This window comes from Quercus lobata, chromosome 4 (assembly GCF_001633185.2).
Source record: "Quercus lobata isolate SW786 chromosome 4, ValleyOak3.0 Primary Assembly, whole genome shotgun sequence".
Lineage (NCBI taxonomy): Eukaryota > Viridiplantae > Streptophyta > Magnoliopsida > Fagales > Fagaceae > Quercus > Quercus lobata.
In genome coordinates, this window is record NC_044907.1 from 79,577,023 (window position 1) to 79,721,201 (window position 144,179).

General features: G+C 33.8%; 4 protein-coding genes and 1 pseudogene across 5 annotated transcripts; 4 read left to right on the forward strand and 1 right to left on the reverse strand.

The window, feature by feature from the left end:
- The first annotated feature begins 19,849 nt into the window (after nucleotides 1–19,849).
- LOC115986994 (probable RNA helicase SDE3) lies at nucleotides 19,850–78,359 on the forward strand. The gene is made up of 4 exons (XM_031110431.1): nucleotides 19,850–19,886; nucleotides 75,391–76,067; nucleotides 76,539–76,760; nucleotides 77,196–78,359. Exons 2-4 carry the CDS (start codon nucleotides 75,429–75,431, stop codon nucleotides 78,183–78,185), a joined length of 1,851 nt encoding a protein of 616 aa, XP_030966291.1. The 5' UTR covers nucleotides 19,850–19,886; nucleotides 75,391–75,428; the 3' UTR covers nucleotides 78,186–78,359.
- On the forward strand, nucleotides 43,410–50,224 carry LOC115986995 (probable RNA helicase SDE3). The gene is made up of 3 exons (XM_031110433.1): nucleotides 43,410–44,146; nucleotides 46,688–46,909; nucleotides 49,085–50,224. Exons 1-3 carry the CDS (start codon nucleotides 43,574–43,576, stop codon nucleotides 50,024–50,026), a joined length of 1,737 nt encoding a protein of 578 aa, XP_030966293.1. The 5' UTR covers nucleotides 43,410–43,573; the 3' UTR covers nucleotides 50,027–50,224.
- Nucleotides 78,360–83,390: 5,031 nt separating the features above from the next.
- LOC115987453 lies at nucleotides 83,391–90,855 on the forward strand. 2 transcript variants are annotated; one of them, XM_031110995.1, is made up of 4 exons: nucleotides 83,391–83,423; nucleotides 84,184–85,514; nucleotides 88,130–88,351; nucleotides 89,642–90,855. In XM_031110995.1, exons 2-4 carry the CDS (start codon nucleotides 84,222–84,224, stop codon nucleotides 90,596–90,598), a joined length of 2,472 nt encoding a protein of 823 aa, XP_030966855.1. In that variant the 5' UTR covers nucleotides 83,391–83,423; nucleotides 84,184–84,221; the 3' UTR covers nucleotides 90,599–90,855. The 2 variants fall into 2 exon arrangements, with proteins under 2 accessions (XP_030966855.1, XP_030966856.1); XM_031110996.1 differs by lacking the exon at nucleotides 83,391–83,423 and having other exon boundaries at nucleotides 84,059–85,514.
- A 4,259-nt stretch (nucleotides 90,856–95,114) lies between these two features.
- On the forward strand, nucleotides 95,115–96,053 carry LOC115985885 (putative protein TPRXL). Its single transcript, XM_031108778.1, has one exon. The coding sequence runs from the start codon at nucleotides 95,115–95,117 to the stop codon at nucleotides 96,051–96,053; it is 939 nt and encodes a 312-aa protein (XP_030964638.1).
- A 1,904-nt stretch (nucleotides 96,054–97,957) lies between these two features.
- On the reverse strand, nucleotides 97,958–100,117 carry LOC115985886 (annotated as a pseudogene).
- Nucleotides 100,118–144,179: the final 44,062 nt, after the last annotated feature.

Here is a 144,179-nt window from a genome sequence, read left to right on the forward strand (position 1 = left end):
GTCTAACTCATCCTTATTTATTTATTACCATCAGAGAGTGAGTATTTTCTTTCTCATTTATGTGGATGACATTATAATCACTGGTTCTAGTCCTTCAAAAATTTCTATGCTTATTCATTTTTTGAAGATTGACTTTGCTATTAAGGAATTGGGTGATTTGAATTTCTTTCTTGGTGTTGAGGTTATAAAAAATACCTCTAGTATTTTACTTTCTCAGAAGCGTTATATTGTTGATCTTCTCTACCAAACTAATATGTTAAAAGCTAAACCTGTTAGCTCTCCCATGACCACATCCACAAATCTTTCTGCTTTTGAGGGTGATCCCATTTAAGATGTCACCTTGTATAGAAACAATGTTGGAGCCTTGCAATACTTAGCTCTTACACGTCCTGATATATCCTTTGTGGTGTCTCCGGTCGTATTCGTCCTAATTGTCATAAACTGAAATTTAAGCATTCTATGTTTCAGTCTAGGATTTGTGATGATATTCCTCCTACCATAAGTCCATATAAATTGTTTCATATTCTTTTGAAAAATTTGAGCTTGCTGGCTTGTGAAAGGAATTTGCAGGATTTTAGTCTTTCTCAGAAGATTGGTGTAATCCCTCAAATACACTCTGCTTCTCATGGATTTTCACCTACAAATCTGATGACTCGTGCTATATGGGTGAGAAAAGATTCTCCAAGGTGAGTGTTGCGGACTTGTCCCTGATTTAATTCTTTCAATTGTTTGTGGACATGTTTTGTTTTTTGTTTTTGGTTGTTTTGTTTTTTATGTTGTTTTTTTTTTAAAAAAAAATCCAAAAACATTGAAAATTTCAAAAAGACAAAAATATTTTATTTTGTGTCTAGTCTTATTTTTCTTGAGGATTACATGAATTATGATATCTCTCTCTTGATTTAAAACATGCTTGACATTGTGGAGAAACTTGAATAGTATGTATTATATAAGTGCTAAGCTATTTTTGATTTTGTGTGAGTTGTACTAATTTGTACATGTACTCAATGGTTAATTAAGAAATTAATATTTCTTGTTTGTGTACCCTCTATAGCTTAGTTAAGCACTGTCATGCATTGCATTTGCATTGTTCATTTAGCATGATGTGTACCTTTTGTTTTTGGTCATAAATTTTTTTAAAAAAACCAAAAAGATTTTTGTGTTTTGTATTTCGTATCTTCGATTTATAATCAAGGATTGGCCATATTATCTTTACATAACATGTTTATGTACCTTGTTTAGCTTGGATGAGTTTTTTTTATTGCACTTTACTAGTTTGAGCTTTGTAGTGCATGTTGTGTGGGAAGATGTTTATAGTTTTTGATCACATGATCTTGATCTTGAAGTCACATTCTTTTGATTGTTGGACTTGAACCTTTTGAGAAAGGCATAAATAACCATCTCACCACTGTTCACTAGCCAATCATGAACACCTTAGTGTATATCGTAAGATTTTGTACTCGAGAAAGTGTAACACATGCACAAAAAGAACATAAGGTGTAGCCTCGATTTAAATGTTAAAATTGGTGTGTACATTATTGGACTTAAAGCTAAATCAAATAAATAAAATTGGTGTGTACGTTATCCCGGCTATTTTAATAAGTTTCTGAACAATTAAAATTTGTGTGTACAATATGAGGCAAAATCAAGAAACTTACATGATTGCAAGCTTTTGATCTAGGAGATGTGGGAGTTATATGATGTAACTCTTTAGGTGATAATCTCTTTCAAATCCTATGTGATGAATGTTGTATTCCTTGTGATTGATTGCTATTCACATATCACCTCACATGTATCTCAAGCTTTTGCTAGTTGCACACACTACACAAGTTACTCTTTGCTAAACATTGTGCATGTAATTGTGTGTGTTTTTGGTTTGACCAACCAAGTTTGAACATACCTTGAGTCTTATGCAAAAAATATTTGATGCTTGAGAATTTAAAGAGAAAATGGTTAAAGATCTTAATTTTGGGAAAACTGGGTTTAAAATTGGTTTTTTGAAAAACATTTCATCACATACTCATGCATTTTGTTCATCAATTTCAACGCTTTGAGGTGTTCCTAAAATGTGTTTTGTTTTTTTTTTTCAAAACTATGTTTTTCTCTCAAAATTTAAGTGAGCCTCTGTCTGTTTCAATTGATCGAGTCTGTTTTTTGATCAATCGAAATTGTTTTTAAAAATTTTAAGGAGCCTCTGTCTGTTTTGATCAATCGAAACTGATTTTCGATCAATCGAAAATCATGAATAAGGTTTTTAAAAATCTAATTTTGACTTGTTCAACTCATCTTTTTCAAAAAAATTTCAAACTTTTCTTTCTCTCTCCGACTCGGACAAGCTCATTCATCAAATTTTTGTTGTTTTCCTCCCAAATTTTTGCAAGGTTTTCCTCTCTCTAAGAAAGTAAGTCCATTTTACCCTTCCTTTTGCATTTATTTTCATGTTTTCATGCATAAATTCATGCAATTTGTTGGGATTTTCGGACCTATTCAAATTTGGGGTTTTTGATGATTCAAGCCTTCTTTTCTAAAATTGATCATTGGGTTTTGTTCCTATAATGTTATAAACATGGTCTAAGATGTTTAATTTGATCAATTTGGTGTTTTTGTGAGAAATTAAAAATTCTAGGGCTTGTATTTACCCGATTTGGGGATTTTGTTCAAATTGAGTTTAATTTATGAAATTGGCTTATTGAATTGATGTAATTGATCATTATATTCTGTATTCTACCTTGTGTGATGATTAATTGGTCAAATTTTTACAAATTGAACAAGTGGTCTTTCAAAATTTGGGGTTTTTGTTAGAAACTCTATGCTCAAGCCAATTTTGTGAATTTGAACTTAAATTGAACTCAGTTTCATTGTATTAGAGCATGCATCATGACATTTAACTATTCATGCATCATATAGATTTTTGTTCTATATTTTTTTGTGCTAACTTGCAGTTTGCCCTTGGTTTTTCTTTCTGTTCTTTTAGGTTCTGCTTTGTGTCTTTGTCCTTACCTTAGTATCATGCCTAGGAAGACTAGAGCCCATAGAACACCCTCCACTTCTTCTAAGTCTCCCTCTAGGAGTGAGTTGTTTCAGAGTGACAAAAGCAGAGAGTTATATGAGAAGCTGAACAGTAAGAGAAAGATATGGGCTGAGCAATCTATTGTGTTAGATGAGCTTGATCCTGCCATTAGGGCAAACTTTGAGGGTAGAGGCCGGTTGGCTCTATTGGAGGTAGATCATCCACCCCCAACCACCCTGATTAGAGAGTTCTTCTCGAACCTCTCTTGCCACATCTATGATTCCAACACCCTTATTAGGAGTTGGATACGAGGTGTTGAGTTCACCATTACCCCTAGGATAGTGGCTGAAGCTCTTGGTGTTCCAATCGTTAGGCAGCCCATCTATCCTTATGAGGAGTCTCCACCCCTTGATGATGTTATGTCATACATCACTGGGTCTTCTATCTAATGGGGTTATGATCCTTGGATCACATTCGTTGAGCTTACTGAGACTACCTATCTTTTCTTTAGGATAGTGTGTCATTCTTTGTGGCCTATTTCTCATCTTCACACCATCCCTCTTATGCAATGTGTGTTTTTGTATGCCTTTGTTTCTGGTGCTACTATTAGTTTTCCTCATTTGTTTTTTCGTTCTTTGAACAAAGTTCATAGGAGTTTAGAAGTCGCTCATGCTCTTATTCATCCTATTTTCATTCATAGGATTTTGTTGTTTCTCGGTTTAAATGACGTCCCTACTGGTAAGCTTATACATGTTGTAGCTCCCATAGGTACCACCTTCCTTAGGTAGAGGGCTGTTCATTTGAGAGTTGGCTCTCACGTCCTAGAGTTAAGCCTTCTGGTGCTGTACCCCCTCCTCCCTCTTCTACAGGTGATGCTACGGCTGAGGCATCTGGTGGTGGTGGTGCTGCTGATGTTCCTCCACCAACTACTTTGGATGATTCAGACATTCGACGTACGTTGGATCATGTCTTGACCGTTCAGGCGACTCATGGACAGATTTTGGTGGATGTGCTCGATGAGATCCGTGCCTTGCAAGCAGAGTTGGCACAGTTTTGACGATCCTCACTACCACCTCCTTTTGATGATGGATTTTGATTGCCCTTTGGCATTCCATCACAAAAATGGGGAGTACATTTGGGACATTTGTAGAGGTTTTGGTTCTCAGGGGGAGAGTTTTTTGTTTGTTGGAGCTTGTGGAGATTAGATTGTATCTAGGTGCTTCACTTTGTATTTTTTTTTTTTGCTCTTGATGTATTTTTGTTGGGCTATTCATGTTGGGGGGAGATACATTTATTGTTTTATATATTTCTTGTTTCACAGCTTATTGATTTATATTTATGAGTTATTCATTGATATATGTCTTTATTTTGTGTTGAGTGAAATCAAGAATTTATTTTTTTTACTTGTATTTTCCACACATGCGTTTATGCGTTTTGTTTAGTGTTTTAGGAAATATACAAGTTGATTCAATTGAGTTGCTGTCTACACTTGCAACTAATGGATAGTAGTTAGGATTAGATTTGTTATAATAGGCATTTTTTTGTAAAGAGCTTTTCTTTGTAAACTTTGAGTTTTAAGTTGTGTTTTGTCACAGATTGCCAAAGGGGGAGTTTGTTAGGTTCTAAGTGCTTAGCAACTAATGTATTAGAACTCTAATGTGTATTGTTGGCAAAGCATGATCAAAACAGGTTGTTTAGTTTTGTTTAGACTTGCTCAAAGTTGTGTCTTTTATGTAAAGTTGGAATCGAGCTGTTGTAGAATTAAGTGTGCATTTCAGCCTAGCTCGATTGATCGAAGCTTATACTCGATTGATCGAATCTGGGGCAAAATGTTTTTTCTGCAGAATTTTTCCAACTCAGCCCTAGCCTATTAAAACGTGTAAGGTTTTATGTTTTACTCTAAGTATAAAAGGCAAACCCTAGCCACGTTTTTAAGGTTGCTCTATTTTGCTGTGTGTGTGAATCTCTTATGAGATCTAAAGGTGGTTGCCTTCACACAAGCTTAGGATTATCAAGAAGGAGGTTTGATTGAGAGCTTGATGATCATTCAGTTGCTTCATTAAGGAGTTTAAAGAAACACAAGCGAGTGTGCTTGTAATTGCTGAAGAATCCAAGAAAGAAGGAGTCCGTGGTCTCGGAGCTTGCATGTGGTCATGTCAGTAAGTTTCTACTGGTGGATAGCAATAAGATGTTAGTGGTCTAAGTCGCTATTGTAAAACTTGGATTCTTTCTAATGGATTTGCTTTTCACCTTGAGGATAGCTAGGTTAAATCCTCTCCAGGTTTTTTACTGGTTTGGTTTTCCTGGGTTATCATATCATTGTGTTTTTTATTTTTCGCTGCTATACATTGATATGATATATTTGTGTTAACCTAGTTTTGTTAATTTGACTAAGTAATCACTTGGCTAATTACCTAGGTTAATCTAATTGTGGTTTTAAGGGGTCTAAAAACTAACAAAAATAATTAAATATTTGTCTATTTACTTAAGAAATATGTTTATTGTTGGGTTCTAAGACTTTAGGTTTAAATATATTAGAACTTCAATTTGTAATGTTGGCAAACCATGATAAAAACATTTAGTCTTGTCTTAGACTTGCTCAAAGTATGTTTAACTGTAAAGTTGGAGTCAAGTGTACTATATGATTTACTGTGTAAATCTGTCTAGCTTGATCGATCGAAGCTCGTGTAGATTGTTTTTCTGCAGAATTTTCCAACTCAGCTCAAGCCCGTTTGATGTGTAAGGTTTTATGTTTTGCCCTAGGTATAAAAGGGAAAACCCTAACCACGTTTTTATAGGGTTGCAGTTGTTGTTTATGCTGTGTATTTGAATCTCTTGTGAGATCTAGAGGTGTTTGCCTTCACATATACTTAGGGTCATCAAGAATCAAGATTTATATTAAGAGCTTGATGATCATTCAGTTGCTGCATTAAGAGCTTAAAGATACACAAGCAGGAGTGCTTGCACTTTCTGTGGATCTAAGAAAGAAGTAGTCCGTGAACTCGGAGTTGTCACGTGGTTTGTGGTAGTAAGTTTTTTACTCGAGGTAGCAATAGGATGTTAGTGGTCTAAGTTGCTATTGTGTAAACTTCAATTCTTTCATAATGGATCTGTTTTACCTTGAGGATAACTAGGTTAAATCCTCCCCAGGTTTTTTACCGATTTGGTTTTCTTAGGTTATCATATCGTTGTGTTATTTATTTTCCGCACTGTTCAATGATATGATTTATTTGTGTTAACCTAGATCTGCATAATTTACTTGAGTTAATCACTTGATTAAATAACTAGATTAATTTGTTTGTGTTTAAGGGGTCTAAAAATGAATAAGTGGTATCAGAGCAGGTTAGCTCTAGTGTTTAGATTCTTTGATCTAAGAGTTGATCCTTGACCCCTGTTGTCATGGATTCTTGGAAGATTTTATTGCTAATATGCCATCTTGTCTACTTGTTGTTTTTGTCTCTTGTTGCCTTTATTAAATCTTTCCTTGAGCATCTTGGTATAATTACATGTGATGAGAATTATTTGTGTTATACTGCTTTAACCGTCTTAAAGGCACGTGATTCTTGTCTTTGGTATTTGGATAGTGGTTATTCCAGGCATATAACAGGAAATAAAGCTTTATTCAAGACACTCTTTGAAGGCAAGATTGGGACAGTCACGTTTAGAAATGGAAGCAAATCTGTGATTAGAGGCATTGGAATTGTGGACATTCCAAGGTTGCCAGTTTTTGAAGATGTCTAGTATGTTGATGGGTTGAAGGCTAACTTACTCAACATCAGTCAAATTTGTGATAATGGACAAAATGTTCTCTTCACTAAGTATGAATGTGAGATACTTGATGGAGGAGGTGACTATATGCGTATTGGTGTGAGGACAACTGACAACTATTATGTTATAACATCGAGTATAAGCAACAAGTGTTTTAGTGCAAAGATCAATCAAGTTGACTTATGGTATTAGTAGTTAGGACATGCAAGTCACAAGCAATTAGAGAAGATTTTCAAGTGTGATGCAATTATTGGCTTGCCTAAGTTTGAGAAGATAGAAAAGTGCATCTGTGGACCATGTCAGATAGGTAAACAAGTGAAGTCCAAACATCCATCTATAACTGATGTTCAAACTTCAAGATCTTTAGAGTTGTTGCACATTGATCTCATAGGTCCTGCCAGAGTTCTGAGTTTAGGTGGAAAAATGTATATTCTAGTTGTTATGGATGATTTTACTAGATATACATGGGTTGTGCTTTTGAGAGATAAAGCTGAGGCTCTTGAAAAGATGATACATTTGTGCAAGAAATTGCAAGTTGAGAAAGGCACTATGATAGCCAGAATCAGAAGTGATCATGGAAGAGAATTTGAAAATACAAAACTGGCTACCTTTTGCAATGATCAAGGCACACGTCAAGAGTTCTCTTCACCCAAGACACCACAACAGAATGGAATAGTGGAACAGAAGAATAGGGCTATTCAAGAGATGGCACGTGTCATGCTACACAATAAAAAGATGCCCAAATCCTTTTGGGGATAAGTAGTTAACACTGTGTATTCAGACCCGATTCCAAGCAAACCCCCTATGAACTCTAGAGAGGAAAGAGACCTGTTATTAAATATTTCTGGATATTTGGCAGTGACTGTTACATTCTGAGTGATAGAGAAAACCTAGAAAAGTTTGATGCAAAGAGTGACAAGGGATACTTTCTAGGATACTCTTCCACTAGTAGAGCATATAAAGTGTACAATCTGAGAACCAAAACAATCATGGAGTCTTCCAATGTTGTGATCAATGATGAATTAAGTTTAGAAAGTCATTCAGAAAACACTTCTTTGGTTTAAAAAAAGATTATGGAAGCTGATGATTCACTTCCTGATGATTATGTAGGGAAGCATAGTGAGGAAGAGCTGTTGTTGCTGAATGATACAGTTTCAGTACCATCAAGTTCAGAACCATCCACACCGGTTCATGAAACTCAACAAGAACAAAGTGAGTTTAGTCCTCCATCAGAATAAAAAGGTACCTCCACATCTCTGGTCAAAGGCCCATCTTCTAGAGTTAAGTTGAATCACCCTGCCACAAATATATTGGGTAGTCTAAATGATAACAGAAGATTGAGATCAAGTTCAGAACCATCCACACTGATTCATGAAACTCAACAAGAACAATGTGAGCTTAGTCCTCCACCAGAACAAAAAGGTACCTCCACATCTCTGGTCAAAGGTCCATCTTCTAAAGTTAAGTTGAATTACCTTGCCACAAATATATTGGGTAGTCTAAATGATAACATGAGATTGAGATCCAAAGTCTTGAATGTAATTACTCACTCATGCTATCTATCCCAATTTGAACCGAAAAAGGTGGATGAAGCACTTCAAGATGCTGATTGGGTTAATTCTATGCATGAAAAACTTCATCAATTTGTTCAGAATGATGTGTGGGAATTAGTTCCTAGACCAAAGGGAGTAAACGTGATTGGAACTAAGTGGATATTTAAGAACAAGTTAGATGAACGTGGTACTATTATTAGAAATAAATTAAGACTTGTTGCTCAAGGTTACACACAAGTAGAAGGGATTGATTTTGATGAGACCTTTGCACCAGTAGCAAGACTGGAATCCATTAGGATACTTTTGGCCATAGCAAGCCATCTGAATTTCAAGTTATATCAAATGGATGTTAAGAGTGCTTATTGAATGGTAAGTTTCAAGAAGAGGTATATATTGAACAACCAAAGGGTTTTGTTGATCCTCACAGACCGGATGATGTCTACAAGTTGAAGAGAGCCCTCTATGGTTTAAAACAAGCTCCCAAGGCTTGGTATGATAGGTTGACTACATGTCTCATTGAGCATGGATTCAAAAGGGGATTTGCATATACTACTCTCTTCATATGAAAGGATAAGAATTATTTTGTAGTAGCTCAAATTTATATTGATGATATTGTTTTTGGTACTACTAATGATTCTCTTGCTCAATCTTTTGCAGATGAAATGAAGGCAATATTCGAAATGAGTATGGTTGGTGAACTAACTTACTTCTTGGGATTGCAGGTGAAGCAAACAGATTCTGGAATCTACATCAACCAAGCAAAGTATGCTAGAAATCTAGTCAAGAGATTTGGACTTGACAAGGCTGCTCATGCTAGAACACCAATGGCTGCAAATGCAAAATTAACCAAGGTGAGTCGTTGATGTTACAATTTATAGAAGCATGATTGGTTGTCTTTTTTATTTAATTGCAAGTCGGCCTGATATTGCTTTTAGTGTTGATGTATGTTCTAGATTTCAATCTAATCCTAAGGTTTCACATTTGAATGCTATTAAAAGAATCATAAAAAATGTTGGTGGAATTTGTGATTATGGATTGTTTTATAGCAAAGAGTCAAATTTGTCTCTTGCTGGATTTTCTTATTCTGATTGGGTTGGTAATGTCGATGATAGAAAAAGCACCACCGGTGGGTATTTTTATGTAGGAGCCAATCTTGTTGCTTGGATGAGTAAAAAGCAAAATTCTGTGTCTTTATCTACTGCAGAGGCAGAATATATTGCTGTTGGAAGTTGTTGTTCACAGCTTCTTTAGATGAAAAAGCTTTTGAGTGATTATGAGATATCACAAGACACCATGGTTGTTTATTGTGATAATTCTAGTGCTATCGATATCTCTGAAAACCCTGCTCAACATTCTAAGACTAAGCACATAGAGATTAGATATCATTTTATTAGGAATTTGGTTGAAAGAAAGATTGTGGCTCTTGAGTATATCCCTACTGAACATGAGAATGTTAACATCTTCACCAAACCTCTTGATAGAAGTAAGTTTGAGACTCTTCGTCAAGTAATTGGTGTGATTTTGTGTCCTTAGTCTCCTTTGGCTTTCTTGGTCATTGTGCTTCATCGCTCTACTCTTTGTGACCATTCTTCTTTGTTGCTTTTGGTCTCTTTGTTTTTCTAGGATTTGCATTGCATAACATTCATGCATTTCATTCTAGGTTGTTTTTGTTATTTCTTTTCAATAATTTTTTTAAAAAAAAAAAGGAAAAGGAAAGCAAAATGTGTTTAGCATTATTTTTCTTGGATTTGAAATCAAGGTTGGCCAATTTATTTTTATATAACATGTCTATGTACCGTGTTTAGCTTAGATGAGTTTATTTATTGCACTTTACTAGTTTGAGCTTTGTAGTGCATGTTGTGTGGGAAGATGTTTATAGTTTTTGATCACTTTGTCTTGATCTTAAAGTCACATGCCTTTGATTGTTGGACTTGAACTTTTTGAGAAATGCATAAATAACCATCTCACCACTATTTACTAGCCAATCATGAACACCTTAGTGCATATCATAAGATTTTGTACTCAAGAAAGTGTAGCACATGTACATAAAGAATATAAGGTGTAGCCTCGGTTTAAATGCTAAAATTGGTGTGTACATTATTGGACTCTAATTAATTCAATCATTCAAAATTGGTGTGTACATTATCTTGGCTATTTTTAATAAGTTTCTGATTAAATAAAATTGGTGTGCACAATGTGAGGCAAATTAAGAAACTTACATGATTGCAAGCTTGTTTTCTAAGAGATGTGGGAGTTATATGATGTAACTCTTTAGGTAATAGTCTACTTCAAACTTATGTGATGAATTTTGTAGAAATTGTGCTTGATCATTATTCACATATCATCTCACATGTATCTCAAGTTTTTGCTATTTGCACACACTACACAAGTTTTTCTTTGCTAAACTTTGTACATGTTATTGTGTGTGATCTTTTTTTGGCCATCCAAGATTGAACATTCCTTGATTTTAATGCCAAATGTGTTTAAAGTTTGTGAATTTAAGGAAAATTGATTGAAAGTCTTATTTTTGAGAGATTTGGGTTCAATACAAGTGTTTTTGAAAAGCATTTCATCTCATACTCTTGCATTCTATTCATAAAATACTATGCTTTAAGGAGTTTCTGCATAAAATTGCATTGTTTTTCAAAAATATTTTTTTTCTAGATTTTCAATCGATCGAACTTGTTTCTCGACCGATCGAAATTGTGATTAAAATTTTGTTTTGAATCTGCCTAGTTCGATCGCTGCTCAATTGCTTCTAGATTGATCGAATGCAATTTTCGATCGATTGAATCTAGTTTTCAGTCAATCAAAAATCGCACAGAGATTTTGTTAAAACCTTGAGTTTTCACATGTTCTATCACTATTCAAACTTTTTCAAAAACTCTTTCTCTCTCTCTTCAATCAGTTAAAGATTCCAAGAAATTTTTTGTCGTTTTCCCTCAAAATTTTTGCAAGGTTTTTGTCTTCTAAGGCCGGTAAGACTCTTTTGCCTATCCTTTTTCATTTATTTTCATGTTTCATGCATATTTTTCATGCATTTTGGGGAAATTTTGAACCTATGAAAATTTGGGGATTTTGGTGATTTCAATCTCTTCTTTCTAAATTTATCAATGGGTTTTTGTTATGGGATGATATTAACATGATCTTTGTGATTTAATTTGATCAATTTGATGAATTGGGAAAATTTGACTTTTCTAGGGCTTGAAACTAGCCGAATTGGGGATTTTGTTCAGTTGAGCATTAATTGATGAAATTGACTTGTTTGTTTAATTGATTTGATCATTATATTCTATTATCTAACTTGTGTAATGATCAATTGGTCAATTTGTTGAGTTTTCTGAAAGTGGGTTTTCAAAATTTGGGGTTTTTAATATAAACTCTATGCTCAAGCCAATTTTGTGGTTTTAAAGTGCTATTGAACCTATTCTCACTGCATTAGAGCATGCATCATATGTAGATATTATTCATGCATCATATAGATTGTGATTTTCTATATTATTTCTGTTCTAACTTGCAGTCTGCCCTTGGGTTTTTCTTGTTTTTGTCTTTTGTCTCTTTTCTGTCTTTTCTTTCTGATCTTTAGCATCATGTCTAGGAAGACTAGAGCTAATAGGAAATCCTCCTCTTCTTTTGTCCCCACCTTTGATAGTGAGAGGTTCCTTAGTGAGAAAAACCAGGAAACTTATGAGAAGCTGAACATTTGTAGGAATGTATAGGCTAAGAGGAAGGTTGTGTTAGATGAGTTAGATGGTGAGATTCGGAGAAAATTTGAGCGTAAGGGTTGACTTCCTTTGTTGGACATTTCACATCCCCTTTCGGCTACCTTGATCAGAAAGTTCTACTTGAACCTCTCTATCCACTCCTATGATTCCAACACTCTGGTGAGAAGTTGGATACAGGGTGAAAAGTAAACCATTACTCCTTCGGTAGTGGCTGATGCTCTTGGGGTGCCACTGGTCCAGCATCCTATTTATCTTTACAATGAGTCTCCTCCCCTTGATGACATCATGTCATATCTTATTGGGACTTCTATCCAGTGGAGTTTTTTGATCCTCGGATCACCTCTCATGAGTTGACCGAGATTCATTATCTCTTTTTTGGGATTCTTGCCATTCCATCTGGCCTATCTCTCATCTGTACACCATTCCTTTAGAGGGATGTGCATTTTTGTATGCGCTTGTCACGGACACTTCTATGAGTTTTCCTCATCTTTTCATTCGTTCTTTGCTTGAGGTTCATAGGAGTAGTTCTATTGTTCATGGTCTTTTCTTTCCCATTTTTATTCATCAGATTTTGTTACATCTAGGATTAGATGAGTTTCTGGCGTCTGAGCTTGTTCATATTATAGCTCCTATAGGTGCCACCTTCCTTAGGCAGAGGGCTGCTCAAATGCGAGCTAGCTCTAAACATCCTAGAGTAGATTCTTCCTCTTCAGGTGCACCTCCTCCTTCTACTTCAGGTGATCCGGCTACAGATGCTTATGTTGATCCGATTGCTACTACTACTCCTCCACCTTTTGCTTCGGATGTTTCTAGCATTCGTCGTGATTTAGACACTGTCATGACCATTTAGGCGGCTCATGGTCAGCTATTGGTGGACGTGCTTACTGAGCTTCGGGCTTTGAGAGCAAATTTGGCGAGTTTTAGATAGTCACCTCCACCACCTCCTTTTAATGATGAGTGAGTGCTCTTTGGCAATTCGTCACGAAAAGGGGGAGTATATATGCAGAGGAGATTTTGTTAATAAGGGGAGATTTTTTGTTGTTGTTTTGGAGCTGTGGAGCTTTAGATTGTATCTAGGTACTTCATCATGTATTTATATATTTTTTGGCTCATGATGTATTGTGTTTTTATTTGAGTTATCTATGATAGGGGGAGATACTTTGATGTATTTATATATGTTTCTTGTTTCACATTGTTTATTGATTTATATTTATGAGGTTATTCATGATATATGTCTTTATTTTTATGTTATGTGAAATCAAGAAGTTATTTTTGTTTACTTGTATTTTCCACACATGCGTTTATGTGTTTGTTAAGTGTTACAAGAATATACAGGTTGATTCAGTCGTGCTGCTATCTGCACTTATAATTGATAGATAGTAGTTAGGTTGAATTTGTTGTGATGGGCAATGATATTGTAATGGGCTATTTTTTGTAAACTTTGAGCACTTTGTTTAAGTTTGTGTTTTGTCACAGATTACCAAAGGGGGAGTTTGTTGGGTTCTAAGATTTTAGGTTTAAATGTATTAGAACTTCAATTTGTAATGTTGGCAAACCATGATCAAAATATTTAGTCTTGTTTTAGACTTGCTCAAAGTATGTTTAAGTGTAAAGTCGGAATCGAGTGTACTGCAGGATTTACTGTGTAAATCTGCCTGGCTCGGTTGATTGAAAATTAGACTCAATTGATCGAAACTCGTGCAGATTGTTTTTCTGCAAAATTTTCCAACTTAGCCCAAGCCTGTTTGACTTGTAGGGTTTTATGTTTTGCCCTAGGTATAAAAGGGAAAACCCTAGTCACATTTTTATAGGGTTGTAGTTGTTGTTTATGCTGTGTATGTGAATCTCTTGTGAGATCTAGAGGTGTTTGCCTTCACATATACTTAGGGTTATCAAGAATCAAGATTTATGTCAAGAGCTTGATGATCATTCAATTGCTGCATTAAGAACTTAAAGATACACAAGCGGGGAGTGCTTGTACTTGTTGTGGATCTAAGAAAAAAGTAGTCCATGGACTCAGAGCTGTCACGTGGTTGTGGTAGTAAGTTTCCTACTTGAGGTAGCAATAGGATGTTAGTGGTCTAAGTCGCTATTTTGTAAACTTCAATTCTTTCATAATAGATCTGTTTTACCTTGAGGATAGCTAGGTTAAATCCTCCCCAGGTTTTTTACCGGTTTGGTTTTCCTAGGTTATCATATCGTTGTGTTATTTATTTTCCGCACTATTCAATGATATGATTTATCTATATTAACCTAGATCTGCATAATTTACCTAAGTTAATCACTTGGCTAAATAACTAGGTTAATTTGTTTGTGTTTAAGGGGTTTAAAAATGAACATTTATATTTTTAATTATATTAAGCATAACAATTTATACTTTCTTTCTTTTGATTTACATGTAATATAGTTGAAATTAATTATCCAAATATTATAATATATAATAAGTATTATATATAAGCAATAAAAATAGTTTCTTATTAACTTAAAAAAAAAAAAAAATTTATAACACACATGCACATCATGCGCAACATCAACTAGTTTTATAAAAAAGAGAAAGTTGATAAGTTTTAAATGAAAGTTCACTTGGTGTGTAAAACACTAGTGAATGTTTAGACCCCCAATTACAAAATAGCCGACACAAGCTTATACTTAAACAATAGATGTACGGAATGATAAATATAAGCTATACCCAAACATACAAACTACACTAAGCCATAATTTAATTACAACACAACAGTAATTAAAAGCAAAGCATAAGGGATAGAGAGAAGTAAATGCAAGATCACACGGCACGTGTTATCGAAGAGGAAACCGAAAAACTCGGTGACAAACCTCTCTGTCGACCTCCAAGCGTTAAAATGATCTACTAGAAAATCAGTTGGGATACATGAATAGCAATAGACCCTCCAAGCCTAATCTACCCGATGCACCTAAGTCCTCAAAGCTTCTTACTCCAACAGGTCTACACCTAACCTTGTCTTCTTTAGCTTACTAGATCTCGCAATTAGCTCATTGCATCAATCAAAATGAATTGGTTCTCTCTTGAACTGCTTCCCAAACACCAATAACCTTCTCATTGCTCTGAATGTGGTGAGATAAGGATTTGGCTTAAGATCCTCTCAAGGGTATGACGTTGGAGAGGGTGAGAGTAGAAAAATTTGGAGAATCAAATGTATAAGATTGTGGATGAATCAATCTTGTTGTTCTCTAGGGTTTATCTCTCAAAATTCTCTCTAGAAGCTCTTTACATTTTGTGGGTATAAGGGTATTTATAGTAGGGTATGAGAAAGAATGTGAAAAGTCATTTTTCTACAAAACAGGGTGCACTAGCGAGTAACACGCAACTAGGATGAGTTGCGAGTTCCATTCGCCAGATAACAAAATGGCTAGGCTGTACTTTTTGTCCTGTAATGATCCAGCTATCCTGACCCTTCAACTTCCTACATGCTCCACACGTGTGACAAATTTTGGCAAGTTACCACTCGCGAGTCAGTCGCGAGGTCCAGTCACAAGTCACCTCTTTTTGCACACTCTTGATCAATTCTTCACACTCTCTCACACACAACCCTTACATTATTCCCACCTAAATACAGGGTTTCTAAATGCTAAATTACAAGCAAATTTGGCACGGAATAAAGCCAACACATAGTTGAATAAATTCAACCCTACATTAAATATGAAACAAAATTTATAGGATATACACCAAAGGGCACATGAAAATATAGATATTGTTGATTTATTTTTTTGGTCATTTTAACAGATGCCCTTAAGGCAATTGTTAATAGGAAAGTTTTAGGTCATATTAATAATTACCTTAAGGGCATCTGTTAACAAACCATAATTGGAAAGTTTTGACATAATTTTCGTGGGAAATATAAAAAGTTATCAACAACAATTATTGTTTTATTATTCTCCCAATAAAATGTTTCTAAAAATAGCTCACAAACTAATGCCCTAAGGGCATTGGTTAACATTTCCCTTATTTCTTTGATTGATGCAAGAAAAACTTTGGGGCAATGCATTAGCATATTGGATACAAGTCAAATCCAGTTGATATTATAGCATTTGTTTCTTGAAAGTATTTATTGGCAAAACCAATAGAGCATAGGGAAGTAAATAGATTGGGAAATTCATAGTGTACATAGTCATGATGATGATGAATAAGAGAAGAATAAATTTAATGCAATTTGAATAGAGGATATTTATGAGAAATTTAATGAAAATGAATCTTTCATTGTGGTTGTTTGTGTTTTTTGGATATATGTGCATAGTTTGACTTTATTTAAAAAAAATAAATTAAAAATTTATTATTTTTATTCAATAAAACATTAAATGCATTTTAATCACTTCATTATTAAAAAAAAAAAAAAAGGTTCAGATGGTTAAGAGTTTTAGGACAACTTAAAGACAGTAGGCACATATACTAGAATAAAAGAGATTCCGAAAAAATATGGATGTGATACTGAGAGCTGTATTTTTTGGGTAGACTTAAATTGTTTAATTTACTTACTTGTCTCCTTTTTATTTTTCCCAAAATATATTTCAACTATATAATGGGATAGTTTTGGCAAAGCTTAATCCTATTTTAATTATTTTAGCGCGGTAGAAATCAATATATATATATATATATATATATATAGTGGAGACCACATGCGGGAGTGCATGAGGTCTTACCATGTGGCCTTCAAATATTTCATTTAGCTTTTTTTTTTTACCTCTTTTCATCAATGTTTTTTTATTTTATTTTATATTTATTATTATTTTTTTTTCTTTTTTATTGTTACCCAAAAGATCATGTTAACTTTTTTTTTTTTAATTTTTTTTTTTTTCGTTATCTAAAAGGTGGGATGCTATTGAAAATTGGACCAAACCTTGTGAAAAGCCCAAACCCACTTATTCCCCTATATATTATGACCCAGGCATTATCTTTTCTCACGTGTAGAAGAAAGCCTAGACTCTAACCCACTTACAAACTCGCTTTCTCCTCCCCCACGTGTAGATGAAACTTAAAAGCCAAGATCCTGATTCATTTAGAAGTTCTCTTCCTCCGTACAAGCTTCCCTTCAGACTACACACACTTTTCAGCTTCTTTGAAAACAACAGTTTGCAGTCAGGATTCAGTAATCCCATCTGACAAAACCAACGTTTCTACTTATTTTTCAAGTCTTAATTCAGCCCTTCTATGTAAACTAATGGAGATTTACAGTTAAGAAAAATATACAATCACTCTAAAGAAAAAAAAAAAAAAGGGAAATGTACAATCTAACCTTAACAGTCCCACTACTTTATTTTCTCTTCCTCTTCCAAAAAATTTTTAGTCTCTATTTGTCTGTCTGTCTATCTTTCTCTCATTTTGAGTGGAATATTAGGATTCCCCAAATTGAAGATAGTATTCAATTTTACCAATGGGCTACACATTGGAAAGATTGTCTTCTAAGATAATTAGTACTTCTCTTGGTGTGTTACATAAAATGTCAAATCATATGCAATATGACATAGTCACTAATAGTCATATTGCATTCAACTATATTCATACTAAATTTTGAGTTGTCAGTGATGCTATGGTACTAGGTATGAAAACCAATTTGTTACAATGACTTTTGATATGCTCCGACAACCGATTAAGAAATTCACAGCAAGTTGGACCAAACTATTTGTGATGCCTTTGAATTGCAGATGTTTTTATTATTATTATTATTATCTTTTATAAGCAAATGCATGAAAGGCTAGGTCCATCATAAGCATATAGATGATCATAAGTTCAAATATTGACAGACAATTGAGATATTGTAGTCATAGATTCTTATAGCATTTGTCCCTTTTGAAAATCTAAACAATTTATAGGATTCTAGCCAAAAATATTTGGCATATAATCTATGATGCAAAGATAATTTTGGTATACCATATGGTAGAAACTAGAGAGGACTACAAAAACTTTTAGTTAGATGCATACCATTTTTTTTCATTAAGTCTGATTGTAGTATTTACATGGTTTGGCTTGAAGTAGAATTTCATTGGCAAAATCAATGATATGTTTATTCAATCAAATCCATGAGCAACAAGGGTATGCCTTATGTGATCTTTTTACAGTAAATGTTACTTCATTTAATTATTGTTAGTTCCTGATTTATATAGTTTTTAAAATTAATATATATATATATATATATATATATATTGTGGCTAACAATATGTACTTAATTTTACTTATTATAGCAAATCTATGTTTATTTAGATATTCATTTCTATGAATCCTCTTCAAACTTTTCTTGCTTACTCAATTCCTATTGATGTAAATAGTAAAGATCGAAATACTATAGAAACTAAGTTTATTGTTTCAGTTTGAGACTAACATAATTTAATTATACTTTTTATGCAAAACTTGAGACCAACATACTTTTATGCAGGAGAGTGCATGAGGTTATGCCATGTTGCGCTCTAATTTAGCATTTAGCATTTTGTTACTTTTTTCATTAATTTTTTTTTTTATTGTTACCCAAAGATTACATTAACTTATTTTTACTGTTATCTCATCAATTTCTTGAAATTTCCCCACACATTTCTCTCTTCTTTGTGTCTTTTAAAATACCCACCGTTTTTGTTTTAAAAACAAAAGCAAAATTTTTTTAAAAAAATTAAGGACTAATATAACTAACCAGATAAGGCCCTAGGGAGAGATAGAGAGACACGAAAATATTATGGATTATTAAATGTAACGCATTTTTTTACTATTACCAAAATAAAAGACCTGATATTAACAAAGCATTTGTAAGAAAGAGGAGAGGAATTCGAGGGGCAGCCACTATCATCATGCTAGCCTAACCCCTACAGGCAAATTTTGTTGTTCTTGCATTTTGAGATGAATTCATTATTAACAAAATTCTATAACAATTATGCTATAATATATGTACAACATTCTCCAAAACTATCTTCCATAAAACATTACAATTTTATCAGTGCATTGCACATGCAATTTACTAGTTATTTTTAAATTAGGAACCTATCTTTTGTGAGATGTCCCTTTACCTTTAATTTATGAATAAATTTAGTGCCACAAACTTTTCTATAACTTTGCCACAATTTTGCTATGTGACAACTTGTGAGCGGTGAAATCATGGACTCACTATTTTATTTCTACCACTCACGAGTTGTCACATAGAAAAGTTGTGGCAAAATTGTGGAAAAGTTTGTAGCACGAGACTTACTCAAAATTTATGCTACTTGGAAAATTATTTAATTGAATTTCTATTTAAATTTTAAACAAATGAAGCCATCACCGATTTCAAATCCAAATAACCTCGTATAGGGTATAGCTACTTCACTCTTAAGTCTTTCTTATTTAAATAAGACTTTCCCGTTTCTACCCACCAAAAAAAAAAAAAAAACTCTTCACTCTTAAGTTTTTACAAACACGAACGAGCCAAAGAGGCCACTCATCTAGCTTTCCCATGTTCCAAAGTTATTCGACTAGTACTAGACTGAAAATATATATATATATATATATATTTAGGGACAACCTTTACCAAAACTTCAAGGTGATTGGCCATGATTAACAACAACAAAAAAAAAAAAAAAGTGGTCGGTACCCTTATCCTTGGTTTAGATTGCTATGTTGGGTTGTGGTACTAACTTTACTTAATCTTGCCATGTTAGATGAGACCTACTACACTGGACTCATTTTCTGACGTGGCAAGCCAGGGGTGGTGCACGTAAAAGATTTTTGGAATTTACAGCTTTCGTCAACTTTATTATAAGAATCTGCTAAGTCTTCTGTGAGTAATTGCAGTTGAGAACCAGAATTCAGACAGTCAGTCTTTTTTTGCTCTAGAATCCCAGGTGGGTCTTCTACTCTGTCTATAATCATTCTTGCATGCTCAAGTAAAATTCTCAATCATCTTTTTGGTCTGTTGGGTAGCTAGGGAAAAATGTGGTTGATATAGTAAAGAAAGAAACCAGCCCCTTGGTTGTCTGATCTTTCACTTCACCTGTGTGTTTATTTTTTCATGTTTGGTATATATATATAGAATTTTTAAAGTTTTGAACTTGATAAAACAAAATATATACAAAATTTTTCAGAAGTGTTAACATAACTTACTGTGATTACAACATTTTTGTTATAGGCCAATCATATCAACATATGTGAAGAAAGTTGTACCGTAGACATGTTAATAAAACAATAACTTGTGGTCAGCTTAGTCAGATTTTCGTTTTGAATTGAGAATTCATGTTTCACATTTTGAGACGTTGTCCTTATTTTCTCAGCAACCACAGAGGGGACTGATCGCGAAAGGACACACTATGTGGTTTCCTCGTCAAATCTTCGAACGAGTCTTTGGGTTCTTGAAATCTTTCTTTATTCATAAATCTTCGAACGAAGATTCACCAAAGTCAGAACCAAGTGCTTCTTCATCTTTCTCTTATGAAATCAAAGTTGTAGTAGATTCGGGGAAAAGTAATTCCGTGACAGACAAGCCACAACATGTAAACCAACCCAAATTTTCTTCTACACCACTTCAGTCTCCATCTAAACCACCCAGTTCTAAAAGTTCAAATCCATTGCCACATACATTTTCTTCTAGACCATCCACATCTTCCTCAAACCTATCACAATCTTCGCCTAAACCACCTCCCTCATCTTCTAGTTCATCTCCATCATCCATTAAACCTCCAGTTGCTTCTTCTACATCATATGCATCTATCCTTAAGACCACTGAACCCCCATCAGCTTATTCTTCTCCAACTTCCATAAAACCACCTCAATCTTCACCTTCAGTGGTCCCAAATTCATCTACCTTGGGGCCTCGTCAGACTTCCACTAATCAACCTCCAGCTTTTAAGCCAATTCGGCATACAGTTCCCAATAATGTAACAAATGAAGAAGGGAAAAGCAATTCCGTGAAAGACAGGTCAAAACATGTTTTGAGTTCTGACAAAGTTTCTAAGAATTCAAAAGATTTAAGTCCATTGCTACCTATATCCTCTTCTAATCAACCCACATTTTCTTCTACACCACTTCAGTCTCCATTGAAACCACCCAGTTCTAAAAGTTCAAATCCATTGCCACATACATTTTCTTCTATACCCTCCACATCTTCCTCAAACCTACCACAATCTTCGTCTAAACCACCTCCCTCGTCTTCTAGTCCATCTCCATCATCCCTTAAACCTCGACTTGCTTCTTCTATATCATATGCATCTTTCCCTAAGACCACTGAACCCCCTCCAACTTCTTCTTCAGCTTCTTTTCTCCAACTTCCAAAAAACCACATCAATCTTCACCTTCAGTGGCCCCAAATTCATCTGCCTTGGGGCCTTGTCAGACTTCCACTAATCAGCCTCCAGCTTTTAAGCCAATTCTGCATACAGCTGCCAATAATGTAACAGATGAAGAAGGGAAGATGAGTTATATGTGTGAAAAGGGCACACCCATATATGCTATTCCTGAGGATATCAAAGGTCAGATCAAGAGAGACATTGCGCCTCAAGTTCTGAAACAGCCTTTATCTTCTTCAACTTATAAGGCTTTTTTTGCTTCTCTGTTATATGCTGAGGATTACTACTTGGAGGTAAGTTTAACTACTTTGTCAAGAAAATTTAATTTGGTATATTATACCAATTTGTGTACTATCTTCTTTGAAATCTTGTTTTTTGTGAACAAAGAAACCATTCTTGAATTTATCTTTCTTCAGTATCCCATTTGGACACCTCTTTTAAATCACAAGGAGATCTTTTGAGTGAGCAATTGACATTTGTCATTTGCAGATATCTGTCTTACATTATAAATTATAATGTTTTGCTTCACTGATGGTATTAAGTAGTCAGTATAGTTTCATCAAAAAAAAAAAAAATGTGGTCAGTATAGTAAAACGTTGTGATTGATGGAATACTCTATGCTTTTGCACTCTGGCTTGTAATAACTTTATGCTTTTATTTATTTTTTTTTGAAACTGAGCTTGCATTTCATTAATCTGAAATTGGAATACAACAGAAAAACACAGCAACAGGGACGAAAAAACAAAACAATACAAACTCAACTTTTGGCCCTATCTACCAGCAGCACTTGCCGGATCAAAGGCTGCTCCACTCCTGTCCACTGCTGCGAAGAGCCTACTGCATTAGCAAACTGAGCAAGCTCATGCGCCGCTCTGTTGTCTTCCCATTTCAGATATTTCACCTTCCAGCTCCTAAAGGACCGAACCAGCTCCAGAGATCCTACAAGCCGTCCAAGTGCAACAAGTTTCTCACCACAGGAGGAGAGACACCCCTCCACACTTGGCAAACGTTATTACAATGAGCAAACCGGGCTAGTTCATGTGCCACCCTGTTAAAGTCCCGCTTCAGGTGCCGAATCTGCCAGCTCATAAAGCCATCAAGGAAGCTTACAATACCATTGACAATGTGCCCAAAACCCCCACTATAATCCTTGGACAGAATGCGTTGGACAGTAGACAAAGAATCTGATTCAACAATGATCTGATTAAGGTCCAGCTCCTTAGTAAGGAGGATTCCAGCTTCAATTGCCAAAGCCTCAGTCTCATCCACCGTGAAGCAGCCAGGAAGGACACGGCAAAGGGCTGCAACAACCTGTCCTCTACAGTCCCTTATAATCACGCCTATGCTTGACCGCCTCCCATCGTCAGCTGCTGCCCCATCAGTGTTTATCTTGAAAACTCCATCAGGCGGCTTTCTCCAGCAAACATCACAAGCCGCCGGACCCAGGGAACAAAATTTTTCAGCCTCTTTGAAATCATGGATCATACTAATGGCCAAATCCCAAGTCTGCTCAGCTCCCTGACTATCCGACTCAAACACCTTCAAGTTTCTATTATGCCAAATGGCCCATGCAGCCACAACCAAAATCTCAAGATCTTTAGGATTGCTTGCCTCCAAGAGCTTCAGAGCTAGATCAGAGAAATCCAATGGTTCAGCCCCAAAAACAAGCGGACAATCTTTCCACAAACCCCATATCTCCTTCGCAGCACTACATCTACATAGAGCATGCATTATAGTTTCCTCCTCCAAGCCGCATACAGGACACAGCCCATCCATGCTAACTCCCCTCTTCCTTAAATTTGACATTGTTGGCAAAGCATTAGCACAAGCTTTCCAAGTGAAGATTCTTATTTTTGGGGGGATTTTAAGTTGCCATATTCGCTTCCAAAGGGGCGTTCTGGGGTCACCGTGAGAACACTCACCCCTATCTGGCGGATTGATCACAGAGAGTGCCACATAATACGCACTTTTCACTGAAAATTCCCCTCTCTTGTTTCCCACCCAAATTATTTTGTCCTCAGAGAGACTATAGCTTAGTGGAATATTGAGGATTGTTTCAACCTCAAAAGGGAGAAATAAGGCTTTCAAAGTATCAACCTTCCACCTTTTGGTATCCACATCAATTAAAGCTGAAACCATAGGAAAATCATCAAAAGGCCTAGGAGGAGAAGTTACCTTGTAGGTTGTTGGAGTGGGAAGCCACTTGTCCTCCCAAATATGAATGAGTCTCCCATTGCCAACTCTCCAACGGGAACCTTTCCGAACCACTTCAAGGCCTTTAAATATGCTCCTCCATGTGTATGAAGGGCTGCAGCCCAGTTTTGAGTTCAAGATGTCACCATTTGGATAATATCTAGCTTTGTAGACTTTAGCACAAAGGGACTCCGGGTTTGACAAGAGTCTCCAACCCTGCTTAGCAAGCATTGCAAGATTGAAAGCATGGAAGTTACGGAAGCCTAGACCGCCCTCTGCCTTTGCTCTACACATTTTCTCCCAGCTTACCCAAGCAATTTTCTTCTCTTCTTTCCTTTGCCCCCACCAGAAATTTCTTATCATCCCTTCTATCTCTTCACATAGCCCTTTTGGGATTAGGAAGCAGCTCATAGTGTAGGTAGGGACCGCTTGTGCTACGGCCTTTATCAGAATCTCCTTTCCTCCAATGGATAATAACTTCCCTTTCCACCCCGCCAATTTTCTTCCGACCTTTTCCTTCACTTCTGCAAATACTTCAGTCTTAGACCTTCCAATGATGGATGGAAGTCCCAAATATTTCCCATGTCTTGTATCTTGCATCGGTCCAAGAATGTCCAACACTTCACACCTTCTTTCCTGAGGGGTATTGTGGCTGAAAAAAAACAAAGGATTTTTCTGCATTAACTTTCTGGCCTGAGGCAGCTTCGTAAAGCTCAAGGATCTCCATGAGTTTGAGGCATTCTTGCTCAGATGCTTTGCAGAACAAGAGGCTATCGTCTGCAAAGAATAGGTGAGTAATCATAGGACATCCCCTACAAATAGAGGTACCACTTAGCATTTGTGCCCTAGCTGCCTCCTTAATTAGAGAAGAAAACCCGTCTGCACACAATAAGAATAGGTAAGGAGATAAAGCGTCTCCTTGTCGGAGACCTCTTGTAGGGAAAATGCAACTATGGACTGCACCATTAATAATCACAGAGTAAGAAACAGTGGTAATGCACTTCATAATTAATTGGATCCATTTTTCATGGAATCCCATTTTTTCCATAACTCCTTTAATAAAGCCCCACTCCACTCGATCATAGGCCTTGCTCATATCAAGCTTGACCGCCATAAAATTTTCCTTCCCCTCCTTTTTATGTTCAAGATAGTGCATTAGTTCATAGGCAACTAGTACATTATCAGTGATGAGCCTCTCAGAAAGAAAGGCACTTTGGTTTTCCAATATAATTTGGGGAAGGATGTTTTTTAGGCGGTTAGCTATAACTTTAGAGACCAATTTATAAACTACATTGCATAAGCTAATCGGCCTAAAATTAGACATTTTGGATGGATTATTAATTTTTGGAATCAATGTGATGTTGGTTCTATTAATATCAGCAATAGACATATCAGAATTTAGCACATTCAGCACCATACATGTAATATCATCCCCAACCACATCCCAATATTTTTGAAAGAAAATAGCTGACATACCATCCGGGCCTGGAGCTTTTGTGGGGTGCATCTGTTTCAGAGCGGTCACCACTTCCTCCTTTGTGAATGCTGCAATCAGCCCTTGATTCATCTCCTCTGTTACTCTGGTGGCTATTGTATCAGTGACCTCGGAAATGCGGCAAGGATTTGAAGTAGTGAACAGTGACTCAAAATAGGCTATAACTGTCATCGCAATACTCTCATTTGTCTCACACCAGGTCCCATTCTCATCCCAAATGCCACTGATAGTATTTTTCTTCCTTCTTAGCGAGGCTTTTGAATGGAAAAACTTTGTGTTGCGATCCCCTTGCCCATACCAGAGAACTCTGGACCTTTGGTGCCAAAAGGTTTCCTCGCTATCAAGAAGATCATTTATCTCCTTTCTTAGCTTATTTATCTCCTTCCCCATAATTCCGTCTCTATCTTGGATGGTCAAAACATTGAGGGCCTTCCTTTTGTCCTGAATTTGCTTCGGTACATACCCAAACACCGACTTATTCCATCTTGCCAGATCAGCTGCACAGTTTTGAATACCTGAGGATATGCTTTCAGGTGTACCCCGATGCAAACACCCTTCCCAAGCATTCTTAATGATCTCCTTGCACTCCTCTTTTTTTGTCCACATTTCCTCAAAATGGAATCTACGCTTCCTAGGGGGCTGCACAGCTATGGAGTCAGCAATTAATAACGCACAATGGTCGGAAGTCGACTCAACCAAATGAAGAACTCTTGTTCCATTAAAATAGTTAATCCAATCATTAGTAGCAAGGGCTCTATCTAACCTCAGATAAATGCAGTCATCCCCTTCTTGCATGTTGCACCATGTAAAATCCGAACCACAGTACCCTAAGTCTTTAAAGCCGCATGCATTAACTACCTCCCGGAACCCATCCATTTGCCTTTGAGGCCGAGGAGCCCCCCCCATTTTTTCCTCTCTGGACAGAATCTCATTAAAGTCACCGAAGCACAGCCAGGGGAGCTGAAACTTCCTATTCAAGGCTGCAAGTTCATCCCAAGATTCCTGTCTTCTGTGCGTTTCTGGATTCCCGTAGAAACCCGTAATTCTCCACCTAAAGCCCGAGAAGGATGGACTGGTTTCCTATTGGAGAAAGTGACTTTGGAGTTGGAGAAAGCAACAGTTTATAAGAAAAAAAACGAGTATGAATATTCTGATGGAAGTGATGAGAAGGATGATAAAATCTTTGTAGCATTTGAGATTGATTCTGTTCCTCAGAGGCGGCCGTTCCTTTTATCAAGGGACATGGTCTATGCTCAACCTTCGGATAAAGAGGTTGAGGCCTTTCAGGTAAGCTTATTCTTCAATTAACTCATACTTGATTGAATCACAGAATTTTGCTAGAGATAATTTTGAGTTTTATGTATAGACTTCTTGTTTTTCTTTGAGTTTAAACGGGTCAAGAATTATATCATTTCTGTACAACATTTTGTGAATCTTTTAAAACTAAACTGTAGCTAGTCAACCCAGTGACACATTCAGCTAATTTGACCATTTGATGAGGTTAGTCATGCATAACCGGCCTCGACTAAGGTTATGCTGAGGCTTTTTATACCATTTGTTAAATTTCATTTCTCAAATATTTCATATTATTAGCATTAGGTAGAGTTGTATTTCCACTGCACTATTGTAGTTGAATTTACATATCTAGTCAAAGTGCACATGAGCATCATTTGTTCATCTTATAATCTTATCTACGACACTAACAGTCTAAATATTAAGCAGGGTTTTATCTATCGTGTGGTGAAAAGCAATCGCGTGTTAGTTGAATTTAGAGACCATTTTCATTCACAGCATCATCCAAATCGCAAATATGACATCAGCTTCTCATTCAACAGAGTTTGTCTGAAAAGGGCTCATCAAGCTGTTGATACTGCAATAGAAACTTCATCCCAGAACTTCATCTTTCCTGAATGTCTCTTGGAAGAACAATGTTAACCCACCTCTGTTTGATGCCTATCATGAACTTGATATAGATGAGTTCCATGCAGTTCGTCGCATTCTAAGCTATCCGGGCTCTCCACCTTATCTTCTTGTGGGCCCGCTCATTAGCACTGAAGTGGAAAGGTATGTACCTGAACTAAAAGCATCAGCAAGAACAGGGGTGGTTGTTTGTGAAGCTGTAATTGAAATATATAAAACCTCTGAAGAGAATCGGGTTCTTATATGTGCACCTATAAACCACACATGCGATGCGCTAATGACAAGGTTGATGGAGGTGATTCCAGAGTCAGATATGTTTAGAGCCAATGCTGCATTTCGAGAGATGGATAGAGTACCCAGTGACATTCTGCGCTCATGTCCTGTAAAAGATGAATGTTTTGAATGTCCCCCACTCCCAATACTTCAGGAATTCAAGATAATTTTGTCAACTTATGTGAGTAGCTTTCGACTATACAATGAAGGCATAGCTGCTGGACATTTTAGTCATATTTTTCTAGTGGATGCCTCATCAACCACAGAGCAGGGCCGGCTGAAGCTATAGGCGATTAAGGCAATCGCCTAAGGCCCCAACTTCGAAGAGGCCCCCAAATAGTAATATAATATATTATATAATATTAATTTCTCATTTTTTTTTTTTTTATAAATGGCCCCGTTTCTCACTCTGAACCTAACATGAAGGCAAAAAAAAAAAAGAGCCCGTGAAGATTGAAGGCTAATCCCAACTCCCATAAAAAAAAAAGGCCTGTGAACTGACGTGAAGGCTAATCCCAATAGCCGTTTCTCACACTGAACTGACATTAAAGCTAATCCCAATTCCCATCATCTGAAAAAAATAAAAATAAATAAAAAAAGGGCCGTTTCTCACACTGAAGTGACACTATTCCCATCCCCAAATCTTTTGCTTGCAGAAGAAAAGATTGCAAAAGGCAGAAATCTTTAGCTTATAGGCAAAACCGCAGAAAGAAGAAACAGATAAGAAAAGGCAGAAAAAAGAAAGAAGAAAAAAAAAAACTCTCACTCTCTGACTCTCTCTCCATCTTGATTCTAAAAAAAAAACACTGTTTTTAGTTAACTTACTCATCAATCGGTGTTAGCAATAGACTTGGTGTGTTCACAGAGCTTCATTTCAGGTTCTTTTCTGCTTTCTCTTCCTTTGCCTCTTTCGTCTACTTCAGCTGCTGGGTGTCTAAGTTTTTTTTTTTGAAGAGGAGCTGCTGGGTTTTACTCTTTCTTTTTGGCTTTAGATCTTCTTCAGCTGATGGGTGTCTGAGTTTTTTTTTTTTTTTTTTTTTTTGAAGAGGAGCTGCTGGGTTTTACTCTTTCTTTTTGGCTTTAGATCTTCTTCAGCTGATGGGTGTCTGAGTTTTTTTTTCTTTTTTTGAAGAGGAGCGGCTGGGTTTTACAGGAGCTGCTGGGTTTTTGCTCTTTCTTTTTTGCTACAGATTTCTCTAGAAGCCTAGCTATCTATGGAATGGTCCAGATGACCCCTTAAAGATGTAAAGTATTGTTTTGCTTTAGCTTTTGGCTTTACACGTTTTGTTTTATTCTTCTTTTTGGCTTTACACGTTTTTTTTTTATTTTAAGAAATCAGGTATTGTTTTGCTTTTGCTTTTGGCTTTACACGTTTTGTTCTATTCTTCTTTTTGGCTTTATACCTTTTTTAATTTTTTTTTTTTAAGAAATCAGATTTAGTGGGATGGAACCATGAGGGATAGTGAGCTCTAGGCTTGTCTTAGTTTTAGTGTGGATCAAGTTGGGTCTTACACATTTTGTTAGTGGATTGGTCTTAGTAGATTCAATCTTTTGCTAAAAAAAAGGTTTAATGCTACACAAAAAAAAGAGTATTGATAAGTGATAACAAAATTATAAATTAAGAATAATTTACTTTGTATTAATATTAATTTTTTTTTTGTGCAGGTTTAAATTGTAAAGTGATCATATTAAGTAGAACTGCAATTGTGCTTTTGATAAACCAGGTTCTATTGTTTTATACATTAAATTTATATTATTCTAGTTAAATTGTTATTTTTTTTTATTATAGATTGTGTTTCATCTATTCATAAATATTTTTTAATTACAAATGTCTACTAGAAAATATCCATCTGGATATGAAAAACTAAAAAAAAAAAGACAAAGAGAAGAATTAATTGAATCTAAAAAAGGAGCTATGGACAAAGTTATTACTATTAAAAAACAAAATTTTGTAGAAAATTTGAGTGAAGGTTTCATAAATGAACAAGAAATTCATCAAAAAAAGTTGGAAGATAATGAAAATATACAACAAAATGATAATAACGAATGTAGTCATGATAATGTTCAAACATTATTAAATTAAATTAAATTAGTAATTTTGCCTCTCAAAAAGCAAGAAAAATAAATTTTAATTGAAAAAATATATGAATTTATAATTAAATTAAATAAAATTCCCTATTTAAAGTATTCGCCTAGGGCCCCCAAATTCATTGAGCCGGCCCTGCCACAGAGCCGGAGGCAACAATAGCTTTGGCTAATTTTGCTAATGAGAATACATCTGTTATTGTTACTGGTGCACCCAGAGACCATTCAGGTTGGGACCGTTGGGTCCGCTCTAACATGGCTAGGAATTATGGATTGAGGAAGTCATATTTTGAAAGACTTTGTGAACGGGAGCCATATAAAAACCTTAATCCAATGTTCATCACAGAGCTGGTTGACTGTGAGCAACAGTCAGATGGCAACCATAGCTCGATGTCATTTTATTGAATTTCATGTTTCAAACTGTTCTTTTATGAACAGCAAATGTTGCCACCTTTGTATCTACATAAGGTTTTGTTTGTTTGTTTGTTGGTTTTTTTTTTCTTCTCTGCTTTGTCATCTGAGTTGTGTGTGTATATAATTGCAAAGACCTATGTAAAATTTTACTTTTACTTCCTCCTCTCTTTCCATCTATTGTAATAGTTCTTTGCAGTTTATGATTAGTTTTATTTCTTGATTCCAGGGCATAGAGACTAATACTTTCCTAACCTTCTGTACTTCATTCAAGTTCTCATAGCACTGTCATACCTAACAATGTCATGTCTGTTATCTCCAATCAGAGAAGATACTATCTTAATATTCAAAGGATGTGCAAGCCAAAAACCTATGGGTATTCAGGCTTAGGGAGAATTGTTAACAATACAACTTTATTAGCAGAGCTGGGTGACAGTTAACTGCTGAAAATGATGAGGTCTATGTGAGGTTGCTGAAGGAAAAACATTTTTTTTTTTTTAATTATTTCCTCACTCTTCAAGCCAGCTCTAACTCTTTAATCTTTATACACTTGGAAGGGGTTTTGCAAGACCAAACCTCTACTTGAAAGGAGTGCGTGCTATTTGTTCGGCTAAGGGAGCTCGGTCAGAATCTGGCAAGACACCTAAATCCCATAGTTGAATACATTCAAGCCTCAGTCTTGTTTCAATGTACCATTTCCATTAGACATAACAATGTAACTGATCTCAGGCAACTAATGGGCAATCTTAGAACATAAATAAGCTCACCCAACTCTTTGATCAACAAACTGCCTCCTAAATCAAAAGGAACAATCTCATTCCCACCTTTGGAGCTGACAAATTAACATAATGTATTTGAATTTTTCATTATTTTTTTTCTTCAAATTTTTTTTTTTTTTTTTTCACATTTTGGTTCCTTCACGTGTTTCTTTCAATTAAACACTCCCCAATTAGTAATTATCCCCATTTTTTTTTCATATTTTATGTCAATTTTACTTAAGTCCTATTATTTTGCTTAGAATTTGAGAAATATTGAAGTTAGGGTTAGGTTTATGGCATTACTTAAGGGTTTCTATGTTACCATAAAATTTACTTTCAATTGATTAATTAATCATAAAATTAAGAATTCAAATTGAAGATTGAAACCACCAATTGATAATAAAAAAAACACATTAGATTAACAAATTATTAGAGATCTTACATATTATGATTAGGGTTTTGTGCCGAAATTGGGGATGTTGTGTTTTGGCGATCGATCCATTAAATTAATTGTTCAATAATGTAATCAAGGGTACTAATTAAATAATTAAACTCTCAATTTGGTCATATTTCTTGGCTTTTGCTCTAAAGTTTCAACTATGTGAGTCAAACGTGGTTGGCTTTGTTTTGAGCTGAAGGGAGAGTTTTATAGCAACCTTTAAGTGTCCTTAATGACTGGTTTTTAGGCTAAAAGATGAGGCTATGGACCTCCAAGGTGCTAAGTTGATGTTTGGTTAAGATTTTCTTCCAATGAGAGCCAACTATTTTTAAAGGGAAAAATGGGTTTAGGTAGAAACTTTGAGCCATAGTCAATCAGAGTATAAAAGCTATGTTGGGGTGGAAATTTTAGATACAAGACCACCTCCCATGAGCCTGAGGTGCTAATAGTGTACTCTTGCCCATTTGGTAGCACGCATGGGTTGGGCTCATGCAAAAGGTCCAAAAGAAACCGACTCATAATCTCCAAACTATGCTTCCTCAATTTCCTCCAATATACTGCATAGGATTGACTCATGCTTAAAAGAATAAAATAAAATATGATACATGAATTGAGCCAACGAGGAAGTCAAGCTTGGCTGAATCGGGCTTATAAAAAATGTGTTATGAAAATGGGTATCAACACCATGTGGTACATTTTTTTCAAAGAAAAATATTATTATCTTAATTTAACCTTTCACCTCATCAAAATTTTGCATTTATGTTAAAGTAGTGATTCATTTTCATGAGTTAAAGGGTATATTGATTTATTTATATATGTTAATTATCTATAGGTGATACACTATTTATTTATATCCAAAGAATTTATACCTCTCTCTCTCTCTCTCTCTATTATATATCAATAAAATCGCTTTTTTTATATTTAATTTTAAAATAAGAAAATTGAAATATAAAAGAGGGAATGTGATATTTGCTCAAATTTTTTACATATTTTAACTTCTTTTAGTGACATGTCATATATATATATATATATATATATATATAAATAAAGTATGAATCAAAACTACCATAGCTAAAACTTGTGCTATGTCATTAAGAAGAGTTCAATGGAGGTAAATTCATTTACTTTCACCAATTAATATTTAGGTGGCGCACTACTGATTTACATAGAAGCGATTTTTATAGTTATCTTTTGAAAAGTTATATGAGAAAGAATTGATTATAAGTATAATATTCTAGCTTGAGTTTTGTTATTTTTATTACAATTGAAACAAAATCAAACAAAAACAGAAAAAAAAAAATTAAATTAGTGGAACCCATGCAATCGAGAATATAAAACTAATTTTGTGATTAAATTAGTGAAATTAATTAAATATTTGTATATTTACCTAAGAAATATATTTATATTTATATTTATATTTTTAATTATATTAATCATAACAATTTATATTTTCTTTCTTGTGAATGACATGTAATATAATTACCCAAATATTATAAAATATAATTAGTATTATATATGAGCAATAAAAATAGTTTCTTACTGATTAAAAAAAAAACTTATAACATATATGCACATCATGCACGGTATTAGCTAGTTTTATAAAAAGAGAAAGTTGATAAGATTTAAATATGAAACAAATTTATAAGATAGACATCAAAGGGGACATGAGTAAGCCAAATCCGGTTTTTTAGCATTTGTTTCTTGATAATATTTATGAGTAAGTCTAGTGCCACACATTTTGGCAAAACCAATAGAGCAAAGGGAAATAAACATATTGGGAAATTCATAGTGTATATAGCCATCATGAATAAGAGAAGAATAAATTTAATGCAATTTAGGATATTTAAGAGAAATTTAATGATAATGAATCCTTCATTGTTGTTGTGTGTGTTTTTTTTGGATATATGTGTACAATTTGATTTTATGTTTCGAAAATTGTATAAAAATATTTAATGCATTTTTTTTTTCTTATCGAGTTTCAATCTATGGTGTTCGTTTTTTATGATTGTACTTATTATCACAGACCATGACATCAATCGATTTTTAGTATAGATCGGAATTAAACCTCAGATTTCTTATTCAACCATCAGAGACTTTATTAGTTGAGATAACGGAAACCCATCAGTAAATGCATCTTAACCGGTAACCACTACCGTTAAGGCATTAGTCTCTCTCTTTTTTTTTTTTTTTTTAGTTAAGAGTCTTTGGAAAACTTAAAGGCATTAGGCACAAATACTAAAATTAATGAGATTTCAAAGAAATATGGATGTGATACTGACAGTTGTATTTTTTGGGTAGATTTAAATTGTTCAATTTACTTCTCTCCTAATTTATATTTTTCCAAAATATTTTTCAACTATATAATGGGATAGTTTTGGAAAAACGTAATTCTATTTTAATTATATTAATGCGGTTGCAATTATTTAAAAAAAAAAAATAGGAACCCTTAAAAAATCCTTCTGCCCTTATATTTAATTTATGCTACTTGGAAAAATATTTAATTAAAATTTCTATTTAAACAAATGAAGCCATCACGAATTTCAAATCCAAATAATCACGTATAGGGTATAGCTACTTCACTCTTAAGTCTTTACAAATACGAACGAGCCAAAAATTAAGGCCAGTAACCTCGGACACTATTATGACTATCAGTATCACACAACTCAGGTAGCTTTCCCATGCTCCAAAGTTATTCTACTAGCACCAGAGAGGGAAAAAGAGAGAGAGGAATCTTCTCAGAATGCTTGTACTTTTTTTTTTTTTTTTTTGGGGATAAGAAATACGTCAACTTTATTAAGGAGATTGAAACAGGAATACATCTTGAGCCGTAGCGTTCTCAATAATGGTTAGATTTTCCTCAATCCAAGTTACAAATGATTCTAAATTTTTGACATATTGAGCCAAAATATGTGTTGGTCGATTCCCTTGGTGACGAACATGGGAGAACTTGCTGCTCTGAAGTCTTGGAGTCTACAAAAGAATGTGGCAACGAAGTTGGAGATGGTAGCAGAAGGAGTTGCTTTATCCGTAAGTGCTTGAAAGAGGAGCTCTGAGTCACATTCAAATGTTACTTCCTAAAGCCTCACGTCACATGCAAAAATAATACCTTCCTCCATAGCTTTGGCTTCTGCTTCTAGTGGGCTGAGTGGCACCCATAACTTCTTGCTCATAGCTGCAATGACTTGCCCATCGTTATCACGAGCCACCACACCAATGCTTGTGGCTTGCGCTTGCTTGAGTACGTCACCGTCTGTGTTTATCTTGTACCATGGGCTGTTCGGTGGAGACCACGTGAGAGTGTGTGAAACGATGGGTGATTGGAACTTGTGATTTGCACTCCGAAACTCTTCAAGCAGGAATGTTGCTCTCTGAATGATGCCAGTGCTTGTCTGCCGTGTCCCACCTATTCTAGCACTGTTTCTCTCATGCCAAAGGCTCCAAGCAATAGCCACGGTGAATTCTACTTGTAGTTGGTGAATGTGCTTTAAATTTGCTTAGAAAGTACGTACGTATAAAAAGAGATTGATTGTGTTAGATCTAATGGGAGGCCTTTTCAGCAGTCCTGATCAGAGTTCTTCCCAATTGCACCTACATTTTCTTCTTATAGTTCAAATCCATTGCCACCTACATTTTCCTCTAGACCATCTGCATCTTCCACAAACCTATCCCGATCTTCATCAAAACCACCTCCCTTGTCTTCTAGTCCTTCTCCATCATCCCTTAAAACTCTAGTTGATTCTTCTACATCATATTCATCTTTCCCCAAGACCACTGAACCCCCATCTGCTTCTTCATCTTCAACTTCCTATAAACCACCTCAATCTTCACCTTCAGGGGTCCCATATTCATCTAAGCCACCGCCTTCTTCCTCTGGGCCATCTCTGTCTTCCACTAAGCAATCACCAGCTTTTAAGCCAATTCTGCATACAGCTCCCAATGACGTAACAAATGAAGAAAGGAAGGCGACTTATGTGTGGGAAAAAGGGTGAACCCATATATGCTATTCCTGAGGATATCAAAGGTCTCGTCAAGAGAGACACTGCACCTCAATTTCTGAAGCAGCCTTTGTCTCCTTCAACTTACAAGGCTTATTTTGCTGCTCTGTTATATGCTGAGGATTACTACTTGGAGGTAAGTTAACTACTCTGTCAACAAAATTTAACTTGGTATACTATCTTCTTTGAACTCTGGTTTTTGGTGAAACAATTAATTATTAACCCAAATCAAATCAAACCAATGGGATAAAGAAAAAGAACTTGTAATTGGAAATAGGAATACCAAACTACCTAAATATGAATAAAAGTGGATACAAATTTACCGAAAAGATAAACAAATGTGATGTGATAATTAAATCAACAATAACAAAAAGAACCGTTTGTAGAAGAAAAAAAAAAGTGGTTGAAACAATTAAAAAAAACTACCAAAACAGAGAAAAAAAAATGGAGAAAGAGAGAGAGTATTGACCTTTTTGTCCTGGATAACTTGCAAGGAATAGGGGAGAGAGGTAGAAATGAAGTAAGAAATTTATATGAAAATTAAGATGGAAGAGGAAGGGCGGAAGTAGATGAAAGGTTGAAAAGTGAAAATGCTAATATTTACGAAGATATAAAGAAAACAAATTTAAAATCTAAAGAAAATCAAATGAAAACTGAAAAAATTATCACCACCATTTGTTAAAGGATTTTCTTATAAAACAATAGCGCTCTATTTGATCCTTTGTTTATATACTTAAACAAATACTTGATTGATTGAGACTGGTTGCACCACTCAATATTTATGTGTGATTGGTATTTGACAAGGATGTCTATGTTGTAAGGAACAACATACTGGTTATCTAAAAGTATTCCATTTTTTCTATAGTTTGTCCATCATTTCGTCTTCGATAATTTGGAAAACCATCATCATCAATAGTTGTTTCAGCATAAAAGGTTTTTGGAAAATGATGGACAAACTATAATGCAAAGTCACAGACTTGTGCCATGCATGAAAATAGATAATTATTTCATAGTTATAGTATAATATATAATTTGTTCTCTCTAAATATTGTGGAAAATAATTTTTTCTTCCCAAAAATTAAACAATTTCTAAAATTATATTTCATTTATCTATCTCAAAAAATATATCATCATTTTATTATTTGGATTTTTATAATTGATATTATTCATTTTTTAGGAAGTCTGTATTAAGTCTCAAATATATTATTCAAATTTCTGATTTTCTTAAAAGAGATTATTATATTTATAATTTTTCTTATCCTAGGAGTAACTTCAAACTATTAATTAGGTTTTGTTTACTAATATAGATACATGAAATTGGTACTGCATATTTCTCAGACATCCTAAAAATATTTAAAATAATATGTAGAAAAAAGTAGACTTTGGGCCCGTTTGTTTAGGCGTTTACATTGCACAGAACGGCAGTTTCGCGAATCGCGATTCCAGGATTGCGTTTGGCTAGGCGATATCTGCGGGATTGCGTTTTCAATTCCGCAGATTTTCGCGATTCCGAAAATGAAATTTTCTACTGCTTTTTCAGCATCGCGCGGTTGGGACGATTGGGTTGCCGCTAATTGTTTCGCGCGGTTCAGGAAAGTTTTTACCGAAATCCCAGCTTATCCCTTCTCCATATATATATATATATATATATATATCTCATCAGTCTTGGTTCTCTCCACACTAGTTTCACGTTATTCACTTCTTTCTCCTCTGTTATTGCTCAGTTGCTCTCTTCGATTGGCGTCGTTGTTCTGCATCACGATTTCCAGGTAAACAATCTCATATCTCAACAGTCTTGGTTGAGAACACATCAATTTCACGTTACTCACTTCTTTCTTCTCTGTAATTGCTCAGTTGCTCTCTTCGATTGCCATCGTTGTTCTGCATCACAATTTCGAGGTAAACATTCTCCATTACCCATCTCTGAAATAATTATATTGATTTGGGCTTTTGCATGTTAGTTTAGATGACTGAATAAACTCAAAATATTAGAACTTACATGACTAAGGAACTTAAATATTGATTAAAACCATTTGGGTTGGATGGGATTCGTTTTTTCTTGTTGAAAAATATATGGGTTTGAAGAATATTTCAGGTTTTTGTTCATGCGGCTGTTTATTTACTGGTTGTGAAGTTTTTAAAACAATTTTAGACAGATGAGGTTGATCAAAACCATTTGGATTGGATGGGATTCGTTTTTTCTTGTTGAAATGTATATGGGTTTGAAGAATATTTCAGGTTTTTGTTCATGCTGCTGTTTATTCACTGGTTGTGAAGTTTTTAAAACAATTTCAGATAGATGAGGTTGATCAAAACCATTTGGATTGGATGGGATTCGTTTTTTCTTGTTGAAAAGTATATGGGTTTGAAGAATATTTCAGGTTTTTGTTCATGCTGCTGTTTATTTACTGGTTGTGAAGTTTTAAAAATAAATTCAGATAGATGGGGTTGATGGAAAATTTCAAGTTGTTGTTCTAATGTGCTTTTGCAATTTAAAAGTGTTTTGTAGTGCTTTTACTTTTGCAATTAAGAGTGTTTTTGCAGTTAAAAGTGTATTACTCAAAACATTTGAAGATGCTTGATGTTGTTTGCTTTTCTATTATAATGTTGTTCTGAAGTGGTGTTTATTATAATATGTCCTTTTTGCATGTGTTTTTTTTTTATTTTTTTATCATCAATTAAATTTATGATTCATTAAAAAATTTAGGCATTTGTTTCATCCACTTTATTCTTGCTGCCTTTTAAATTGAACCTACACTTAAGCTGAACTTAGAATGCGGTGATATTAGAATTTAGCTTTCTATGATGAATAGGCAGGGGAATGTGGCTGCTCACACACTTGTTAAGTGGGGTAAATTCTCACACACTTGAATAGGCAGGGGAATGTGGCTGCCTTTTTAATTTTGTTTGTTCTTATGTCTTTTGTTTTTGCCTTTTGCTTTGGGCAACTAATTTTTAACTAAAATGTATTGCTAGTTTATTACGTGTGAAACTGTTTTACCTATAAGAGTATTGTTTGTAAGAGCATTGGAATTTTTACATATTTGGTTGAACATTGTTATTAATAAACCTATATTTTGTTTAGATGGTTAAGAACAAGGAGAATTCAAATCCCAACACCAAACAATCCCAAAATAGCTCAAATGTTAGAGTTCAATGGCCATCAAGAGTAACGACTATCTTTTGTGAAGCTTGTGTGGATGAGGTATTTAAGGGTAATCGACCTAATACCCACTTTAGTAAAAAGGGTTGGGCAAATATTATAGCAACTTTTGAAAAGAAAACTGGAAAGGAATATCCTAGGGCGAAGTATAAGCATAAATGGGATAGTTTGAAGAAAGATTGGGTACTTTGGAATAAGTTGAAGGGAAGTGAAACTGGATTGGGATGGGATGCAACCAAAGGAACAATAGCTGCAACTGATGAGTGGTGGGAAAGGAAACTAATGGTATGTTCTGTATAACCCATTATACATATTTTGTATTAGTAGATAAACCATGCTATTTGAGTTATTGATGAAAATATTCAAAATTGTAGGAGGTTCCTGAAGCTGCAAAATTTCGAGAGAAAGGTTTAGAGAATGTTGACTTATTAGACATTATGTTTAAGGACATTGCGGCCACAGGAGATTTAGCATGGGCCCCCACTTCAGGTGTGTTACCAGATGATCTTGAGACACCTAAGGAGGGGTTAGGTGATACTTTTGCTGACTCATCTTCTCCAAATGATGATGATGACGTTCATGAAGATGAGACTCCTAACCACACACAACCACCTAACCCAACACAAAACAAAGGAAAGAAGCGAGTTTTACCATCATCCACACAGAGCAAAGGGAAGAAAGGAGGAACGGCATTACAGTTGACACAACAACTTAGTCGTATCTGTGATGTTGTGGAGTTAAGGAACTCAGCTTTTTCAGTGGAGCCAAGTAGTACTATTCGTAATGTCATGGAACGTGTGTGCACCTTAGATGGCATTGAGAAGGGTTCCGAACTCTACCTCATGGCAGCACGTATTTTTCAGAAACGAGAGAAAAGAGAGATGTTTGTCGTGATGGAAGAACCATATTTACAACTTCAGTTTTTGCAAGAGGAGGCAAGATTGTTAGGAGGGCACTACTTTGGCATTTAGGGTGTTTTATGTTTTATCGTATGAATAATGTTTTATGGAAGAGAGATGTTTAATGTTTTATTATTTTATCCTTTGAATAATGTGGCTGTTAGGGAGGTCACTACTTTGGCACTTAGTGTTTTATGTTTTATCGTTTGAATAATGTTTTATGGAAGAGAGAGATGTTTTTAATAATTTATTGTTTTATCCTTTGAATAATTTATTGTTTTATTCTAGATGGCATTTTTTTGTCCAATTGATGCTGGGTGCATTCTAAGTGAATACTCTCTCTTTATGTAAATCATTGGTGTTTTGCATTGAATTTCTTTATAATACCTTTCTTGAACATAAAAGTACCCATTGTCAAAAACTTTTATGTGTTTTTATGAACTTTAGAACAACTTTCTATGATCTTTTTGTCCGTCACTTGCAAAACTTTCTTGTGGACGTAAAAGGACCTGGATTGGCATTTTTGCATGTGCTTGCATTTGAAGGAGGAACTACAAGAAACATACCAAATTTTGAGGTGTGTGAAAGTCTAAGGTCATGGTTATATGTTAATTGCAAAGACAAGGTTGTCCATTCTTTAGTTTAATTATGGATACATCATGTACCCATGCATCATCATATGCATATTGCCTGGGAAGCCAATTCGTTGTGTTCTCCTACTTCTTATATTATTTTTTCTTTAGATTGTAACACATAGGGGGAGAAGGCTGAGAGGTATTCTAAACTCAAAGTTGCTTGTTCTAGGTCTTTCTGTTGGAAAATAAGAAAAGAAAACCAATATTTCTCACTCATACCACTGAAGGCAACCTGAATAGTGGTCTTGATTTTGCTGCCAATGAGCTCTAGCTCAAATGGTCCAGATATTGTGAGTTAAAAGGCTCACTGGGTGTATATGTTACTTACCAATCCAAGGAAAGCAGAGTAGTTAGTCTTCATTTTGCTGTCGGTGGCATGCCTGCAATATATGGATGATGTCATGGATCTTCTTGAACTAGTTAAAAGTATAAACATCTTCAACTCTGTGTAGATCTTTTAGAAATAGTTTTACACGTCTCTTGACTATTGGAAACATGGTTCCACTTCTTGTGGTATTTGCCCCTTTGATTTCACAGAATCCATTTTCCAACAGATAAGATTGTTGAAGCTGTAAACTAGATATGGCTTCTACATCTTATACTTGCTGGATTCATTTCTTTCAACACTATCCTGGTTCCTTCAAAAAAGAAATTAATCTTCTTAATTTTGAAATTAAAGGAAAAGGCTACACTTTTATTTTGAATTGTATTTGGTAATAAGTTAATAGCATGAACAGTTTTTTTCCTTGTTTGACTGCTGTAAGAGCTAGCCGTACACCATAGTCAGTTCTTTGTTGTGGATTAAAAGATATACTCTTTAAAAAATTTTAAATTAAGAAAGGTGATTGTAGCATTGAAATCATTGACAGTTTCTACTCTAATATTTTTGTCTCTTGATTTTTGCGAAGTGGAAAATGATGATTGACTTATATCAATTATTTGTTTGCTTCTGCAATATTTTTCTGCTGTTAATGTGATGTGCTATACATAGGTATTTTTCTTCTTTATTGTGATTTATCTAATTTAATGTAATTGTTAAGCCTAATTACATATTTTCAATAATAAAAAAACACTGATCATAGGAAAAATGACAATATAACCTTCAAAAAATAGTTAAATCCTTTTTTGGAATTTACACTCAAAACAGCTATTTTTGAAACAGCTTATCCAAACGCTTAATATGACTTTAAAAATAGAAAACGCATTTTTTCACATTTTTACCAAACACTTATCTGTGGCTTTTAAAATGGAGTTTTTAAAACGCACTTCTTGAAACAGCTTATCCAAACAGGCCCTTTATGTCTAAAACTGAACACTTCAGTTTCTCTAAGAAAAAAAAAATTTTTGAATGCTTCACCTATCGAAATGAAAGAAAACAATTTGTATAACAATATAAAGGGAACATGATCAAACAAATAAAAATTGACTACACAAACTTTCAATTATTAAGATTAATTACCTTTAATTGGACATTCATATTGCATTAATTACCTTTTAGTTTTTTAACAATATTAAATATATAAATATATTGACTTTACAAATTCATCTTAGGCCGTTTTAACTTAAATATTCATTTACTTTAATTTTGATGTTATAACTAAATAACAAATTAATGAAAAATTAAAACAAAAATATTGTCTATACATATTTATCTTGGGTTGTTTTAATAGTCGATAATCACATTCAAATACATAGCCAAGATTATATTTTGATATATATTCAAAATTTCACTTTCAAAATAACTAAGTATTATGTAAAAAAAAATAAAAAAATAAAAATCAAACAAAAGATATAAGAGGGAGAGAGAAGACTTGTGATGGAAAAAAAAAATACACAATCAAATTGTATTAACCCAAAATAATATTATTAAAAAAAAAAAAAAAAACAATGATTCATCAACCTAAAGTAAAATTGCAAGAAAGAATAAATGAATTATATATTTACATATATATGAGATGAATTCAAGTTACACCATTCTTATACCATTAATTCAAAATAGATCCAGAGTCTAAAAATACACTATAGGCCACATCATCAATTTTCTAAAATTAATGTTCTATCTCGTATTTCCCATTAACTTCAATAAATGCCCCTCTCAATTTCTCATAGTCTGTTTCCATCCCCTTTTTCTCTATAACTCAAACATACAGATCCACTATCTTTCCATTTTTGCCATTTCCTCAACCCTTCATTTTTTTTAAGGTTCTAAATAATTCTTCTGTCACTTTTTTGCAAGTGTCAAATGGTATAAATCCATGAGAGGAGCCGGCTAGTTTGCAAAATAATAGGATTTAAAGTTCTCTACATGTATCAAATAAAATTCCCAGCTCTATCTAGTGCTCACTTTTTTTCTTTTTAGTGTTTACTTTAATTAATTAATTTATTTATTTATTGGGTAGAGTAGAGGATCAAAGTTTAGTGTTTGTTTTGATCTTTTTCAATGGATTTAGAGAAGTTAGTCTTGGATGCTCTTCTTCAACAAACCCCTTTCCATCTGTAAAACTCATGCATAAATAATCATTTCCCATATATGCAATGTCCACGAAATTTGGGAGGGAAAAAAAATCGAGATACAACAATTTACAAAGTTTTCAACCAGTACTCCCAAAACTTATTCCAATTAGCCAACCAAATTAATTAAAATTCCAATTAGCCAACCAAATTAATTGAAAAGAATGGAAAAAACAGCAGCAGCAACAACAACAATAACATAGAAGAACCTAAAAGGCTAAACCAGAGACACCCATTAATCCTATGATCAAGAAAACAACCAGCAAAAACCAAAAATAGCAAACTTCATAATATTGACAACGTATTCGCTCCTATACTCACCGTCACATTGCCCATTAAAACTAACCCACTATAAAAAATGCAACTTAGGAACAACTACACAATTACAATTAATCTTTTAATACTTTTCTGATGCATAGGCTGTTTTCAAATTTGTTATTGTACAATGTATTAGAATTATTTAAAAATGATAGCAGATAAGATTACAATAAAAATAAAAATAAAATAAAATAAAAAAACCTTAAAATACAAAATTACACCACATCAACCAAAAGTAGAGATGCAAGAAAAAAAAAATCAACCAAAAAATTAAGAGAGAGAGAGAGAGAGAACATGTTGTTTGTGAGGAAAAACTATGCAAATAATGGAAGAGAGAATAATAAATTTATTGTAAAATGATGTGAATAAAAAGAGACAAAAGAAGGGAAGATGAAGAGAAAGATAAAGAGTGATATTAAAGTATGGAGTAATGGGGAGATGTAAAGGTAAGAAATGGAGAAAAGTTGGAGAAAGTCAAAATATTAAAAAAATGAGTAAATGTTAAAAAAATATATAGAAAATTGGAAAGAAATAGGATAATGACGTTGATATTGATGTGACTCAATAAATGCTACGTTTCCAACTTTTAGATATATATATATATATATATATATATATTGGATAAAGTCTAAATATTAAAAAAATGAGTAAATATTAAAAAAAATATAGAAAATTGGAAAGAAATAGGATAATGATGTAGATACTGATGTAGCTCAACTAGAGCATAACAACAATAAATGCTGAGTTTCAGCTTATATAGAGAGAGAGAAAGAGAGAGAGATATTATATTTATGCTACTTGGAAAATTATTTAATTTGAATTGCTATTTAAACAAATGAAGCCATCACCAATTTCAAATCCAAATAATCACGTATAGAAATAATCACGTATAGGGTATAGCTACTTCACTCTTAAGTCTTTACAAATACGAGCGAGCCAAAAAGGCCAGTAACCTCGGACGCTATTATGACTTTATTCAGTATCACACAACTCAGCTAGCTTTCCCATGTTCCAAAGTTATTCTACTAGCACTAGAGAGGGAGAAAGAGAGAGAGAGAGGAATCTTCTTAGAATGCTTCTACTTTGTAGTTGGTGAATGTGCTTTAAATTTGCTTAGAAACTAGTTGTAAAACGAGATTGATTGTGTTAGATCTAATGGGAGGCCTTTTCAGCAGTCCTGATCAGAGTTCTTCCCAATTGCCACCTACATTTTCTTCTTACAGTTCAAATCCATTGCCACCTACATTTTCCTCTAGACCATCTGCATCTTCCTCAAACCTATCCCGATCTTCATCAAAACCATCTCCATCATCCCTTAAAACTCCAGTTGATTCTTCTACATCATATGCATCTTACCCCAAGACCACTGAACCCCCATATGCTTCTTCTTCTTCTTCAACTTCGTATAAACTACCTCAATCTTCACCTTCAGGGGTCCCATATTCATCTAAGCCACCGCCTTCTTCCTCTGGGCCATCTCCGTCTTCCACAAAGCAACCACCAGCTTTTAAGCCAATTCTGCATACAGCTCCCAACGAGGTAACAAATGAAGAAGGGAAGACGACTTATGCGTGGGAAAAGGGTGAACCCATATATGCTATTCCTGAGGATATCAAAGGTCTCGTCAAGAGAGACATTGCACCTCAAGTTCTGAAGCAGCCTTTGTCTCCTTCAACTTACAAGGCTTATTTTGCTGCTCTGTTATATGCTGAGGATTACTACTTGGAGGTTAGTTAACTACTCTGTCAACAAAATTTAACTAGGTATACTATCTTCTTTGAACTCTGGTTTTTGGTGAATTGTTTAGTTAATTTTTACTAATTCATGATTATTTTGTTATTGAATGGCATACAAGCAAAAGTTATATGGGTACGTATGGTTTGTCCTATTGGTGAGAGTATTTGTAGAGACAAACAACGCGTTTGGAAGTTTGGAGGAAGAGGGGAGGATAGGAGAACCCTTCCTTTTGTTTGGATGTTTTAAAACTTAAATGGGAAGCAGGGGAAATGACAAGATGTCATATTAATTAAAAAGTTTGCCCCTATTTTGTTCAATTTAATTAAGAAATAGATATAAATTGATAATTTTTTTTTTTTTCTTAACATAAGTGGAAACCCCTTCCCTCCAAACTCCCCCAGTCTGGGGGAATTAAAAATAGGTTAAAAACACCCCCCATTCCTTCCACTCCATCCAAACACATTGGATATTACAAAATGAATATATGCTAAGCTGGTACAGAGGCATGGGTTGAGACCTGATCCTGTTTAGTATTTAGCACTACACTGCAGTATAAAAATAACTGGAGCTTAAGTGAGTTGTGTTTGGGTCAGGTTTAACTGATGTAGTTATGAACTGTCTGATAAAATTTCATGATCCTATTTTTTACTAAATTAATTTCAAACAATATTGATAAACATTTATATACATCAGTAATATAGAAAAACTAGAAAGAAATATATTTGAAAAATAATAACGGGATGCAAATCAGTGGAAAAAAATAGTAATACAGGTTTAGTTTTGGATTGGACATTCAAGTTTGTATTGCAAATGAGTCCCTTTGCCTTGTTTGCTGTAGTTTAATGCCTCCTAAACTTTCAACACACACTCTGCAATAGAAAAGATGTCATGAAAAGCCAATTGGGAACTCTCTCTTACTAGAGACAAGGAGAAATGATGCAATCATATTCATTATTAAAAAAATAATGCATGCACCATTTAAAATTAGATTGAATTGATCTTTGAAGTGGGCATCTCAACTTTGCTAGGATAGCTGATCTGAGTCAATAACAGTATAATGTATTTCTGGTTTACAATGTAAATATAGCCTCGTTCTGGTCATCCTCTTCTTGATTTGGGTTTTAGTTGAGTTGTGGGTGTTTCATACATGCAGTGCTTTACATGGTGTGTGTGAGAGTGAAGGGATCATGCTTCTGTCAGTAAAAGAAAATAAAAATTTTTGTCTGAAGCACATATTAAGTTTATGCAGTAACTCAATATATTGTGCGACTCTGTTGCCAAAACTGATTTAGTTGTGCATAGCATCAATTATACAGCATTCTGTTTGTTGGTAGGCAAAAATTCATATTATGGTAATCAATGGAGAAACATGCCTTTAAATGCTGTAAGAAATTTCTTTTTACTATTTGCAAATGGGTCTGTGCATTTGCAGATAGGAATGGGAATAAATTTAAATTGGTTGTGTTGATCACATATACGCTTAGGATTTTATTTCAAATCTTTCATAGTTTTTGATTGGAAGAAGGCCTGTACTTGAAATTGATCCAATCAGATAAGTCCTGGACCGGTGCAGAGGTAATGAAATGCAATGAAATCAGGGATTTTTTTTACGCATCTACTGAAATCAGGGAATTTTTTTTTATGCATTTACTGAATCGATCTTCCAATGTGCTCTATGTTCTATTGAAACGATTTTGTTCTGTTTGTTATAGCATTCAAATGAAATACTTCTGTGCATTCACAAGATCAACTTCTAGATTACGATTAAAAAGAGTGAAATCATATTTTTCTATTGTTTTTAAGATGAATTTTTTCTAGATGATGAAATTTTGTTTATGTGCTAACTTTAGCAATTATATTTTTATTTGCTCTGTTGGAAACACTTGTCTACTTGTTAAAAGGGTATCCAATTGCAGGTGTATCAAATAATTACTTTCTACTTTTTTTCTCCCTCAACAATAATATTTGAACAGAGAGCATCATAAACAAATAAATATATATTTTGTTTGATAGTTCGATAGTTAAATGGAGAGGGATTTGAGCACTAGATGTCTCCATTAGAAATATTAGGGGTGCCAACCAATTGAGCTGCAAGGCTCTTGGCATAAACAAATAAATATTCAAAAGCAATCCTCTATTCTGATATAAAATGGACACCGAGTTCCTAGAATTAATAAGAATCTTTCTACTTTATTTATAAAAATCCCGTATAAATGAGTGAGAGTAGCAATGTAAATGAACCAAGCCATTTTCTTAAAACCTTTCATAGGAACAAAGCAACTATTCTAAAGTTTCTTAATTTTATCTTTCTTTTGGATCCCATTTTGGCACTTCTTATAAATCACACATCTTTTGAGGGAGTATTTTACATTGTTCTTTGCATTCCATCGTACAATTTAAATTATATATATTTTGCTTCTTTGATGATCTCAAGCAGTATGCATAGTAACATAACAACATGTTATGATTGATGGAATACTCTATGCTTTTGCACTCTGGCTTGTAATAACTTTATGCTTTTATTGGAACTAGAAATGGAGTAATTTCCTGTTGGAGAAAGTGACATTGAAGTTGGAGGAAGCAGCACTTCATAAAAAATCAAAGAAATCAAAAAATTCTAAAGGAAGTGCTGAGGAGGATGATAAAATCTTTGTAGAATTTGAGATTGATTCTATTCCTGAGAAGCGGCCATTCCTTTTATCAAGGGACATGGTTTATGCACGACCTTCAGATAAAACGGTTGAGCCATTTCAGGTAAGCTTACTCTTCAATTAACCTATACTTGATCAAATCATATAATTTTGCTTGAGATGGTCTTGAGTTTATGTTTAGATAACTTGTTTTTCTTTGAGTATACATCATTTTTTGAATCTTTCTTTACTAACCTGAAGCTAAGGTTTTTGCATCACATTATTAAATTGATTTATGAATTCTTCTCTGGCCACGACCTTTTTGTTATGAATTCTGCTCTATGCACCTGACTTTAACTGTTATATAGCTGGCCAATCCTCAACCTTGTGACACAGTTTGCTAATCTGACCATTAGATTAGTTTGGTCTTGCATAACTGATGAGTGAGCAGCCAAACCTCCCCACAAATCATCCTATTGTAGTCTGGCATATCAGGAAAATCTACATGACCCGTACTGTATCCTCATTGTATCCCTGGTTCACTTGAGAAATCCAGAGGAGGTTACAGGTTCTTGAGCTTTTCTATTTTGCAGCAAGGATCTTTGGTTGCTTCAATGCAAAAATGTGCTACTTGAAGAGCCAAAATTTATAACAAGGATGTGTCCTCAAGTGATATTGAATGGATAATAAATTATTGAGTAGTTTATTAATATTAGTTAAAATTATTGTGAATTGAGAGTGAGTGAGAGAAGAGAAAGCAGAAGCACTAAGGAAATAACGTGATTCAACCTAACAGCCTATTTCTACAATGGAAAGCCCTTCAGGGCGGGTACATCTTTACTATTGAGAACCATATCATACAATGAGCCCATTGAGAGACTAGACCTAGGCTAACCATAGACTAATCTTAAGTGTAGCGCAATACTACAAGTTGTAAAGGTATATTCAACCTGGACAAGTATCTTTAATATCCCCCTCAAACTCAAGGTGAAATCTCGAAGACAACTTGATTTATGATGTAGAATGAACCAGGCACAATGTCGAATGGAACAAAGGTTGAAGGAATGCATGAGACAGTTACTTCAAGAGGATGGCTGCTCTAATGACCAAAGGATGGCTACTTTGGTCGGAGGATGGATAAATTGGTGGCCTAGTGGGACATTGATAGAGAAATGGTGACCGAAGGTTGACATACATGAGACATGCTGGTGGTAGCAGCGGTCATTGACAAACTGTGGTCAGAGGACGGTGACACTGACGAGCACAGGAAACGACATCGTTGGCCAGAATACAAAAGAAAAGGAAAGCGTCGCTGAAGCTGGAAGACATCAGCAAAATACAACGTTAGTGGTGGTTGTTCAACAACAGGTTTGAGGGGTGCAAGAGTTTGGTGGTGGTGATTCATTTGGCATTTTGTATATCAGTTTCAGATCTATCAAGTGGTGTGGTCAATGACTCAAAAAGATGTTCAGAATGTCTGGATCTGGAAGAGTCAATGCTTGAATGGCAATGGAGAAGCCGTTGAAGAGTTACACTGTTGAGGAAGAGCATCGGAGAAAAAGAAGGAATGAGAAAACCAAACTTAAGATGGCTCTAATACCATGTTAAAATTGTTATTGTGAATTGAGAGTGAGTGAGAGGAGAAAGGGAAAGGGAAAGTGGAAGCACTCAGAAATTAACGCAGTTTAGCCTGTTTAGCCTGAAAACCTACGTCCACAATAGAAAACTCTTGAATGGCTGCACCTTTACTATTGAGATCTATACTCCATTAAGAGTATATATATAGAGAGAGAGAGTGAGAGAGAGACTAAACATGGACAAATTCTGTAACTAATATATATCAAGTGCAGTGATGTGTTTACTCAGATCTATGTTATCCTATCAGCCATACAGTTATCCACTTTTGACAGGTGAAGATCAAAGTCCATACCTAATGTTCACACAAAATAAATTTTGGGAGTTTTTTTTTTTTTTTTTTTTAAATGTTTCATCAGAAGTCTCTCTAAGAGAATTCATAATTGCAGGACTTTATGCTATATTTAGTTAATTATATAAAGATGAAGGGCTCAATTCCAAAACACCCAACATCTCAGGGTGATTTTTCATACAAAGGAAAAAAGCCAGAAAAACAAAACCAGAAAAGAGGCCTCATAATTTCATATTAATAGCATTATGCAGAATTGTATGCCCATTCTACTAATTGTAGTTGAATTTACATATCCAGTCAGAGTGCTTATAAACATCTGTTTTTTCATCTTATGATCTTATCTACAACACTAACAGTCTAAATGGTAAGCAGGGTTTTATCTATCGTGTGGTGAAAAGCAAGTGTGTATTAGTTGAGTTTGGAGATGATTTTCATTCACAGCATCATACAAATCGCAAATATGACATCAGCTTCTCATTCAACAGAGTTTGTCTAAAAAGGGCTCATCAAGCAGTTGAAGCTGCATTAAATCCTTCATCCCACAACTTCCTTTTTCCTGAATGCGTCCCTCGGAAGAACATCGTTAACCCACCAGCTCTGCGTAATACCTATGATAAGCTTAATACAAACGAATCGAATGCAGTTCGTCGGATTCTAAGCTTTCAGGGTTCACCACCTTATCTTCTTGCGGGCCCGCTCATTAGCACTAATGCGCCAATGTATGTACCTGAACAAAAAGTGTCAGCAAGAACAGGAGTGGTTGTCTGTGAGGCAGTAATTGAAATATATAAAACCTCTCAAGAGAACAGAATTCTTATATGTGCACCTATAAACCGCACATGTGATGTGCTAATGAGAAGTTTGAGGGAGGGGATTCCAGAGTCAGATATGTTTCGAGCCAATGCTGCATTTCGAGAGATAGATGGAGTACCCAGTGACATTCTGCGCTCATGTCCTGTAAAAGATGAATGTTTTGCATGTCCTCCACTCCAAAAACTTCGGAAGTTCAAGATAATTCTGTCAACTTTTGTGAGTAGCTTTCGACTACACAATGAAGGCATAGCTGCTGGACATTTTAGCCATATTTTTCTAGTGGATGCCTCGTCAACCACAGAGCCAGAAGCGACAATAGCTTTGGCTAATTTTGCTAATGAGAATACATCTGTTATTGTTACTGGTGCACCCGGAAACCATTCAGGTTGGATCCGCTCTAACATAGCAAGGAAATATGGATTGGGGAAGTCATATTTTGAAAGACTTCGTGAAGTTGGGCCATATCAAATCCCCAATCCAATGTTCATCACAGAGCTATAAATACTAAATAGCTTGGAGTCATGCTATTGAATTTCATGTTTTCAACTGTTCTTTCGTGAACAGCAAGATGCACTTGTATAAATGTTGCCACCTTAGTATCTACCTGTGCGTGTCTTTTCCTGCTTTGTCATCTGAGTTTTGTGTGTGTGTATGCTTGCAAAGACCTTCTATGTAAATATTTTAATTTTATTTCCATCTCTCTTTCTATCTATTTTAATAGTTCTTTACAGTTTGTGTTTTGTAAATGACAGGTTTAGTTTTATCTCTTGATTCCAGGGACTAATACTTTCCTTACCATCTGTACTTCATTCATGTTCTTTTAATTTTGTTTCTTTTTATTCATCTCTCTCTCTCTCTCTCTCTCTCTCTCTCTCTCTCTCTCTCTCTATATATATATATATATATAATATATAATTATTTATTATTATCTATATATATATATATATATATAAAACCGAAGCTTTTGAAGCTCCCACAATTTTCCACGTCAGCACAATATTTAAATTAAATTTAAATTAAATTAAATTTTCTACCTCATCACTGTTTTCCTTTTCCAATGCAAATTAGACTTCTAGCCAAATAAGGACACTCTCCCACCGCCTCTACTCTCTCCTATTTAAGAATTGCTTGCGTAGAAAACCTAAGCCCCAAAAACTTATTTTTGCCGCAACACAATTTTCTCCTTAAAACTTATTTTTCTTCAAGATTTTTTTTGAGGGCGGCTCATGCTTCACAATTCACATATTCCACTTATGTATTGGACTCCTCTCCTTCTTCGGTCAATGCATCAAGGTTAGGGTTATTTGATTTGTTCAATAAAAATTATAGATTTGTTGAAATTTTTTCTTATAAGTTTGTCAATTGTTGTTTTGTTTATTTAAACTAAATCTTTTAATTAAATCTTCAAATTTTTATTGAACAAATCAAATAACCCTAACCTTGATGCATTGACCGAAGAATGAGAGGAGTCCAATACATAAGTGGAAAAGCTATAATCATGGATTCCCTTCTTTCTATTGTATTTCTCTATTGCGTAATTTTATATATATATATTGTTTTATTTCAATACTTTTGAAGTTTTGAATCTTCTGATTTTTAAAAAAAAAATTTTTTGGCCTTTTGGAAGTTTTAACATCATAACTTTTGGGTTTTATTTTTTCTATTATCAAAAATTATCTAGAAGATTTCAATGAATATCCATGGATTATTCTTTTTGAGGGTAACCCATCTTTATCTTATATTTCTATTCCTAACTTTTTTTTCCTATATTTTTTCTTTAATTGTCCGTGTTTATGTCTCTTTTTGTGTGAGTATGTGTCATCGTATCTGGGTACTTAGGCAAAATTTATAAAGACTAAAGATGCTTTTTTTTTTTTGGTAATGAATCCTGTGTTTTTCATGACTTTAGTGAGTCATATTCTTAATGATCGAAATGGTTTTGTTTGACTTGGATTTTGTTCATATTGGTTTCAAAGTTTATTTCTTGGCTTATATTATAGATTGTAATATATTTATTCATCAAACTGTTTAGTTGAGTTTGTTTTCGAAATTGTTTTCAGTGTTGGACATTTTCTTGAAGCATGTTGGTATCATATATTAAAATACTGTTAAGTTGATAATAATAATAATAATAATAATAATAATAATAATAATAATATAGTTTAATAAATGTCTGAAACGTATAGCTGTTAACAAATGTTTTAGCTATATGATTTTATTTTACAAATTCAATTAATTTGGTGTTGTAGTAAAATAAACAAAGATTAAATTATATATTGTACTCAATACATTTCCCGTGCATCGCACGGGTTAGCGACTAGTTATATATAAAACCGAAACCTCTGAAACTCTCACAATTTTCCATATCAGCACAATATTTAAATAAAATTATTTTTTCTTAGTCCAAACTTAATAAGAAGTGAAATTCTATTTCTCTAACAAGTCCAACTTAAACTCAAACTCATCATTATCATTTAAAAAGAAAAAAAGAAAAAAAAAGACATGCTACTACGAAAAAAGAATACTACACGCTATTTTGCTACTACTAAAACATAAAAAAGAGAACTCTTCCCTTCCTCTAAGAACCTACGCAGGACATCTGTTTCAACCCGGTGGAGAAACCTTCATAGAATATGCATGGATCAACTATTTGCCAACAAGACACTTGATGCTAACCAAACTGTAAGGCACAAGAAAGTGCAAGACCTCCTAGCTGATACTCATCAAAGCAGCGAAGCAGTAGATATTGGGAGAGCTGCTTTCAAGACCACACTTAATCTATTATCAAACACCATTTTTTCGGTGGATTTGGCTAACCCAAATTTTGACATAGCTATTAATGGACTTTGACGTATGTTTGAAGAACTCACCATCCATGGAATAAAAAATTGTTTATTTGATGGTTCTTCATTATTATTATTATTATTATTATTTTATCTTTTATTTTTTATTTATTTTGTAGGTTTCCTAGGAACACAACCTAGCAGGTAAGAGAATTAGTAGTTTTTATTTTAATCTAATTTTTCTTTTAGGTGCAATAATGTTTTACGGTAGTCCTATGTCACATATAATTTGGTATACAGAGTACATAATCTCTGTTTTCTAATTCTTTAGTTTGATCTGAAAAGCATGTTCACTTAACGATAAATTTTCATTTGGTATGTTATATATAAATTTGTTGAATTTGGTTTGGTTTTAAAGTAGAATTTGGAGATTCTATAAATTTTGAAGTTTTAAGTCTTGGAGTTTTTTATATTTGCGTCACAGTAGTTGATCTTAATTCTTCACCTTAAATGTTTTTTATTTAGGTTCATGTGATTTCTTTTTTCCTTATTAAAAGCTATGATTTTTGGTTGATTAATTATTTGTTTGGATTCAACATAAAAGATAATGGAATTACGTATTATAATTTTGGTATTGTTTTATGTTTTTAATTGTCTATATTGTTATTACTATGAGAAAGTCATATTACTGCTCAAATTTGAAATTTGGTGTGTCTTTCTCATATCATGGTCTTTGTTTATATATTTGCAATTTATATTAGTTTTCATTGTATGTGTATATATAATTATTGGAAGTTTTGTTTTATTAATTTAATAATGGTAAATTACTTTGTAGGTTTCGGTAACTATGCACTTGCAACTCAATAACATTCAATGTTGGACAACACTTCCAAACTATAGAAAAGTATAGAAGTTAAATATTTCTTCATTTTTTTATATTAAAAAAAAAAAAATACTAACTAGCAAAATGTCTATTTACTAATTGTTGAATTTTTTTTTTTTCAGAGTTAATAGTTTTTCCGTGCATCGCACGGGTTAACGACTAGTTATGTGAATCATGATGCAAAAGCAATAGCTCTAATGAATTTCAGGTGATATTATGTTTGATTATCGAATTTTGTTTAGATACCAGGTAATGCGTGAATGAAATTGTTTTTATACCCTACCCAAAAAAAAAACAGTTGAATGAAATCTCAGTCGCTTTATATACCATGTGATGTAGCCACAAAGGCCCACTTAAATGCCTAATTAGCCCAACCTAGAGTTCGAATAGACATGGCCCAAATTGTTTGGAAAAGAAACTCTATGCACCTCCCAAATCAGGACTATCAGCCTATCCATTGGTACATGGATCAAGGTGTTGAATTGAGTAGCCGAATAGCCTTTAATATGCATTGGTTAAAACATACATATTACCACACTTAGTGTGCTTTTGGCATTGGCTTAAAAAGCTAATTTTAAGCCATTTTTTTTACTATTTAGCTTATTTTTTCTATTATTCATGAGCTCCATTATACTTTTTGATACTATTTATGGGTCTCACTATACTATTTCAGCTATTTTTTAACTTTATTTATAGTACTTTTAGCTTTATTTACTGTACTTTCAGCAAAAAGTTTTCAATTTCAGCTATATAAGCTGATCTCAAACAGACACTTAGAAGTCCCATTGTAGAAAACCCTATTGCTACCCAAACACTGTATGCTTCAGCCTTCACATCTCTCCCATTTTTCCCCTTTGTCAATATCAAGAGTTCCTGCTACTAAGTTGATAGGTTATAATTGGTGTATAATAAAAATGATGTTAGTGATGGTACCAAGTGAAAATAATGTTTTATTAATCACAATTTTCTCTCTCTAAAATTGTGAAAAAAATTTGTAAAATTTGTTCTAATCAACCATTTTAGATAAACAAAACGGACATAGAAAAATAAAGGTAATTTTTTTTATTAAATAATTTTTGAATTCATTTCTTTAAAAAAAAATAAAAAATCATTTTCTATGTAATTGACTAGTGGCATTTAATGCCACATATAACATAAGAAGGGAGGCGGTTTTCCTACCAATCAACCGTGTTTTAACGTTAAGATAAGGATTTAGGTTGTTACTACTCTTCACATGAAATAATTTTAGTGACCCCACACATGGGGGGCAATACACGGGTCATAATCTAAATTATGTAATTAATGATATGGAGATCGAGGTGTTGTGGAGGTAGATCAAGTTATTTGATATTTTCATTTATATTTAAAACTAGTAGAAATGTGGAATTTAGCTTATTTGGTTATTTTTTATATTTAAAGAATTACCAAGTGAATTATTTTGAAATTGAATTTATTTGCTTTGGAGGTTTATTATTTTGAAATTAAACTTATTTGCTTTGGAGGTTTTCTATTTTGGATCAAACATAAACTTTTTGAATTGAAACTCATTTGTCCTGTTGGGCCTTCTTGGGACAGGCTTGAGATGGCTTGGCCCGTTATGGTTTTTTTTTTTTCTTCTTTTTTTTTTTTTAATGCTTTTCTTAGTTAGTTAAAGAAAAAAAAAAAAGGAAAATAATTATTTTTATCTATATTTTCACCTCTATTTCCAATTTAGTCCCTAAAATCAAGAGGCGATCTTGTTTTTTTCTCCTGCCGTCATCCACAAACGAAAATAGTTTACGTGGCCAATGGACGGCTGATTGCTAACACACTAAATGCCTGACGTTAGTATTAAAAATAATAATAAAATATTTTATTTAGCATTTTAAAATGTCACGACATCTTTTAAAATAAAAATTAATATTATGAGTTTTAACTCTAAATGAAAAAAAAAAAAAAAAAAGAAGGAAAAAACAAAAAATATATAAATTAAGATCTAGCTTTATCTTGACGAAGAACAGACAAGAACACAGACCTAGAAAATTCAAAATCCAAAAACATCTATCAGTTATCCACATCAACACAAAATTAAACACAAATTAAGTCCAAAATAAAACCCTTCACATTATGAGTTTGTTTCGGATCCGCTTATCTTGGTGAAATTGAAAACTTTTTGCTAAAAGTACGGTAGATAAAGGTAAAAGTTAGTTGAAATAGTATACTGGGATCCATAAATAATACTTAAATGTGCAGTAGGGCCTTTGAATAGTAGAAAAAATAAGTTGAATAATAAAATAAGTCGACAAAAATAATTTTTGCCAAACACACACTACACCAAAACATCAAAGCTGATAATTTTTTTTTCTAATTTCAAACCACACGGCCACACTTTTAGCTCAAACTTTTTTCTCTCTCATCTCATCTCAAACTTTATCTCTCTCTGGTCTTGAGATATTGGTTTGATGGATTTGATATGGATTAGAAAGAGAGAGGCTAAGATTGGTTTGATCCGTGTTAGAAGAAGATGTTGAGACCAGTTGCTATCATGGCATGGCTGGCGGCGGCATGTGGGTTCAAGATCAACCAAACGGGGAGTGATTCAAGAATTGTGGTTGTCGGGTTCTGGGTTTCAAAGTGATTTTGGTAGTCCAAACAAGCCTAGAAAAACAAGTACGATCCTGCTTTCCTTTGCCATTCAAGTGTACGACATCTGCCGTGCTTAGATTGAAGAAGTGTGTGTTTGGTGATGTGGGTTTTGATGTATTAGGAGTGGTGGTTTTTGTTCCGCCGATCTTATTGTTGTGGCCAATGTTTAGTGTTAATTTTATGGGTTAGTTTTAATTGTGTTAATTTTCTGGGTTTGTACTCTTTAGGTTTTGAAAATTTTGGGTGCTTAGTGTTTAGCTAGAGGGATGGAGAGTAGGAAGAACAATGTTGTTTCGGTTGCAAAGTTTGATGTTCAAAATACCGATCTAGTTTTTATTTTCCTACTCAATTTGGGTTTTTTTCTCTCATCTCACATCTAGATTTTTTTAAAATCTTTTTTTGTAACCAATCCGTGGTATTTTTGGGTTTTGGTTAATCGTGTGTGTTTGAGTTTGATATTGCAAGTTGTCTCTTATGTATGTCTTGAATTTGTGTGTTTTAGAATTTAGGTACTGTCTTTTTTTTTTCTTTTCTTACTTTTGTGTTCTTCAATTAGATTAACAAATAATTGATTAAGATCAAACGATTCTAAAGTCCACCTAGATGTTTTTGGGTTTTAAATTTTTTGGGTTTTGTTCTTATTTGTTCTTTCTCAAGATAAAGCTAGATCTCAATTTATATGATTTTTGGTTTTTATTTCTGTTTTTTACTTCTTCTTTTTTCATTTCGTTAAAATTCATAAATTAATTTTTTATTTTTAAAAGATGATGTGGCATTTTTAAAATGCTAAATAAAATATTTTATTATTATTTTAATGTTAACGTTAGCATTTATTGTGCCAACGGTGCACTTCGTTTGCCACATAAACTATTTCCATTAGTGAGATGACGGTAGGGACAAAAATGCAGTAAAATATGAAAATGGAAATGAGGTGAAAATAGTATTTCCGCAAAAAAAAAAAAAAAAAAAAAAAAAAAACACACACACACACACACACACACCAATAAGGGTATGTTTGGTTGGGTGGATTTCAAAGTGGATGGGAAAAAAAAAAAAAAAAATGAGAGAAAATAAGAAAGAAAAATTTTTTGTGGGTGTTTCATTGGAGGGAAGAGAGGAAAAAAAAATGGTGGGGCTCGGGTGTTTTCTCCCCGGATGCACCACTAAAATGCATTTTTTCTCCCCAAGCTCCCCACCAATTTTTTCTCTCCAAAATGGGGAGAAAACTAGGTAGGGATGCATTTTTTTTCTTGATTGACAAAAATGCTCATGTGCACTCGCACATGGGTTTTGTCTAGTTGCCACCTTTTTTTTTTTTTTTTTCCCTTTTTTATTCTGGGCAGTAATGTTGCCTCTTCTTCTTCTTCTTCTTCTTCTTCATTTCTTTTGATTTCCTAGGGCCGTGGGCATGATAGTTTTTTTTTATTTAACTAGATGAGATTTTTCTGAGGACATGATTTTTATTTTTTTTAATAAATTTGGGTGATTTTTTTTTTTTTTTTTTGGTTGGTTCTCACTTTTTTGTTTTAATTGAGCATCATTTTTAACAATGGTAGATGAGTAAATTTATACAAACTCATTTTTCCTTTCCTCTACTTTTCCACTCCCAACCAAACAAAGATGAGAAAAATTAAAATCTTTTCTATCCTCCCACTTTTCCACCCCTCTAACCAAACAACCCTAAGACTAAAATGCAAATTGCACCCTCTAACTTTGATTAAAATTCATGTCAATCCTCTAACTTACTTTCATTCAATTAAGTCCTCTAAATTTCAAATTAGTACAATTAAAGCCTTCTATCCAATTTCAAGACTAACTTTGATTGCTTCCCAAACCTCTATACAAAATCTAGTATAGAGAAAGAATCTAAGTATTAACATCGTTTAAATGTATGCCATGAAAAGTAAATATAATTTTTTTTTCATTTAACTTTTCACTTCATTAAATCTTTGTGTTTATTTTTATGTATTAATTATCTATAGGTGATATATTAACTATTTATGTTCAAGAAGTTAAATAGTTCTCTCTCTCTCTCTCTCTCTCTCTCTCTCTCTCTCTCTCTCTCTCTCTCTCTCTCTCTCCTACTATAGCTGAAGTTAATGTTAAGGATAAGATCAACAACAACTCCAAAATACAAATCCAAGCTAGTTGTGATAAAGAGGAGACTTTGAATTCCAAAACTCAAAAGAGTTGTGCAGATAACAATCGGGCTAGTGAGAAGAACAACTGTTAAAGATAGACTTCTTTTTTATTTCAAACTTCTTCTAACTGTAACTTTATCCTCTTGTAATTTGTAATTCAAACATGTATTATATATATGTAGCACAGCCAACACTGATTTGGTGAAGGCTAGAAAATTCAATCATTATCTTGCACTTATTTGTTTTTACATGGTATTAGAGCTATAAGTGACATATGTCTTTTTAAATAAATAAAAAATGGCTTCATCATCTTCTTCATCCTCCATTGCCAACACCAACATTGCCACTACCACTCCTCCCACTACTCTCACTACCATTCATTATTTGATTACCAACAAGCTAACCCGTCACAACAACCTGTTATGGAAAGCTCAAATTGTTCCCTATTTGAAAGGGCAACATCTTTATGGCTACCTGGATGGAACTACACCGTAAACCATCGTTGTTGCAGCAAATGGTGCTACTCAAATTCTCTAAAATCCAGAGTATCAACACTGGCATCTGCTAGATCAGATGATTCTCGATGCTATTATCTATTATCTCCTCTCTCTGTGGAAAGATTCTCACCCATTTGGTCAAATGCCTTACTTCTCTTGATGTTTGGCCATCATTAGAATGCATGTTCACCTCGCAATCTCGTGCTCAAACAATGCAGATTCATTATCAGCTTGCCACACTGAAGAAAGGTAATTCTTCAATTGCTAATTGCTTTCACCAGTTTACAAATCTGGCTGACACTCTTGCTGCAGTTGACCAACCATTGAATGATTTTGAGCTTGTATCTTTCCTTTTGACTAGACTTGGGTCTGACTACAACTCTTTTGTTGCCTCTGTGACCACTTGTGCTAATCCTCTCTCCCTTGAGGACTTGTATGGGCACTTACTAACCTATGAAGTGCATCTAGAACAAAATCAGCCAGTCGCGGATCTCACTCTTGCTGTAGCAAATTTTGCTAACCGAGGAAATTCCTTAAGAAGTGGCTGTGGTGGTCACCATACTTGTCCAACACATCAACCTGGCCATGGTTCTCCTTTAACAAATCATAAAACTTCTTAAGGCAGGGGACGTGGTCGTGGCTACACTAGCTCCTCTTCTAACAATCGGCTTGTCTATCAAGTCTGCAATAAACCTAGTCATGTTGCTCTCTCTTGCTACCACTCTTATTCCACACAAAATCAAGCGATAGAGTCCTTGCCTCTCTCTCTTGGGCCACGCACAATGGACCTCTCCTCTACTGGGCCTACTCCTCTACTTGATACATCACTTGACTCTCAATTGTCCTTACAGCCCACACCCATTGACCCCTCTACATCTTTTCTCTTTTCTTCTTCACTGATACAAACTTCTCACACTCACAACTAGATGCACCTACTCAACCAACTCACCCCATGGCCACCTGATCCAAGAACAATATCACCAACCAAAAACCTTCACTAATGGTACTATTCGTTATCCGATCCCTCATGCTCTTCTTACTGATGGTGTTTGCTCCTTTGAACCCACTTGCTATAGTTCTGTTGTTAAAGATCCTAAGTGGCGTGAAGCTTTGAATCTGGAATTTGATGCTTTGCTCATAAATCGGACATGGACTCTTGTTCCTTCTCGGGTTGCTTGTAGTGTTATTGGTTGTAAATGGGTTTTTTGAGTCAATCATCATGCTGAAGGTTCAATTGAGAGATACAAAGCTCACCTCATCGTGAAAGGTTTTCACCAACAACCTGCAATTGTTTTTGGTGAGACTTTCAATCTTGTTGTTAAACCCACTGATAAGTGTAATTTTTACATGATTTTTATTATCCTCTTATTTATTAAAATTGTTAGTTTTCCTTTATTTCTTTTGATTTGATTTGATTTTTATTTATACTAGTCGCAGACCCGCGCGTTGCGCGTGATAAATTTTTGATTTATTATTATTATTATTATTATTTATGATTGTGTTATTAGTTTGAATAATTTTCAATGTATTACTACTTAAGCCCTACCAACCATCATTTAACCGTCATTATAGCAAAAAATCATTTCAAATAACTGGTGGATAATATTAACACCCTAGTAATAATATGAGGACTATTTTAGCAAAGCATTTCATTTTAGAGAGACCTGAAGAAATATTCCAGCTTGTGTGAACTTGCAATTTAATAGATAATCCAGTATAATTTGGTAGAAACCAAAAGAGAATATAAAAATTATTTTAGCACAAAAAAAGATAATATAATCTTCAATTTTTTAATAGCCATTTCATTAATTGAGAGTTGGACATACTTTACGAAACAATCTAGCTGTTGAACTTGAAATTTAACAGAGAATCCGTAATCAACTGATAGAAAATATGAACAACCTACACAACCAAAAGAAAATATAAAAAATATTTTAGCATAGCCTTTTCATTTTATAGCTGTTGAACTTGCAATTTAATAGATATTCCTTAATCAACTGGTAGAAAATATGAACAACCTACACAACCAAATAAAAATGTAAAGAATATTTTAGCAAAGCCTTTTCATTTTATATATAATTAAAAGTTAGAAAAACTTGAAAAAACAATCCAGTGTCAAATCATGTAAATTAATAGGTAACTTGTGAGCAACTAGTAAGTAAAATAGTAATCAAAATGGTGACAGGTGTCCACATCATTGAACACCAAGACCCCTTTTTTTTTTTTTTTTCATTTTTTTAAACTTTTGATAAATGAACACAAACACTCACATGCAAATACACACTCAAACACTAAAAAAATATATAATATTTTATGTCATCTATCTATAGTGTCTTCCTGCTTGGTAAGTAAGTTCACACAAGTATCATGAAGACCATTTTTCTAAGACTATTTGGAGATTCCTGTCTTTATGCAGTTCCATTAAAAATTAAAATATCACAAGGTAAGACCAACCCAAAAACTTAAACTATAATAGTTTTTTAGACCAACCTCATTCTTTTTAATCTCCCTCCTTTTTTGCTTTTAATCTACCTTTGTTTTTACTCTTTAACTTTGTGTTAAAACCTTCCACTACCAAGCAAGTGAATTTCTATCAAAAATTCATTAAATAACTTATTGCTCCCCAATTGATTTTCCAATTGCTATAATTACAGTTAACACCTTCCTTTTGAATGAGATCAATAGACAAAAGACCCAAAACAATAGCAGTTTTATTTTTTTGTACTTCGAAATGTATTATGTATATAACCATGTTTTGAAGCTTGGCCTTTGGTAGCAATTATTTCACAGAATGGACCTCATAAGAAGACTAAATTACTGAACTTTTTTGAGAATCAACTAAATTATTGAACTTAATGATGTATATAAGGCTACATCTAGGAAATAATTAATTAACCATGTTTTAAGGCATCAAGATGGTTGCTGAAAAATGTCGTAGACACTAATCTCAATGTTGATTTCTTTTTCCTTAGCTCATCGTGCTTAAATAGTAGTGACATGACATAAGAGGCATAGATTTTAAAAAAAGTATGCAGTTAATTAAAACTTCTCAATTTGAGGAAAATATTTCATCAACTTCAAAAATTCTTGAAAAAATGTTCACTGAGTGATTTCATGATAACACATCTTCGTCTTTTTACACATATATCACTACATCCTCATCAACTTCAATATGGAAATTTTCACACCTCAGCATAATCACCAAAATGTACAACTTGCCCTCAATATGAAAGATTTAAATAGAAATAAATAAAAAACAATGACAAACAAACAGAAAATAGTGTCAAGGTTTTCTTGAGAGAGAGAGAGAGAGAGAGAGAGAGAGATTGAAACAGATATTATATAAATCACAATCTAGTCTTGGATTTTGACATGATTTTTTATTTGAACCCTTATGTGTTACAGTGGCTAAAAATATTAACTCCATGAATCTTCAACAAAATATTTGTTTACAATCACAAGCAAATCAAAGTAACCCCACATAGTTATGAAAATTTCACCTTTAGAGCATCGGGGTCTCAAAGGTCAAAAAAATTGATTGTATCATCCTTAAGAGGTCCACAACACCACTTGCCACTTTGAAATTACAAAACGCATATATCAAGTTTCATATGCTTTTAACTATGGCATCTATGAAATCAAGAACAGAGGACATTCTGTTGATGACAAATTAACACAAACCTTTGACTTTGATTAAAATTTTGGATGACAATTTTCTATTAAATTGAATAGAGTTAAACTAATCACATATAATGAATTAAACAATTGTGCATAAGCTATATATCACGTGGCTAGATTTAGAAGATTCATCCTAAGTGACACTTCCAGTGTCATTGTCATTGTTAACTTAAATTATCGAGTGGCTAGAAGATGCATTAGAAACATGTACTGCACTTTCTGTCATACATTTTGTTAGATATTTTGCATTCAAATAGGCTTCATAACAAAATTCTTATACATGGGTAGGAGCTGTTAGTTAACAATTCAACCATGGATACCTTTAGTTAATTTTTTGTGAACACATGGAAAAGAACAACTGAATGTGAAACCACATGACAAATCCAACTGGAACTTCTGGTTTTGTTGCTAATGCCACTACTAATGATTACGGTTATGATATTATGATGGTTTTATTGTTATAAAATGCTCTGAAATTTGCATGAAATAAAATAGATTTGCGATGCAATCCTCCACTCTATTTAGCATTCTAGCTATCCAAAACAATTCCATTAAAATTTTATGAATAGAAATAAAATGGATAGTCCATCAATTAATCCAATTCAAAACACACGCTAAATTATAAACCAATCCCAAATCTAATCTTATTATCAATTATCATGGCTAATTTAGCACTTAGCAGACTTAATTTTATTTTTATTTTTTATCCTTTAGGTAGCATTCAAATTTGGCTTGATAGTCCTACAATACACCTACCATTTTTACCAAAAAATACATTACAATTTTCCAGAAAGCAAAACATAAAGAACATTACAGCATTGCATCCCTTCCTCATTCTGATTGTGCGAGGTCTTTCATTGATCAAAACAAAGATAACATAGTCTTCATCCCATACCCACAATTATGAGAGGGGGAAATGCCACAACAAATAATTGTATGATCACATATTAATTCAACTTTTGGTTGTTCTTTCCCTTTTGAAATCATCCTATAATGACCAAGGCAATTAAAATAATAAACCCTAATTCAAGCATATTATAGCAACAAATACAATTTCAAAGACATAAGATTAAAATTCACTTTGTTAGAGAAAAAACATACAGGCAGCAAACCACTACTAACAATCCATATAAATCAAAAGACAAACTACTGGCAGTATTTCTGCAGCTTCTGTCAGACAGTGCACCAATTAAAAACCACGACCACCATAACAATCATCCACACCATACCACGAAAGAGGCAGTAACAAAATGCAAAAAGGGAAACCAAAAACATCAAGCAAAATAATGGAGCACAAAAAGAACTGGGGTTTAGAGATACCTAACTGAATCAGCCAGGTTCTGTAAGTATTTATATATTGTGAGGAGAGGAAGACAGCAAGGAAGGAACTCAGATAAGCGGCCGTTACTATGAAACTGTAGAGCAGGAAGGTGGGGAGATTTTCAGACTCTTTGGTTGTCCTTGAAACCGTTACTGTGAAAACATAGAGCTGAAGCGTATCACACTGTGCTTCTCACGCACAACCCTTCAAGGTTCCACGGTTTCAAATCTTTCTTTTAAGTTGAAAAGGCCTTGGGCTGGGCTTTATGGTGGAAGTAAATAGATAAAGAGTGGGCTGGGATTTATTATATATATTTATTATAGGGCTGGGATTTATTATTCTGAAACTTGTAAAAATTGTTTTAAAATTGTAGGTAAAATAAAAATTAAAAAAAAAAAAAGGATTGGGATGACATGGTTGTTGACGTGGAACAACGTGAGCGCAGCGACATTAAACGCTACGCTTCAGCTTTTAGTAATATATTGATTTATCTATTCATTTGTGCTTTGAAGGAATGAGAAGATTTCAGATTAATCTACAAGGGCTTTACATGCAAAGTGGGGCTAAGCCAATTGAATCAAGTCAACTTACATCTAGCCAGGCATGAATTCAAAAGAAGACCAACCCAATTAAATTTAAGTCCAACTGGAGCAAGGAATCAAAGGAAATTTGCACCAAATCTCAGTCCAATTCGGATTAGGATTCCAGCCTGCACATCAGTTAGTATTTTCAGCATAACTTTGGGCTCAGATGTCTAATCGAGATGATTCAAGTTGGGCTGAAAAGTTAACTTAAAGGGATACAACTTTGTAGTTTACCAAAAGTCCGAATTCTGAAGTTAAATGGGCCAAAATAGTCAGTTAATTGAAGCCTAAAAATCTGGTATTTTCTCCAAACGGGAATAGGATTCCTTGACCAATTTAAAGGCTCTTTAGGGAAAAAAAGAGAGAGGAGAAACCTAAGAGGAAGGGGGTGCCACATTGAAGTATTTTTTTTTTGGAGTCTCTCTGAAGAGGAGGACAAGGGCGAGAGCTTCATGTTGATCAACCAATTCAGATGAAAGACATAAGTTTTATTTGTTTTCTTTTCAATTTTATTATGAACTAAATTTTATTTTCTAGAGCGTTGATGTAGTCTAGCAATGAACACACAATTTATATTCTGAGTTATTTTATTTTTAATATTTCCATGATTGAGTGTTTAATTCTTATTCTTAATGCTTAATATTTCTTTTTACGGATTATTGATTGATCAATTGAATGACAATGAGACCAAGAGGTGATTTGTTATTTTAGTTCTAGAATTAAACACCATTAGTTGAGCGAAAGTAGAGATGCTTTACTGCAATTAGTGTGATTTTTCAGAAAATTCAAAGTACATAATGAGTCTCCAATTAATTAAATTCACATAGAGATATGGAATTGTTATTTGAAGATATTTTTGATATTATTCGAGAGAAGATATTGAATACTTAAGGAATTTTTAATCATCAATGGAAGATTATTAGAATTTAATAATTAGGAAGAATAAATTGTGTGGGATTTGTTAGGTGAAATCAACTGCTCTAGATCCATTCTTATTATATTTTTACATTGTTAGATTTTTATGCTTTGTTAATTCTTTTTATTCGTAGATTTATTTTTATTAAATAGTTTAATTTAATTCAGATAGTAGAACATTCCATTTATTTTCGATTTTCCAAATAGTAATTAATTTAGTGAATTTCGGTATTCAATAACATAGTTAATCCCTGTGGGTTTGACATTCGTTTTCTAAAAACACTTTACTACTTGTTACGATTCTGTGCGCTTGCAAATTATTTTTCGCGAACACCCACTACTGTACATATTGTTTTCTCCATTGTTGTGTCTCTTGGTTGGATTAGGCAGCAAATTGATGTTCAAAATGCCTTTCTCCATGGCCATTTTTCTGAGGATGTATATATGTCCCAACCACCAGGATTCACCCACCCTCAGTATCCACATCACACTTGTAAATTGAACAAAGCTCTTTATGGGTTAAAATAGGCACCATGGGCCTAGTTTTCACAGCTCACTAGTCAATTCCTAGCCTTTGGGTTCAAAAGTTCTAAGGGTGTGTTTGGATAGAACTTATTTTGCTAAAACTGAAAATTGAAAACTGAAAACACTGTAGCAAAATAATTTTTAAATGTGTGAATAGTACTATGGGACCCATTTTTAATTAAAAAATTGATAAAAAATGAAATTTGTGGGTCTGTGAACAGTGCATATGTGCACTGTTCACTACAGAAAGTCAACATTTGCGGTTACTGTTCAATGAACAGTAACCGCAATGCTCCAAAAACGCGTGAAAACACACACAAAAAAAAAAAAAAAAAAAAAAAAAAAAAGCAAAACGCAACGCAGTATAAGTGAACCCAAACACACACTAAGGGTGTGTTTGGATAGAACTTATTTTGCTAAAACTGAAAACTGAAAACAGTGTAGCAAAATAATTTTTAAATGTGTGAATAGTACCGTGAGTCCCATTTTTAATGAAAAAATTGATAAAAAATGAAATTTGTGGGTCCGTGAACAGTGCACAAATGCACTGTTCACTTAAAATTGGTCAAATGTTGCGGCTACTGTTCATATACAGTACATGAACAGTAACCGCTTGTGAGAAGGAAAACGCGTGAACAAAAAAAAAAAAAAAAAGAGAGAAAACGTAGAAAACGCAACGCAGCGCAGCAAACGCGAACACAAACACACACTAAGTCTAACTCATCCTTATTTATTTATTACCATTAGAGAGTGAGTAATTTCTTTCTCATCTATGTGGATGACATTATAATCACTGGTTCTAGTCCTTCAACAATTTCTATGCTTATTCATTTCTTGAAGATTGACTTTGCTATTAAGGAATTGGGTGATTTGAATTTCTTTCTTGGTGTTGAGGTTATAAAAAATACCTCTAGTATTTTACTTTCTCAGAAGCGTTATATTGTTGATCTTCTCCGCCGAACTAATATGTTAGAAGCTAAACCTGTTATCTCTCCCATGACCACATCCACAAATCTTTCTATTTTGAGGGTGATCCCATTCAAGATGTCACCTTGTATAGAAAAAATGTTGGAGACTTGCAATACTTAGCTCTTACACGTCCTGATAAATCCTTTATGGTCAACAAGCTTGCTCAATTTAAGCACAGCCCCCAAAACTGATAATTGGCAATTTGTCAAGCGCCTTCTTCGCTATCTAAAACAGACCATTTGTTTTGGTCTTCAAATATATCACTCTTACACTCATTCTCTTCAAGCCTTCTTGGAGGCAGATTGGGCTGGATATCGTGATGATCGTCACTCCATTAGTGATTTTTGTATTTTTTTTTTTTTTTTTTTTTGGATGTTAATCTAATTTCTTGGGGTTGTAAAAAGCAAGCCACTGGGGCCTGATCCAGTATAGAGGCTGAGTACAAGGCCCTTGCCAACACTGCTGCTAAAGTCAAGTGGTTATGCTCTCTTTTGTCTGAACTTGGTGCATTTGTTTCTACCTGTCCTGTTTTGTGGTGTGATAACATTGGGGCCACTTATTTTTCCTCCAATCTTGTTTTCCATGCTTGCACAAAGCATATAGAAATTGATTTTCATTTTGTTTGGGATATGGTTGCTGTCAAATTTGTTACCATTTGATTCCTCTCTCGTAAAGATCAATTGGCAGACATCTTCACCAAGCCCCTGTCTTTCTCTAAGTTTGCATTGCCCCATTCCAAGCTCAATGTTGTCCCTATATAGTTGAGCTTGAGGGGGTGTGTTAAGGATAAGATCAAAAACAACTCCAAAATATGAATCCAAGCTAGTTGTGATAAAGAGGAGTCTTTGAATTCCAAAACTCAAGAGAGTTGTGCAAATAACAATCAGGCTGGTGATAAGAACAACTGTCAAAGATAGACTTCTTCTATCTGTAACTTTATCGTCTTGTAGTTTATAATTCAAACACGTATTATATATATACGTAGCACAGCCAATACTGATTTGGTGAAGGCTGGAAAACTCAATCATTATCTTGCACCTATTTATTTTTACAGTTAATATGAACTTTTGCTATGATAGTTTCCTATTTGGCCATGTGGCACATTTTTTTAGAAGAAAAATATAAGTATCTAAATTTAACATTTCACCTCATAAAACTTTTGCATTTATGTTAAAGTAATAATTCATTTTCATGAGTTAATAGGTATATTGATTTATTTATATGTATTAATTATCTATAGGTGATACACTACTCCCTCCGTCCCACTTTGTTTGTCCTGTTTGAAAAGTCAAACTTTTTAAGGGAACATCATTTATTGTCTTGTCTACCTTTTAAAAATGTATAAATTTCCAAAACTACTCTTAAATAAATTTATTAAAAAATTGAATTAGTAAATTAATAGGGGTATAATAGGAACATCAGTAAATTAATAAATTTTATTTTTAGAAACAGGACAATATTTTGGGACATCTCAAAATAGAATAGAGGACAAACAAAGTGAAACGGGGGGAGTATTTATTTATATCCAAAGAACTAATACGTCTCACTCTCTCTCTCTCAGTAAAATCGCATTTTTTTTATATTTAATTTTAAAATTAAAAAATTGAAATATAAAATAGGGAATGTGATATTTGCTCAACAATTTTTCATATTTTAACTTCTTTTGGTGACATGTAATATGAAATAAAATAAAATGAACTAATCAATACTGCAATAGCTAAAACTTGTGTTATGTCATTAAGAAGAGTTCAATAACGGTAAATTCATTTATTTTCACTTATTAATTATAGGTGGTGCACAAATGATTTACATAAAAGAAATTTTTATAGTTATCTTTTGAAAATTTATATGAGAAAGAATTGATTATGAATATAATATTCTTGCTTGAGTTTTGTTACTTTTATTACAATTAAAACAAAATCAAACAAAAACATAAAAAATAAATAAATTAAAGGAAAGCATGCTATCGATAATATAAAAAACTAATTTTGTGATTAAATTAGTGAAAATAATTAAATATTTGTCTATTTACTTAAGAAATATGTTTATATTTTTAATTATATTAAGCATAACAATTTATACTTCCTTTCTTTTGAATGACATGTAATATAATTGAAATTAATTATCCAAATATTATAATATATAATAAGTATTATATATGAGCAATAAAAATAGTTTCTTATTAACTTAAAAAAAAAAATATATATATATATATATATATATTTATAACACACATGCACATCATGGCAACATCAACTAGTTTTATAAAAAAGAGAAAGTTAATAAGTTTTAAATGAAAGCTCACTTAGTGTGTAAAACACTAGTGAATGTTTAGACCCCCAATTACAAATAACCGACACAAGCTTATACTCAAACAATATATGTGTGGAATGATAAATATAAGCTATACCCAAACATGCAAACTACTCTAAACCATAATTTAATCACAACACAGCAGTTATTAAAAGTAAAGAGTAAGGGACAGAGAGAAGCAAACGTAAGATAACACTGGCACGTGTTATTAAAAAGGAAACCGAAGAACTCAGCGACAAACCTCTCTGCTGTCCTCCAAATGATAAAATGATCCACTAGGAAATCAATTGGGATACATGAATAGCAATAGACCCTCCAAGCCTAATCTACCCGATGCACCTAAGCCCTCCAAGCTTCTTGCTTCAACAGGGCTACGTCTAACCTTGTCTTCTCTAGCTTACCGGATCCCGCAATTAGCTCATTGCATCAATCAAAATGAATTGGTTCTCTCTTGAATTGCTTCCCAAACACCAATAACCTTCTCACTGCTCTAAATGTGGTGAGGTAAGGATTTGGCTTAAGATCCTCTCAAGGGTATGACGTTGGAGAGGGTGAGAGTAGAGGAATTTAGAGAATCAAATGTATAAGATTGTGGATGAATCAATCTTGTTGTTCTCTAGGGTTTATCACTTAAAATTCTCTCTAGAATCTCTCTACATTTCGTGGGTATAAGGGTATTTATAGTACGGTATGAGAAAGAATGTGAAAAGTCATTTTTCTGCAAAACAGGGCGCACTAGCGAGTAACATGCGATTGGGATGAGTCATGAGTTCCATTCTCCAGATAACAAAATGGCTAGATTGTACTTTTTGTCTTGTAGTGATCCAGTTGTTCTGACCCTTCAACTTCCTACATTCTCCACACATGTGACAAATTCTGGGGAGTCACCACTCATGAGTCAGTCGCGAGGTCCAGTCGCGAGTCACCTTTTTTTGCATACTCTTGATCAATTCTTCACACTCTCTCACACACAACCCTTACATTATTCCCACCTAAATACAGGGTTTCTAAATGCTGAATTACAAGCAAATTTGGCACGGAATAAAGCCAACACATAGTTGAATAAATTCAACCCTACATTAAATATGAAACAAAATTTATAGGATATACACCAAAGGGCACATGAAAATATAGATATTGTTGATTTATTTTTTTGGTCATGTTAATAGATGCCCTTAAGGCAATTGTTAATAGGAAAGTTTTGGGTCATATTAACAATTGCCTTAAGGGCATCTGTTAACAAACCATAATAGGGAAGTTTTGACATAACTTTCATGGGAAATATAAAAAGTTATCAACAACAATTATTGTTTTATTATTCTCCCAATAAAATGTTTCTAAAAATATCTCATAAACTAATGCCCTAAGGGCATTGGTTAACATTTCCCTTATTTCTTTGATTGATGCAAGAAAAACTTTGGGGCAATGCATTAGCATATTGGATACAAGTCAAATTTAGTTGATACTAGCTATAACATTTGTTTCTTGAAAATATTTATTGGCAAAACCAATAGAGCATAGGGAAGTAAACAGATTGGGAAATTCATAGTGTACATAGTCATGATGAATAAGAGAAGAATAAATTTAATGCAATTTGAATAGAGGATATTTATGAGAAATTTAATGAAAATGAATCTTTCATTGTGGTTGTTTGTGTTTTTTTTTTTTTGGATATATGTGCACAGTTTGACTTTATTTTTAATAAAATAAATTAAAAGTTTATTATTTTTATTCAATAAAACATTAAATGCATTTTAATCACTTCATTATAAAAATAAAAATAAAAGGTTCAGATGGTTAAGAGTTTTAGGACAACTTAAAGACAATAGGCACATATACCAGTATAGAAGAGATTTCGAAAAAATATTGATGTGATACTGAGAGCTGTATTTTTTGGGTAGACTTAAATTGTTTAATTTACTTGTCTCCTTTTTTTTTTTTTTTCCCAAAATATATTTCAACTATATAATGGGATAGTTTTGGCAAAGCTTAATCTTATTTTAATTATTTTAGTGCGGTTGAAATCAATATATATAGAGCAGAGACCTCGTGTGGGAGTGCATGAGGTCCTACCATGTGGCCTTCAAATATTTCATTTAGTTTTCTTTTTTTACCTCTTTTCATCAAGGTTTTTTTTTTTACTATTACCCAAAAGATCATGTTAACTTCTTTTTTTTTACCGTTATCTAAAAGGTGGGTTGCTATTGAAAATTAGACCAAACCTTGTGAAAAGCCCAGACCCACTTATTCCCCTATATATTATGACCTAGGCATTATCTTTTCTCACTTGTAGAAGAAAGCCTAGACTCTAACCCACTTACAAACTCGCTTTCTCCTCCCCAACGTGTAGATGAAACTTAAAAGCCAAGATCCTAATTCATTTAGAAGTTCTCTTCCTCCATACAAGCTTCCCTTTAGACTACACACACTCTTCAGCTTCTTTGAAAACAACAGTTTGCAGTCAGGATTCAGTAATCCCATCTAACAAAACCAACGTTTCTACTCATTTTTCAAGTCTTAATTCAACCCTCCTATGTAAACTAATGGAGATGTACAGTTAAGAAAAATATACAATCACTCTAAAAAAAAAAAAAAAAAAGGAAATGTATAATCTAACCTCAACAGTCCCACTACTTTATTTTCTCTTCCTCTTCTAAAAATTTTTAGTCTCTGTTTGTCTGTCTGTTTGTATTTCTCTCATTTTGAGTGGTATATTAGGATTCCCCAAATTGAAGATGGTATTCAATTTTACCAAAGGGCTACACATTGGAAAGATTGTCTTCTAAGATAACGAGTACTTCTCTTGGTGTGTTACAGAAAATGTCAAATTGTATATGATATGACATAGTCACTAATAGTCATATTGCATTCAACTATATTCATACTAAATTTTGAGTTGTCAGTGATGCTATGGTACTAGGTATGAAAACCAATTGTTGCAATGACTTTTGATATGCTCCTACAAATAATTAAGAAATTCACAGCAAGTTGGACCAAACTGTTTGTGATGCCTTTGAATTGTACGTGTTATTATTATTATTATCTTTTATGAGCAAATGCATGAAAGTGCTAGGTCCATCACAAGCATATAGATGATCATAAGTTCAGATATTGACAAACAATTGAGATATTGTAGTCATAGATTCTTAAAGCATTTGTCCCTTTTGAAAATCTAAACAATTTATAGGATTTTAGCCAAAAATATTTGGCATATAAACTATGATGCAAAGATAATTTTGGTATACCATATGGTAGAAACTAGAGAGGACTACAAAAACTTTTAGTTAGATGCATACCATTTTTTTTCATTAAGTCTTATTGTAGTATTTACATGGTTTGGCTTGAAGTAGAATTTCATTGGTAAAATCAATGATATGCTTATTCAATCAAATCCATGAGCAACAAGGGTATGCCTTACGTGATCTTTTTACGGTAAATGTTACTTCATTTAATTATTGTTAGCTCCTAATTTATATAGTTTTTAAAATTAAAAAAAAAAATATCGTGGCTAACAATATGTACTTATTTTACTTATTATAGCAAATCTATGTTTATTTAGATATTCATTTCTATGAATCCTTTTCAAACTTTTCTTGCTTACTCAATTCCTATTGATGTAAAAAGTGAAGATCAAAATACTATAGAAACTAAGTTTATTGTTTAAGTTTGAGACCAACATAATTTAATTATACTTTTTATGCAAAACTTGAGACCAACATACTTTTATGCAGGAGAGTGCATGAGGTTATGCCATGTTGCGCTCTAATTTAGCATTTAGCATTTTTTTTCACTTTTTTTCATTAAATTTTTTTTACTGTTACCCAAAAGATTACATTAACTTATTTTTACTATTATCTCCTTAATTTCTTGAAATTTCACCACACATTTCTCTCTTCTTTGTGTCTTTTAAAATACCCACTGTTTTAGTTTTAAAAACAAAAGCAAAATTTTAAAAAAAAAATTAAGACCTAATATAACTGACCAGATAAGGCCCTAGGGAGAGATAGAGAGACACGAAAATATTATGGATTGTTAAATGTAATGCATTTTTTTACTATTACCAAAATAAAAGACCTGATATTAACAAAGCATTTGTAAGAAAGAGAAGGAGAGGAATTCAAGGCGCAACCACTATTGTCATGCTAGCCTAACCCCTACAGGCAAATTTTTTTGTTGTTGCATTTTGAGATGAATTCATTATTAACAAAATTCTATAACAATTATACTATAATATATGTACATCATTCTCCAAAACTATCTTATATAAAATATTACAATCTTATTCGTGCATCGCACGGGTAATTTACTAATTTTTAAATTAGGAACCTATCTTTTGTGAGATGTCCCTTTACCTTTAATTTATGAATAAGTTTAGTGCCACAAATTTTTCCACAACTTTGTCACAATTTTGCTACGTGGCGATTTGTGAGTGGTGAAATCATAGACTCACTATTTTATTTCTACCACTCACGAGTTTCCTCACAAGAAAGTTGTAGTAAAATTGTGGAAAAGTTTGTGGTACTATACTTACTCATAATTTATGCCACTTGAAAAATAATTTAATTGAATTTCTATTTAAATTTTAAACAAATGAAGCCATCACCAATTTCAAATCCAAATAACCACGTATAGGGTATAGCGACTTCACTCTTAAGTCTTTATTATTTAAACTAGCATGTAGTCCGTGCTTACGCACGGAAATATTAACAATTGTGATGATAAGATGTTTATCTTAGTAGATTCAATTTCCACATTGAGCATTATGAATGGAAGTAACTTAACACCAACATTTAAAAATCAAATTGGACACATAGCACAAAATTAAACTACAATTAGAAATCAATTTGATTCAATTTGAATTCTAAAATTGAACTTCAACTTAATATAATATATATGATTATATTTTTGTCACTTTTAACAAATTAACAAAATCTTAATTCAGACACACTAAAAACTATTAAAAAATAAGAACTAATCATTGAGCTTGGAATCTTCTTGGAGGCGCCAATGAAGCGCTAATGTATGAGAGTGTGAAGCAAGGAAGAGTGGGATTGAACATTGTGTTTGAACTCGGCCTTGCTCTAAAAAATCTGTAAGGAGGAGGAAAGGGCAGTGTGTGGATCTAGTTGGTAGAGGTTGAGAGAGGAGGAGACATGGGATGAAGATATGGAATTAGGAGGAGATGATGTTTTACTTTTATAGTCTTTCTCGTTGGACTCCTTGGTTCTGGTTGTGGGATTAGAAGAGCTCCAGACTCTATTGAGATCACCCATAAAAGTGTGCAGATGAGATGTTCTTGCTTAGGCCAATGAGTATTATTATTGTGGTTTTCTTGGCTTCCGTGTTAAATGTTAATGCATCATTTATTTGGGCACAAAAATTAGAAAATTTAGATAAGATACATGACACAAAATTGGAGTCCAATTTATAATCTCCATGAAAGTGTGCAAGTAAGATGTTTTTGCTTAGGCCAATGAGCATTATTATTGTGGTTTTATTGGCTTCTGTGTTAAATGTTAATGCATCATTTATTTGGGCACAACAATTAGAAAATTTAGATAAGATACATGACACAAAATTGAAGTCAAATTTATAATCTAATTAAATTTTTTTTTGAGTTTTGGTTAGGACAAGTGGCGCAAAATTGAGAATCCAATTGAAATCTAATTGGATTTTCTCTCTGCTTCACCTATTATTATATATATAGATAAGACTTTTCCGTTTCTACCCAAAAAAAAAAAAAAAAAAAACTCTTCACTCTTAAGTTTTTACAAACCCCAACGAGCCAAAAGGCCCCTCATCTAGCTTTCCCATGTTCCAAAGTTATTCGACTAGTACTAGACTGAAAATATATATATATATATATATATATATAGGGACAACCTTTACTAAAACTTCAAGGTGGTCGGTACCCTTTTCCTTGGTTTAGATTGCTATGTTGGGTAGTGGTACTAACTTTACTTAATCTTGCCATGTTAGATGAGACCTACTACACTGGACTTATTTTCTGACGTAGCAAGCCAGGGGTGATGCACGTAAAATATTTTTGGAATTTACAGCTTTCGTCAACTTTATTATAAGAATCGGCTAAGTCTATTGTGATTAATTGCAGTTGAGAACCAGAATTCACAGTCAAGTCTTTTTTTGCTCTAGAATCCCAGGTGGGTCTTCTACTCTGTCTACAATCATTCTAACATGCTCAAGTACAATTCTTTGATATACATTCTACTCACTTTCTCAGATTCTCAATCATCTTTTTGGTCTGTTGGGTAGCTAAGGAAAAATATGGGTTGATATAGCAAAGAAAGAAACGAGCCTCTTGGTTGTCTGATCTTTCACTTCACCTGTGTGTTTATTTTTTCATGTTTGGTATATATATATATATATATATAGAATTTTTAAAGTTTTGAACTTGATAAAACAAAATATATACAACATTTTTCAGAACTGTTAACATAACTTACTGTGATTACAACATTTTTATTATACGCCAATCACATCAACATATGTGAAGAACGTTGTACCGTAGACATGTTAATAAAACAATAACTTGTGGTCAGCTTAGTCAGATTTTCGTTTTGAATTGAGATTTCATGTTTCACATTTTGAGACGTTGGCCTTATTTTCTCAGCAACCAAAGAGGGGACTGATCGCGAAAGGACACACAATATGGGGTTTCTTAGTCAAATCTTCGAACTAGTCTCTGGGTTCTTGAAATCTTCGAATGAGTCTTCGGGGAAAAGTAATTCCGAGAAAGACAAGCCACAACATGTAAACCAACCCACATTTTCTTCTACACCACTTCAGTCTCCACCTAAACCACCCAGTTCTAAAAGTTCAAATCCATTGCCACATACATTTTCTTCTAGACCATCCACATCTTCCACAAACCTATCACCATCTCCACCATCCCTTAAACCTCCAGTTGCTTCTTCTAGATCATATGCATCTGTCCTTAAGACCACCGAACCCCCATCAGCTTCTTCTTCTCCAACTTCCAAAAAACTACCTCAATCTTCACCTTCAGTGGTCCCAAATTCATCTACCTTGGGGCTTCGTCAGACTTCCACTAAGCAGCCTCCAGCTTTTAAGCCAATTCTGCATACAGCTCCCAATAATGTAACAAATGAAGAAGGGAAGATGAGTTATATGTATGAAAAGGGTACACCCTTATATGCTATTCCTGAGGATATCGAAGGTCAGATCAAGAGAGACATTGTGCCTCAAGTTCTGAAACAGCCTTTATCTCCTTCAACTTATAAGGCTTTTTTTGCTGCTCTGTTATATGCCGAGGATTACTACTTGGAGGTAAGTTATCGACTTTGTCAAGAAAATTTAATTTGATAAATTATACTGATGTGTGTAAGTTAACTACTATGTCAAGAAAATTTAATTTGGTATATTATACCAATTTGTGTACTATCTTCTTTGAAATCTTGTTTTTGGTGAACAAAGAAACCATTCTTTTTTTTTTTTTATATCACAAAGAAACCATTCTTAAATTTATCTTTCTTCAGTCTCCCATTTGGACACCTCTTTTAAATCACAAGGAGATCTTTTGAGGGAGCAATTGACATTTATCATTTGCAGATATCTATCTTACATTATAAATTATAATGTTTTGCTTCTCTGATGGTCTTAAGTGGTCAGCATAGTTTCATAAAAAAATTAAAAAAAAAAAAAAAAGTGTTCAGTATATTAAAACGTTGTGAATGATGGAATACTCTATATGCTTTTGCTCTCTGGCTTGTAGTAACTTTATGCTTTTATTGGAACTAGAAATGGACTGATTTCCTATTGGAGAAAGTGACTTTGAAGTTGGAGAAAGCAACAGTTTATAAGGAAAAAAACGAGCATAAATATTCTGATGGAAGTGATGAGAAGGATGATAAAATCTTTGTAGCATTTGAGATTGATTCTGTTCCTCAGAGGCGGCCATTCCTTTTATCAAGGGACATGGTCTATGCTCAACCTTCGGATAAAGAGGTTGAGACCTTTCAGGTAAGCTTATTCTTCAATTAACTCATACTTGATTAAATCACAGAATTTTGCTAGAGATAATTTTGAGTTTTATGTATAGACTTCTTGTTTTACTTTGAGTTTAAACTGGTCAGGAATTATATTATTTCTGTGCAGCATTTTGTGAATCTTTTAAAACTAAACTGTAGCTAATCAACCCAGTAACACATTCAGCTAATTTGACCATTTGATGAGGTTAGTCTTGCATAACCGGCCTCGACTAAGGTTATGCTGAGGCTTTTTATACCATTTGTTAAATTTCATTTCTCAAATATTTCATATTATCAGAATTATGTAGAATTGTATTTCCACTGCACTACTGTAGTTGAATTTACATATCTAGTCAAAGTGCATATGAGCATCATTTGTTCATCTTATGATCTTACCTACAACACTAACAGTATAAATATTAAGCAGGGTTTTATCTATCGCGTGGTGAAAAGCAATTGCATTTTAGTTGAATTTGGAGACGATTTTCATTCGCAGCATCATCGAAATCGCAAATATGACATCAGCTTCTCATTCAACAGAGTTTGTCTGAAAAGGGCTCATCAAGCTGTTGATACTGCAATAGAAACTTCATCCCAGAACTTCATCTTTCCTGAATGTGTCTCTTGGAAGAACAATGTTAACCCACCTGTGTTTGATGCCTATCATGAACTTAATATAGATGAGTTCCGTGCAGTTCGTCGGATTCTAAGCTATCCGGGCTCTCCACCTTATCTTCTTGTGGGCCCGCTCATTGGCACTGAAGTGGAAAGGTATGTACCTGAACTAAAAGCATCAGCAAGAACAGGGGTGGTTGTTTGTGAAGCTGTAATTGAAATATATAAAACCTCTGAAGAGAATCGGGTTCTTATATGTGCACCTATAAACCACACATGCGATGCGCTAATGACAAGGTTGATGGAGGTGATTCCAGAGTCAGATATGTTTAGAGCCAATGCTGCATTTAGAGAGATGGATGGAGTACCCAGTGACATTCTGCGCTCATGTCCTGTAAAAGATGAATGTTTTGAATGTCCCCCACTCACAGAACTTCAGGAATTCAAGATAATTTTGTCAACTTATGTGAGTAGCTTTCGACTATACAACGAAGGCATAGCTGCTGGACATTTTAGTCATATTTTTCTAGTGGATGCCTCATCAACCACAGAGCCGGAGGCAGCAATAGCTTTGGCTAATTTTGCTAATGAGAATACATCTGTTATTGTTACCGGTGCACCCAGAAACCATTCAGGTTGGGTCCGCTCTAACATGGCTAGGAATTATGGATTGAGGAAGTCATATTTTGAAAGACTTTGTGAACGGGAGCCATATAAAAACCTTAATCCAATGTTCATCACAGAGCTGGATGACTGGGAGCAACAGCCAGATGGCAACCATAGCTCCATGTCATTTTATTGAATTTCATGTTTCAACTGTTCTTTTATGAACAGCAAATGTTGCCACCTTAGTATCTACATAAGGTTTTGTTGGTTTTTTTTTTCTTCTCTACTTTGCCACCTATGTAAAATTTTACTTTTATTTCCTTCTTTCTATCTATTGTAATAGTTCTTTGCAGTTTATGATTAGTCTTACCTCTCAATTCCGGAGCAGAGAGACTAATACTTACCTATCTGTACTTCATTCAAGTTCTCATAGCACTGTCGTGCCTAACAATGTCATGTCTGTTATCTCCAATCAGAGAAGATACTATCTTAATATTCAAAGGATATGCAAGCCAAAAGCCTATGGGGATTTTAGGCTTAGGGAGAACTGTTAAAATGAATACAACTTTATTAGCAAATCTGGGTGACAGTTAACTGCTGAAAATGATGAGGTCTGTTTCAGGTTGCTGAAGGAAACGCATTTAAAATATATATAAATATATATATATATATATTTCCTCACTCTTCAAGCCAGCCCTAACTCTTTAATCTTTATACACTTGGAAGGGGTTTTGCAAGACCAAACGTCTACTTGAAAGCAGTGCATGCTATTTGTAAGGCAAAGGGAGCTCAGTCAGAATTTGGCAAAACCCCTAAATCCCATACTTGAATACATTCATCATTCATGCCTCAGCCTTGTTCGAATGTATCGTTTCCATCAGACATAACAATGTAGTTGATCTCATGGCAACACACTGTCACCTGAATCAAAAGCAACCATCTCAATCCCACCTTTGGAGCTGACAAATTAGAATGGATCCCATCCCCAAGTGGTAAGCTCACAACTATATCTGCTTGTTTAGTTGATCACGCACAAATTTCCCTCTATTATTTATAAAGCAAAATTGAAAATCCTATGGAAAAAAAAAAAAAAAGAATGAAAAATTCAAATACATTATGTACGTAATTAACATGGTAGATCCTTTCTATGAAAGAGACTAGGTCACAGAATTAGCACCAACGATGCTAGTAGAAAATCCTAGAGCCCTTTCTCACTCTCGGGAGTGTCTATGCCAAATATTCATCGGAGAATGACGAATTTTCAACCAAGCACCAAAAGACCATAAACCAAGGGCTGGTTAGCCTACATTGATATCAACCCAGACATCCCTTTCCCTCCTTGAGCTACCATAGCTGGATTCTGGCGAACCTCACTGAAATCTTAAAAGGTTCTTTTTCTTTTTCATTTTTCTTTTCTTTTTTCATATTTTGGTTCTTTCAATTAAACACTCCCAATTAGTAATCAACCCTTTTTTTTTTCATATTTTATGTCAATTTTACTTAAATCCTATTATTTTGCTTCGAATTTGAGAAGTGTTTAAGTTAGGGTTAGGTTTAAGCCATGATTTAGGGGTTTCTATGTTACAACTAAATTTAATTTCAATTAATTGATTAATTAATCATAAAATTAACAATCCAAATTGGAGATTGAAACCACCAATTGATATTAAAAAAAATTTAAAAAAAAAGGCATTAGATTAACAAATTATTATAGATTTTACATATTATGATTAGGGTTTTATGCTTAAATTGGGGGTGTTGTATTTTGGCAAACGATCCATTAAATTAATTGTTCAAGAATGTAATCAAGGGTACTAATTAAAAAATTGTACTCTCAATTTGGTCATAACTTTTTACCGGAATAATGGATTTAATAAACAATAAATTTTTAAGTATTAGCTTATTATAAAAAAAATAGGGTTTTTCAATTCGGTAAGGGTTTATCCAAATTGGATAATGAAATGTGTAATTGGGACAGCCAACTAGGGTTGGTAACACCAATTAGGCTAAAAAAAAATAAATAAAAAAATCATAGGTTTGGGATTAATAAAAGAATTAAAATCGCTAAGATTTGAATTTCGGTCAATGTGAGGCTTTCTGTGTTTTTAATGTTTTCATGTCAAATTGAGGGTTCACTTATCAAATTAACATATCTAATTATAGGTTTGATGATATAATCGCGTGAGGTAAATGGGACTTCATTACTTCCCTCACGTTTCCCTTATTCATTTGTTGAAACCACATGGACGTCCCTTAATAAATCTCCATGTTCCTTGGATATCCTTAACTCATTGGTATTGTCTTCACATATTGTACCATTAATTTATTTTAGTGAAACACATTTGATCATTTTTGTATGAAACTTTGATTGTATTCTTGCCATGAAATAATTTTAGGCAAAAACACTGTTTCAGTCCCTACATTTTGAGGTCACAGACAATTTGGTCCCTACATTTTGATAGCAATCAATTCGGTCCTTGCTATTTTCAACTTACAATCTGTGAGCGCAAGCGCCCGCGACAGGTCCTCTTCTTCAGGAAGTACACCTTGGCCTAAGGTGGACCATGATGGAAGGTGTAAATGGAGTCACCACCTAGTTTAGGTCTAGGAATTAAAATTAAAGAGATTTGGAAGAAATATGGATGTGATACTGAGAGTTGTATTTTTTGGGTAGATTTAAATTTTCCAATTTATTTTTTTTCCAAAATATTTTTCAACTACACAATGGGATAGTTTTGGAAAAAAACGTAATTTTGTTTTAATTATACTAGTCGCTAACTCATGCGATGCATAGGAAAATTACTAAAAATGAAATCTAATGAATACTAAGCAATTATGCAAAATACCATTTAAATTAAAAAAAAAATTATTAATGAATGTCGTTATTCTTAGCTATTTGTGTTACATCTAGAGTTTCATATATAAGTTGCTACAATACTACTTGTAGCACCTGAAGCTCACAATATAAGTATATTATATGAGGCCAAAACTTATATTATCTTCGAGCTCCCCTTAGCCTTACAAAGTCTCTAACAAAATTTCTTTTGTATTGAATTCGATTTCAGAGGACTTATTCAAAATTATTTGAATCAAACCTCATAAATTAGAAAGAAGAAATAAATAACATTACAACATTATAGCTGATTAATATACAAATAAACTACCAATTTAACATGATAAATCACAATTAGTAATTTAGAAAGCAAAAATTAATAAAATTAAAGTTGTTACCCATTTAACCTAAAACTTTTCATATTCTAAAGTTGTCAAACACCTATTAACAAATAACTATTGATATAAAATATTCAGTAATTCCTTCAATACCACAAGTTGTTCATGCTGTAAAAAATTTGAGAGAATAACACAACAAGCATCTTAAACTCTTTCTTGCTTGGATCCTACAAAATAATATATATATATATATAGCAATGGAGACAGAACATGTCATTAAAGAGACAACCGATTACGACAATGTTGTAGGCAAAATAAAAGATTAAAAAAAAAAACTGAAGAAGCAAGCAGTTTGGCTAGATGATCAAGTTTGGCAATGAAGAAGACGTAGCAACTATTGATGAGAGTAATCTCTATCTTAAACTTGTGATAATGATGAAGATGCAACAACTACTAATTATACAGATCTAGCATAATCTTATTTTGATTCAACAACAACAAAAATGACAATAATTACTATAAAAAAAAATAAAATAAAAAAAACAGCGTTTTATGATATAGCCAAGAGTACAATCAAAGCTAATAGAAGGAATTTTAAATTGATTCCAATGATGAAGGAGAGATTCACTTGAATGAAGAGACCAAAAAAAAGGAGAAGTATATGTTTTGAGTATAGTATTGAATTTTAAACTCTATAATTCAATTTGTTAACTACTAAAATACTTTAGCAAATTGAATTTCTATAGGCATAGATTACACTATTCAATTGAATTTCTGCAAGCATAGATACTACTAAAATTCTATCATTCAATTTTTCAACTACTAAAACTCTATCACACAGATAACACAATATAAACCAATAATGTTACCACTGTCTCAAACATTAAAAAAAATAATAATAATAAAAAAAAACCAAATCAATTTTAAACTTAGAAACAAACAATCATATATCAATACAAATACCCACAACACAAAAGAGGTAGTAACAAAATTATTTAAAAAAAAAAAAAAAAAAAAAAAAAAAAAAAAAACAGCAATAAAGAAGAACAATACTATTAATCTAATCATTACATTGAACTATTATGCAGGACAGTCACAAGAATAGAGGTTAAGAGCAACTGGGATTTAGAGATACCTGAACTGAATCATCTAGCTTTATTAATATAGTGTGAGGAGAGGAAGAGATGAAGGAGTTAGAAAGCCAAAGTCTGGCGTTAGGAAGCTGAAGGGTTGCCATTTGATATTGTAACTGTGAAACACAAAGAGTTGCTATTTGAAATTGTAACCGTGAAACATAAAGGGTTGTCATATAAATTTGTAACCGTGGAATACAAAGGGTTGGGAATTATTTTCTTTTTATTAATATTTTTAAATTTAGGAAAACTAATTTTAAATTGTAGGACAAATTTAGGAAAAAGAATGGTAATGACATAGCAGCTGATGTGGCTTAACTTGAGCGTAGTAATATTAAATGCTACATTTCAGTTTTTAGTAATATATAGATATAGATTAGTGCGATTGCAATTATTTTAAAAAATTTAGGAACCTATCTTTTGTGAGGTGTACCCTTAAAAAATCCTTCTGCCCTTATCTTAAATTTATGCTACTTGGAAAATTATTTAATTGAATTGCTATTCAAACAAATGAAGCCATCACCAATTTCAAATCCAAACAATCACGTATAGGGTATAGCTACTTCACTCTTAAGTCTTTACAAACACAAAAGAGCCAAAAAGGCCATAACCTCGGACACTCTTATCATACAACTCAGCCAGGTTTCCCATGTTCCAAAGTTAGTGGACTAGTACTAGACTGAGAAAAAAAAATTAGGGACACAACCTTTACTAAAACTTTAAGGTGATTGGTATTTGGACGTGAGTAACGAATAAAAAAAATGGTCAGCTTATTTGAAAGTATTCATTGCCGTAATTGATTAAGTTATCAAGTTATGATAAAAGTTGTCATAAAAGTTATGAAAAAGATGGATACGACACTGTTTTCCTTGGTTTGGATTGCCACGTTGGTAGTTGTACTTTACTAAATCTTGCCGAGTCAGATGAGAACTACTACCTCTGGACCCACTTGCTGACACGGCAAGCCGGGGGTAGTGCACGTAAAGGATTTTTGGAATTTACAGGTTTCGTCAACTTTTTTTTTCTTTGCTGAAAGGTTTCGTCAACTTTATTATATGAATGAATCTGCAAAGTTTTATGTGATTGCAGTTGAGAACCAGAATTCAGACAGTTTGTGATCTAGAATCCAGGTGGGTCTTCTACTCTGTCTATAATCATTCTAACATGCTTAATTACAATTCTCTGATCTACGTTGTACTCACTTTCTCAGAATTTCAATGATCTTTTTGGTCTGTTTGGCAGCTAGGGAAAAATATGGTTGATATAGTAAAGAAAGTAACCAGCTTCTTGGTTGTCTGATCTTTCACTTCACTTCACTTGTGTGTGTTTATCGGTTTGTCTTTTGTAGATCAGAGCCATGATGATCTATGAGATTCCACATTTTCTTTGCTAACCTTCTACTTTTGTAGATCAAAACCAACAAACCCTCACTCAGTCTCTCAAAACAAAAATAATTTCCAATTTTTGCAAGTTTGGTATTTCATGTTTGTATGTCTTATTCTTATGTATCATCTGCTTATTGCTGTACATCCTAAATCATCATTTCGATTCTTTCTTTTATTACTAATAAAATTTAGCAAATTTTTAAAATAATTTAGAATTTTAGAAGTTTTGAACAAGATGAAACAAGAGTATTGTAGGTAACAAGATTTTTTTTTTTTTTCTTTTTTTAACAACTGTTGATATTGCTTGCTGTGGTTAGAACAGCTTCATTTTTATTATAGCCAATACTGACACCATTTTTATTAACAAGTCATGCCAAGCTTTGTGAAAAGAGTTTTGTGCCTAGACTTATATTAACAATAGCCTTTTGGTAAGCTTACTCAGATTTTTATTTTGAGTTGCGAATTCCATCTTTTACATTCTGAGACGTGGTCCTCATTTTCTCAGCAACCTGAGACAGGTTTGATCTCGAGAGGACAAGCAATATGTCTAGGTTTATTCTTAAAATCTTCCCATGCATCCTTTGTTTCATGAAATCTTTCCTTAGAAAACTATTTCTGGGGTCTCATTCTAGTAGTAGCCCTTCTGCTGGGAACAATGATTTAGTATACGAACCACCTCCGGAGTCACATCCAAGTGCTTCTTCATCTTATCCAATCGAAGTTGTAGTAGATCCAGTGACTGTCAAACCACAACATGTTCAGAGTTCATCCCAAAGGACTGGCCAAATTTCTCAGAATTCAAAAGAATCAGGTCCATTGCTACCTATATTCTCTTCTAAACAACCCACATTGTCTTGTACACCACTTCAATCTCCATCCAAACCATCTCCATCTTCCTCAAACATACCCGAATCTTCATTGATAAGCAGCTCAGTTACAGTCAAGCCACAACATGTTCAGAGTTCTTCCCAAAGCGTAGCTAATGAAGTTTCTCACAGTTCTAAAATTTCAAATCCAGGCCCACCTACAATTTCTTCTAGACCACTTCAATCTCCATCTAAACCATCTCCATCTTCCTCTAACATACCCCAATCTTCATTGACAAGCAGCTCAGTGACAGTCAAGCCACAACATGTTCAGAGTTCTTTCCAAAGCATAACTAATGAAGTTTCTCACAGTTCTAAAGTTTCAAGTCCAGTCCCACCTACAATTTCTTCTACACCACTTCAATCTCCATCTAAACCATCTGCATCATCCAATAACCTTTGGCTTTACCATCTATCTCAATTGCCACCTACATTTTCTTCCAACAGTTCAAATCCATTGCCACCTACATTTTCCTCTAGACAACCTGCAGATTCCTCAAACCTATCCCAATCTTCATCAAAACCACCTCCCTTGTCTTCTAGTCCATCTCCATCATCCCTTAAAACTCCAGTTGATTCTTCCATATCATATGCATATTTCCCCAAGACCACTGAACCCCCATCAGCTTCTTCTTCTCCAACTTCCTATAAACCACCTCAATCTTCACCTTCAGCGGTCCCATATTCATCCAAGCCACCTCCTTCTTCCTCTGGGCCACCTCTGTATTCCACTAAGCAAACACCAGTTTTTAAGCTAATTCTGCATACAGCTCCCAATAATGTAACAAATGAAGAAAGCAAGACAACTTATGTGTGTGAAAAGGGTGCACCCATATATGCTATTCCTGAGGATATCAAAGATCTAATCAAGGAAGACATTGCACCTCCAGTTCTGAAGCAGTCTTTATCTCCTTCAACTTATAAGGCTTATTTTGCTGCTCTGTTATATGCTGAGGATTACTACTTGGAGGTAAGTTAACTACTCCGTCTACAAAATTTTACTTGGTATATTATACCAATTTGTGTAATATCTTCTTTGAAATCTAGTTTTTGGAGAATTGCTTAGTAAATTTTTCCTAATTCATGATTATTTTGTTATCGAATGGCATACAAGCAAAATTATATAGGTACGTTTGGTAAGTCCTATTGGTGAGAGTATTTGTAGAGACAAACAACACGTTTGGAAGTTTGGAGGAAGAGGGGAGTAGGGGGTATGGGGAAAGAAAAGAGGGGAGGATAGGGTAGGGGAACCCTTCCTTTTGTTTGGATGTTTTAAACCTTAAAATGGGAAACTGAGGATAATTTGATAGTGTACCCTATTTTGCTCAATTTAATTAAGAAATAGATATAATTTGATAATTCTTTTTCTTAAAATAAGTGGAAACCCCTTCCCTCCAACTCCTCCAGTTTGGGGGAATTAAAATGAGAGGTTTAAAACCCTTCCCCCTCCCCTTAAAGAAAATCGAAATAAGGTTAAAAACACCCCTGATTCCTTCCACTCCATCGAAACACATTGGATATTTCAAAATGAAAATATGCTAAGCTGGTACAAAGTCATGGGCTGAGACCTGATCCTGCTTAGTATTTAGCACTACACTGCAGTATAAAAATAACTAGAGCTAAAGTGGGTTGGGTTTGGGTCAGGTTTAACTGATGTAGTTATAAACTATCTGATAAAATTTCGTGATACTATTTTACGAACTTCATTTCAAACAATATTGATAAACATTTATACATCAGTAATATAGAAAAAATTGAAAGAAATATGTTTGAAAAATACCGGGATGCAAATCAGTGGGGTTGAGAAGCTGAATTCTAAACATATCTCGTTTGATCTCTATAATTTGTGTGCATATTGCCTTCAATTCAAAACAATTTTTGTTATCTATGTGAATTTGTACCGTTTAACCTATCCCAAAAAAAAGAAAGAAGTAATACAGTTTTAGTTTTGGGTTGCAAATGAGTTCCTTTGCCTTGTTTGCTGTGGTTTAATGCCTCCTAAACTTTCAACACACACTCTGCAATAGAAAAGATTTCATGAAAAGCCAATTGGGAACTCTCTCTTACTAGAGACAAGGAGAAATGATGCAAGCATATTCATTATAAAAAAGAAATGATGCAAGCACCTTTGAAATTAGATTGAATTGAACTTTGAAGTGGACATCTCAACTATGCTAGGATAGCTGACCTGAGTCAATAACAGTATAATGTATTTCTGGTTTATAATGTAAATGGTAGTCTCACTCTGGTCATCCTCTTCTTTAATTGGGTTTTAGTTGAGTTGTGGGCGTTTCCCACATGCAGTGCTTTCCATGGTGTGTGTGAGAGTGAAGGGATCATACTCCTGTCAGTAAAAGAAAATCAAATTTTTTTCCTGAAGCACATATGAAGTTTATGCAGTAGCTCAATATATTGTGTGACTTTGTGGCTAAAACTGATTTAGTTGTGGATAGCATCAATTATACAGCATTCTGCTTCTTGGTTGGCAAAACTTTATATTCTGCTAATCAATGGAGAAATATGCCTTTAAATGCTGTAAGAAATTTCTTTTTACTATTTTCAAATAGGTCTCTGCATTTTCAGATAGGAATGGAAGTAAATTTAAATTGGTTGTGTTGATCATATATACACTTAGGATTTCATTTCAAATCTTTCATAATTTTTGACTGGAAGAAGGCCTATACTTGAAATTGGTTCAGTCAGATAAGTCCTGGACCTGTACAGAGGTGATCAGGGAATTTTTTTATGCATCTACTGAATCGATCTTCCAATTTGCTCCATGTTCTATTGAAATGATTTTGTTCTGTTTGTTATAGCATTCAAATGAGATACTTCTGTGCATTCACAAGATCAACTTCTAGATTATGATTAAAAAAAGTGAAATCATATTTTTCTATTGTTTTTAAGATGAATTTGTTGTTGATGATAAATTTTGTTTAGCAATTAAATTTTTATTTGCTCAGTTGGAAACACTAGTCTACTTGTTAAAGGGGTATCCAATTACAGGTGTATCAAATAATTACTTTCTTATTTTTCTCCCTCAACAATAATATTTGAACTGAGAGCATCATAAACAAATAAATATAAATTCTTTTTTGTTGATAATTTAATGGGAATTTAAACTCTAGATGTCTCCATTGGAAATATTAGGGGTGCCAACTAGTTCAGCTACAAGACTCATGGCATAAACAAATAAATAATAATAAAAAAATCATCTATTTTGATATAAAATGGATAGTAGCGGGTTCCTAGAATTAATAAGAATCTTTCTACTTTATTCCTAAAAATCCCGTTTAAATGAGTGTGAGTAGCAATGTAAATGAACCAAGTCATTATATTAAAACCTTTCATAGGAACAAAGCAACTATTCTAAAGTTTCTTAAATTTATCTTTGTTTTGGATCCCATTTCGGCACCTCTTTTACATTGTTATTTGCAAATATCCATCGTACATTTTAAATTATAAATATATTTTGGCTTCTTTGACAATCTCAAGTGGTATGTATAGTAACATGCTATGATTGTTGGAATACTCTATGCTTTTGCATTCTGGCTTGTAATAACTTTGGGCTTTTATTGGAACTAGAAATGGAGTGAGTTCCTAATGAAGAAAGTGACATTGAAGTTGGAGGAAGCAGCACTTCATAAAAAATCAAAGAAATCAAAACATTCTAAAGGAAGTGGTGAGGAGGAGGATAAAATCTTTGTAGAATTTGAGATTGATTCTATTCCTGGGAGGCGGCCTTTCCTTTTATCAAGGGACGTGGTCCGTGCACGACCTTCGGATAAAAAGGTTGAGCCATTTCAGGTAAGCTTACTCTTCAATTAACACATACTTGATCAAGTCATATAATTTTGCTTGTCATCGTCTTGAGTATATGTTTAGATAACTTGTTTTTCTTTGAGTTTAAACTGGTCAAGTATTATGGTATTTTGATACATCATTTTTTGAATCTTTCTTTACTAACCTGAAGTGCACCTGACTTTAACTCTTATATAGCTGGCCAATCCTCAACCTAGTGACACAGTTTGCTAATCTGACCATTTGATTAGTTTGGTCTTGCATAACTGATGAGTGAGCAGCCAAACCCCCCCACAAATCATCCTATAGTAATCTGGCATATCAGGAAAATCTGCTTGACCCGCTCCCCTATCCTTGTTGTATCCCAGGTTCACTTGAGAAATCCAGAGGAGGTTACAGGTTATTGAGCTTTTCTACTTTGCAGCAAGGATATTTGGTTACGTCGATGCAAAAATGTGCCCCTTGAAGAGCCAAAATTTATAACAAGGATGTGTCCTCAAGTGATATTGAATGGATAAGAAAATTATTGAGTAGTTTATAAATATTAGTTAAAATTATTGTGATTTGAGAGTGAGTTAGAGAAGAGAGAGAGAGAGGAAAAGCAGAAGCACTAAGGAATTAACATGGTTCAACCTAACAACCTATTTCTAGAAGGGAAAACCCTTGAGGGTGGCTACATCTTTACTGTTGAGATCCATATCATACAATGAGCCTATTGAGAGACTAGACCTAGGCTAACCATAGACTAATCTTTAAGTGTAGTGCAATACTACAAGTTGTAAAGGCATATTCAACCTGGACAAGTATCTTTAATATCCCCTCAAACTCAAGGTGAAATCTTGAATACAACTTGATTTATGATGTAGAATGGACCAGGCACAATGTGGAATGGAACAAAGGTTGAAGGAATGCATGAGACAGTCACTTCAAGAGGATGGCTGCTCTAATGACCAGAGGATGCCTACTTTGGTTGGAGGATGGATACATTGGTGGCCTGAAAACCTACGTCCACAATGGAAAACTCTTGAACAGCTATATCTAGTTAATTATATAAAGATGAAAGAGTCAATTCCAAAACGCCCAAAATCTCAGGGTGATTTTTCATACAAAGGAAAAAAGCCAGAAAAACAAAACCAAAAAAGAGACCTCATAATTTCAATTAATAGCATTATGCAGAATTGTATGCCCATTGTACTAATTGTATTTGAATTTATATATCCAGTCAGAGTGCTTATGAATATCTTTTTTTCATCTTATGATCATATCTACAACACTAATAGTCTAAATGGTAAGCAGGGTTTTATCCATCGTGTGGTGAAAAGCAGGCGTGTATTAGTTGAATTTGGAGATGATTTTCATTCACAGCATCATCCAAATCGCAAATATGACATCAGCTTCTCATTTAACAGAGTTTGTCTAAAAAGGGCTCATCAAGCAATTCAAGCTGCATTAGATCCTTCATCACACAACTTCCTTTTTCCTGAATGCGTCCCTCGGAAGAATATTCTTAACCCACCAGCTCTGCTTGAAACCTATGATGGACTTAATACAAATGAATTCGATGCAGTGCGTCGGATCCTAAGCTTTCAGGGCTCACCACCTTATCTTCTTGGGGGCCCGCTTATTGGCACTGATGCGCAAAGGTATTTACCTGAAGAAAAAGTATCAACAAGAACAGGAGTGGTTGTTTGTAAGGCAGTAATTGAAATTTATAAAACCTCTAAAGAGAACAGAATTCTTATATGTGCACCTATAAACCGCACATGTGATATGCTAATGAGAAGTTTGAGGGAGGTGATTCGAGAGTCAGATATGTTTCGGGCCAATGCTGCATTTCGAGAGATAGATGGGGTACCCATTGACATTCTGCGCTCATGTCCTATAAAAGATGAATGTTTTGCATGTCCTCCACTCCAAAAACTTCAGAAATTCAGGATAATTCTGTCAACTTTTGTGAGTAGCTTTCGACTACACAATCAAGGTATAGCTGCCGGACATTTTAGTCATATTTTTCTAGTGGATGCCTCATCAACCACAGAGCCGGAAGCAACAATAGCTTTGGCCAATTTTGCTAATGAGAATACATCTGTTATTGTTACTGGTAAACCTGGAAACTGTTCACGTTGGGTCCGCTCTGACATGGCAAGGAAATATGGATTGAGGAAGTCATATTTTGAGAGACTTTGTGAAGTCGGGCCATATCAAATCCTCAATCCAATGTTCATCACAGAGCTGGTTGGCTTTGAGCAATAGTCAAAGGGCATCTATGAATACTAAATAGCTCTGAGTCATTCTATTGAATTTCATGTTTTCAACTGTTCTTTCGTGTACAGCAATATGCAGTATGCACTTGTATAAATGTTGCCACCTTAGTATCTACCTGTGTGTGTGTGTGCTTTTCTTGCTTTGTCATCTGAGTTTTGTGTGTGTGTGTGTGTTTGCAAAGACCTTCTATGTAAAAATTTAATTTTATTTCCTTCTCTCTTTCTATCTATTGTAAATGACATGTTTAGTTTTATCTCTTGATTCCAGGGACTAATACTTTCCTTTCTATCTATACTTCATTCATGTTCTCATGGTATTGGTTTTTTTTTTAGTTCATTATGTGAATCATGAAGCAAAAGCAATAGCTCTAATGAATTTCAGGTGATATTATGTTTGACTATCGAATTTCGTTTAGATTCCAGGTAATGCCGGGTATGAAATTGTTTTTATACCCCATCCAAAAAAAAAAAAAAAAACAGTTGAATGAAATCTCAGCCCCTTTATATACCATGTGATGTAGCCACGAAGGCCCATTTAAATGCCTAATTAGCCCAACTTGGAGTTCAAATAGAGATGGCCCAAATTTTGAGGAAAAGAAACTCTACGCGCCTCTCAAATCTGGACCGCAGCCTATCTTTTGGTACATGAGTAGCCAAATAGCCCCCAATATGCATTGGTTAGAACATACATATTTCTACACTCAGAAATCCCATGGTAGAAAAACCTATTGCTACCCAAACACTATATGCTACAGCCTTCACATCTCTCCCTTTTTTCCCCTTTATCAATATCAATTATCAAGAGTTCTTGCTACTAAGTTAACAGGTTATAATTGATGTATAATAAAAATGATGTCAGTCTTGGACCTCGTGATTCCATGTGAAAGTAATGTTTCATTAATCACAATTTTCCTTCTTTAAAATTGTGAAAAAATTTGTAAAATTGTTCTAATTATACCATTGTAGTTGAACAAAATGGACATAGAAAAATAAAGGTAATTTTTTTGTTAAATAATTTGTCAATTCATTTCTGAAAAAATCAATTTCTATATAATTGACTAGTGGCATTTATTACCACATATAACATAAGAAGGGTGGTGGTTTCCTACCAATCATCCATGTCTTAAGATAAGGTTTTAGGTTGTTACTACTCTTCACATGGTGTAATTGTCAAATCACACAAAAAAGTTACCAAACTAATAACATACAACATAATTTTCACCTGCATGTTATTAATTTTAAAATTACAAGTGACTTTATGCCAATTATTATTATAGATATTATTGTTCTTATTTCACCACCTCAATTTTAGTCTCGATATTATTATCGAGCCATTGATATTGCATCTAGAGTGGTGTTAATTATATTTATTTTTATGGTATAAACACATCTAATATCAAAGTTGAGCAATCTTGTGGATCCTAATACTAGCCAGAACGTAGAACCCAATTGAGTCATTTGTTAATTTGATAGGTTGACCAACCAATTACGTGGTGGAAAGTGCATGTAAGAGTGAAGCTCTAATCCAATGTTTTAGCATACTAGACTAGATACATAAGTGACATGTGATTTTTTTTTTTTTTTTGGATACATATTTTGTCCATGTCACATCCACACAAACCAAATCTATATGTAAGTGATTGAGGGATTCCTCTTATGATTTTTTTTTTTTTTTTTTTTTTTTTTTTTTTTTGCCCTCATTGGAGAGGAGTTCAATATTTTGCCAGTTAATGTTATAATAAAGAAGAGCAGCGACATAAATGTAGATGGCGATGGAAGACAAAGGGGAACAAAAACATATACTCCAATCTATCTTCTCATGTTGATAGGGTTGCAGAAGACAGCATTGCAATGAAGCTGTTGTAGCTTAATTAGATGTTGTAAAAGGTTGGCAAAATTAATTGGGTTAACTTGGTTTTATTGGACTCATTGGTTGTCCTTATTAATTCTTTGGCTCCCTTATTTAAAATCTCATTGATTGTTCCAACAGCTGCCAACAGTTTCTCCAAGCTATCATTTCATGTTGGTTTCTTGGGTTCCCTACCCAGCAAAACATGCTCAAAAAACGAAACCACTTTGTTCAACCAACCATATTGTCAAGATTTGGTCATGCGTGCTTTGTGAAAAGGAATGTCAAGCCACAAGCAGGATCATTTTGGTGTGCAAAATGTGAAACAAAAACAAATCTTTCTATCCCAAGGTTAGAGAGACACTCACATTAACTACATACTCTCCAAATATTTATAATATATTCATCTCACTATAACTACTATATATACAATTGCAAATTACTTTAGATGCAGGATTCAAATTGAAGTTTTTATGCAACTGACAAAACAACTTTTGTGATATTTGATTGAAATGTCGAGAAAATCCTAAATAAAACTACAAGAGATCTTGTAAAAAAAAAAAAAAAAAAAAAAAAAAAAAAAAAAAAAAAAACCTGATTTGAAAAAAAAAAAAAAAAAAACTGAGGTGCTACTTATTTAAATATTGTAAAACTATTGATATTGGAAAAGGAATCCCACATGATTTGAAAAAAAAAATTAGGAAAAAAAATGGTTTTTCCTACTTCATTTGAATGAATTCAATCTAAATGATGGTTTTGAAAATTACATAGTTGTTAAGATTTAATTTTTATGCACCTAAAAATGAAAAAAAGGTATGGAAGAAAATATATATATATATATATATACACACACACACACAATCCAATATGCTATATTAATTCTTCTTGCTACACTATTCCAAAATCAACCAAAAAAAAAAAACATTTACAAAAAACTGTCACATCATTGAAATTTAATATGAATGCAAAAATACCTACAAAAAATCTTAGCAACAAAGTCCAAATTTTGTAGGATTCAATCAAGAATTTCCTAGTGCCAATTCATTAGTGATTAACACAAATTATGCAACAAAAGGAAAAAGTGATAAAAACTAAAAAATTGAACAAATATGGATAGACTAAACTGCAAACATTGAAGATGAAGAAATCGATGATGATAACAAACATCATCATACCGCAATAACAAAGCATTGAAGAAAAAAAATGATTTCGTAATGAAGCTTTTTATTACATTACATAATAAAAATCAATAATATAGAATGAATTAATAAGCTTTTATCAACTTTTATTATACAATATTACTCCAAAGTTGTTTTAATTATTACTTATTTCTTGAACAAAATATTTTAATAGATATGTGTGTGCAATTTATAATTGTTACTTTTTATGATGAACTCATTACTAACAAAGTTTTATAATAAATATGCTATAATATATGTATAACATTTTCTAGAAAAGAAAATTACAATATTATCCATACATTGCACAGACAATTTACTAGTAAAAGTTGTGGAAATGATGGGTATGATACACTTTTCCTTGGTTTGGATTGCCACTAGTGGCACTTTACACCCTTGGTATGATGGTCTTATGCTTGTGGAGTGTGAGGGGCAAGGGTCAGGGTTCAAGTTTCTAAGAGAGAGTTTCACACGTATAAACACTTAAATTATGCTAAAGTAAATTTTCTATCTTGTAAAAAAAAAAAAAAAAAAAAAAAAAAAAAAAATCTTGCCATGTCAGATGAGACCTACTACCTCTAAACCCACTTGCTGACTTGGCAGGCCGGGGGTGGTGCACGTAAAAGATTTTTGGAATTTACAGCTTTCGTCAACTTTATTACATGAATCTGCAAAGTCTTGTGATTAATTGCAGTTGAGAACCAGAATTCAGACAGTTTGTGGTCTAGAATCCAGGTCGGTCTTCTACTCTGTCTATAATCATTCTAACATGCTTAAGTAAAATTCTTTGATCTAGGTTGTACTCACTTTCTAAGATTTTCATTGATCTTTTTGGTCTGTTTGGTAGGTAGGGAAAAATATGGTTGATATAGTAAAGAAAGAAACCAGCCTCTTGGTTGTCTGATCTTTCACTTCACTTGTGTGTGTTTATTGGGTTGTCTTTTGTAGATCAGAACCATGATGATCTATGAGTTTCCACATTTTCTTTGCTACCTTTCTACTTTTGTAGATCAAAAGTTCAAAACCAACAAACCCTTACTCAGTCTCTCAAAACAAAAATAATTTCCAATTTTTGCATGTTTGGTATATCATGTTTGTATGTCTTATTCTTATGTACCATCTGCTTAGTGCACATCTTAAATCATCATTTCGATTCTTTCTTTTATTACTAATAAAATTTAGCAAATTTTTAAAATAATTTAGAATTTTAAAAGTTTTGAACAAGATGAAACAAGAGTAATGTAGGTATACAAGATTTTTTATTTATTTTTTAAACAACATGTTGTTATTGCTTGCTGTGGTTAGAACTTCATTTTTATTATATCCAATACTGACACCATTTTTATTAACAAGTCATGCCAAGCTTTGTGAAAAGAGTTTTTTATTTTGAGTTGCGAATTCCATCTTTTACATTCTGAGACGTGGTCCTCATTTTCTCAGCAAACTGCGACAGGTTTGATCTCGAGAGGACAAGCAATATGTCTTGGTTTATTCTTAAAATCTTCCCATGCGTCCTTTGTTTCTCGAAATCTTTCCTTAGAAAACTTTTTCTGGGGTCTGGTTCTAGTAGTAGCCCTTCTGGCGGGAACAATGATTTAGTATACGAACATCCTCCGGAGTCACATCCAAGTGCTTCTTCATCTTATCCAATCGAAGTTGTAGTAGATTCAGTGACTGTCAAACCACAACATGAACAGTCAGAACAGAGTTCATCCCAAAGGACTGACCAAGTTTCTCAGAATTCAAAAGAATCAGGTCCATTGCTACCTATATTCTCTTCTAAACAACTTACATTGTCTTGTACACCACTTCAATCTCCATCCAAACCATCTCCATCTTCCTCAAACATACCCGAATCTTCACAGATAAGCAGCTCAGTGGCAGTCAAGCCACAACATGTTCAGAGTTCTTCCCAAAGCATAAATAATGAAGTTTCACACAGTTCTAAAGTTTCAAGTCCAGTCCCACCTACAATTTCTTCTAGACCACTTCAATCTCCATCTAAACCATCTGCATCTTCCTCTAACCTTTGGCTTTACCATCAATCTCAATTGCCACCTACATTTTCTTCTAACAGTTCAAATCCATTGCCACCTACATTTTTCTCTCGACAACCTGCAGATTCCTCAAACCTATCCCAATCTTCATCAAAACCACCTCCCTTGTCTTCTAGTCCATCTCCATCATCCCTTAAAACTCCAGTTGATTCTTCCATATCATATGCATATTTCCCCAAGACCACTGAACCCCCATCAGCTTCTTCTTCTCCAACTTCCTATAAACCACCTCAATCTTCACCTTCAGTGGTCCCATATTCATCCAAGCCACCTCCTTCCTCTGGGCCACCTCTGTATTCCACTAAGAAATCACCAGTTTTTAAGCTAATTCTGCATACAGCTCCCAATAATAACAAATGAAGAAAGCAAGACGACTTATGTGTGTGAAAAGGGTGCACCCATATATGCTATTCCTGAGGATATCAAAGGTCTCATCGAGAGAGACATTGCACCTCAAGTTCTGAAGCAGTCTATCTCCTTCAACTTATAAGGCTTATTTTACAGCTCTGTTATATGCTGAGGATTACTACTTGGAGGTAAGTTAACTACTCTGTCAATAAAATTTTACTTGGTACATTATACCAATTTGTGTACCATCTTCTTTGAAATCTAGTTTTTTGTGAATTGCTTAGTAAATTTTTCCTAATTCATGATTATTTTGTTATCGAATGGCATACAGGCAAAATTATATAGGTACGTTTGGTTTGTCCTATTGGTGAGAGTATTTGTAGAGACAAACAACACATTTAGAAGTTTGGAGGAAGAGGGGAGTAGGGGGTATTGGGAAAGAAAAGAGAGGGGAGGATAGGGTAGGAGAACCCTTCCTTTTGTTTGGATGTTTTAATACTTAAAATGGAAAACAGAGGATAATTTGATAGGGTACCCTATTTTGTTCAATTTAATTAAGAAATAGATATAATTTGATAATTCTTTTCTTAAAGTAAGTGGAAACCCCTTCCCTCCAACTCCCCCAGTCTGGGGGAATTAAAAATGAGAGGTTTAAACCCCTTCCCCTCCCCTTAAAGAAAATCGAAACAAGGTTAAAAACACCCCTGATTCCTTCCACTCCATCCAAACACATTGGATATTTCAAAATGAAAATATGCTAAGCTGGTACAAAGTCATGGGCTGAGACCTGATCCTGTTTAGTATTTAGTACTACACTACAGTATAAAAATAACTGATGTAGTTATGAACTATCTGATAAAATTTTGTGATCCTATTTTACTATCTTCATTTCAATCAATATTGATAAACATATATATACGTCAGTAATATAGAAAAAAATTGAAAGAAATATATTTGAAAAATACCGGGATGCAAATCAGTGGGGTAGAGATGCTGAATTCTAAACATATCTCTGTTTGATCTCTATAATTTGTGTGCATATTGCCTTAAATTCAAAAGAATTTTTGTTACCTACGTGAATTTGTACTTTTGAATAATGTCATCATCAAGAAACAAAATCATATCTTTGTAATAAAAATCCATAATGAATTGTTGAATTCAGTTGAACAAAAGAACAATCGCATGGTAGGTAAAAATCAAACAAGTTTCTTCTTGTTCATTGTCTTAAATTTCCTTTTCTTACAAGCACACCTTGATTCTCCTGCTTCATACCTACCAAGAATTCCATACTCCTTTTAACCCAGGATCCCAACCCTCCTCTGGTCTTTGATCCTTTTTAACATCAAGTGTTTACTAAAACATTCGAGTTGGGTTTTCCATATGCATATAACATTACAATTATTCACAAGTTCCCAGGATGTTGGATGGTGAAGGACTTAATTTAGAATTGATTAATGATTCTTGGGCAACACAATTGTATGGCGCGTCTAGCAAGTGACTTATTCATTGAAGGAACAAGGAAAATAAATACTAATAAAAACATTGTTAACTACATTGGAGATAAAACTCACTATAATTTAAACACCAAGTAGAATTCAGCAAAAGAAAAAAGAAAGCTCTAAGTAGAAAATTCTATTATCTACTCATTCGCTTGCCTAGCATGAAAAATTGTGTTTATCTACTCATTCGCTTGCCTAGCATGAAAAATTGTGTTAAAACCAACAAAATACAAGCAATTTTGTATTCATAACATTGGAATTTTTTTTTTAATTAAAAGGGGGGGGAACAAAGGCAAACAATTTACACAAGGTAAGTGCCAATATTCCATTCTCAAAGGTACATGTAATTACTCAATTCAATGACAAGAACAAGTGTAAGACACTAGAACAGAAATTAACATGTACATGATGATCTGTTCATGATATCTGAATCTTTTTTTTTAAAGAGCAACAACCACCATTTGAAGGTGCTTGGTATTCCGGTTTCTGTTTTAAAAATGTTTCTCTTCACCAAAGTAGATCCTTCTTCCAAGAGACTAGGAACCTCCATTATCTGTAATATAATCTCAAATGTTTAGCCAAAAAAAATAATAAGGTAATATAATCTCAAACTCATTAAACGTGAGAACAGTAAATGAACTACAAAGGTAAATAATTACAGCTTTTCACTCATTCAAGTTGCATGAAAATCATACTTTGGTCAATGTATGTTTGCTAACCAGTCAACTAAATAATTCAAATCCAAAAACATTGATGCTACGCAATAATGAGAATCATATTTTGTTTTTTGTTTCACAAACAACATAGTTTTTCTTGGATAAACTTTTCTTTGTTCCTATCATCGGATAAACCCCCTTTCTCTGCCTGACCCTTCCCCTCATAGTAAGGGGGAATATGCCATTCCAACTAAAGGCTACCAAGTCAAACTGCTATAGCTTTTCTTTTAAAAATATATAGAGCTTTGGGGCTATTGTTTGCTGGCTGGTAGCATTACAACCATAGTTCTCTCTCTCTTTCTCTCATCATAGCTTGAAATAGATCTAACATAAAACCCACAATACACTTCACAAAAAAAAAAATATATATATATATATAGTGATTATATTGATAAACTGACTGCCTTTGACGGCATGAGTATTACCTTTAATGCAAGTTCTTCAAAGCATTGCTCCACATTTTCCCTAGTTTTAGCACTACATTCAAGAAACAAACATCCAAGCTCTTTAGCTAGTGCAATTCCCTCCTCTCTACTTACAACCCTTTCACAATCCTGGGATCACACATAAATTAAATGTTATAACTGAAGTAATAGATTGAGAGCTTTCTACTAGAAAATTTAGTTTATGACATATCATCAATTGTTCTTTTCAACAAGAATAACAACATATTTGATAATCATTAGGAATTTTATTTTGGAAAAAAAAAAGACTGTTAAGAAACAAGTCATATAGGAAAATGATGAAGCTACGACTTCTACCAGAAGGAAAAAGGAGCCAAAGGAAAAATGAGTGAAAAGGAAAAACAGCACTAAATCGATATGCATACTCACTCTCTCAGAGATAAAACCTGCAACTTACCACGTACTTTTACAGTACGCTAAGAACTGAAGTTCACTCTAGCCTTGGATTTAGACATGATAATCATAGCATGTTAATATGACAATTCATTTTTAGGCAATTAAAGTACACACAGTGCAATGTGAATCCTCATATTGGCTTTGCTCTTTAGTACGCTAATTGTACATGTAATAACTAGGAATTACAAGGCGGTCTCAACTCATTAGCAATAACACGGTGCATCATAGACAATGTTATCTCAAGGATAGAGGTCGAGAATAAATATAGACTAGTCAGTGACTTAGCTATATTGAATGTATTAAATGAAAGGATTACAACTATAAACTTAGATTTTCAATACAATGTAGCAAATAATCAGCTCTACACTTTGCTAGCAAAATTTTGTTTTCCTACAAGTACTAAGCATTTGGAGAAAACTTGGAAAGAGTATGACTGTTAAATTACAAATTGTCCCAATTTTCAAGCTATCAAGATATGGCAAATTAATCATTTAACCACATGCTTCTAATCCCCCCCCCCCCCCCCCTTTCCCTCATTTGTGAGCTCAAACTCCATTTTAATAGGTGAGGCCCAACAAGTGAGATTTTAAATGGAAGGTAACATGGAAGAGACAGAAATCAAACTCAAGACCACCTACTCTGATACCATGTTAAAGTACAGATTGCTCCAAAAGTTTAATCTTCTTTGGCAGACTATCTCAAAAATGCAGATCATACCAGTCAAATGCGTCAGACTTTTTGTTCTATCTTTTTTCTCACAGATTTGCTTACAGAAATTTAGAAAGAGCATGAAGCTAAGTTTCTGTCAACTTATAGCAAAATGTAAAAGATATGGAGAACGTAAAACTTACAATATCAACTTTATTTCCAACAAGCATCTTGACACAGTGCTGATTAGTCGAGTAGAGTTCTACTTCTTTAGCCCATACATCAGATAAGTTTGCAAAGGTGTCCCTCCGAGTAACATCATATACTAAAAACACAAGAGGGGTGGGCCTCATGGTGGATCCTATGTGTGGGACCCACTCCCTCATGTGAGAGGAGAAAATTTTGCTCTAGGAATACATAATAACTACCTATTTGAAAGATAATGACGGTTTGAGGATTTTGTGAATATTTTTTATGGCTTGAACTTTGAAGATCAAATATTGATGGAAAAATTTTGAAGATCAAGTGCTGGATAAAGTCAAAGTAACATGATGAACTATAAAAAGTATGATTCCTTCCCTTTTTGCTAATAATTCTGTTTATATTGTAAAAGGGGTTGTCTAATGCAGATCATGGTTCCAGAGGAGATCTATACAACATGGTGACTCTACTTAGTTAAATATCAATTTTCCTTTAAACTATATAGCCATTGATGTAGATATGACAATTGTTGAGGATTTTCTTTTCAATTTTTTTTTATTGGTAATAATTTGTTTATAATTTTTATGGCAGCTCAGTTTCACTTTTTATAGTATCTATACCTTAACCACATTAGTCAGAGCCCTGTGATCAGTTTCCACTCCTTTGATTAGTATACTTTGATTATTGTCCTGATTAGTATGCTCTGTGGTGTTCAGTTGCCACATTCTGTGGAACCTCTGTATTAACCACATCAGAACACTGGATTTGATAATCAAGTAGAACACTAAGGAGTTTGTTCTCAAAAGTCCTTAAAGAATTTTATTTACCATAAGTTTCCTTGTGGACGTCTAAGCCTGAAGTTGGTGTTTTAAGTCCTGATAGGTCTTTGGTAAATAGTTCTTTCTATTAGAAACTATCATGGCAAGTTCATCCTTAGAAGTAACTAATACCACTAAATCTGTTTTTGATCTTTCTTTACGAAAATCCACTGCAAATAGGCTAGATTACTTGTATGAAATTTCCCATGTACCTGAAGATAGTAAAATACCAATTACTGATTTTCCTATTGTAAATCCTTATACTGTGTTTGATAAACCCCAAGTCTCTTTCAAAAAATCCATAAAAAAATTGTTAGGTCCCACTCAATCTTCTACTGTAAAAGAGTATGTTCAAGCCTCTAAGTTTGACCAGTATAATATTCCAGCAAGAGAAACAGAAAATTTCATCACCCTTGCTCTCCCCAGAGAATTTGTGATCCCATGGCAAAAACAAGGTTATACACACCTTCATTTTGGCGCAATAAGATTGGCTTTGACTTTCCATGGAAGAAAGGGACCCCCTGTAGTCTCAAGAATCTCACTTCTTGATTCCAGATTTCTGGAATATCAAAATGCTGTCATAGGAACGGTTCAAACCACTCTAAATGCGGGAACAATCTTTGTTACTCTCTTTCCAAACTTCAATATGTCTTTAAAAGACCCCCATCTTTGTGATGCTCTTAAAGTTCAAGTCCAAATTACAGGAGCCTCTCAAGTGCAGGATACGTTTGCTGCCACACTTCACTATCAGTTGGCCTATCGGCTGCAGAATCATGCTTTTGATATGGCGGTTCCGAATATAGCCCAATCTAATGATGCATTGTTGATCCAGGTTGATCCAGGAATGACACCCATGTGCACGTTTGTCCCAAGACAACTTACCAAAGATCAGATGGCTTCTCTTTTCCCAGAATCGTGGATTACAAAATATGAGATGCTTCATCAGGCAACCAAACCGATCCAGTCAAAAGACCCTCTCTTCATAAGAAAAGCAAATGGTGAAGTAGAGACGAAATTTCTGACAGAACAATCAGAAAAGAAGGATGTAACGGTCTTCCCAACCCAAATTGCTATGCTTCAACCAGTGTCTTATGTTAAAGAAGATGGTCTCCAGATCAAAGCATTTCGGGAAGATGGAAAGCCTTGCTATGAAGGGAAATCACCCACTGGACACATATGGTGGGATATTTGTGATTGTGCTGATTGTCAAGAAGAAGAAATTTTTGAAGAAGATTATCCCAGGAGAAAGAAAAAATCTTCTCAGCAAAAGCTTAAAGAAAGGTATGAAGCAGGAGACCCAGAAGTTGACCTTCTAGGAGAACCCTCGGGAAAATTTGACTACTATGTTCTTTATCCCAGAACCAGAAGACAAAAATCTCTCTTTCCCTCTCCAAGTAAACAAAATCATGATCAGGACCAGAAATCTCCATTAATCCCATATTACCAAAAAGTCCTTTCCCAAAACCCAAAATACCAATCTCCCCCTACCGTCCTTTCCCAAAACCAAGAACTGTCTCCTTGTTATATGTTTGACCAAGCTTCACCTTCCTACTCCCAGAACTTTCCTCCACTAGAAAGTTTTGACCACCCCCAAGCCAATACCAAACATGTCTGGAAGATTAAAAATCCTGTTGGAACTAATCCAGATGGCACCAAAAAACAGGTCTCTTCAGCAGAAGCAGCTTTGAACTGGCAGGCGGAGAATGCTGTAGCACAAAACAAGGTTCTTTCAAGAATTCTAGATAATCAGCAAAGGATGGCTGAAGCAGTTACTCATACCTTCTCATCCTCTAATTCTCTTATTGAAGATTTGAAGAAGAAAATCAAGGAAGTAGAACAAGAATTGGCAGTCATAGCCTCCACAGTGAAAGACTTGTCTGTTTCCTTTCCACTCATTGGACAAAAGGAAAAAGAGAAAAAACAGTTGCTGGCACAACTCCAATCTATGGAGAACTCACAGAAAGAAGCCACCCAAACTCTCCCAATGCAGGTCCATACATCCTACCAACCTCGGCAATTATTATATAAAGACCTAGCTTTGCCCCTGACCTCATCATTTTTACCAGCCTCCCCTTTTCAAAATCCACAACCTTTAGCCATGACATATCCTAATCCTTTTAGAACAAGTGGAATCTTCCCAAGCATCACAAATACCGCACCATTTCAACTAGACCAACAATCCAGCCCTCAAAATAATCTTTCTAGGAAAACAGATAAAGAACAGATAAACCAATCTCCAGATCCAATTGTTGGTGCTTCTTCTAGACCTCCAGATATGAATATGTTGGCTGTAGACCCTGATCCCCCAAATCCAATTTCTTCATTCCTGAGAACTCTTACTCTTAATGATCCAAGAGAACCTTTGGTGCTTCCAATAATTGAAGATGCTGACCTAGACCTATCTGACCTTGGCCTGGAAAAGGTGTTCATGATGGAAGAGGAACCAAAAGAGGAAGAAGATGATGTTCTTCGTCCTAAGAAACCTCCATCCCCTCCACCGATTTTTCCTCCACCTCCTTTTATTCCAGAATATCAAACAAGGTTGGCCTACTCTCCGACTATAGATTCAAAACACTTGTTCACTTTGGATAATACTCCTCCGTCCAAATGGCATGATGAGATCTTCAGCATGTATTCTTGGTGTATTGCTGAGCTTCAAGCTCCAAATGCTCCAGACCATTGGTAAATTCGTAGCAAGGATTACGGGAAGATTAAGAGAATGGTGGATCAATCTTGGAGAATATAGACAAAGGCAGGCAGCCCAATGCAAAACGTTGGAAGATTTTTTCACCATTGTTCATAACGAATTTCTGGGCTCAGTGACTCATTATACAGAAGTAGCTCGAGAAGAATTCCTCTTGATGAAATGTTGCTCATTTGAAAGGAAAGATTTGGAGAAACATTTTGACAGAATGTCAAGGAGATACTACTCTTTTAATGGTATGGATGATGTTAATGCCAAGCATACTTTTCTCAACTCCCTTCCAGAACCATTAGGAGATGAAACTCTCCGTATGATGAATCTTCAAAAAATAACGTTGCAACAATCCTCCTTGGGAGAAATCTACCAGCATGTGCTGATTGCCTTAGAAAAGCTCTGCAACCAAAGAAAATTCCTTTCCGAAATTGACAAAGTCCATAGCAAGCTAAAAGACAATTGCAGAAGGAAAGACTTGCAAATCAAGTGCTATGAGAAAAATTGTGCTTGTCCACAGAAAAAGAGAAATCATTTCAAGAAATATTTTAGAAAGAAGAGATATTATGCAGGAAAAAAGAAAAACTCTTTTGGGAAGAAGAAATGGAAGTTTCTCAGAAGGAAGCAGTTTAAAGGAAAGACCTCAAAAGTCTGCTTTGTATGCAGAAAAACCAGGACATTTTGCAAAAAATTGCCCGAAAAAGGAAAAAGCAGCAAAGCTTCTTGAACAAGCTCAAATCCATGCAGAAGATATTCCTTTCTCTGATGTAGAGTCACTCTTTTCATTGGATGATGATTACTCCCCTCAGGCCTTGGCAGTTCTAGCCTATTCCACTTCAGAAGAAGACTCAGAGCCAGACAGTGAATATGATTCAGAACAAGAAATCCAAGCCATTTTCACATCCCAGCCAATTATAGCTCCCTTGACTAACCCAACACCCATAGCTCAAGTACACCTTCTCCTTGATACCTACTCTAGACCTATTCCGGTGATAGCTTTATTTGACACAGGAGCAACAGCAACAATCCTTCATCCCAAAATTCTGCCTGAAGAATGTTGGCTACCCCATCACCAAATGTTTAGAGCAGCAAATGGAGAAACATTTCTCATAACCTTAAAAAGTAAGCCTATCCTCATCAGAATCTTTCCAACCCTGACCATCAAACACCAAGTTCTTGGATCCCCCCTTACAGGCAGAGATCTTCTCATAGGATTTGATCTTCTTCACCAGATACCAAGTCTCAGATGGTCTTCAAAGGGACTCATGCATAAGCAACACCTTCTCACTTGGACCCAAGTACCCCATTTATTCACAGTTGACCCCTTTGATTCTCTAAAATTCCAGATTATCAAAGACTGTTGTGCAAACAGTCATTCCGAATTTCTCCTTAAAAATCCAAACCCCTTGTGGAAAAATCCAAAATTCTTCATATATCTCCCATTCAAGAAAAATGAAGATGTCAACCCCACCAGAGCCAGCCACAGAGGAATGAATCCAAAACACTTAGCTTTGGCCACCCAAGAACTATCCACTCTCCTATCTGAAGGCCTCATTGAACCTACAACTTCTCCTTGGGCATGTGAAGCCTTTTATGTCAATAAGCATGCTGAGCAAGTTCGTGGTAAACTCAGATTGGTAATTAATTACCAGGATCTCAATCACTTTCTTGCAGATGATAAATTTCCTTTGCCAAACAAGAGTGCCATTTTTCAGCATCTTTCAAATGCAAAAGTGTTTTCAAAGTTTGATCTCAAAGCAGGATTTTGGCAATTAGGCATTCATCCAGAAGAAAGATACAAGACGGCTTTTTGCATTCCAGATCACCACTATCAATGGACTGTGATGCCTTTTGGTCTTAAAAATGCTCCCTCTCAATTCCAAAAAGCAATGGTAATGTTATTCCAGCCACTCTTGACCAATGCACTAATTTATGTGGATGATATTCTTTTGTTCTCAAAAGATGAAGAATCCCATGCCAAGTTGCTCGCTGAATTTTACAGTTTAGTAAAATCTCAAGGAATAATGCTTTCAGAAAAGAAAATGGTCATAGGGCAGTCTTCTATAGACTTTTTGGGAGTAAACATTTCAGATGGAAAATATACTTTGCAGCCTCACATAGCTGTCTCTTTGAGTGAATTCCCAGACAAGCTCACAAGTGCCAAGCAGATACAACAGTTTCTTGGAATTGTGAATTACATGTCAGATTTCATTCCAAAAGTCTCCAGATACAGGAACTGTTTGGCCCAGTTGCTAAAGAAATCCCCTCCTGAATGGAACTCTGCTCACACTGAAGCAGTCCAACAATTAAAAAGGTTATCTGAAAAGCTTCCTCCCCTACAGATTCCAGGACCAGGCAAACGAGTATTGCAGACAGATGCAAGTGATGAATATTGGGCAGCGGCTCTTTTTGAAGAAATTGATGGTAAAAGGAGCATTTGTGGCTATAAAAGTGGTGCATTCAAGCCTTCAGAACTTCATTACCATTCTACTTTCAAAGAAATTCTTGCAGTCAAACATGGAATTGAAAAATTCCAGTTCCACCTTCTTGGACATCATTTTTTAGTAGAAATGGACATGTCTTCCTTTCCCAAAATGCTTCAGTTCAAGAGAAAAATGCTCCCACATCCCCAGTTACTCAGATGGTCAAATTGGTTTTCACAATGGTCTTTCCAAGTCAAGCATATCAAAGGAAAAGATAACCTCCTCACTGATTATCTCTCAAGAAAACCTCCAGCCCTTAACACCATGATCCTCTCTCCACCCTTATGTGTATATCCTGTTACAGATTCATCCTCATCCACAAGCCTTCCTCCTAATGATATCCTTAGCATGATTGAAGACCTTCCCTCAGAAATAAAAGACCAGATAAAGACCTTAACTCTTAAAGCTAGAACCCAAAGAATCATTAAAGCCCTCCATGATTACCTCAAAAGGTGCCAACCTCATTTTCTGGCCATCTTCCCTGATATAAACCAGCCATGGAAAACACCTTTTGCCTTTTGGATAACAAATTGGACGGTTGCACATTATCTTTACATGTGGTATTTACTTAATGAATATTACTTGTGCCTCCATTTTGAGCCAGAATTTTATGCATATATTTTCCCACGAGAAAACAGGTATTTTCATAAATTCTGGTTTGAAATTTTGAAGAATGATGCTCATGATGGACAGTGGACAAGGTATCTTACCACAGAACATCCAAGATTTGGAAGAAAGATTACTTCAGCATGTGTGATTGCAAAGCTTAATTCCAAAAAAGACATCCGTACAGAAGGAATTTTTCACCCGGCAGAAATCCATTGGGTAATCAATCCAGATGGCACTCCACATACACATCGAGACCCATCTTGGGTATCCCGTTACCATGCTCTCACAATGACAGAATCCCTAAACAAAGGAATCTTCCCTGAAATAGTACCTATGGACCCAGAAGTGTGTAGACAGCAATGGCCACATGATGATCACTGGGAAATGCCCAATCCTCTCATTGGATTTGATGACCCCTATTATCATAACCATGATCCAGATGTCAATATTGAAGAAGATGAATGGTTCCAAGGAAGAGATGGATGGGACTAGTTACCTCTAACACTTAAAAAATTAAAAAAAAAAAAAAAAAATTCCAGAATCATCTTTAGACGTGGCATCCTTATCCACAACAGTAGCATCCCTGCTCCCTCCTCAGAAACTCATCCAAGGACAGATCACTCCTCCATCCAAAATGGACACTTGTTCATTAGCTCTGAAACCTATCCTGGCATGCACAATTATGATGATAGCAGAACTCAATCAGGCCCCTACCATCCTGCCACTTGCAGACCAGACATTTCGGCCCCTACTATCTACTGAGACAAATATAGTACATTATCTCTAAGCTTTGTATTCTATAAATAGCACCTTTGTAATTTTGTAAAGGCAAGAGTGAAAAAAGAAAGAAATCCCCTAGAAGCCTTGTATAATCACCAGTCCTTGTAAGTCTTTGTAAGATGTTCTACAGAGTCTCCAATGTCTAATGTAAAAAAGTTGTTGAATCTAATAATATCTTCCAGTTTGTTGTATCTTGTGTTGTGCTCTATCCCATATTTTCATGTTCTTTTTTACATCTCCATAGTAGTTTATATCATTACTCAACTTCCATAATTTTCCTGTCTCCATAATCTTCTTACACCCTCTTCTCTCCTCTCTTCTCCTCTAGAGTAGCAGTTGGTATCAGAGTAACTGGGGATGTGGAAGCATTTTTCTCTTGAACTGAAGCATTTTGGGAAAGGAAGACATGTCCATTTCTACTAAAAAATGATGTCCAAGAAGGTGGAACTGGAATTTTTCAATTTCATGTTTGATTGCAAGAATTTCTTTGAAAGTAGAATGGTAATGAAGTTTTGAAGGCTTGAATGCACCACTTTTATAGCCACAAATGCTCCTTTTACCATCAATTTCTTCAAAAAGAGCCGCTGCCCAATATTCATCACTTGCATCTGTCTGCAATACTCGTTTGCCTAGTCCTGAAATCTGTAGGGGAGGAAGCTTTTCAGATAACCTTTTTAATTGTTGGACTGCTTCAGTGTGAGCAGAGTTCCATTCAGGAGGGGATTTCTTTAGCAACTGGGCCAAACAGTTTCTGTATCTGGAGACTTTTGGAATGAAATCTGACATGTAATTCACAATTCTAAGAAACTGTTGTATCTGTTTGGCACTTGTGAGCTTGTCTGGGAATTCACTCAAAGAGACAGCTATGTGAGGCTGCAAAATATATTTTCCATCTGAAATGTTTACTCCCAAAAAGTCTATAGAAGACTGCCCTATGACCATTTTCTTTTCTGAAAGCATTATTCCTTGAGATTTTACTAAACTGTAAAATTCAGCGAGCAACTTGGTATGGGATTCTTCATCTTTTGAGAACAAAAGAATATCATCCACATAAATTAGTGCATTGGTTAAGAGTGGCTGGAATAACATTACCATTACTTTTTGAAATTGAGAGGGAGCATTTTTAAGACCAAAAGACATCACAGTCCATATTTTTTTTTTTTTTTTTACATACCCATTTTTACAAAAAGCCCATCTCAGTTTTCAGTGTGCATATATGCATGATTACTGTAGCACTTTTATATATAAACATAATTTTGCAAACATTGATGTGGATGTTTTTTGGTTAAAATATATAAAATTAACCACTTTTTGTATTTTGCACAATTTTGCATTAACTAATGCAATTTATCTCCAAAAAGAGTTGTAAAACTTTAGCTATATTTTATAAGTGTTAAAGCAACCGCATCAGTAAGTGTATAATTTGTGTCTATTTTGCAAAAAAACAAACAAAAACAAAAACAAAAATACATTTTTTCTATTTTAAACACCAATTTTTACAAAATACCCACCTCGGCCTATCTATTTTAAACATTTATTCAATAAAATTTCATTTTTTTTACGCTATCATCTCTCTCTCACAAACCCAACACAACCCACCCATCAACCTAAATATATATATATATATATATATATAAATAATTAATTTTTTTTATTTGTTTATCGTTTAAAACAAAATTAGGAACACCCTCAATTAAAATCAAAATCAAGAACACCCTCAAATTAAAAAAAAAAAGCCCAAAAAAAATTTGAACTAAAATCTGAAAAAAAATAAAATAAAATTTGTAACAGGCAAGCCCACCAGGACAAAAAAGCCCAATATACTGAAAACAGAAACCCATGGATTTTCCCTAAAAAAAAAAAATTGATCGGTATAAGACTGATTGGTGCAAGCCCAGCAAACCTATTCATTCCTCAGCCCACCCTTCAAATACTAACAAAAAAACCCATTCTTCTCCGTCAAATTCCAAATCACCAATGAAAAAAATTATACTAATAAATAAACAAAAGAGCAAAATAAATCTCCTCTTACATTTACTGGGAGTATAATGCCCCCATCACGTCGCCTCTCCATGACAGTCCTCCGCACCGCCAGTCGCCCTTTTATGAATCACTGGTATCTTTCTCATTTTTTATCTCGCTCTCTTGTTGTGTGTTTGTTACCTTCTTTTTCTTTCTTTCTTTTTTTTCTATAACTATGTGTTTTGTATAACTCTGTGTGCTGCGTTACTGCTGTACAACACTTCAAAATACTGTGTTTGAGTGTGAGAATGACATTTTTGTGGCTATAAATTTGACAAGTGTGGACTTCTGTCTTTCACTTTAATTATATAATATATTATAATATTTTTTAGTTTCTGTTATATAATAATATATAAGATTATAAAATATCGTTATATATAATTAGTTATTACAATGTACTGTTGTTTGCATTTATAGTGGTTAAATTATAAATGAGTTTTATACAATAAAAAAAACGTAGGACACAACATTATTAAGCTAAAATATTAATTCATAAAATAAAAACTTTGTTTGTTTTTAGACCCCTTAAAACACAACTGAATTAACCTAGTAAATTAGCCAAGTGAATTACTTAGTCCAAATTTTAGATCTAGGTTAACATAATCATATAATCATATCAATGTAAAGAGCGTAATATAAAGAACACAAAGATATGATGACCCAGGAAACCAAACTGGTAAAAACCTATGGAGGATTTAACCTAACTATTCTCAAGGTAAACCTGAATCCATTATGAAAGAATCGAAGTTTTACAATAGGATTTAGACCACTAACATCCTATTGCTACCCATTAGTAGAAACTTATTGACACGACCACGTGCAAGCTCCGAGATCACGGACTCCTTCTTTCTTGGATTCTCCAGTAAATACAAGCATAGCCACTTGTGTTTCTTTAAGCTCTTTAATGCATTAACTGCAACGATTACCAAGTTCTTGACATAGTCTTGAATTTTGGAAACCCGAAGTATATATGAAAGCAACCACTTTTTGATCTCACAAAAGATTCACAGACACAACATAATGGACAAACAAAAACAAAAACGTGGCTAGGGTTTTCTCTTTTATACTTAAGACAAAACATAAAACCCTACACGTCATCTAGGCTTAGGCTGAGTTGGAAGAATTCTGCAGAAAAACATTCTGCCCGAGTTTTGATCGATCGAGTCTAATTCTCGATCAATCGAGCCAGACAGAATTACATACTAAATTCTGCAGTAACTCGATTCCAACTTTATATAAAACGCATATACTTTGAGCAAGTCTAAACAAGACTAAAACTTGTTTTGATCATGGTTTGCCAACAATACAAATTAGAGTTCTAATACATTAGTTCATAATCCTTAGAACCTAACAAATTTTTGTTGGGTCTTGAATTTTTTTTAATTCAATAATTTTTTTTATATTTAATTTGCCCCCCTAGAAAAACTTCCTGGTTTCGCCACTGATCTCGAAACACCCAAAATAGACTGGAATGACACCTGAAATTTTTTCCAAAGTAGAATAGGGTGGGTTACTATTCCGGTTTGTTTACCGGCACGGTATTTTCTGGCCATTACGAATTGGAATTAATAATATTGAATCAAACCTAATTACCTAAAGACTAAAAAAAAAATAAGATTGTGTAATTTATGCTTCCTAAGGAACACCCTGAACAAAATTGCTAGAGTTGCCACTGCCAGCCACCCAACCACCATCATCAAGCAACTAGCCTCCATCATCAATCCATTCAACCACCATCATCAAGCAACTAACCTCCATCATTAACCCACGCAAATACCCATTCAACCCAGTCACCACCAATGAAATCCAAATTCCCATTCAACCCAGCTACCATCAATGAAATCCAAATATTCATCCAACCCAACACAGTGCAACGAGATCGACGCCTCCCACTGTCCAACCATGGAAGCTCTAATGCGTTAAGGCCAAAAATGGTGCGTCAACATCGCATGAAGCTCACGAAGCTCTAACCGACGCCTTCAACATCACATCCCAGGTGCGTTAAAGCCCACAATGCATAACCCTACTGATTTGTGGGTCCGACCAGGGAAGAGGAAGTTTATGAGAGAGAGAGAGAGAGAGAGAGAGAGAGAGAGAGAGAGAGAGAGAGAGAGAGAGAGAGAGAGAGAGAGAGAGAGAGAAGAGAGAGAGAAGAGAAAAAAAAATAAAGTATCAAATGCAAAGCTACAGTGATCATGCATAGATGCAGTTTTGTATACAAATTAAGCACTTTTTGTATTTTGCAAACTTTTGCAGCCACTAATGCGTTTGGTCTTAGATATTTCTTTTGATTTTTGTTGGTTGAGTCTTATACAAATTTTAATTTGGTTTCTTTAAAAAAAAATAAATAAAAAATAAATGGCACAATGAAGGTCTTGCCATTTGAACACTATAGTTCAATTTCTCATTTTGAAAATGCTGATAGTAGAACTGTTGCCTTGTACCATGTTATGTTCACAATCTTTATGCCATTTTTGTGTTACAAACGTCTGGACCATATTCCCAAATAAAAAGTCTTTTGATGAGTCCAAAGATTATCAAAGAGGAGGTTTCCCTGAAGAAAAAATTTGCATACATGGTGGATGTGCGTTCTATCTGTGTATATCCTTATGCAAAGTTGCTTGCACTTCTCCTTGCAACTATATTCCTTATAGGATTTGTTGGATTAGCATTCTATGAAGCCAGTGAGAATAGCTTTCCTGAAGCTCTTTGGCTTGCCTGGACTTTCATAGTTGACAAGGTTAGTACTATGCTAAGGGTTGTTTGTCTCCATAAGTTTAGGAAGCATGTTGAAATTTGCAATGATGGTTGGGCTTGTTTCTTAAGCTATCTTAGAAAAGGTGGATTCACTACGTACGGAAAGGAAATGATGAAGTCATTGAAATGAAACCCATAATTATTCTTTGCCCCTCTCTCTCTCTCTCTCTCTCTCTCTCTCTCTCTCTCTCTCTCTCTCTCTATATATATATATATATATATATATATACAAGGTTGTCAAAATCGGGATCCTACGTAGGATCATGAGAGGTAGGTAGGATCGTGAATCGTAGGATCGAATTGTGGATCGTAAGATCGAATCGTGGATCGTAAGATCCTACCTATTTTTTCAGATTTTAAGCAAAAATCCTATTGATAGTGACTTTGTATGTTATATAATCACTTAAAATATGAATCCATCCATTAAAAAAAAAAAAAAATTTGCATCATAAAATGTAATTTGCACGCACTACATTGTTCTTATGTTATTCTAACGAAACAAAATATATTTAACTTTTGACATAATATATCTAAAAAGTCAGTACATGTTTAATTAGCAACTAAGTACCAAAATATTATCTATACATATGGAAAATGTTTTCCAAATTCTAAGTTCAAAATCCAAAATAAGTTAGGCTAGTTAGCATATAAAAACTAGCTAACTACAAATTTACAATATGTAATTCAAAAAGAGAATTCTCAATCTAATTACAAACTAGTTAATTACAAATATAAAATCCAAAAGAGAATTCTCAATCTAAGTACTAACTACCAAAAAAGATTACCAGAAAGCTTAAAGGCAACAATGGCTCACGGCAACATCATTGAGAGGGCTGAGAGGTGCTGGGTTTTTGACAAGGGACTATGGAAGCGTGGAACAGAGCTTCTGCGTGTTAGAGCTTTTGACAAAGGATTGAGGAGGCATGGGACTGAGGTGCTGGCGCTGAATGTTTCTAAATGTTTCTAAATACTTAAGAAAGCTTGAAAGCAGCAATAGCTCATCATTGAGAGGGCTGAGAGGTGATGGGTTTTTGATAAGGGACTGTGGAGGCGCGCGAGACAGAGCTGCTGTGTGCTGGAGCTTAGTGTTTCTAAAATATTTAGGTTTTGTTTTTGAAAACTTAACTTAAGTAGTATAGGTTTTTTTGAGATTTTATTTTGAGAGAGGGGTAAATTTGGGACTTCAATTCATTGGGCTTGTGGGTATTGGACCTTTAGGTGGACCGGGGATTATTATACTGGACTTACCCAAATGACCCAAATGAATCCCACTTAAAAAAAAAAAAAAAAAAAAAAAAAAAAAAGCCAAAAAAGCCTAATGGTAGGATCGGTAGGATCCCATACGATCCTACAATCCTATACGATCCTACACGATCCTATAAACGATCCTAACATTTTTGCGATCCTGCTATGATTTTAATCTTTTTGGTGAGGTGGGATCATAAAATCGTGTGATTTTACGATCCGGATCGCAATTTTGACAACCTGTATATATATATATATAAAGAACCACATGCTTATTCTTCAATGGAATGACAAATTGTTAGGGCCGTTTTGTAATGTCATTCTAATAATATTATTCATATTTTTGGAAAATACATGTGGGTGAAAAAGTGTGTGGAAATACGTGTAATGTTGTTTAAACACTGAAAATTGTTGCTAAACACCTTACCAAACAGCCCCTAATCTTCTTGAGTGTATTTGAGTTTGATGCACTTTGCATAATCTAATTTTCATTGGCAATCTTCGAGCAATATCTGGATTTCCATTAACCTTTGGATATTGTTAAGATATAGTCTTGGAGTGATTGTTTTATCGTGATTTAGCTTTGGAAAGTTATTATGGAACTTTTGAGATACCACTAGTTGTTATTTATATATTACCAAAAGTTTTATCTTTAAGAAAGTAAGACATTCTGGAAAGCATAAACCTAACTATTTGAATTTTATGTCTAAGTATGTGTTTGGTAAAAATTATTTTTGCCAACTTATTTTACTATTTAGTTTATTTTTGCTACTATTCATGAGTCCCACTGTACCTTTTGATACTATTTATGGGTCCCACTGTACTATTTCAGCTAATTTTTACTTTTATCTATAGTACTTTCAGTAAAAAGTTTTTTAGTTTTAGCAAAATAAGCAGATCTCAAACAGAACCTGATTATGGTTATTGAGATTAATTACAATAGGTAAATGGGTTGATATGAATTATTGAGAGTTGCCTTGTTAGTGCAAGGTTCCTACCAAAAGTTTAGTTTCAAACACATGCTGAGTGCATATGAGGTTATACTTGATGTTAGCACCCTTTTATAACATTTTTAGCATTTTGGTTCCAAAGTTATCGGATGGTATAAATTAATGACTCTCGCAAGGGAATCAGCAAAGTGCATGGTCGAATAATATTAGCAATGGCAAACAAATGTACCTCATTTTGTTGATTTATCTCCTTTCATTTTTCTTGTTACATTTTTAATTGTTAATATTTTGTTAGTATGGGTCTCGCAGGTGCAGCCCAAACTAATAATCTCTATACTAGTCTCATCACACGCGCTTCGCGCATGAAATGAGGCTTTTTTTTTTTTCAGTGGTCATAGCAAAAAAAAAAAAAAAAATCTATGTTTTTTATTTTATATATATAATTTTTATTTTTGAGAATCTAATTTATAAGTAGATAAAGAAATTTGAAAATTAACAGAAGAGTAACCATATTTTTTAGACAATATTTTAGTAGAAGTTAAGGTTGTATTTTTACTGGATTGTCATTTAGTTTTGTCTCTACTTAAACATAGGGATGTAAGGATATTTTAAAACCAAAAAAATCCAATCCAAACATGGAAGCCCCTTACATAATAGTATAGATAACTACTCAAACACCAACTTGGTTTTTTTTTTTTTTTTTTGGAGAGAGAGAGAAAAAAAAAAAAAAAAAAAAAAAGCTTGGAACAGACCAATAGACAAAATGGCATTTTGCTTCTCCGGTTTTGATGTTAAAAATCATGAAAATCTCTTCGTACTCCCTCTAGAGTATTATATATTTTCTATGATGAGTCAAAAGCCAAATAGATTGATATAAAGTGAAATCTGGTTCAATATTCATGCATTTGTCATCATCAAATGATAATAGTCAACTCAATTTATCCCCTTAACTAAAGTAAACATGTGTAAACATTAACCTCAAAATAGTTTCCTCATGGATAATTTGAGCCAAAAAAGACATTTGCTAGGTATGTCTACCATGAGATTATATGGAAAAGAGACAAAAATTTTCACATATAAATAATATAAATTCAAAATCAACATAGATTAGGTCACATGTTATATGTCATTCACTGAAAATCAAATTTTGCACCTCTTTACCACCACTATAAACTTGATCACTTCACACAATGATCAATCTCGCTCTCGCTTTACATCTTATTATACGGTCATATAATCTAACAATATAGAGAACCAATTGTGCAATCCCCAAAATGGAAAAATAATTTTCTAAAATTAAAAAATATAGCAATTACATCGTAAATTCTATAGCATCCCAATTAGCAATTTAGCACACACACGAGCATAATAGTTACATATTGACATATATAATTCATTTCTTGTAGTGAATTAGACTAATCTATATATATATATATATATATATATATATATATAACCAAAGCTTTTAAACCTCCCACAATTTTCCACGTTAGCATTACTATATATAAAAATATATATATATATATATATATATATATAAAAAATAGAGGATAAAAAAACTATTTAAAAAAAAAAAAAAAAAAAAAAAAAAAAACCCCTTAACTATTTCTCCCTAAAACAAACCCGATAAAATTTACTCTCTCTAACTCCTAAACAAAACACCATACAAAAACCTATTTCTCAATCTCTAACTCTCTGTCTCTCCTTCAAACATTGCAAGACCCATACACAAGAACCCAAAAACGGAAAACCTAGACGTAGAGCTTTCTCTCTTCAATTGAAGAAAGTGAAAGTAAACCTAACATCAGACTGCTGGAATGGCTACAAGTAAAATCTTTTATCTTAACTTACGATTTAGTTCAGTTTTGTTTCAAAACATCTTTTAAGTTTTAACTATAAATAACACAAAAAGCTCTCAAACAGATTTATTTATTTATTTATTTATTTTTATTTTTTATAGAAGCTCTCAAACATATTCTATTCTACAAAAAAAACATAGAACCACCGCATCAAAAAAAAGAAACAAAAAACCCGAAACGCCGAGACAGAGATAGCAATTTGATTTTGAAGATCCTTCATCATTCTCTTTGATTTCGGGTTGTGGCCTACTTCCTCTCAAAAGGTAATCTCCTCCACCCATAAACACCGCCGCTGATGGGTTCCTACTCTTTCTCTGATAAAAAAATTTCCTCCACCCATAAACAACACCTCCGATGGGTTCCCATTCTTTCTCTGATTTTTTTTTTTTTTAACAACAAATCTAAAAGGTAAATTAGATTTGTTATACGTTTTCAAATTTTACAATTTCAGTTGGCTTTGGTTCTAGATTTAAATTCAGAAATTAGGGCTTAGAAAATAGGATTCTGATGTGACTTATTAAATGTTCTCGTTTATATATATATATATATATATATATATATATTTTAATTCGTCTCTTTGGATTTAAATCATTCAATTTCTTTGTAGAGATGAAATGGAATTTTTCACAATGTAGAGACTCTAATTTCATGATAGCAAACATATTAATTTCTTTTTATAATATTCTCTTCAATTATGGTTTGTTGTCAATTTAGGAATTTTAGTTCATACCCCTTTTCCTCTCTATTTATTGATATGAGGGAAAACCCCTAGAAGATGAAGTTCTATCTGAGTATTAATGGTTAGTGATCTTTTAAACTTAATCATGTCACTTTAATTTTCAAGTTTTGTTTTCCCATTTATCTGTTCTGTTATTCGTAAGGGGGAGTGAAATTGGGGAATTCCGTTGGTTTGATCTACTTTGGTTTTTTGGGTTGCTATGGTTGAATGGTTGGCCTTTGGTTCAATGCCATTAAAAAGGGGTTTTTAGCAAATTTTTAATTGTGTGGTTTCGGTATTTGATGTCCTCCACCATAAGAATTCTCAGTTTATGCTCTATTTGTATTAAGGGATAATTACAGTAAACCCACCTGAGGTTAGGCCCGAAAACACTATGCCTAACCGTGGTTCAAAACTTATCACTTTGCCCACCTGAGGTGCCTTCCGTTAGGGCTCTGTTACCCACCTCTCCGTTTGCCGTTAAAAAAACACATTTTTAAAGAAAAACAAACATAACAAAGATCAAAAACTTATGACTTTTTATTCTTTAAGAACTTCTTTGAGAACAAAACACAGGAATAGCACAGATCAAATGCTATTCCTGATTAAAAGTGATATCATTGAGCATTTGCTTTTTTATTTTTGTTTTTTTTATAGATCTCTCCAACTTTTATTCAAACCAAACCAAACCCAAAAAAAAAAAAAAATTCCAAATCCCAGAAAATTCAAACCAAACCAAACCCAAAAAACACAAGCCACAAATCCAGAAAAAAAAAATCAGATCTCGCCGGCGCGATCTCGCCTAACGTCGCGATCTTGCCGGCGCGATCTCGCGAAGGCGAGATCGCGACGTTGATCGCGATCGCGATCTCGCGAAGCGTCGATGGTGAGATCGCGATCGACAGCACGATCTCGCGAAGCGTCGATCACGATCTCGCCATCGACGCTTAGCGAGATCGCGATCGCGATCGACGCTTAGCGAGATCGCGATCGCGATCGACGTCGCGATCTCGCGATCGACGTCGCGATCTCGCCTTCGCGAGATCGCGCGTTATCGCGATCTCGCGCGAGATCGCGCCGGCGAGATCTGATTTTTTTTCTGGATTTGTGGCTTGTGTTTTCTGGGATTTGGAATTTTTTTTTTTTTTGGGTTTGGTTTGGTTTGAATTTTCTGGGATTTGGAATTTTGTTTTTTTTTTGGGTTTGGTTTGGTTTGAATAAAAGTTGGAGAGATCTATAAAAAAAAACAAAAATAAAAAAACAAATGCTCAATGATATCACTTTTAATCAGGAATAGCATTTGATCTGTGCTATTCCTGTGTTTTGTTCTCAAAGAAGTTCTTAAGGAATAAAAAGTCATAAGTTTTTTATCTTTGTTATGTTTGTTTTTCTTTAAAAATGTGTTTTTCTAACGGCAAACGGAGAGGTGGGTAACAGAGCCCTAACGGAAGGCACCTCAAGTGGGCAAAGTGATAAGTTTTGAACCACGGGTAGGCATAGTGTTTTCGGGCCTAACCTCAGGTGGGTTTACTGTAATTATCCCTTGTATTAATATGAGACCTTTATTATTATTGTTTTTTTTTAATTCTTTTTTATTTAATTAAAGTTTCTAGGTTATCTCAAGCTTTGGTTTCATGTTTAGTCTCTATTTATTTTGTATTTTAGTTTGATCCAAATCTTCTTTAAGAGTAGCATCTAGATTTTTGAGGGGTTTTGTTTGATTCTTTGTTTGGTTGCAGACCCTAGTTTCTTTTCCAATGTCCTCCTTCAATAACCCATGGGATTATTTTCTACTTTTAGTTATGCACAGCAAAAGACCAAATCTATATAGTTTAGAAGCCATCTGCAAATTCCAGCAATAGCAAAGTGAAAAGGTAGAGCTATGTTTTTCCTTCTTCTATATATATTTTTGAAGCATATTTCCTAAGACTTTATTGTCATCCAAGATGATATATTGATTGTTGAATCTAATGGGCAAATTGTGGGTCATTTTTCATTGCTATGTTGCCATAACATAGAACAATGGGGTCTTTTGGGATTAAGTGAAGTGCTTATTATTTAGCTTTTTGTTTTATTCTATTTCTGGGCTTGAGAATACTAGATACTTTGAAGAAGCTTTCTTATCAGGGTTTTCAAATTTTAGTTCTGCCGACTTCAATTTTGTTTTCATGGTAAGAGGAGTTAATCTTGGTGATTAATTTTCCTTGCTATTTAGTTGGATTCTTCTTGGGGTGGGGGAAGGACATTATGGGTAGTTGGTTTTGATGCCTTGCTATTTTGCATGGCCTTACCAGATTGTAGATTGTCCCAAAATGCTATTTTACAGAATATTTTGATGTCAAATATATTTTCACCATTAACAATCAAAACGTGTCTTTTAAACTTCTCAAGTTGCATAGTTCTTCTTCTTCCCACAACCCCCCCCCCCCCCAAAAAGAAAACAATTTATTTCTTCTCCCTCTCTTTCTATTTGTTCTCCTCCCTCTCACTGCCTCTCTATACTTTATTTTCAAAGATTAGATCTCTTCTCTCATTTTATAATTTATTAATCAAATTATACCCATCTTTGACACAATCCAAAAGATACAATGAACGACCAAAACTGATTTAAACTTCTTAACCTCTTGCGATTGCCGCAACAGTTGTTTTTATTCTTCTTACACACATATAAGGATATCGGAGAGTAAGCAGTGGACAAGCAAGAGTCAGAGTTGTTGTTCTTTCTGTCTACTCAATACTCAATCTCCACTCCCATTTGAGCCAACTCCTCCAAGAAGGTCACTCTCTCTCTCTCTCCGACTAAATCCATTTTAGTACGAATAGCATTAGATATTCTTGAATCGTTTTAACTTTTATTTAGTTTTACTAATTGGTTTATATTGAATTGCTTTTAGTTTGAGTATTGTTGGTTTCAAAAGTCGATTTGGATTATAATAGTCTAATCACACCTTAGAATTTGTTCAATTAATTGGGTTTGTTCGTTTGTTTCCATCTCATTAATTTTTTAACATAATTTCTTATTATGATTTTGTAGCCGATAAAGGTATTCGTAAATGTGCACACAGAGATGGATGGAGAGAGATTAAGAGAGGAATTATAGGACTGTCAGACTACTACCATGTCAAATCATCACCCACCTTTAACCCTACCTCTTGACACCTTCATATATTGCAAGAACCACTACCAGTACAGGTATTTTTAACAACAAAAATTTGTGTTAAATATTATTTAGGTTTTGTTTTTTGTTAGTTTTTTTTTTTTTTTTTTTTAAGATTTAGTTTTGTGAAAAATAATTATTAATATGACTCATATTTGTAGTCTAATTATTGTGTTGATGGTTTAATTAGGCCGACAACTGTTCACAGCTACTTATGCTTCACTATCATCGTTCTTTTGAACCCTTGGAAGGGTGAGCTTCAGTAATTTGAAATAAAATGATTTAGAAAGAAGATAAAGTTTTTCACTTACCAAAAAAAGGGAAAGAAGATAAGGTTTTACTCAATAGGCTTTCTATGTTGCTCCTATGGTCATAAGGCTAATCTTCATTTTCCAGTATTCAAACTAACATTATTGCTGTTGTTTACTGCTATACTAAGGCCTGGTTCTGCTGTTTGTGAAATTTTTTTGTTGTTGTTGTACATGCTAATATGCATTATGCTTCTATTGTACTTAGTGTTAGCTGTATTCTGATAATTGGTAATTGTTGGCATTGTACTAAGAATTGATGCAAAGTCCAGGATGTTTTGGTAGTTATTGGCAGATTCTTAAAAAAACACTTAGTGAGAAATATTAACATAGGTTGTGTTTGTTTGCTTCATGTTAATAGAAGGTTGCAAGAAAATTCAAATGTTAATAAAAAGTTGGCCTCTTAAGAGTGTGCCACCTCAGCTTTGGAGTCTTCACAATTTTACACCTCAACAATATTTTTAATTTTTATTTTTAGCACGGTATTTTAGTTAAATATTTTACTTAGTTTGAACTTAGAACTACTTTGAACCCGATAATGCACTCCCCCTCTCTGTATCTCTGTAACCTCAATAGGCTATGGCTGCTACCGTGATTTCAAATATCTCTAATAGCAACCTCTGAGGACAACCATCCAAAGGCAAGATGGAATGTGTGGTACCGCTCCAAGTGTTGCCTTGAAAAGAAAAGACTGCAATTGATTCAAATGCTCTAGCTACTACTTGCAGTGCACACAAGACTGAGACAGGGCTGATGAATAACTTTATATGTAATAGCATTATAACCTTATTTCACAAAGTTCAAGGTCCTTAATGTTTTTCTTTTAATATGTTTTTTTATTTATTTAAATGGATGTAGTTTATTTAAAGATATGTAAAGCATTCTTGTGTTTGCATGTTGTGCTCCCTTTCTATTGTTTATTAATTGCACCATATATGACTTTTCAAATGATACTCCTAAATGTGATTTTTAAAGCACATTGATGATGACAAGAACAAGGAATAAACAACTAGGATTTTGTAAACAGACTGAATAATAGAAGAGATTATGTTAAAAAAAAATGATAGAGACCTTAAATTTCATGAAAGAAAAGATGCAATTGATAATAGACGTAGGATGCCTACTAGTAGTTTTAGGTTGTTAACTAAAGGTACAGATAAGTAATACAAAGTTAGATGTTGTTTTTAACTTTGTACTTAGGTAGAACACAACAATCGAATTTCTCAGATTTGGTGTAGTGTTTTAAGAGATTTGAACTTCAATAAATACTCATGTATTATTTATCAATCTTAAAAATAAATAAATAACACTATTTTGGAACTTAGCTATTAATTTTCCTGTGCATCGCATGAGTTAGCGACTAGTACATCTATATCTATATATTACTAAAAGCTAAAGCATGGCATTTATTGCTGTTGAACTCTTATTGCTCCACCTCATCGCCACATCACTCGCCACATAATTATTATTTATTATTTATTCCTTTTTTTTTTACAAAAAATATATATAAATAGATTATTGACTTTACATATTCATCTTTGTCGGTTTTAACATCTATATATATTTCTATTTTATTTCCAATTTTCCTATAACTTTTTTACATTCACTTATTTTTTAAATATTTACACTTTCTTCAACCTTTCTTCTTCCCTTACCTTTTCATCTCCCCACTACCCTCTACTTTAATATTGTTATTCATTTTTCCCTTCATCTTCCTTTATTTGCCTCTTCTTATCCCTTCCCTCTTACTATAAATTTGTCACTCTTTTCCATTCTTTGCATAGTTCTCTCTCTCTCTCTCTCAATGTTTTGGTGGATTTTTATTTTTTATTGCATCTCCACTATAGGTTGATAAATTTTTGTGTTTTTAAGAACTCTAATTTACGTTGATAATGATTTAATTTTGTTATTTTTGTGTTTTCTCTCATAGGAAGCATGTGGAGTTTTCTACGGCCCAAACCATTTCTTGGAATCATCTGCATTGTATACTTGTACACCTCTCAATGCCTACTGTTTTCAGCATCAAAGATATATCCAGGATTTTTCTAATTCTAATTTTAGCCTCCTTTGTTTAGATGTAATCTGCATGATATGTCGTGCATGAACATTCTTGACATTTCTGAAGTATCTAATTTGAGATTTAAATTTTTGGACAAGGTAATAAATATATGGCAAAAGTGAGAAATATATTTGATGTTATTAGTGAACATTATTGTTTTGAAGGTTGAAATTCTCCAATCTTATTCAGCAATGAAACATTTGATCCTCAACCCTACTGAACCTAATTTGAGTCACTTGCCAGTGATGTCCAGAGCACTTAACTCGCCAACTCTCCCACAAAACACACACACACACACACACACAAAAAGACCTGTTAGAACTGTGTAACTAAACTTTCATCTCTCCGACCTTTAACCTTTAAGGGTGGGCATCTAGAAGGCTTGCTACTGTTTAGAAATACTTTACTTGCTGTATAGTATCAAAATTAAACCTACCCAAGAGAAGACACCTAATTGTTCATTCATCATGGGTGATTCGACCTAGTTGAAGTTAATGATTGATGAATAAAAAGGCTAGCCGCTTCTTGAGGAGAAAAAGAAGAAATCAGATTCACACTTGTCAATGCAGTTGAACCTGTGTTCCTTTCACGTTGTGCTTAACTTGTTGTTTCTCCAACTATAATGCCTATACTGTTTCTTTTTCTCACATTGTGCTTAATTGTTTTTTCTTACATTATAAAAAATTAAAGATAGTAGATAAAAATAAAATAGTATTCAATTACATAGCATAATTTGGATAATTTAGTGTTTATTGTTATTGTTAAATATTAGCAATGTAATGTGTTATATGCTAGTATAGATGCGGAAGGAGAAGCATGGAATAGGAATACTGAGAATACGAGGATTACGTGGTTCGGCCTTGACGGCCTACATCCACGAAGGAATCCCTAAGGGTTACATCTTTATTATAAGAGAGTGTAGTACAATAACCTCCTGTGTTACAATGAACCCTAACATGAGTATATATAGGCAACTAAACCCTAGACTACCAGTACAAGCAGGACTGGGCTTGGACCTATTATATTGGGCTAATATATGTTTAATATATATCTCTAACACCCTCCCTCAAACTCAAGGCGGAAGCTCGATGAAGGCTTGAGGTTGGATAAGCATGAGAAGATCACTTAGAGATGCCTTGAAGAATGCCTTTGAAGAAACCACAATGAAGAATGTGCCAATTGTCCAATTTCAGATATTCAAATGAAGAAACGGAGGCCAAAATCTAAATCTACGTGAAAAACTGAGCAAAATAGGCTCTTTTGGAAATTTTGACTTCTGGTAAAAGGTCAACGCAAAAAGTCAAAGTCAACTGGTCCAAAGTCAAAGTCAACAGTCAAAGTGCTCACAGGTCAGATCCGGTGGTCCGGGTCGGGTCGGTCCGGTCAACGGTAAGCTAGGTGACGTGGTGCTGACGAGACGACACTACTAACGTGGCTGATGACGTGTCGCTAATGTGGACTAGCATGACTGCTAACGTGAAGTGATGACGTCATCCAGTGACGTCAGATGACATTAGCAGTAGTTTTCTGGCGCCCTGTTGGCCTCCTCGTCTGCCGATCTATGAAACCTGCGATTCCGACCCTCATCCGAGATTACAGGCGCTCTCATGCGCTTCTAGGATTTCTGACTCTCCTCCACGCGCCGATGAACATCGCACGCTCCTACCAGGCGCCGAAAAACTATTGCTGATGTCATCTAACGTCACCGGATGAAGTCATCAGTAGTTTTCTGACGCCTGGCAGGAGCGTGCGATGTTCACCGGCGCGTGGAGGAGAGCCAGAAATCCTGGAAGCGCGTGAAAGTGCGTGTAATCTCGGATGTGGGTTGGAATCGCAGGTTTCATAGATCGGCGGATGAGGAGGCCGACAGGGTGGCGCGTGCGCGTAGAAGACGATCTAGAAATCAGGAATCTACGGTGGCGCGTAAGAGATTTTCCAGAGGCTACGGCGGCGCGTGTCAAGGCTTTGGGAGACCGGATTTCTGGGTTTTGATTGCGGGAGATCTTGGAGCATGTCTGTGGTTTTGGTTTCATCAGACGAAGCAATTCGTGCCTCTCCCTATTAGATATATGCAACTCCAAGCTTTGCTTGATGAAACCAAAACCACAGACGTGCTCCAAGATCTCCCGCGATCAAAACCCAGAAATCCGGTCACCCGAAGCCTTGACACGCGCCTCCACATGCCGCCGTAGCCTCTGGAAAATCTCTCATGCGCCGCCATAGATTCTTGATTTCTAGATCGTCTTCTACGCGCACACGCCGCCCTGTCAGCCTCCTCATCCGCCAATCTACGAAACCTGCAATTCCAGCCCGCATCCTAGATTACACGCGCTCTCATGTGCTTCCAGGATTTCTGGCTCTCCTCCACGCGCCAGTGAACATCGCACGCTCCTGCCAGGCGTCGGAAAACTACTGATGACTTCATCCGGTGATGTCAGATGACATCAGCAGTAGTTTTCCGGCGCCTGGTAGAAGCGTGCGATGTTCATCGGCGCGTGAAGGAGAGCCAGAAATCCTGGAAGCGTGTGAGAGCACGTGTAATCTCGGATAAGGGCTGGAATCGCAGGTTTTGTAGATCGGCGAACGAGGAGGCTGATAGGGCAGCGCGTGCGCATAGAAGACGATCTAGAACTCAGGAATCTATGGCGGTACATGAGAGATTTTCCAGAGGCTACGGCGGCATGTGGAGGCGCGTGTCAAGGCTTCGGGTGACCGGATTTCTGGGTTTTGATCGCGGGAGATCTTGGAGCACGTCTGTGGTTTTGGTTTCATCAGGCGAAGCTTGGAGTTGCATATATCTGATAGGGAGAGGCACGGATTGCTTGGGCTTGAGGATTTGGACACAACAATGAGCCATGGCGGCTGCAAGATGTTGTGAAATCTAGATCCAGCATACAAGCATGTTGAATATACTAATGGTGGTGTGCACGTGAGAATCTTCTTTTGCTTGTTAGAGATGTTTGTTTGATGCCAAGAACGAAGTTTGGCTCTGATACCATGTTAAATATTAGCAATGTAATGTGTTATATGCTAGTATAGACGCGAAAAGAGAAACATAGAATAGGAACACTGAGAACACAAGGATTACGTGGTTCGGCCTTGACGACCTATATCCATGGAGGAATCCCTAATGGCTACATCTTTATTGTATAAGAGTATAGTACAATAACCTTCTGTGTTACAATGAACCCTAACATGAGTATATATAGGCGACTAAATCCTAGACTACCAGTACAAGTAGGACTGGGCTTGGACCTATTATATTGAGCTAATATATGTTTAATATATATCTCTAACAGTTATATCTTTTAATTTTTCTTATTTTTTTTCTTCTCTTCTATTTTACTCAATATTGAAATTCAACCACATCCTCCTTATCATTAAATTATTTATATTTTCTCTCTCTTTTTAAAAAATAAAAATAAAAAATGTGATATTTTACTTAAATTCAAATAAAAGAAAATTGTGTTCATCAAATTGTATTCTTTTTTTTTAAGATTCACACTTTCTCCAACCTTTCTCCTTCTTCTTTACCTTTTCATCTCCCCAAACATTCTAACTTGATATCACTCTTCCTCTTTCCTTTTATCTTCCTTTATTTTGTTTCTTTTCATTATCATCCTCTTAGTATAAATTTGTCATTTACTCTTCCATTCTTTACATAATTTTCTCTCACAAAAAAATGGTTATTTTCCACTCTTTCTCCCTCAATTTTTTGGTGGATTTTTATTTTTATTTTTCTTGCATCTCTATTTTAGCTTGATAAAGTTTTATATTCTTTAGAACTCTATTTTGGTTGATGGGATTTAGTTTTGTGTTTTAATTTTTTATTTTTTTATGAATTTGATTGTTAAATATTATCATATTGCATTATAAATAATTAAAAATAGTATATAAGAATGTACTATTATTATATTACATAGAATTATTTGGATAAGTTAGTGTTTATTGTTATGTATTTTATTTTTATTTTTTTCTTATATCATTTTATTTAACATTTAAATTCAGCCACATCCCCCATATATATCATTAAATTATTTATATTTTCACCCCTTTTTTATTTTATAAATTTTAAAATATAATATTTTGCTAAATTAAATAAATAAAATTGTCCACATTAAGTGGAGTAATGCTAGGGAAACATTCATTCTCACAACCATTGCATCAAAGGAAGAATGAAATACGAAACAAATCAAGTTAGAAAAACTAAATTAAAAAAAAAAAAAAAAAACTAATAATGCATATTTAATGTCATAGAATCATCATCAAATTTTGGAAAACGATAGGCTGCCAATGGAGAGAGGGAGAGAGAGAAAGTAATAAAAAGTAGTTAAAGAAAAAAAAAATACCAAATGTCAATTAGTAATCGTTGATTGGAAAACAAAGAGGTTGTAAGGAAAAGTAAAAAATAAAATAGAGATTACCGTATGGAGAGTTTTAAAAACTTTATAGTGTAGTAATATAAACTGTTAAATTCACTTAAAAAATTAAATCAACAATCAACAATTAAATATAATCATAGTATTAAATTTAAATTTAAAACTAATCAAACTCTATGGAAACCATATTAATCATTACTAAAAAAAGAGATGATCTCTGATAGTAGTAGAAATTACATAATAAATAAAGTTATAAAATTTAAAAATCCATTTTTTGACATTTCATTTAACCTTATTTATATAATATATATATATATATATATATATATAATTCTCATTTATCGTCTTTGTTATGCAAACCATCAGTTAATAAATATATGATAATAGTAAGAAGCATTATAAATGAGATCACTAAAAAAATAAATAAAATTAATTAGCCTCTATCATTATAGAGTAGTAGTCTATAATTTTATGCATAAAAAAAAGTGAAATATATAGAGTTTTCTTAAAGGTACGTGTAAATAAGATTCACTATATGTGTGTGTGTGTATAAAGGTAAAAAAAGAAGAAGGTATATTTAAGGTTTTTATTAATTTAAAAACTAATGAAAAAGCAATGGTTAATAACTAAAATTATAGTATTAATAAAATATTTAATGAGACCATTCTAAAAAAATTATCATTCGCAACGCATGGGTATGCAACTAGTTATATTTTATTATTCTCATCAACAATACGATGATCAACTACTATATATATATATATATATATAGTGAATTCATGGAACAAATTTCAAGATGATATATATATATATATATATATATATATATATTCACCAAATTTATTTTCATAGAATTAACACGAAATGAATTATATATCTCAATATGTTACTATTATTGGTTAATTCGAAGCACGAGGTATTTGCAAGAAAGTCAATTTCGTACCGTACCGGCCAGTACGGCCAATATATACCATACCAACCAATGCACCGGCACAGAGACCTCCCTTGTTTCGTACCGGAAAAAATACCGGTGAAATCCTGCTGTTTCGGCCGGTTAGTGGATACCGAACCGGTACCTTTCCTCATGCCACACTAAACTTCTATCTCTCTTTGCCTCCTCTTTATCACATTGGTGACGATGGAATACCGATTGGTGGTGAGGAGAGGCATCGGTGATACTAATTCATGCACTGGAAATCGGTTTGAAGTGAAGAAAAAAATAGAATGGACTGATGCTAAAAGAGTTAGACTGATGTGAATCATGTGATACTGTGAGAGCGAGAGAGATAAATAGATTTGTAACTAATGGGGAAGAAATGAAATAAAAATTGAAAGAGTGAAGTCAAAGTTAATTTGAAAGAGGAAGAGGTATTGTGTGGTTGTAAAGAGATAGCGTGTGAAGCTATGATGTGTTGGAACTTGAAAATTGGAAAGATAGGTTGGCACTACGATAAAAGAGAGCTATCAATTATGATAGATTGGCAGGCAACTAGCTTCATTGCTTCAGGCGTGCCTGCCAATTTTTGGAAGATGTGGAGCATTAGACACCTATGGATGTAGTTCTTTTTGGAAGATGTGGAGCATTAGACGGTAGATAATGGATGTAGTTCTTTTTGGTACTAGCAAAGTTGATATTTAATGTTAAAAAAAAAAAAAAAAAAGCTTCTGACGTGCAACAGTAGAAAAAAATAAATGTGGGACAAGGGAATAGAAAACTAGAATAAGAAAAGTGTTGGGCTTTTTTCTTTCTTTTCTACAAGTACTCAATAATGAATGGCAATATCATTAACCTTTTTTCCTCTTTTTTATTTTTTTATTTTTTTTATTTTGTGTATATATATATATATATATATATATAATATATAGAATAACGGTAAATCCAAAACAGTACACTGATATTAATCGGTATCCGAAATATATCGTATCAGTGACCAAATTGGTACAACCTCCGATACGGTATTGACTCCTTTGAAAATGATGTGAAAATAAGGTTTGTCAAAATTGATGTTAATAAACAAGTTGGAGTCTATATTTTTAGATAACTGAAGTAAACAAATGAAGAAAAAAAACACAGCGCTCAGGTTCATTCATATCCAATAACCCGACAATGTAATTCCTCAAATTAATTGAAAAGAAATACTTGAAAATTCATATCCAATAACCCATCTTCAAATTACTTGAAAAGAAATACTTGAAAATTCATATACAATAACCCATCTTCAAATTTCTTGAAAATTCATACAATATCCCATCCTAAATTACTTGAAAACTATTACTTGAAAATCTATAGATGTCATAAGACCCATGTCATCGATCGGACCCATATTCCCAAAGGCTTACACTGTCTCAGGAGTCAGGACTAGTTATAGGAATCATGACCCACTCAAGCTGTGCTGCATCTTCTCTATCAATGGGACAAGGTACGTATTAGTTTTAAAAAAAAACTCCCAGACTTTAAGTCAAAAATGTGAAGGTAGTTATCAAAGTACCTCAAATAATAGATCGCATTGGGCTTAACTCCTCCTTTTGCTGCAACACAACATTTAGCCGAATTTTTCAAATCCACGTATACAGAGAAAAAAAACTGTCCGCTCCCCTAAGTCATGAACTCGCACCCATTCATGCGTAGAAAAATCCATTCTGAAAATCAAAAAACGAAAAACCAAATTTTGATTTTCTGTCACACTCATCTTCACAATATATAGCAGCTTATTATCAGAGTCAACAAGATAATCTTCTGTCAAGTAATCTCGAGATGGTTTAAGAAAGTCATAAATAATCTTCATCAACTGCTTGCTGCTCCTCCAATATTTCATCAAACTTTCTCTTTCTTGAACCAACTACTTCCATTTTTCAAGCTGTAAATTAGAGGAAAAAAAGAGGGATCGTCGTTCTGATTTTATTAAACTAACTAATTTTTGGCATCAATTAAATGAAAACAATGAAGATTGAATGGTTGCTATGAAATAATATAACACACGAATGCATGAAAAAGATTAGGAAATGCAATTTTGAGAATGTTTTAAAACAAGCTAAAATATGATTTTGTAAACAATTGAGGGTCAAAGTGTGATTTTATCAAAGTTTGTTAGGACTTTTCTAATTGTTTGTTTAAAAGGCTTACTGGGCTTAAGAGTTTTTACACGAGCTTACTGACTCTTTAACTTAGGATGTCAAATAGGTGGGTTCGGGTTGGGCATATATGGGCTGGGCCGCCTGGGCTTAATTTTTATATGGGCTTCACTTCTCATTAAAAAAAAAAAAGGAAGGCTTTTGGACTGATAGTTTTTATATGGACTTAGACACTTAGTACGTCATTCAGAAAATGGGTCAACCCGACCCGGTTTCTCCTCTATTGACTATTCTACAACTCTTTCCCCTCCTCCTCAAAGACTCAACGGCAGTGGTTCAAATGATTTTGAGGAATTTGAGCTCCATATGGGCTGATGCAGGCTTTGACTTTTTATGGGGGTGGCGTGTGGAGGGAGGGTGGAGGTCCTTTCGGCCATGGGTTTAAGGGTGAATAGATTTGTGGGTTGTGATGTGTTGTGACTGCACTTTAGAAGGGAATTGTTTCTATGAAGCACGAGTGTGGATTTGGGTTTAGGTGTGGGTGTGGATGCGGGTGCGGGACTCGGAAATTTTTGAAAAAGTAGGGTGCGGGTGCAGCAGGATACGTTTACTAATAAATTATTAAATATATTTTTATTTACAAATTATTAAATATATTTTTATATAAAAGTAAATATATACCAATTTAAGAGCAATAATAACTACAAATAATTTGACAAATATATAATAAGTAAATAAGTAAATAAGAAATCAACTCAAGTTTTTATTTTATTTTATTTTTTTAACATGTATTTTGGCCGTAATTAGCGTGACTCGGCCTAAATCAATGCTGAACTGGCGTGACTAGGCCTGAATTGGCTCAAATCAGCCCAAACTAGAGCAACTCGGCAAGAATCGACATGAATCAACCCGAATTGGTGCAAAACGAGAAATGAAAAAAAAAAAAAAACGCGAATCTATGTGTCAAATGCGGCGGCCTTGGAGCCACACCCATGCTTCTAGCTTTTTACCCATCTGCCCAGAAATTAAAGCTCCACAACAACTCATATCCGCACCTTATCTTCAATTGTAGTTATAGGAGTCAAATTTGATGACAACAGAAACAATGCACACTTAGAGCGGTTTTATTTAAAAAGCTGAGGTACATGGTTCAACTATGAGAATAAACCTAAATGGCTAAAGCAAAGATCTGTGTGGAATTCTAAAGCACTTTTGATCCAGCTGTTACGTTGCATAAAAATCAATTGAACTTTGGAGCAAATTATTTAAATAAAATATTCTTTTATCCCAATTATTATGATGTGGCCTATGGTGGATATCACATTTTGTCCTCACTTGATAAATGGTTAAATTACTTCTTGAACTAAAAATCAAACTCAATATTGATAGGCCACAAACTGAATGACCCCTTGTGATAAAAATTAATTAATTAATTAGCTAAGTTATTAATTAATCAATTTATCATGCAAACGCGTAGTAGCACAAACAAATCACCAATAAACTAATAACGCAGCGGAAAATAAATAATATGGTGATTTGTTTACAAATGGGGAAAACCTAACGGCAAAAACTCCACCGGGTGATTTTTAGGTCACCACTCCCGAAACTTCACTATTATCACAACAAGTGGTTACAAGTAAAGGAATCCCAAGTACCTTACCAACCTACAGTTGAACCCTTACCCCAATACCCAATTGGACTTGTTGTGTAGTGACAGTTCCCCTTTCAGATGCATAACTTCGAAGTACGTGACTAACCAATTGCACGGATCCCAATACGTGACTTCAATCACCAACTAAGAAGGTTGTTGGTTGCAAAGTTCTTCAGTTCAACCACACGATGAAGATCAAGAAAATGCTTGGTCACAAAACCCTACGGTGCACATACACAACAATTTCTTCAAGAGAAAGAGATGAACTAGGGCAAGAACTTCGTCTCCGGTCACAATTTGCTTGAACAGAGTTCTTAAAACTTGTGCAACTTGTGAACTGTTTGACGGCCCTTAAAACAATCATTTTATATGTCTAGGGTTAGGAGAAAAGAAGGCCCAAAGACATATTCATGGATCCCAAGAAAATCAAATTTGAATTCTGAAAATCTTAAACCTCGACAGATAGGAGGTGTAGAGCAGGTGTCGAGCACACCAAACTTTGAACAGCTTTCTTAAACTCGATAGATACAGCTATCGAGCCAACTGTTAAGTTTTAATGAATTTGCACTATCAACTTGTTTTCTTGGATAGACTTGAAGGCTTCAACACTTGATCTTGAAACATGGTTTCTTGAAGTATTTAAACACATCCTAAATCTACCCAAATACAAGTAAAGTAAGTTTTGTCAACGGATAAGCCAATTACATAAAGTTATGACATATGTTCTTAACATGTGAAACACATATGTCCTAACAAATATGTATCAAAAAATATTAAACTAAATATTCATGTTTACGCAATTACTTGCAGGTCCTACTCTACCAAGGATGAGGAACTCTTTGGAAATAATTAAGAGAAAGTCCCTTAGGACTTAGGACTAGGTCAGTGATGTCACCTTCCATGCGATTCTTTTTTCATTTTACATGAAAATGGTTGATACTTTTTTTTTTTTTGGTGATTTTTAAAGAGTAAGTCCTTTTTCTTTCTCCCTTCCTCCTTTGTGGTATTACAAAACTGGATCTCCAATATAGCTTTCAAAACTAGCCTTTTTTTGTGAAAGTCTTATGTTACTTAACGTTGGCATTTTGACAAGCATCCATGTGAACTTCTGATTGAAGGTAATAAGTGCTTTGGAACTAGTCCGTTTTTGAACATGTATTTCAGCTAGTTTCTCGGCCAATTTTGGCCGTAATCAGCTTGACTCGGCTTAAATCGATGTTGAACCGGTGCGACTTAGCCTGAATCGGCACAAATTGGCCTGAACTAGAGCAAATCGAGAAACGGGAAAAAAAAAAAAGCGAATCAGTGTGTCGAGTGCAAATCGGCGTGTCTGAGTGTCCGGTGCAGGTGCGACAGCACTAGAGCCGCACCCATGCTTTCTAGGTTTGTGTGTGTTCTACTAAGTGGTTGTGTTTGTGGTTGGTAAGATAGGAAGAGATGTGCATGATGTTGAGTTTAGATATTCATATCAGTGTGTATGTTGTGAATATAATTTATTGAATGTTAAAGAACAGAGTAAATATGACAATGGTGGTAAAACCATAAAAGTATATCTAGGAAATGATAGTAGAGAATAACTGGTTATGATGTTACCTCTGTTTCTGAATATCTCTTGAATTGTGTTGAGGTTGATCTATTGTTGTGTTTGCTATAAGTGCTTCTTTCTGTTTCCTACTTCCTCCTCTTGTGGCAGTAACAGTATGTTTGCAGTTGATCTTCTCCTTCTACCTGGGTTGCTCTTGAATCTTGGTTGCTTCTTTTCTTTCTCTTTGTTATGATGCAAAGTTTAAGCATGTGAATATTAGTGAGTATGTTGTGAATTAATATGCATGTACCAGAACATGAATGTGTGTGATTCTGTGGGTATTTCCTATGGTTTACATTTGCGAATGACTTCTTGTATGTTAAAATGTATATAGAGAGAATATGACAATGGTGTTAAAACTTAAAAGTGTAACAAGGAAAAGATATTTGAGAATATTTGGTAATGATATATATGACCTCCGTTTCTGAATCCTTGTGTACATTTGTCTTCTCCTTTAGGTTGCTGCTTTTCTTTCTCTTTGACATGGGTGAAGATAAGAGAGAGAAAGAGAGAGAGAGAGAGCGAGAGAGACAGTTATTTTGGGTTTTCTGGACATGAACTTTGGTTAAGGGCAAAGGATGATAATGTATGGATTATGGAAAGAAGTGGGTGATGAGAGAATGAAAAGTGATGAGGATTTCAAGAGATAGATTAATGGACAAGTATGAGGGATTTTTTTTTTTTTTTTTCTAGGATTCTTTGTGTTTTGTTTCTTAGTTGAAGAATGTTGCTTATAGCAGCAAGACAAAATGAAATGAGGAAAGTAGAGAGAGAATTTTCTCTCTTTGACCAAGACGTACGTATGCAGTAGGACTGTGTCTCTATGAGTGGGAAATTGCCGAGAGGTGTTGTGAAGGCTGTGTCTGCATTAGAAATGATTGTGGAAAAGTTTTGCATGTTGTTAGGAATAATGAATAGGAAAAAAAAAAGTTTGTTATAGGTAATGGGAGAGCAATCATTTTTTATTCTCCAATAGCATTTGTATTATTGTAAATGATATAGTCACACGACTCACACCATTGCATTAGTAATTAATGGCAAGTCAGGTTCCTAGATTAGGGTTTGATTGTTGTCGTTAATTTATAAGTTAGATAATATGTTGAAGCCCACTAAGAAGCAATCAGTTTTATAATTTTTGTTTAATCACATAAAAATATGCATGTATGGTCATATCATAGATGATGTTCTCCAACGTACATCACAGCTAAGGTCTTTTGATTTTTGTCATGTGAATTGAAACTGTAAAAAAGTAACTGATGCTCTAGCAGGAAAGGCTAGAGCTAGTTTAATTTTTCAAGTTTGGTTTGAAGACATTTTCTAAAGATTTAGTTCCCTTGCTTTCTGGTGATGTTGTATAAGTTGAGTTTGTTGAATAAAAGCCCTGTTTGGAATTCCAGGCTAGTTTCTCAAAAAAGAAAAAAAAAATCTAAGTTTGCAAGAAATAATTTAGACTTGTCACTAGATCACTTTTATCCTGCTATCAAAACAGTCTAATTGGCATTGAAGTGGTGCCTTGTTTTTGTAACTCAAAATTGTCACCAAATCACAAGCCCCTGGTAACAAACAATTCAATTGCAAATTCACTATGAAGTAGTGTATTCTTTCTAATTTAAGAAAATAAAAAACTTTTGTATTGTTTCACATCTAATAAACTAGTAACCTAGTTCTTAACCACATCCAAGCCTGTTTTAAATATATTATTATTGTATCATGAGCTCTTGTAGGTTGGGTCTATATATCACTACAAAAAAATCGTCCTATTGCAGCGTTTTTTTCCCGACGCTTTTAAAAATTGCTGTAATAGAGAAGCCTGTACTAGCGCTTTTTGAAACCACTAGAATGAAAACCCTATTACGGTAGCTCAAAACTGGCGTTTTATAAATCGTTGAAATAGGAGGCCTATAGCGGCGGTTTCCAAAAACCCTGGTATAGGAAGCCCTATTGCAGCGTTTTATAACCACCGTTATAGGTTTGGTTTATTATTTTTTGAATTAATTTAATTTTTGAAACTATCCTATCTCGATGCTTCAAAAGCGCTAAAATATTGTAAGGTTGAATTTATTCAACCATCTAATTGGCTTTATTCCGTACCAAATTTGCTTGTAATTCAGCATTTAGTAACCCTATATTTAGGTGGGTTTGATGTAAGGGTAGTGAGTGAGATAGAGTGAAGTTTGCTCAAGAGTGTGCAAGAAAACAGAGACTCGCGGGTGACTCGCGGCTACAAGTCGTCAGAAGCAGCACACGTGCCAAGCATGCTGGAAGATGAACAGTCATGCTAGCTGGAGCACTACAGGACAAAACAGGACAACTGGCCATACGGTTATCTCGCGACTAGATCTCGCGACTTAGTCAAGCCGCGAGGTCAAGCTGCGAGGTCAAGCCGCGAGCCACCCCTGTTTTGTAAAATCTGACGTTTCACATTCCTCTCCCACTCCAGTATAAATACCCCTATTACCCATGATTGAAAGAGAGCTTCCAGAGAGAATTTTGAGAGAGAAACCCTAAAGAAAAACAAGATTGATTCACACACAATCTATACCTTAGAGACTCTTCAAATTCCTCAACTCTTTTCCTCTCCATTGTCAAATCCTTGAGAGGCATTATACCAAACCAGGTTCTCACCATCATCATCATTGTGAGACTGTTGTTTGGATTTCTGGGAAGCAGTTAGGAAGGAACCAATCTTCATTGGTTGATGCTACGGTCTAGTAGCGGAATCCGGGAAGTTAGAAAAGAAAAAGGTTCGGCGCAACTTCGTTGGAGCAAAAAGCTTGGAGGGCTTAGGTGCACTGGGTAGATTAGGCTTGGAGGGTCTATTGCTGTCCTTGTATCCCAACTGTATTTTCTAGTGGATTGATTACCGCTTGGAGGACGGCGGAGAGGTTTTACGCCGAGGGCTTCGGTTTCCTCTTCGATAACACATCGCGTGTTGTCTCTGTGTTTGCATCTTCCTTCCTCTCTATCTTTGCCTTTTCATTATCTGCTGAGATTTTATTTTGTTATGGCTTAGATAGTTTTTAACCAATTTCATATTATAGCATATGTTAAGTTTCTGCACACTAGTTGTTTGACATATTGTTTGAATTGGTTAAGTTGTAATTTGGGGGTCTAAACGTTCAAAGGTGTTTTGTATACGTTTTTGAACTTTCAAATATGGTTGTCCTATCCCAGCGCTCTAAAAACGCTAGAATAGTGTTACTGATTTCCCTTATGGTAAACAACAACAACAACAACAATAATAATAATAATAGTTTATCAAATTACTCAAAAATCACATATAGCAAAAGATTCTAAAAAGAAGCTAACTCAGCTATTGGAAATGAAAATGACTTAAGCATATAAATCATACGTTATGAAAATCATTACAATTTTTTTCTTTCAGATTATTGTTTTATAAGAATGAATAATTTTGATTATCTAATTAAGATTCTTACATCTCAATGACTAAAATAAACCCAAAAAAAAATTTAAAATTAAAATAGCAATGAAATAACCAAAATATAACATTGATCGTTTGATTTTGTTATAGAAATCATAATTCATGAGTCCAATCAATTCGTGACTAATGTTTGCATTACAATGTGCTACCGATCTCTATATTGCAAAAAATTGCGTGTCTTTACCATTGTAGAAATTAGTGAGTGGGAGCTTCAAAATTATGGCCTACTTAATTGCATATTAAGAATGGAGCAAATTGTCTTTTTATTTATTTTGTTGTCCATTAGTTACTTAGAAGCCGTTAACATTTCAATATACCCTGATCACATATGCAATATGTTATTTAAATTTTGATTTTTTGGGCTTGTAAATTGTAACTTTTTGGAAACATAGAGGAGATGAGAAGTGGCTTCAACAAGAAATATCTACTTATAATCTACTAAAATTAGCATTTCATTTTTTTGACGATAATATTTTATAGAAAATGAGTCAATTTTTTCACTACAAGAAAAAATATTTATTGCAAGAAAAAAAAATTGTTGCAATAACATTAGAATCATTGCAATAGTTGTTGCAAGATGTTGCAATAAAATTTGAGGTAATAAGTTTGTGCAACAAAAAAATTTATTGCAATAACTTCAAATATTTTAATGAAAACTTTAATGCAATGATATATATATATATATATATATATTGTTGCAATAAACAATTTGCTATTTTGAATATCTTGTAGGTATAGGCTATTACTTTACCAAACTTATTGAAAATAATCAACCAAAAAAGTCGGATTAAGTTATTACAATGATATCTTTATTATAATAGATAATTACTTCATTTTACCATTGCAATATATTATGAAATAATTGATACCAAGTTATTGCAACAATATATTCGTTGCCGTTTTGTGTTTGTCATCACAGTAGATTGTAAAATAATTAATATCAAATTATTACAATAATAACTTCGTTGCAATAAACAATTAGTTTGAAATACGAAACGGCAACGAATATATTGTTGCAATAATTTGATATTATAGATTTTATAATAATTGTTGCAACGAATATATTGTTGCAATAATCTATATTATAGAATTAATATCAAATTAATAATGTCTATAAAATCTATAAACTATTAGTTCGCTGCAATAAACTATTAGGCATATCCTTCGGCATGCCTCAAGGTCCTATTGAATGTACAGAGAAATACGCATTAGTAATTCCAATAATAGCACGAATCCAATCTTAAATGCATATCAAACTTTTACAAATAAAGATTAGTACAATTATGAAGTAGTCTGAAGTGTGAACCCTCTCCAAAAACAGCAAAACCCAAATAGTTGGTGCTTTAAGTCTTTTGACATTTTACAATAAAGGCAAGAAAAACACGAATCCGCTACAGCCAAAATGTTGATTTTAACGAGTGCAACCCTAACCAAAAGTTATCAATGGTGGTCCAAGACAATTCAATGGGCAAATCTCTGCAGCAATCTTTTTCTATCTTCAGAAAAGAAATCAAAATCCAAATCATGTACAAGTAGGAACATGGATGAGGATGTCAAATTCATTTTTGGTAGGCTAAAGTGGGGAAGGTTAGGTATTATGTCGTCCATCTGTGACTATATAGTATATATGGGCTGAGTGTTAAGGATTCCTTTACCTTTATATATTGGTAACGCTTCAATTGAAAATTTTCTTCTTCTTCTCTTTTTTATTTTGAAATATAGAGGAGACAAGAAGTGGCTTTAGCAAGAAATATCTACTTATAATCTACTACAATTAGGATTTCATTTTTTTGATGATAATATTTTATAGAAAATGAGTAAATTTTTTCACTACAAGAAAAAATATTTATTGCAAGAAAAAAAAAATCATTGCAATAACATTAGAGTCATTGTAATAGTTGTTGCAAGATGTTGCAATAAAATTTGAGGTAATAAGTTTGTGCAACAAAAAAATTTGTTGCAATAAACTTCAAATGTTTTAATGAAAACTTTAATGCAATGAGATATATATATATATATATATATATATTGTTACAATAAACAATTTGCTATTTTGAATATCTTGTAGGTATAGGCTATTACTTTGCAAAACTTGTTGTAAATAATCAACCAAAATAAGTCGGATTAAGTTATTGCATTGATATCTTTATTGTAATAGATAATTACTTCATTTTGTCATTGCAATATATTATGAAATAATTTGTACTAAGTTATTGCAACAATATATTCATTGTTCTTTCGTGTTTGTCGTCGCAATAGATTGTAAAAGAATTAATATCAAATTATTACAATGATAACTTCGTTGCAATAAACTATCAGTTCAAAATACGAAATGACAACAAATATATTGTTGCAATAATTTGATATTATAGATTTTATAATAATTCTTGCAACAAATATATTGTTGCAATAATCTATCTTATAGAATTAATATCAAATTAATAGTGTCTATAAAATCTATAAACTATTAGTTCATTGCAATAAACTATTAGTCATATCCTTCGGCATGCCTCAGGGTCTTCTTGAATGTATAGAGAAATGCGCATTATTAATTCCAATAATAGCATGAATCCAATCTTAAACGCATATCCAAACTTTTACAATTACAGATCAGTACAATTATGAAGTAGTCCAAAGTCTGAACCCTCTCCAAAAACGGCAAAACCCAAATAGTTGGTGCTTTAAATCTTTTGACATTTTACCATAAAGGCAAGAAAAACACGAATCCGCTATAGGCAAAATGTTGATTTTAACAAGTGCAACCCCAGCCAAAAGTTATCAGTGGTGGTCCAAGATGATTCAATGGGCAAATCTCTGCAGCAACCTTTTTCTATCTTTAGAAAAGAAATCAAAATCCAAATTATGTACAAGTAGGAACATGGATGAGGATGTCAAATTCATTTTTGGTAGACTAAAGTGGTGAAGGTTAGGTATAATGTCATTCATCTGTGACTATATAGTATATATGGGCTGAGTGTTGAGGATTCCTTTACCTTTACATATAGGTAACGCTTCAATTTGAATTTTTCTTCTTTTTCTCTTTTCTATTTTGAAATATAGAGGAGACGATAAGTGGCTTCAGCAAGAAATATCTACTTATAATCTACTACAATTAGCATTTCATTTTTTTGACGATAATATTTTATAGAAAATGAGTCAATTTTTTCACTACAAGAAAAATATATTTATTGCAAGAAAAAAAATCGTTGCAATAACATTAGAGTCATTGCAATAGTTGTTGCAAGATGTTGCAATAAAATTTGAAGTAATAAGTTTGTGCAACAAAAAATTTGTTGCAATAAACTTCAAATATTTTAATGAAAACTTTAATGCAATGATATATATATATATATATATATATATATTGTTGCAATAAACAATTTGCCATTTTGAATATCTTGTAGGTATAGGCTATTACTTTACAAAACTTATTGTAAATAATCAACCAAAATAAATCGGATTAAGTTATTGCAATGATATCATTATTGTAATAGATAATTACTTCATTTTATCATTGCAATATATTATGAAATAATTGATACCAAGTTATTGCAAGAATATATTCGTTGCTGTTTCGTGTTTGTCATCACAATATATTGTAAAAAAATTAATATAAAATTATTACAATGATAACTTCATTGCAATAAACTATTAGTTTGAAATACGAAACGACAACAAATATATTGTTGCAATAATTTGATATTATAGATTTTATAATAATTGTTGCAACGAATATATTGTTGCAATAATCTATATTATAGAATTAATATCAAATTAATAATGTCTATAAAATCTATAAATTATTAGTTCGTTGCAATAAACTATTAGTCATATCCGTCGGCATGCCTCAAGGTCCTGTTCAATGTACAGAGAAATGCGCATTAGTAATTCCAATAATAGCACGAATCCAATCTTAAACGCATATCCAAACTTTTACAATTAAAGATTAGTACAATTATGAAGTAGTCCAAAGCCTGAAACCTCTCCAAAAATGGCAAAACCCAAATAGTTGGTGTTTTAAATCTTTTGACATTTTACTATAAAGGCAAGAAAAACACGAATCCACTACAGCCAAAATGTTGATTTTAACAAGTGCAACCCCAGCCAAAAGTTATCAGTGGTGGTCCAAGACAATTTAATGGGCAAATCTCTACAGCAACCTTTTTCTGTCTTCAAAAAAGAAATCAAAATCCGGATCATGTACAAATAGGAACGTGGATGAGGATGTCAAATTCATTTTTGGTAGGCTAAATTGGGGAAGGTTGGGTATTATGTTGTCCATCTATGGCTATATAGTATATATGGGCTGAGTGTTGAGGATTCCTTTACCTTTATATATAGATAACGCTTCAATTGGAATTTTTCTTCTTCTTCTCTTTTTTATTTTAAAATATAGAGGGGACGAGAAGTGGCTTTAGCAAGAAATATCTACTTATAATCTACTACAATTAGCATTTCGTTTTTTTGACGATAATATTTTATAGAAAATGAGTCAATTCTTTCACTACAAGAAAAAATATTTATTGCAAGAAAAAAAAATCGTTGCAATAACATTAGAGTCATTGCAATAGTTGTCGCAAGATGCTATAATAAAATTTGAGGTAATAAGTTTGTGCCAAAAAAAAAAAAAATTGTTGCAATAAACTTCAAATGTTTTAATGAAAACTTTAATGCAATGAGATATATATATATATATATATATATATATATTGTTGCAATAAACAATTTGCTATTTTGAATATCTTGTAGGTATAGGTTATTACTTTGCAAAACTTGTTGTAAATAATCAACCAAAATAATTCGGATTAAGTTATTGCATTGATATCTTTATTGTAATAGATAATTACTTCATTTTGTCATTGCAATATATTATGAAATAATTGGTACTAAGTTATTGCAACAATATATTCGTTGTTGTTTCGTGTTTGTCATCGCAATAGATTGTAAAAGAATTAATATCAAATTATTACAATGATAACTTCGTTACAATAAACTATCAGTTCGAAATACGAAATGACAACAAATATATTGTTGCAATAATTTGATATTATAGATTTTATAATAATTGTTGCAACAAATATATTGTTGCAATAATCTATATTATAGAATTAATATTAATAGTGTCTATAAAATCTATAAACTATTAGTTCATTGCAGTAAACTATTAGTCATATCCTTTGGCATGCCTCAAGGTCCTGTTCAATGTACAGAGAAATGCGCATTAGTAATTCCAATAATAGCACGAATCCAATCTTAAACACATATCCAAACTTTTACAATTAAATATCAGTACAATTATGAAGTAGTCCAAAGCCTAAACCCTCTCCAAAAATGGCAAAACCCAAATAGTTGGTGCTTTAAATCTTTTGACATTTTACTATAAAGGCAAGAAAAACACAAATCTGCTACAGCTAAAATGTTGATTTTAACGAGTGCAACCCTAGCCAAAAGTTATCAATGGTGGTCCAAGACAATTCAATGGGCAAATCTCTACAGCAACCTTTTTCTATCTTCAAAAAAGAAATCAAAATCCGGATCATGTACAAGTAGGAACGTGGATGAGGATGTCAAATTAATTTTTGGTAGGCTAAAGTGGGGAAGGTTGGGTATTATGTCGTCCATATGTGACTATATAGTATATATGGGCTGAGTGTTGAGGATTCCTTTACCTTTATATATAAGTAACGCTTCAATTGGAATTTTTCTTTTTCTTCTCTCTTTTATTTTTTACTAGTACTAGTCATTGACCCGTGCGATGCACGGGAAAGCTATTGGATATGAGATTTTAAAAACTTTTCATTAAACTTCACACCACAAATATATAAATTTACCAAAATACAAACTTTTAGTATGAAAACAAAGTTAATGATATTGAATGGATAGGGTAATAACATAGGCTTTTAGAAGAAAATGATTTGATTTAGAAAGTCGGAAATTTTAGCACAAGCAAGACCAACTACAATTATTAAGGAAGGATTAAAGGTCCTATAAGAGATATTTTTTCCAATATTTGGGCCCGATGGTGGAGTTCAAAGAAGGCAACTTGTTACACAAAATTCTTCTCATTATAATCAAAATCCTAAAGTGAATATTCAATCCAAAAATGTGTAACCAATGTTATATATTGAAGTGTTGTATAGGGCAGAGAATAGAAAAAACATATTTTTATGACCATGTCTATATAGCTTCTAAGTTCTAACTATTATGCTAAGTAACCAAACAATATTAGTAATCAAAAAAGTATCATAATCTAGCATGCTGATTTAAAAGTTACAATTTCAAACACAACCTCACTATGAAAATTCCACGGACGTTCAAATATCACTTAGTTTAAGTAAAACTATAAAAGTAATAAAACTAACATTTGGAATAGAGAGTTAAAGCGTATCTTTTGAATCTGGAACACTTTAAAACAATAATAGCAAATTTCAAAACCAAATATAAATATATTAACATATAATAGGGAACGCTATTATAGATTTTATATTATACAAGGTTCTTAGCTATCTCTGCTAATACCAATTGAATTAGATTTCTATTCTATTTGGTAACTTCTATCTCTACTAATTTTAATTGAATTTTGGTTTCTATTCTATGTGGTAACTTATGTCTCCTAATTCTAGTTGAATTAGGTTTCCATTTGTCCCGTAGCTTCTTCTCCTTATTCTAATTGAAGTTTTGTCCTAATTGAATTAGGTTTCCATGTAATTAGCATGCTTATAAAATAGTTTTGCATTTTTTTTAACCTTATCCTTAATAAAAAAAAATGACTTTATGAAATAAAGTCACCAACTTTTTTAATTCATCAATAAATTTTTTTTTTGAAAGGTTTGGATTGAAAGTTGCTTCTGTAACTTTGAATCTAAACCCTTGAATAAAAAAATTGGAAAAAAAAAAGTCAAAATGTCAAAATTATTGTGAGAGAATTTCACTCTACAATAACCTAGTGGTATATTGCACAGAATCTCCATTCATGAATGGGTGATGTTTAAGGATGTAAAAACCAATTAACTAAATTGTTTGATGAATATATACATTATAATCTATAATATAAACCAAGAAATAGAAACGAAAAGGAAACATAGAATATGAAGGCATCTTTAAAGATTTTGCATAAGTACTAAGAAATATATTCACACAGACTATTAAAGGAAAAACAAACACAAACATAGACCATACACAAACTACTATTAAAGAAAGAATACAAAAACTAAAGAGAGAAAGCTATGAAGAGAAATTTTCGTACCTTGAGAAAGAAGTGTTTGTAACAAAAGAATAGTTTGCGGCAATACATGTAGATTTATACATATATAGGAGAGTAAGTCGGCACCTCCTTCACTGTGAAGGAGTTTACATTGCATATAAACATGATTTAGAGACTTCCAGGCCACTCCAATAAAATCCAATTCCTAATGGGACTCTTAATTCATGGCAACCGGCTAAGTGGCATTAATCTTACTATATGTATCTATATATGATCTTCTAATATCTATCATATAAAATCAGAATTTTTGTTTTTTGTTTCTTTTTTTAAATAATGTTGACGTGGAAAAAGAATCTGAAATAAAAAGAATATAAAATAAAAAGAAAAAGAAAATAATGATGATGTGAAAAATTGTGGGAGG

What these genes read in the sequence shown, in the direction of transcription:
- LOC115986995 (XM_031110433.1), top strand. Translation starts at nt 43,574, where the DNA reads ATGGGAGGCCTTTTCAGCAGTCCTGATCAGAGTTCTTCCCAATTGCCA. An exon ending in CTGAGGATTACTACTTGGAG is followed by an intron (nt 44,147 to 46,687) that starts GTTAGTTAACTA and finishes TATTGGAACTAG; the next exon opens with AAATGGAGTAATTTCCTGTT. An exon ending in AAACGGTTGAGCCATTTCAG is followed by an intron (nt 46,910 to 49,084) that starts GTAAGCTTACTC and finishes AATGGTAAGCAG; the next exon opens with GGTTTTATCTATCGTGTGGT.
- LOC115986994 (XM_031110431.1), top strand. Translation starts at nt 75,429, where the DNA reads ATGGGGTTTCTTAGTCAAATCTTCGAACTAGTCTCTGGGTTCTTGAAA. An exon ending in CCGAGGATTACTACTTGGAG is followed by an intron (nt 76,068 to 76,538) that starts GTAAGTTATCGA and finishes TATTGGAACTAG; the next exon opens with AAATGGACTGATTTCCTATT. An exon ending in AAGAGGTTGAGACCTTTCAG is followed by an intron (nt 76,761 to 77,195) that starts GTAAGCTTATTC and finishes AATATTAAGCAG; the next exon opens with GGTTTTATCTATCGCGTGGT.
- LOC115987453 (XM_031110995.1), top strand. Translation starts at nt 84,222, where the DNA reads ATGTCTAGGTTTATTCTTAAAATCTTCCCATGCATCCTTTGTTTCATG. An exon ending in CTGAGGATTACTACTTGGAG is followed by an intron (nt 85,515 to 88,129) that starts GTAAGTTAACTA and finishes TATTGGAACTAG; the next exon opens with AAATGGAGTGAGTTCCTAAT. An exon ending in AAAAGGTTGAGCCATTTCAG is followed by an intron (nt 88,352 to 89,641) that starts GTAAGCTTACTC and finishes AATGGTAAGCAG; the next exon opens with GGTTTTATCCATCGTGTGGT.
- LOC115985885 (XM_031108778.1), top strand. Translation starts at nt 95,115, where the DNA reads ATGTCTTGGTTTATTCTTAAAATCTTCCCATGCGTCCTTTGTTTCTCG.